The 107623-nt window shown below is 40.3% G+C and overlaps 3 protein-coding genes and 1 pseudogene across 15 annotated transcripts; 2 read left to right on the forward strand and 2 right to left on the reverse strand.

The window, feature by feature from the left end:
• Positions 1-10120: 10120 nt before the first annotated feature.
• Positions 10121-51435, reverse strand: HELQ (helicase, POLQ like). Of its 7 annotated transcripts, XM_043447686.1 has the most exons (18): positions 50999-51434; positions 49338-50055; positions 44947-45125; positions 44170-44370; positions 43675-43747; positions 41060-41157; positions 39817-39915; positions 38176-38321; positions 32332-32571; positions 27242-27383; positions 26788-26892; positions 22136-22358; positions 20861-21018; positions 19671-19769; positions 16442-16615; positions 15882-15995; positions 14609-14743; positions 10121-11353 (listed from the first exon to the last, which is right to left on the reverse strand). In XM_043447686.1, the coding sequence occupies exons 1-18, from the start codon at positions 51179-51181 to the stop codon at positions 11246-11248; spliced, it is 3195 nt and encodes a 1064-aa protein (XP_043303621.1). In that variant the 5' UTR covers positions 51182-51434; the 3' UTR covers positions 10121-11245. The 7 variants fall into 7 exon arrangements, with proteins under 7 accessions (XP_043303621.1, XP_043303622.1, XP_043303623.1 ...); XM_043447687.1 differs by lacking the exon at positions 15882-15995 and having other exon boundaries at positions 50999-51435; XM_043447688.1 differs by lacking the exon at positions 50999-51434 and having other exon boundaries at positions 49384-49490.
• A 122-nt stretch (positions 51436-51557) lies between these two features.
• MRPS18C (mitochondrial ribosomal protein S18C) lies at positions 51558-56332 on the forward strand. 2 transcript variants are annotated; one of them, XM_043447701.1, is made up of 6 exons: positions 51559-51713; positions 52459-52511; positions 54435-54518; positions 55494-55551; positions 56072-56131; positions 56216-56332. In XM_043447701.1, exons 1-6 carry the CDS (start codon positions 51614-51616, stop codon positions 56290-56292), a joined length of 432 nt encoding a protein of 143 aa, XP_043303636.1. In that variant the 5' UTR covers positions 51559-51613; the 3' UTR covers positions 56293-56332. The 2 variants fall into 2 exon arrangements, with proteins under 2 accessions (XP_043303637.1, XP_043303636.1); XM_043447702.1 differs by lacking the exon at positions 54435-54518 and having other exon boundaries at positions 51558-51713.
• Positions 53381-73752, reverse strand: ABRAXAS1 (abraxas 1, BRCA1 A complex subunit). Of its 6 annotated transcripts, none has more exons than XM_043447694.1 (9): positions 73630-73752; positions 70632-70722; positions 68810-68846; positions 66062-66128; positions 63986-64179; positions 62880-62999; positions 61775-61859; positions 59237-59351; positions 53381-58863 (listed from the first exon to the last, which is right to left on the reverse strand). In XM_043447694.1, exons 1-9 carry the CDS (start codon positions 73714-73716, stop codon positions 58427-58429), a joined length of 1233 nt encoding a protein of 410 aa, XP_043303629.1. In that variant the 5' UTR covers positions 73717-73752; the 3' UTR covers positions 53381-58426. The 6 variants fall into 6 exon arrangements, with proteins under 6 accessions (XP_043303629.1, XP_043303631.1, XP_043303630.1 ...); XM_043447696.1 differs by having other exon boundaries at positions 70632-70718; positions 73630-73746; XM_043447695.1 differs by having other exon boundaries at positions 62880-62987; positions 73630-73735.
• On the forward strand, positions 69321-69786 carry LOC122427983 (annotated as a pseudogene).
• Positions 73753-107623: the final 33871 nt, after the last annotated feature.

Here is a 107623-nt window from a genome sequence, read left to right on the forward strand (position 1 = left end):
TTCCTAGTGGAAGACATCTCTCTGCTAGCCCACCATCCAGCTTCCTTTTTTTTTTTTTTTAAATAAACACCTTGATTGTCTTTCTCAATCAATCGAGAGAGGCGGGTTATGACCCAAATCATTGTAGCTTTAGGGGTTGTCTTGTATCTAAGGACTGGTCAGTCGTTCATCCTTCTAACCACCATGAAAAACATGAAAGAGGAATTCTTTTTCCCAGCTGTGAGGATAAGGCTGACTGAGAATGGAGGCAATTCTGGGGGAAGCAGAATTACAGTAAACAGAGACAGTGTCTTGTGGAGAAAATTTGATTCCTGGATCTAGCCATGCCTGAAGCCATCTTCTGAATCCTTTGTTCATGTAAGTCATCACAGCTGTGACTGGGAATTCAGCAAGCAAGTGGCACACAGCACTCAGATTCTTCACTCTTTCCTCTTCTCCCAAATAGATCAGGGAGGTGGAGATGGAAGGGATCGTGGTCTTAACATCCTCCTCAGATCACCAGCTCAGGTTGGATGCATGAGATGGGTGCTCAGGGCTGGTGCACTGGGAAGAGCCAGAGGGATGGGACGGAGAGGGAGGCGGGAGTGGGGATCGGGATGGGGAACACATGTAAATCCATGGCTGATTCATGTCAATGTATGGCAAAAACCACTACAATATTGTAACGTAATTAGCCTCCATCGAATAAAAATAAATGGAAAAAAAAATAAAATCCTCCTCTAATCTACCTCATCATTGTGCTTCTACAGCTGCTCTGAAGTTCCTCTCCTTATTCACTCTTGTTATAGTTATAGTTCATAAAGATGCCTTCTCTCTGCTACTAAGTTCTATGTTTCCTAAGGACCAGGACCTATCAGATTCACCTTTCCATCTTCTGCAGTGCCCAGCTGGCCCTCAATAGAAAGTACAGGTTGCATAAAGCAACTTCAGCAGGTACCAGATGCTGTGATTGACCTGTATCTTAAACCGAGGCCCTTCTGGTTTCCACAGTAAGATTAGAGGAACAATTTCAGCAATGTTCTGGTGTTGAAAGCTGGGCCTGTTTATTCCTTCTTTGTCCATTGGATTCCATCTGTCCTTTCTCTCTGTCTTCTTTACTCATAGTTATGGACAGACACTATGGCCAAACAGCTCACTGTCACTTTGCCAGTCACTTCCTGTTTTGCTGTTTGTTTTTTTTTTTTTTGAGATACCTCTACCACGCCCCCAACAGCCACATGCATGAAAACTATGATTTTATGTTGAAGCTGAAGCTCTAATACTTTGACCACTTGATGCAAACAGCTGACTCATAGGAAAAGACCCTGATGCTGGGATAGATTGAAGGCAGAAGCAGAAGGAGAAGAGGGTGACAGAGGATGAGAAAGTTGGATGGCATCACCGATTCAATGGACATGAACTTGGGCAAACTCTGGGAAATGGTGAGGGACAGAGAAGCCTGGTGTGCTGCAGTCCATTGCATCAAAAAGAGCCAGACACGACTTGGCAACCGAACAACAGCAAGTAAGCAACAGCAAACTTCAGTGCTTAAACAGAACACCAGAAAAGCACTTGAAAGTCTCTTAACTCACAATATGGATGTGACAAGTGGCCCCAGAAAAACAAAGAATGGAGCTCATTCTCTTCCAAGCAATTTGAAGTCCCTATGGAACAGTTTCCTGTACAATTCCAGCAGAGACCAGCCAGGGCACCAGTTTTCAGGAGTTGAAGTCAAGCTTCTCATTCAACAGAGATCACCAAAGTTCCCTGCGGAGGAGTGGAAATGTAGGACGGGATGCTGTTGGGGAAATTAAAATGGAGGAGGTCTTGTTCGGGCTTCAGAAGCAGGAGAGCAGGCCTCCGAGCTGCCTGAACACTGGAGGTTTCCATTCCTGGCTGCAAGCACAGCTAGTAAGGTGGTACTTTATACAAGAAAGGGAGCAAGTCTTGGAATTCTTGCGTCCTGGGGAGTCTGACCAGCTCCTTGGGTTTGACAAAATCCTGTGGCTGCTTACAAGATCAAACAAAGGTGCAAAAAGGTGAAAGGAAAACCAGGGCTGCATTTTTCATGCAAACTGATGATGAAATCGGTTTGCAGCCTGGGATTACAAGAGAGAGCCCCAGAAACTGCAATTTGAAGCCTCCTCTGTAGGGTGGATGTGCTGCCCACGACCCTTTCCCAGTTGGGACTCCAGATTGCTGTTAACCAGGGATTTAGCAGTGCTGTCCCAGTCTGAATGTAGTGTGGCCCAATTTGGTGATCTACAGGTGGCGCTAGTGGCAAAGAATCTGCCTGCCAATGCAGGAGATGCAAGAGACAGTGGGTTCTCTCCCTGGTGGGAAAGATTCCCGTGGAGAAGGACCTGCTCCAGTATTCCTCCCGAAAAATCCCATGGACAGAGGAGCCTGGTGGGCTACAGTCCATGGGGTCGCAAAGAGTCAGGCAGGAGCACGCAGGTACGTACGATGCTCCTCTCTATTGTTTCCATTTCTTTTCTTTTAAAGATTGTATATTGAAATTTAAGTCAAATAATCTTCTAGACAAATACTTTGGCCACATGATGCGAAGAACTGACTCATTGGAAAAGACCCTGATGCTGGGAAGGATTGAGGGCAGAAGGAGAAGGGGATGATAGAGGATGAGATGGTTGGATGGCATCGCCGACTTGATGGACAGGAGTTTGAGCAAGCTCTGGGAGTTAGTGATGGACAGGGAAGCCTGGCGTGCTGCAGTCCATGGGGTCGCAAAGAGTCGGACACGACTGAGCAACTGAACTGAACTGTGAACCTTCTAGAAAAATTGAAATTGTTTATGTGTGTATTGAGTGGTTTCTTTTGGTAACAAATCCTTTGAACCTAAAACAAAAGTAAAGCTTTTGGCAAAACAGACACCTAGACCCTAGCCTGCCTGGCAGCCTCTACAGACATAAGACCCAGTCAGTCGGTCACTGTGTGTGAAAGAAACCACTAGCCACTGTGAATCAGGAACATGCCAATCATGCATTTGGAATAAATAATGGGAAAGACGTTTTCTCTCTGTTGAATTGACAAGAAAGCTGTTTCAGCAGCATCTGCTAGGATCTGCTCTTCTCGAGGGAAACAACAGCAAGAAGGGCACCTCCTAGTCAGTTTCCACCGGAAGTAAACACTGCCCTTGGTAAGAGAAGGGCAGACGCAGCCACAGCCGAGCTTGATCTGCACGTGGGACCATTTGGTGAAGCATCATACCACACTCATCTTTTTCTACATGTGGACTTGTGCCTTCCTTTTGTGCTTCTCTCAAGGACTTTTAGCCTCTCCAGTGAGAACACATGTTCCTCCAGCCAACTTCTTGGCAAAGGCAAGTCTTTTTGGCGTATTAATGATAATAGGTGCTGGCATAAATCTAGGAGGCCAGGGCGCCAGGGAAGGCGTGACCCAATTACTGACAGCTGATAGAGCCTCGTTTCTCTGCATTTTAGTTTCCCCAGCAGAGGAACAGACACCACCATCAGTAACATTTCATTTTGAGTCAGTGTGTCTGCACAGGCTGGAACAACTAACGTGCAGCCTGTTGCCTATAAAAGTCCATGCCCCCTTGAGGTCACTCTGGACTGCACCTGCTCAGGCACAAGTGATGGACAGAGGGAGCTTTTCAAGGTTGTTCCAGTTTCTGAAGGCTTCCTCCTGCTGCAGGAGTCTTGAGAGGTGAACTTACGAGCTTTGTGAAGAACTGGAATAACTCCTGCGAAACCCCCTTCCTACTCCTCTGTGACCATGCTGAGAAAAAGAACTAAAATTAAAGACCAAGGCCTAGGTTTCATAACATAGATGGAAGGAAACCAAATATCAACCTTAGTGATGGCATGCTGTTTTGAATTTTATTTTTTAATTTTTTGGCTGTGCAGCATGTGGGATTTCAATTCCCCAGTTGGGGATCAAACCCACAACCCCTGCAGTGGAAGCAGAGTCTTAACCACTGGACCACCAGGGAAGTCCCAGTGATGGCATGTTTTAAAGTGAGCCAAGTGGTGCGTGTTGAACTAATTCTAGAAAGTGACAGATTCTCTTCTTGACCAAATTTTAGATGGACTCATCTGAGCCCTCTTTTTGACCAGCCCTTAACTCTGGCCTAGAAAAACTGCAGACTCTCAGCATAATTGATTCCACCCCCTCCCTCCCAAGCCTCCTCTAAAAGGTTTGATAGACACTAACATAGAGCCTTGTAGCTCAAGGCTGCCACCTAGGATGACCCCAGTCTCCCTTTTTCTCAGTCAGCCTGAGAAAACCACCAGGAGGACTACTGTTTGTTCCAACTTAGACCTGGTAATAGACAGATAGGCCCCTGAACACTCTCATCCCTGTCTGAGCATTTACTTTAGGAGGCTGTGCGTGGCTTGCTCTATCTTGCACCACTACCTCCTGTCGTAAAGATACTAGGAGCTTGCTTCTCCTCTGGATAAGCATCAGTGAATAAACAGAGGCTCTGCTGGAGTGCCCGCTCATTCCCCACTGCTGCCCTGTGCTCCTATAAAAATGCCCATTGCCTCTGCGCTTGTTGTTGTTCAGCTGCTAAGTCATGTCTGACTCTTTGCGACCCCATGGACTGCAGCACTATCTCCCGGAGTTTGCTCAAACTCATGTCCATTGAGTCGGTGATGCCATTCAACCATCTCATCCTCTGTCATCCCCTTCTCATCTCACCTTCAGCTTTCCCACCATCAGGGTCTTTTCCAATGAGTTGGCTCTTTGCATCAGGTGGCCAAAGTATTGGAGCTTCAGCTTCAACATCAGTCCTTCCAGTGAAGATTCAGGACTGATTTTCTTTAGGATTGACTGGTTTGATCTCCTTCTGTCCAAGGGACTCTTAAGAAGTCTTCAACACCACAGTTCAAAAGCATCAATTCTTTGGCACTCAGCCTTCTTTATGGTCCAACTCTCACATCCATACGTGGCTACTGGAAAAACCATAGCTTTGACTGTACTGATCTTTGTTGGTAAAACGATATCTCTGCTTTTTAATATGCTGTCTAGGCTTGCCATAGCTTTTCTTCCAAGGAAAAATGTCTTTTAATTTCATGGCTGCAGTCACCACCCGTAGTGATTTTGGAGCCTAAGAAAATAAAATCTGTCATTGCTTCCACCTTTTCCCCTAGTTGTCGTGAAGTAATGTGACCAGATGTCATGACCTTAGTTTTTTTAATGTTGAGTTTTAAGCCAGCTTTTTCACTTTCCTCTTTTATCCTCATCAAGAAGCTCTTTATTTCTTCTTCACTTTCTGCCATTAGAGTCATATCATCCACATATCTGAGGTTGTTGATATTTCTCCCGGGAATCTTGATTCCAGTTTGCGATTCGTCCAGCCCAGCATTTTGCAAATGTGCTTTGCATATAAATTATATAAGCAAGGTGACAATATACAGCCTTGATGTACTCCTTTTCCAATTTTGAACCAGTCCGCTGTTCCATGTCCAGTTCTAACTGCTGCTTCTTGACCTGCATATGTTTCTCAGGACGCAGGTAAGGCAAGTCTGGTATTCCCAATAAAGAATTTTCCACAGTTTGTTGTGATCCACACAAAGGCTTCAGCGTAGTCACTCTGCAGTTAGTACTGAATAAATTCTATCCTTACCACTTTACCTAGTGTCTAGCTTATCTTTGACAAAGCTCAGACGTACATTTTATTTCTGCCCTAGGGAGCAAGGACTGGACAGACAGATCACAGTGCCAACAAGGCAAGGCTGTGAACTTGATCTCCATATGGCTCACGGTCACACGTGTCCACCTGTCAGGTAAGGTCTCACCAGGGCTTTTCATTGATCACAAGGTGATCCAGGTGAGCACGTAGCGATGGCTCGGCACAGGTCACCTGCTGCTGTTTTGTGGTTTCTAGTTACTGCTTCAAAAGCGCAAATATTCGGATGGTGTGGCTTGCAGCTTTCCCTTCGAACAGCTCAGCTAGAAGGCAACCCTCCTGTCGCCATTCATGTCTCCTCTCCCCTCTCTGCCCCGTGCCCTCTGTTCTGTTCGCTTTCAGTCTGTGGCTGACCTCTTTCACCAGTTCTCCCTCAAAGACACCGCCTCCCACTTCTCTGTCTCTAGCGCCTTGTAAGCATTTCTCTTTGTTATGTAGTGCTTCATTATGTTACTGTCATACCAGCCGTGGCTCACAGTTCATGTGCTTATTCTAAGTCACTTCACTTGTGTCCAACTCTTTGCTACCCTATGGACGGTAGCCCGCCAGGGTCCTATGTCCATGGGATTCTCCAGGTGAAAATACTGGAATGGGTTGTTGCCATTTCCTACTCTGGGGATCTCCCTGACTCAGAGATTGAAGCCCCGTCTCTTACATCTCCTGCATTGGCGAGTGGGTTCTTTCCTACTAGCACCACCTGGGAAGCCACTGATGCTCTACTGCTCCTAAAAGAAACAGGAATCAGATATTCCCCCTCTCGTTTTCCACCTGTAACTATCATCAGGCTAAGCATATCGACAGTATTCAGTAAAATGCATGTAAATGTTTTCGTTGAGATTTTTTTTTCATTTATTTTTATTAGTTGGAGGCTAATTACTTTACAATATTGTAGTGGGTTTTGTTATACATTGACATGAATCAGCCATGGATTTACACGTATTCCCCTTCCCGATCCTCCCTCCCTTTGTTGAGATTTTGAATGACTCTGATGAATTTCAGCAAAATGCTGAATTCCTTCATCATTTCTAGAATGGGCAGTAGACTCTCAAAGTACTTACAAATTTACACAGAATTAAACTAGTGTTACTGTACTTCATGTAGAGTGAGTAGATTTTTTCCAACTTTGTGTGTGATCATACAGTAATATTACATTATAAAAGACGCTGATTTAGCACACAGCAATATAATGGCTGGTTCTTTATACTTACATTGCTGGCAGCCTACATTTCCCTAGCTTTATGCATATCTCTTTATTATAATAACACACTTTATGCCTCTTTGAAGACAGAAAACAAACTTAGGGGAAATATCATGGAATACATGGCTCATAAAACCCCTCAGAAATTAGGGATGCAAACTTCCAATCTCTGTGATAATCGGATCTTTTTTGCTATTGTTTTGTTTTAGTCGAGTAGGGATAGAACTTCTACATTTTACTTAAGTTGTTGAAGGGATAAATAAAAAATCTTTTCACTGGAGAAGATGCAATTAATAAAAATGGTAGGTATTTACCATAGTTAACCTCTACAAAGAAGGAACCCTGTCTGTGCATAAATCTCCTTTGGGGGAGGTTTAATCATCTAATACATTTGGTTCAGCTAGAGCAAAATCATTCATTTCCTCTCGAGTGGCAGTGTTAATTCTAATAGCAAAATTTTGATACATTACATACATATGCTCTCCTGAAAGAGAATTATCATATCTTCAAGTACTCCAAGTGACCACATATCACTTGGGCAACCACTTATGGAAGAGAGAGATCAAAAGACTGTTTTATAAATGAAGCATGCTAATTTATCACATCGTATTTGTCACCACGTCATAGCATTTTAGGCAGGAGGAAGGCCTATTATATATGCTGTCTGCCATCTTGATCAACTCCTCTCCAAACACACATAGGGTAGCCTGAAATGCGAATTTGTGTGTGTGTGTGTTAGTCATTCAGTCGTGTCCAACTCTTCGCAACCCCATAGACTGTAGCCCACCAGGCTCCGCTGTCCATAGAATTCTCCAGGTAAGAGGGTTGCCATTCCCATGCGAATAAACACAAGGGAAGAATTACCAGTATAATCCAGCTGTGACCTAGGCTCTGTTCCTTATCAATGGAGTGATCCTGGGCAAGCCACACTTTCTTCATTTGTAACATAGGGTAGAAAACGAAAATGTACCTCAGATTCCTCAATTAGGAATCTCTACGCATACAAAATACTTAACATATTGTTGACACAGGGTAAGCCCTCAATAAATGGTGATTTATTGTCATCCTTATTATTTATCATTGACAGTAATAAAAGAAAATGCAAATTTATCAGTATGATTCTAAATTACTAGAAATTGTCGAAGAAAACTAAGTATAACAATGCTTACATGTCCTTGTGCTACTTTTTGTCATATTGGTATGGAATCCAAAAGCTGTAGTGATTCTTAGTCCTTCCTGAAAAAAATAGCAGTTTGGATATTTGTTGAGAGGATAGCTGCATTTGAAATGCTTAAACTGGATCAGAAAATTGATGTACCCAATAGAAAAAAAAATTGTTTTTTCTTTTGGTGGTGCTTGTTTAAGCTCATAATGCAAATCCAAAAAACCTAGGACATAAGAAAGGTCTTAGTAAAGTTAAGCACTCTAGAAATGGGCAATCTTGCTCATAGTTTGAAAAAAAAAATCCAAAAAGGAAAACTGGACAGCAACACTGGAATTGCTAAAATTTTAATGTGTGGAATCTCAATACAAGGGAACTACAGGTACATTTCTTGATGCTTCAGAGAAGTCAGATGACACCACCAAAAAGTCTACATTCAATTCTTTTCATTTTACCTAAAACTTAAGTTGGTTTAAGAATACAGGTTGAAATTCAGCTGAATATTTTCCTAAAACATGATGCAGCCATTGTTTGAATGACATGCTTGGAGTGATGCATCTTCTCCACTGTGACTTAAGTGTTCCCTGTACTTCTTTGCCCACCACTCCTTCCCTCCAACTTCTGAAAAAACTAACACAAAGCAAAAACTCTAGATCTTGGCCTCAGAGGTGGGCAAAGGACCAACTAGACCAATGAGAATCTCTTCAGGGATTTCTCCACCTGGGATGGCAGCAGAGAGCTCTTTCTGCTTTCATCTTGAAGCCATTGAGTCAGTCGGTCCAGGGTTGCCTGACAAAGAAGAGGTGGCAAGCCCTGAGACGCTAGTTTCTGGTTCCAGCTGCTCCGAGACCAGTGTTATTGCTGTCATGGTTTAAGAATGTGGCCACTCTATTTTCTTTTTTGTTTAAGCTAGATGTACCTGGGTTTCTATCAATCAAAACTGAAAAAGCATGTTTATTACACATTAAATTCTTAAATGTCTTTGAATCTATTTTTATTCTCTGCTGTGTTCCCACTAATCTACGTCTCTTCTCTAGAGCGGAACTGTCAATGTCCTTGTATTTTAACATCTTTTAGGGCTGATCACCCGTCACTGCCCCTGGTACACGTTCAGTTGGCTCGCCTTACTGACACACTGGGGGCGGGGCAGATGGTCCCAAACTGCAGGCACAGGTTTTCTAGTTTCTGAAAAGGTATCCCTCCAACCTGCTGCCTCTAATCTTAATAAATTAATAAAATGAATTATATATCAGCCTCATAAATTGATTAGCCAAGAGTCAGGGCTTACTTATAGCCTTATTCACTTGGGCAAACTAATAGAGCTGGGGTGTCTAGGTTTTAAAACACTGAAGACTCGACTGTGGACCAGTGGACTGTGGACACCTCATGGCTGAGCCCAAGCAAGCCAGCAGGCGGCCAGCTGTTCTCTTACGACTTTTTTAGCTGCAACAAATGGAATACATTCAGTGCAGCCCTGGACTCCACCAGGGCATTAGGACGCTGTTCTGTACCTCACATGAGGGCATGAGATGTGGCGATGTGATGTCATGCTGGAGACAAAATCAAGGTCAGGTGAAAGGGACACTCAGGAAGGACAAAACGGGGAATATTCTACCAAGGCCAGACTGTCTAATGGTTAAGTGCACAGACTTTGGCGTCCCAGGTGGCTCAGTGGTAAACAACCTGTCTGCCAATGCAGGAGATGCAGGTTTGATCCCTCGGTCAGGAAGATCCCCTGGAGGAGGAAATGGCCATCCACTCCAGTATTCTTGCCTGGGAAACCCCATGGACGGAGGAGCCTAGTGGGCTACAGTCTGTGGGGTCGCAAAGAGTTGACATGACTGAGCATGCATGTACAGACATCAGATTGAGATCGCCCAGGTCTGAAGTCCCTGCTTTGCAACAAGTATCAACAGTACGTGACCTTGGTCAAACTACTCTAGTTTCATCGGCATCACTTCCCCAGCAGCACCTGCTCACTTGGTATCTCTGTGGCACATTTCGGTAGGTCTAGCAATGTTTCAAACTCTGTCAGTATTCTCACATTTGTTAATGTGACCTTTGATGTTACTGTCGCAAAAAGGTTACAACTCAGCAAAGGCTCAGATGACGGTCAGAATCTTTCAACAATATTTTTTATTAAGATATATGTTGTTTTCTTTTAGGCACAATGCTATTGCACACAATAGATTCTGGTATAGTGTAAACATAACTTTATATGCATTGGGAAGCCAAAAAATTCATATGACTTGCTTTATTGCAACAATCACTTTTTTGTGGTGGTCTGGAACTGAACCCGTACCATCTTTGAGGTGTGCCCATATTACAATGAGCTAAAATGTTGAGGCACAAAGAATTTAGACTGTGGCTCTATCTGCAAAGTTGCCAATGGATGTCTCTCAGACACACGAGGAAAGCTTTAATTAAACCAGTTCAGTACTTATAAACAGTAATAGTTATTACTCTTTTCCCAGTTTAACCAGTCATCTACATTTGAGCTAAGAATCAGAAAAGGGAAGGGAGAGAGGTAATATTTAAATTTTTGTGTTAAAGAGAATCTTTAAATTATCAATTTGAGTAAGAACTCATTTTTCACAGAGGTCCTTACTTTGTGCAGAAAACTGTGTAGGTGCGATGTGGCATACAAAGACCATAACACAGGTCTTGGCCCTCCAGGGGATTTCAGACTAGCAGCATTAATAAAGACCTGGACATGAGTGAGGGGCTCACAAAAATTAGAGGAGGGAAAGAACCCATGGATGGGGTGGCGATAAGGCTGAACTTGGACAGTTTCATAGAGGAGACAGTATTTGAGCATTTTTAGTTAAAGCATATAATACATTTCAAAGATAATTTTCCATGCACTGGGAATAGCATAAGGCAGATAGGAAATAGTGGGTTTGTGAATCCCAAGGAAAATTCTGGGATTGCAAATAGTCCAGTTTGATGAAAGAAATGGGTAAGAGGGATAATGAAAGGTCTGGTTGTAAAGGTAGGCTGGGGATACGCTGGGAAACTTGGATTTCATTTTGTGGTGGACACCAGACTTTGGATCAGAGAAATAATGCATAATTATTTATGTAAGTATGGATGAGAGGAACATTCAAACATCAGCCACAGTTCTTTATATATAGTTAAAATATATTTTTTTTCATTTATAACTTATAGGAGAGCTTTAATAAAATGCATGTACAATAAATAATTCATACTTAAAAATGCTCATCAGATAGCTTCATGCCTTTTCAGTGGAAGAGGCCACAATACCAGGGAAATCAGAAGGCAATCTCAATAATTCTTCTACTTCTTCTTGCAAAGCTTCTGCTTTCTCATGCAACAGCATCTACAACATAAAAATCAAGATGTGAAGCAAAAATGTGCATTGTTAGGGAACTGCTAACATTTTACCACCATCTATTCAATACCTGAATCCTTATGTATCAGCATAATCTAGACATTAAAACTAATAATGAGATTGAAAAATGGTCACTTAAGAACAGCAATTATAGTAAATGAAGCTGAGGCATTTAAAGCCATTTTAGCTGATCACTGCATTTGGTATACCAAAAATAATGGAGCTTTAATACTCTCAAAGGTTTGTTTTATTGAAGACTCAGCCACTTAAAATTAACTTTTAACCTATAAAATTTAAGACAATTTTGAAAAAATTTAATTGGTTCTTAAAAATGTTACCCTTTATATATAGATTTTATTAATCCTCACAGTTTAGTATGCTATCTTTTAAAAACCTATTGAGAGAGTTAAAGCCTGGGGCCCTTTAGGGATCAAACCAGTCAATCCTAAAGGAGATCAGTCCTGAATATTCTTTGGAAGGACTGATGCTGAAGCTGAAGCTCCAATACTTTGGCCACCTGATGCGAAGAACTGACTCATTGGGAAAGACCCTGATGCTGGGAAAGATTGAAGGCAGGAGGAGAAGGGGATGACAGAGGATGAGATGGTTGGATGGTGTCACCGACTTGATGGACATGGGTTTGAGCAAGCTCCAGGAGTTGGTGATGGACAGGGAGGCCTGGCATGCTACAGTTCAAGGGGTCAAAGGGTGGGACATGACTGAGTGAGAGAACCAAGCTGAACTGAAGGAGGAAGTGCACATGCTGGCTCAGTTTCCTTAAGCCTCCTGCGACGATGTGTCTTGCCCGATACATTGGGCTCTCTTTAGGTCCTGAACTAATGATGGTACAGCACAATGTCTTACTCATGGAAATGCTTTTCTTAGGCTCTTTGTTAAATGATTATAATTGTAACAAATCTTGCCTGGGAACCTGTTTCTCAAGACTTGTACCCCTGATTACAGAGCAACAGTGTATCTGGCCCAGAGACCTTGCCCTGAACACATTCTCCCTGGCTAATCTTGCACCAAAGTTATCTCAGGATGTATGCCTTGGGAAAGGGTCCGGTGGAACTCTTACAACCTTGAGGTATTCTTTTTATCTATTCTCAGCAGCCAGCTGAGAAGTATATAAGGCCCAGCTTAAACTAGTGAGGCGGGGACTCTTTCTACCCACTTCTGATGTCTATGTCAGAAGCTTTCTCTGTTCTGTCAACTTAAAATTTTGCACACAAAGCTCTGAGTGACTGAGAATCTTCTTTGGTCCTGGAGTTAAATCTCCTTCAGAGACCACAAATCTGGCGGCACCCTTTACCATAAGCTGTCACTATCAGTGTTTCAAAGAAAACTTTTCTTCAAGCTCCTAAAACTAATATGGTTAATTTCAAAAGGAGCATAACAAACAAAGAAAGTTATTTCTAAACCTGGTACATAATAGATGTCAATGAATACTTGAATAATGATTTTTCCCCTTTCTTTAAAAAACAACAGAAACCAAATGTTGGTATTTACTGCAGCTGGGTTTGTGTATATTGGGTGTGAAATACTTGCACTATTTCTCTTACAACATTTAATAATAAAAAGCTCAATAAAAATCATAGAAGATAAAACTACTCTCTCTACCAATTTGATATAAAGCACAACATTACGAGCATTATTGTGCCTGAACTTGTCTAATACTTTTAACATTCAAACTCACTTATTAAATATTTTGGCCACTGTTACTGCAGCTCCCTTGGCATCTTTTTTAAAGTTTTTTTTTTTTTTTTTTTTTTTTGATGTGGGTCACTTTAAAAGTCTTTATTAAATTTGTTACAATATTGCTTATGTTTTATGTTTCGGTATTTTGGCTGTGAAGCATGTGGGATCTTACCTCCTGGACCAGGCCTGATCAAACCCATACCCCTTGCATCAGAACACCAAGTTTTAACTACTGGATCACCATGGAAGTTCCCCTTTGTATCTTTAATAATATATAATCTAATACTATAGTCTTGCTCTACTACTTACTGATTATCTGTGTTTCCTTGGGTAAATCACTTCATTTCTTTAAATCTCATTTATTTATTTATTCAAATATTTGTTAAACATCTACTATAGGCTGAATACCATGCTAGGTGCTCCAGCAATTTCAACCCTATCAACCCAAAGAACTCCTTATCTACTAGGACAAGCTGTAGTGTCCTGAGAGGGCTGTCACGAAGATCAATCACAGTCAGACAAACAACGGGAGAGCCTTTCAAAAAAGTAAGCTGGAAACTTACTTTTCAGTCAGTTTGATTTATATATGACAATAGTGTAACAATGAACTTAAAGAACACACACACACAACTGTACAATTTCAGACCACAAGGATGTAAATATAGTTGAGATCAAGAAGGAAATAATCCCTTGCTGTTTAGTTGTTGTGTCCAACTTTTGGACACGATGCCATGGACTGTAGCCCGCCAGGCTCCTCTGTCCATGGGATTTTCCAGGCAAGAATACTGGAGTGGGTTGCCTTTTCCTTCTCCAGGGGATGGTCCCGACCCAGGGATTGAACCCATGTCCCCTGCATTGGCAGGTGAATTCTTTACCACTGAGCCACCTGGGCAGTTCAGACAATCCCTAACTGCTGCTTACTGGATTTACCCACCTGGAGCAGGAGGTGGTAACAAACTGGGCGGCACCTAGGAAAGTGTAACCAGGACAGTGAATGACCTAAAAGCAGACTGCTGACTCCAGGTGAAAGAGACAGAAGAGAGAAACCTTCGGAGGCCACAAGAGCTGTTTTCAAGTATGTGAAAAACCACCAAACGAACAAAGGAAGAGCCGGGTGGCAGAGGGCAGTACTAGGATGCCATGGGAGGCATTTTAAGGCAGCCTCATCATACTGGGATGCTCTGTGTAACACTGAGTCCAAAAATAGAACTTAGTTCTTGAGGTTGTAAATTTCTTGTCAGTGAGGGTGTTTAAAGGTGAGAAGACCAGATGATGGGGATGCTGAGGAAAGGACTTCTGTGACAAGAGTAGTAGGAGGCAGAGTTCAATGAGTTCAGAGTTCCTTATATTTCAGTGAACTCTTAAAAGTGCCTTTATTTTTTAGATCCTTTTTCTCTTTTTAACAAGCCTTGTATCATAACACGTGCACTATTTTTATCCACATATTGTGATATATATCTTTGTGCCTGTAGTTAATATGTCTAAAGTACAAGGAGACTACTCTGTAAAATATCATAAAGATTAAAAAATGCCTTGTTTGCTTACCTTGGCTGATGAAACAATTTGCTTGGCCTGGCGTCTTGATAAATGATCAATTGTCCTTATCAGCACTTCAGGATTTGCATTAGCCAAGTGCGTTAGACTTTTATAACCTGCATTGTATAACTGTCTTGCTCGACCCTGCAAAGTATTTATAAAAATCATTAGGATCAGAATTGGGGATTAGGAAAAAAATAATTAAAGTGTTTTACTGAAGGGAAAAATTCACTTGCAAGAGACAGGAATAAACTAAGATAATAAAGTAAATATGAAAAGATAACACATCAGAATCTGAAGGAATTTTAAGTGTTTTAAAAGAATTTTAAAATAATTTGGGTGGCTCCAATCTGACTGCAAGAGAGCTAGCTTTCTGTGCAGCTGAGGTCAATTGATGTTTGCTGCAATCAGAAATGAGAAACCTGGGGACTTCCCTGGTGGGACAGTGGTTAAGAATCCACCTTCCAGTGTAGAAGACGTGGATTCGATCCCTGGTTAAGGAATTAGGATCCCACATGCTGTGGGGCAACTAGGCCCATGTGCCACAGTGACAGGTCCCACATGCCACAATGAAGATACCCCGTGCTCCAACTAAGACCCAACACAGTCAAAAATAAATAAATTAATTAATTAAATATTAAAAAAAACAGAAATAAAAAACTCCTTAGGGCACTTAGGCGAGGGGCATTAGTTCAGATCCCCAATCAAATGTTTTGGTTCAGTATCCCTAGAATGCTCTCACTATCTACACAGGCACCTCTGGAGTGTGTGTGTGAGTGTGTGTATGTGTGTGCACGCTTTCCCAAGCAGAATTCCTCTGGTTTAAGAACTGAATAACAGAATAAACAGAAAACAAGGGTTGATCAAAAACAGAAAGCTGAGAAACCAGCTGAGGAAACCTTCATCTCATTCTCTTAGAAAATGTAAATGACCCTCACTGCCACCGAGTGACCAGCACCTTCAACAAGCACGGTCTCAGCTGACAGAGGCGAGTCTTCGCTGGAGCGGAGGAGGGTGTGGCACACAGGTGTACTTGGGGAGAATCACCCTGTCTCTACTGTTACATTTATCCACAGATGTGATTTTTCATCAGGACTGCCTCTGGATTGACAGGGATTTCGGGGAGGCCATGGCAGCAGTTTATTAAAAACAAATAAAAAAAGATTCCCATGATAAATGAGCAATATGGCTATTGTTGCCACTTACCCTGTGAGACAACAGTAAAACCTGACTTTTCTGTGAGCTGAAATCATCTCAGTTGGGGAGCTAAGAAGTTACTAACCTCTAAAACCCCAGTCACTTCCATGAGCGGGACTAGCTCTGCCTTGACACAGTAGGTCAGCTTCTTGGTGAGTTCTCCCAAAAGGGCCCTGTAAGCCCAGAACTCCTCAAGCTCCTGCAGAATGCAGAGAGATACACAGAACTGAAATCTCGTAAGTTATTTCAGAATCCAGTACGTGTGACAGGGGGCTCAGAAAGGACTCGCCCTTTGGTAACCTCTGGAAGTTGCGTAAAAGCAGAGGTGAACAATGACTCTGAGCAAAGTTACTATGAGCAAACACGGCAGAGGCGGAGGGATTTGAACAGAACGGTTTTAGGACGAGGACAGAGAGTGTAAACTGAGAGATAAGTCAACAGGAAGAATGCTAGGGAGGGGAGCTCAGGAGAGAGGGAGCACATGTATACCTACGGCCGATTCATACTGACGGCGAAAAACATCACGATACTGTAATTATCCTCCAATTAAAATAAGAAAATAAATATTTTAAAAAAGGGTTCTGTTCACCTTGATCAAAACATAACAAGATGTGCAAAGCGTGTACCATCTAGTAATGGAATTACCTCACAGAAATGTAACACACAGGAGGAGAAGGCCGCAGCTCCAGAGAGAAGGCTTTGTATATATCCTCGAGGCATGTTAAACTTTTCAGACACGCTCCAAATGTTGGTCTCTTTGAGCAAAGTATAAAGAATGAAAGACAGGTACAGTCTGTTGACAATGTTCTTGTCCACCTTCTAGAAAGACACAAATAAATTCATGTATTGGACCTGCTTAAAATGTACATCCCATTCAAACTGGACAAAAGGTAATGAGAACGAAGCTGCACACAGGACAGAGTGGTTCTACAGAAGTAAATCTCAGTCCTAACAAATGTACTTCAGATTAGTTCTAAGTATTATTTTTTCCAAGTCTATAAAAAAAGAGAGATGTCAAACTGTTTCCAATTTAAATTTCCTTCTGTAGCAAGTATAGTGAGTTGAACGGTCCCTCCCCAAAAGATATACTCAATTCCTAACCCTTGGTGCCTCTGAACGTGACCTAATTTGGAAATAGAATCTCTGCAGATGTAATTAGCGAAGGATCTTGAGATGAAACCATCCTGGATATACAGGGGGCCCTTGAGCCCAATAGTCAATGACTGATATCCTTATAAGAGAGAGGACATGAGTGACAGAGAAGGTGGTGTGAAGATGAAGAAGGAGGCAGACTTTGACGAGATGGTGACTACAAGGATCGCTAACCACCATCAAAGGCCGCAAGAGAGGCAAGATGGTTCTTCCTCAAGCCTCTAGAAGGAACAACTCTGCCAGCATCTTGATTTCAGACTTCTGGCCTCCTGACCTGTGACAGAATAAAGTTCCGTTGTTTTAAGACACCTGGTTTGTGCTAACTTGTGATGGCAGCTTTAGGAAAAGAATACGGGAAGAGAAGGAGTTGGGGAAACCTTTACATGTACTGTAGTATTTACAGTGTTGAGTGTTAGTCACTTGGTCATGTCCAGCTCTTTGCGACCCCATGGACTGTAGCCCGCCAGGCTCCTCTGCCCATGGACTTCTCCAGGCAAGAATGCTGGAGTGGGTTGCCATGCCCTTCTCTAGAGGATCTTCCTGCTGGGTCTCCTGCATTGCAGGCAGATTCTTTTACTGTCTGAGCCACTGAGCCACCAGGGAAGCCCCTGGAAGTACTTACAGATTGGGTGTATATATATACACACACACATATACATATACATATATGACTGTGATTATAAATTAGACAAATGTGTTTATTTAGATAAATATGTTAATAAGCTTGTTTATATTGTAAACTAAGAGTAAATACTAGCTTCTATGACTTAGACCTGGTCATGGTAAATAATTAATGTTTCCAGAAGTTAAAACACTGAAAGAGAAATGCTTCCTGTAGTTGACAATTTCTATTCTGTATATCTGCTTTGGCCTGTGGTGCCTAGTGATTATTTTTTGTGTAAAACATTTCATAGCTAACACCAAGCTAACACAGAAACTGCATAACACAAGCTTGAAATCAGAGAAAAAAAGAATGAACTTTAAAGAGAAAAGGGAGGTTTAAAATATAAAATTATATCCTCTACTATGGTAAAAGAATGTTTAAGGTGAGAACTTAGAATGTTTGAGAGCTTAGATGAGCACATTGAAGAACGTAAGAATTTCAGATTCTGTATGTTTGATACTAGATCACCCTTTTAAAAGATTTAACCTGAAAAAGCATGATAGTTGAATAACAACTAGGAAAAGATCACTTTTTAATTTCCCAATTTTAGTGCACCTTCATTATTAACTATAAATTGAGTCAATGCAGATTTTTGCTTAGAATGTATTTTCTAAGCCAAGAAAAATGACATGATTATATTACATGGCGAGATAAGTCACTTTATGCCAATTTAAAGATCTTTTACAAGAAATGTTTAAAGAAAAGGTCCGTTTCAATGTGGAGAAATCAAGTAGATTTTAAGCAAATATGTTCTCTAGAAATCTTTTTAAAAAGATACTTCTAAAGTATTAAACTAGTAACTCGTTCATTTGTAATTAAGATAAAGTCATGCTCATACTATTTTAAATAATTATAAATTGAACAAACATTTATTGACTTTTATAAAATGTAACAAAAATAAATTCTGATTCAAGTTTCAACAGATGTATTATTGTAACATGATTTTATAAACATTTATTACTTGGTAATGAGCTCCAAATTAATATTTTTTAAAAATATATTTTAGAGTTTGAAACAAAAGGTTTAAGAAATATTTTTATTCAACATTCTGAAGGTCTAAACAATAGTCACTTCTGAGGTAAAAGACCCAATCTAAATACTGACAACAGGAATACTGACGTACCATGCATTTATACTTTTATGATAGCTCAATACAGGGGACAGCTACACCATTCAATTCAAATGTAAGTAAAACATATTCCATTTTTCAAAATGAAACTAATATCTAGTATAAATTTAAGAGATATACAGGGAAATGGTAGGTAACATCATTAGGCTTCAATGAAGATTAGATTACCAAAGAAAATGAAAATTGAAAAAAAAAACCATAATTATTATGAGGTAGAAAATTATGTTAATTAAGGAAATGAATGTATGTTTGCCAGAGAATTATTTTCACTTCTCGTACAGTTAGTGGCGCATTCAGCACTTGATTCTTGTTTGTTGACTTAACTTTAAAAGGCAAAAATATAAGATATCACACAAGAGTACTTGTCTTCTCTGCTTCAACCTTCTAAAATGCTTTATGTACTTCAAGTACATTGGTAGTTCTTTGGGACAACGAAAAGCACCAACAAAAACAAAAATCCAAAAACTCATCTTATGTTAGAACTCCTAATGCCAAGTGGATTCTTAAGAAAAAGTTTCTAGAAAACTTTTCTCCTGTGAACTGAACTTATTTCAGGATTCTTTTCTATAACATTGTGAAAATATCTTACAATTGTTATAATTTAAACCATAATAAATAGCCTAAGAAAAATAGGTTAATAAGGTTTACCTTTTCCTATGCTAAGAGCCTTACATGTGCATGACTATTTTAGAAATACAAAGGTACACAAAAAAGGGCCATCACAACCACCCAGAAATAACATTATTTTTTTAAAAAATACCTAAATTTCTGGTCTGCAGATGTTTTGAATAGTAAAGTGGGAATTATATTAAAGATGAAAAAAGTGAACCAAAACAACCAAATCAACAAAGGAGATGAGATGACAGCATTAATTTTGTTACATGAACTTAGCTATTTAGGAAAGAAAAAAAAAAGACTATGGTACGTACCTTCCTAATAGCCTGACCTGATGCTTTCTTCCCAATAAAGTTCTCAGAGACTCCAACCAGAGCAGCGACATTTTGTTCTGCTGGACTGAGTTGGTTAAACTACACAGAAAAAGAATATAGAGAGAAATTAAATTGTAACTTTAAAAAGTCTGCCATTAACCAAATCTAGTAGTCATATCACATTTTCATTATTATAAAAGCAATGAAAAAATAACACAAATTTTACTTATAAGTATTGCAAATACTGTATTACAAGTAATACAAATAACACAAGTATTTACTTACAAGCTTGCAATATTTACTTATAAGCTTTACAATATTTTTAATGTATTATTAAAATATAACAGACTTTAGAATGAACTTAAAGACATGGCCGCAAATACTGTAACCATGGTCTGATTTTCATGGACTGTGTTTATGTTTCATACGGGAGATGCCTGTTGGGGAGAGAGAGGAGAGAAAGCTTTTGGAAGTAATTGCATTGTTTATATACATGTGTTTGTGTGCATGTGCTCAGTCATGACCAACTCATGGACTGTAACCTGCCAGGCTCCTCTGTCCATGGGATTCTCCAAGCAAGGATACTGGAGTGGGTTGCCATTTCCTGCTCCAGGGGATCTTTCCAACCCAGGGATCAAACCTGGGTCTCCTGCATTGGCAGGTAGATTCTTTACCACTGTGCCACCTGGGAAGACCCGCATACTGCCACTGCCCGTTCACAGTAAAATCATAGTAGACTGTGCTATACCACTTGGTTTTGTAACAGGTACAGCCAGTTCCACCTTGCCAATGGCGATAAAGAGGATTATTCCTTCTCAGGTATCAACATCACTGGGTTTGGTGTGACAGGACGTGACACTGTGTATGACTCTGATAGAGCTTTCATGTAATTAAACTCTCAACCATCAGCAATGGTTTTCTTTACATTACAGGCATTAGAAAATGGAGTGGGCACCACATCCCAAGAGTAACCACCTTGAGGGCATGGGGACCAGGCATGGTCCTTTTTTCTCTTCTGCACCTTTCTTCAGTCTTTTCTCTGGCTATGAAAATATACTTGAAATTGGGCCTTTCATCTGTCGAAAGGCCCAATTTCAAATATACTTTAATAGCAAAAAAAATGAATAATCACACGATAAAAATCATATTGTGATTATTTTAGCCTGTATTGCAAAATCTTATCTTCTCACCTGCCTGAAGTATATCATCCAATCAGGGTCACACTGAGAAGCCATATCATAGGGAGTTGTTAAGTAGATTAGATGAAGAAGGCTTTCGAGCATAAGTCCCTCAAGACCTTTCTTCAAGTCTCTGTAAAGAATGTCACAATAAGCCAAATCTATTGTTCCTAAAAGAAAGACACAAAGAGTTCATTTTTCATAATCACCAAAGGAGGAAAGAGGTGATTTTAAAGAAAGTCTGGTTTACCTAAACAAAGTAAAAGTCTTGAGGGACTTCCCTGGTGGTTCAGTGGCTAAGTCGCCACACTCCCAGTACAGGGGGCCCAGGTTCTATCCCTGGTCAGGGAACTAGATCTCAACCTGCCACAAATAGGAGTTCAAGTGCCACAACTAAAGATCCCTTGCCCCCAAATAAATTAAAAAAAAAAAATTCTTTACAATTTTTTACTATGTAACAGCACAAAACTTAGGTCATTTTGATATTATAGTATCCATCAACATTTAATAAGTACATACCTTCTGACCTAATTAATTTATTCTTGGGAATCTAACCTAGAGAAACATTTCCACACATATCCAAAAATACATGAACACAGATACCCTTGTTTATAACATAGAAAAACCAGAAACAGTGTAAATGTCCATCAAAAGGGGAATGGTTAAATACATTACAGTATCCATAGTATGGATGACTATCATACTAAAACAAAAATGAGGTAGATTTAAAGGGATTGATGTGGGAAGATGCTCATGATTTTTTTTTTTTCATTTTTTCATGATACTTTTTAAGTGAGAAAAGCAAGCTGCCTCCAAACACTTAGACTATGCAATATGTATGTGTGTGCATGTGTGTGTGCTATGTATACATATATGTGAACATATATATATATGCATACATACATGTAATACAAACATAAATATACATACACAAAATATTTGGAAGAGTATATATACCAATTTGTTATGAAATTTTCAGAAAATGTCTGGAAAGATACATACCAAATTGCTACTCTTGGTAGGATACTAAGATTTGTATGATTACTGGGGGAGGTGAGCATAAAGGAGGGGGGACCATCTTTTTCTTCATGTATTTTTACAGTATTCTAAATTACTTGCAATTCAAAACATTTTTCAACTTTTAAAAATTGAAGTAGTTTAACAGTTTGTAAGATAAGATTATTATTATTAATATGAAATTACAAATCTAATTTAGAGTTACAGAAAATTTCTATTTTTTCCAATGCATTTCCTCAGATTCACAGTCAGATTCAGGTAAGCTCTTACCCTTAAAAGAAGCTCGTCCCAACTTTGTGATATGAAAATTATTTTGGAACTCTTCTTCAGAGCCATAAATAGTATCTTTTTGTAGAAGTCCTTTTTCTGTCAAGTATCTAAGTGATTCCATAGTTATTTCCCAGAGACTTTTTTCTTTCAACAAAACCTTTTGCTGAACACCAAAAAACGTACCACTCATAAAACGATATATGTCATCCAGATTTGTTGCAATCTGAAATAATTCAGGATACCATTAGAGCAGCTTTTCTAATTCAAGGCATCATTTTGAATGAATAATTCATCAACATGAGGACTCATTTCCATACCTCAAAGCTATTCAAATAAAATATCATTATAAAATCTACATAGTTGCATAAATGTACTTTTATAATAATATTTTTAAATGACAAGAAAAAACAATTGAAGGGAGAATATATTTACCATATTTATACTCTTAATGAAGACATCTACACATTTCTAATTCAAAAACTCCTTAGGTTTTTGAGTAATTTTTCACAGTATCTCCAAAGCTGTGTCCTCTGCTCACTCCCCACCAGTTATCACTAACTCCCACTCAGCCTCCTTCAGAAATCCTCCCTCCACCCCCCTCCAGCCACATGTGAAAATATTCTTTAGCTCTAAAAATTGTACTTAAAAAAACACATATGGAAAACACAACTGAAAGTCTCCACTAAAGCAGGATCTGGCAATACTCTCCCTGACATTTTACCTGAAAATAAACAGCAGTTTTCTACCTCTTTTTGTCTCTCGCATCCCCATCTCCTTTCCTTGTTCTTTTGCTGCCTTTTTTTTCTCCCCCCAACTCACTGTTTAAAACTTATAATACAATGGTGGTATTCAGACGTAGAGCTGACTCTGACTATGCGTAACTTACATTAGCCAATTTCAATGAAATCAGCACGTTATACTAAAATACAGTTGATCAATAAGCATATTTCTCTCTGTTTCAATTCCAATGATATTTTACTGGGAAAACTTAAGTAGTAAATTCACAGTAAACCAATATAAAGGATAACAAAAAATATTATGGAGCAGGGACATTTCCTAATGCTTTTTCTCCTTTTAATAAAAGTCCATCCTTAATATAATATTCATTCAGGCCAAAACTGCACTTTTAAGATATTCAAGAACTGATACTCAGTTTATAGATTATCAACATACTTAGCTTCTATATTGTTTTTTAACTGAGTACCGTTAACACTAGGGGTAAACCAACCAACCAACCAACCAACCCCTCTACTTGATCCTTCTAGCTACCATCACATTACCCTTGTATCCCTCTATAATTGATTTTAACCCACTGGGATAGCTTCTATCTCTGGCTTCTCAAAGCTGGGTTCTCCACTGTTGCCCCAACCTGCAAGTTTAGCCATGACCAACTCCAAAGCCAGACCATAATTCAAGTATTTACTGAGCAGCAACCACACGCCAGGCACTATGCTAGTCACTGGGATTTGGTGATACAGGAGAATAAACATGGACCTGTCCCAGGGCTTCATTCCTGGGGGGTAAAGTTATCAGCTAAAGAAAGTCACTAACAAGAATACAACTACAAACTGACGGGTGCTACTAAGGAAAGAAGTGTGTTTCTGTAAAGAGCATCCAAGACACTGACTGCACTCGGTGGGAAAGGAAGGCTTCCCCAGGAAGTGTGGTGAAGTGCAAGTCCGATGGTGGAGTAGGGGTGGGTGAGGGTGAAACGAGGCGGAGAGCTGAGACGAATGAGTCCCAGGCTTGCAGACCACTGCGGCAGGAAGGGCATAGGACATGAAATGAAAAGAGAAGGACAGTGTGTCTGGAGCGCAGAGTGTGAGAGCGTGCTGAGAGACGGTAGGACGCAGAGAGAGGCAGACGCCAAACCTACACAGCGCTGCTGTTCAGTCGCTCAGTCATGTCTGACTCTCTGCGACCTCATGGACGCAGCACGCCAGGCTTCATAAGGGCTTCCCAGGTGGCCTGGCAGTAAAGAATCTGCCTGCCGATGCAGGAGACGCAGATCCGATCCCTGCGTCGGGAAGATCCCCTGGAAAAGGAAATGGCAACCCACTCCATTATTTTTGCCTGGAGAATTCCATGGATAGAGGAGCCTGGTGGGCTACAGTTCATGGGGTTGCAAACGAGTCAGACATGATTCAGAGACTAAACAAGACAGTGATTAGGGATCTGGACTCAATCCTAACAGCAGTGGGAAACAACCATTAACAAATTTTAGGCAGAAAGGGATTTATACGTGGGGAAGACTGATCTATTGAAGAATAATATGGAGGGGGTGTGGGAAGGCAGGGCAGAGCTGATGCCGGGAGACCAGCTGGGCGACCATCATAGGGATCTAGGCAGGACCTCAGCACCTGGAAAAGAGAGTGCAAGCAGCCTATGTGATCTCTTTTTGCCTCGGATTCTTTTTCTTGTGAAAGCAGAACTATATTATTTCATTCAAAGGTATACAAAGATCAGAGATAAAACATATCAAGTGTCTAGCAGGGTGTCTGAAACATAGTCGTGAGAAATGATCACTGGAGGCTCCCTGCGTCCCAGGGCGCAGCAAGTGTTATGTTCTAATTCCTGGAGTTTCCATCTCTTCCACCCAAAACCTGGTGTCCCCAAGGATGCCTGCCTCCGCCTCCTGCTCTTGACCTCACACTGCCCTTCTCGAAGCCTCTCACCCCTATCCCACTGGTTGTTTCTGTCCGGAGGACTTGACTTCTCCTTCAATTCTAACTCCAAAGAGTTTTCTGCGTCTCCACCGCGTCTGTAATTCCAGCCTCCTTCCACAACTAGGGCCCGGTGATGAAGCCTACCCCAACGTGCAGGAAGAACTCTGATGGGGTTCTCAGCATGGAGCCCCGGAGCCTCTAAGGGCAGGTTTGGAACAGCAGTTGCCCACCAGCTAATCTCCTGAGCTGACTCAGCCTGGTCTTCTTGCTGCTGTACTTCAGTTGTTAACACAGAATTTAACTGACACTGTTGAGCCCTATGGATCTGGCATTACAGGCCCATAAAAGCACACCCCTGTGACCAAGTCAGTTCCCCCAGGATTCCTGTACCTGAGTGCACTGGTTTCAAGTGAAGCCTCAATTCCATTGTCTTGCATGGAGTCCTAACTCATGACATACTCCTACTTGTCAGATGTATATTTTCTTCCCACCTTTTCACTGCTTAAGTAGCATCTTTAGAAGAGAATTATAAAAATATAAGGTCTATTGATTTTTTTCTTTCATGATTTATGTTTTTAGTTTTCCTTATAAGAAATCTTTGCCTACCCTAAGGCATTTCCAAATAAATTTCAGTATTGATCTTTAATTTCTAAAAAAAAAAAAAGAAAAAAAAGAACAAAACCTGTTGAGATTTTGATTGGGGTTGCACAGAATTTATAGACCAATGTGGGAAGAAGTAACATCTGAACAAAAGTGAGCATTCCAATTGATGAACATGGTATCTCTCTCCGTTTATTTAGGTCTTCTTTAACTCCTCTCAGCAGCGTCTCATAGTTTTCGGTGAGAGCAATTTACACAGGGTAACAAGAGACGGAGCCGTGACTGGGACACAGGTGTGTGTGACCAAGAGCCCTTGCTCTAAACCAGCACAGAACACCTGGACGCGTGCTCCACGGACACGTGACTATGTTACAACTCTTCAGTCTAGTATTTAAGCACTCTCTCCCATCCTCTCCAACCAAGGCACACAGTCTGGCCCAACTTCCCACCCAACCTTCTACTCTTAGGTTATCTTCAGCCCTTCTCTATAGCTACAATATCTAGTCTTTTGACTGTTATTCCACATCATCTTAAGGTTTCTCATCTTTCAATTTAAGTACCCGGAATGGCTTATTCCTTCCCTCTGTTTATCTAAAACCTCTACCTCCTTCAATACTGAGGACTAACTCCTCTTCTTTTCTGTAGCCTTTCGCTGTTAACAATGCCAGGGGATAAAATATTACACCATTCATCTACAAGGCAACCAAAATGGTCTCATGATATCTTTTACTTATCAATTACCTTTCGAACTTTCACTTACACCAATTTTGGATAATAAAGGTAAGCTATATGATAGATTAAGAGTCCTGGATTTTAGTTAGATAAAGCTGAATTCAAACCCTGGCTTTACCAGTCTGGGACTGAGGGGCCTTGGGCACAAGAGAATAAGCCTGAAAAAGAGGTTTTACTCAAGAATAACCTGAAAAAAGAGAGTCAATTTCTAATCCTAGGGAAAAGAGTGTTTTCCCATTGTGCCCCACCCAACTTCTTTTTTTTTTTTTAATTTTCTGCCTGATAAAGGCTATACTGACTTCACAAATGGTTATTATGCTCAGAGGACTTACAAGGGATCTTTTCTTACCAAGGCAGAGATGCTGGATTATCTGACATCAGGACCCATGCTTCTAAGGCTCCTTTATCCCCCACAGTATCCACCAAAGTCTCTTACTTGTAATGGATGCCCAGTTATTATTTGTTCCATACAATTCAAAGGATTAAAAATGCACATATAAATCCAGATTCAGATTTATCATGTCACAGACTGCTTTTTTTCACATTATATAGATGTGAACATTTTTTTCAACTTTCTTTACAGTTTTCAAAACTTTTCAACTGCCACTGTCTCAAATAATAGCAATAAGATATAAAAATAATAATAAAAAATACCTTCAAACCAATCAAAGAAAGAAACAAAGCTTGGATTCCCTTGGTGAATTCCTGAACAAGATGGCTATAGCAGTTTTCCAGTGGTCTGCTTATTAACTCCAATACCTACAAGAGTTAAAGCAATACTATGTTTCAAATTATAAAAAATAAATTGTGCTTCATATAAAATTTTATAATTTGCATAGATCTTGTGGAGGCTAGGAGAGAGAAAAAACAGAGACAAAAAAACAAGAATTTAGCAGGTATCCACATGAAAATGGAAGAAGACAGGGAAAATGCTTTTCATTGAAATAGAGAACTATTCAAGCTACTCTTTCTAATGCTTAATCACGGAGGAAAAGGAAACATTATTCAAAGGAATATTAATAATTAATTTTTAAAAGATGGTATCAATGGGCAAAATTAAAGATTGAGAAAAGTCAACAAAACAACCAACCAACAACCAGATTATTACCTGTTGCTTATCTTTTTCTTGCAATATAAGGATGCTCTCCCCGACAGAATCTATTCCAGCACGGCCAGCTCTGCCAATCATCTGTTTATACTGATTCTTCTTTAAAAATTCCTTAGCAACATAGGGGGCTCTTAATATAACTCTATGGAATTGATAAAATTAATTAAAAGTGATATTAGATCTATACCATTAGCATCTATTTTTAAACTCTTTGTTTCATTATTTTTATATGATATTCAATTTAGTGACATATTAACTCAAAATAATACATAACTACTATTTACCAGTAATCTATGTTATGATATTCTAGGTTCTTTATGTATATTATCTGTAATCTTACAAAACTTGTGGTGATAATATTCTTATGTACTTTAATTTTCCTTTACAAAGTGGTTGACTGAGGCACAGATAAGTAGCTTATCAAAACCAACAAGATTAGTAATTAACAGAACCATAATTTGAGCTTAAGTCTGCTTAGCTGCAAAGCTTATGATCAATCCACTATAGCAATAATCTCAAAGGTTTTTGATTTGATGCTCCATAAATGAAAAATCTGACCACAGGCCACTAACATATGTATATTTATTTATGAATTTGTATTGTCAACTACATAAAATTGCAGATTTCAACTGTTTTTGACTTACAACATGGTGATTTCAATTCTATTTATGTATACAGAAGTCTATAGCCAGCCTTCCTGGTCAAAGATGAGAGAAAACCTGTGCTATTTACCTAAACTATTCAACCAAGTACTTTATTTATAAATCTCAATGGACAGACAAGATTATCGAATACATGAAGAAAACACAACATAGAAGAAAACAATGAGAACATACAGAATATACATCTGACAGAGACAGATAATACAGGGAACAAAAAAGAACTTTAAAAAATTGAATTAGTATACACAGAAAATTCTGGAGGGTACTGTATTTATAGTAGAAGAACAGAGTGCTATAAAGAAAGAATAATAAAAGAAGAGAGTTCTTAGAAATAAAAAATGAATTCATTTAAACAATTCAACTGAAGAACTGAAAAATGAATGAATATAGTTCAGTTCAGTTCAGTCACTCAGTCATGTCCGACTCTTTGCAACCCCATGAATCGCAGCACGCCAGGCCTCCCTGTCCATCACCAACTCCTGGAGTTGACTCAAACTCATGCCCATCAAGTCGATGATGACATCCAGCCATCTCATCCTCTGTCGTCCCCTTCTCCTCCTGCCCCCAATCCCTCCCAGCATCAGGGTCTTTTCCAATGACTCAACTCTTCGCATCAGGTGGCCAAAGTATTGGAGTTTCAGCTTCAACATCAGTCCTTCCAATGAACACCCAGGACTGATCTCCTTTAGGGTGGACTGGTTGGATCTCCTTGCAGTCCAAGGGACTCTCAAGAGTCTTCTCCAACACCACAGTTCAAAAGCATCAATTTTTCGGTGCTCAGCTTTCTTCACAGTCCAACTCTCACATCCATACATGACCACTGGAAAAACCATAGCCTTGACCAGACAGACCTTTGTTGGCAAAGTAATGTCTCTGCTTTTTAATATGCTGTCTAGGTTGGTCATAACTTTCCTTCTAAGGAGTAAGTGTCTTTTGATTTCATGGCTGCAGTCACCATCCGTGGTGATTTTGGAGCCCAAAAAAATAAAGTCTGACACTGTTTCCACTGTCTCCCCATCTATTTCCCATGAGGTGATGGGACCAGATGCCATGATCTCAGTTTTCTGAATGTTGAGCTTTAAATCAACTTTTTCACTCTCCTCTTTCACTTTCATCAAGAGGCTTTTCAGTTCCTCTTCACTCTCTGCCATAAGGGTGGTGTCATCTGCATATCTGAGGTTATTGATATTTCTCCTGGCAATCTTGATTCCAGCTTGTGCTTCTTCCAGCCCAGCGTTTCTCATGATGTACTCTGCATATAAGTTAATAAGCAGGGTGACAATATACAGCCTTGACGTACTCCTTTTCCTATTTGGAACCAGTTTGTTGTTCCATATCCAGTTCTAACTGTTGCTTCCTGACCTGCATACAGGTTTCTCAAGAGGCAGGTCAGGGGGTCTGGTATTCCCATCTCCTTCAGAATTCTCCACAGTTTATTGTGATTCACACAGTCGAAGGCTTTGGCGTAGTCAATAAAGCAGAAATAGATGTTTTTCTGGAACTCTCTTGCTTTTTCGATGATCCAGCGGATATTGGCAATTTGATCTCTGGTTCCTCTGCCTTTTCTAAAACCAGCTGGAACATCTGGAAGTTCTCGGTTCATGTATTGCTGAAGCCTGGCTTGGAGAATTTTAAGCATTACTTTACTAGCATGTGAGATGAGTGCAATTGTGCGGTAGTTTGAGCAATCTTTGGGATTGCCTTTCTTAGGGACTGGAATGAAAACTGACCTTTTCCAGTCCTGTGGCCGCTGCTGAGTTTTCCAAATATGCTGGCATATTAAGTGCAGCACTTTCACAGCATCATCTTTGAGGATTTGAAATAGCTCAACTGGAATTCCATCACATCCACTAGCTTTGTTGTTAGTTGGGGTATAATTAAAAGCTGATATTGTAATGTAGAAAGTAAAGGAGTTACATAACTCATATAGACTGAAAAACGTGTAAGAAAAGTTATGAGAAATGAAAGACCAATTTAATTGTCTAACTGAAGTTATAAAAGCAGAGAAAGAGAGAAAATGGAAGGAAAGATAATACAAGAAATAACTGAAAATAATTAAGATGAAGAAAAGCATAAAACTTTAGACTGAAAGAATGTACCCAAGGGCTATGCAGTATAAATCAGAAGTAGCTAGAGACTTCTTTGGTGGTCCAGTGGTAAAGAATCTGCCTGCCAAGGCAGGAGACACAAGAAATGTGGGTTAATCCCTGAGTCAGGAAGATCCCCTGGAATAGGAAATGACAATCCACTGTGGTATCCTTGCCTGGGAAATCCCAAGGACAGAAGAGTCTGGTGGGCTACAGTCCATGTGGTTCTGAAGAACCGGATGCAACTGAGCACACACCTTATAAAATGTTGAGGTTAAAGAGAAAAGCCTACAGGGCTGGTGCACTGGGAAGACCCAGAGGGATCGAGTGGAGAGGAAGGTGGGAGGGGGGATTGGGATGGGGAACACATGTAAATCCATGGCTGATTCATAATGTATGGCAAAAACCACTACAGTATTGTAAAGTAATTAGCCTCCAACTAATAAAAATAAATGGGGAAAAAAAAAAAGAGAGAGAAAAGCCTACAAGCTTCTGGAGAGGGAAAAACAGCAAGCTTATGTAAGAACAAAAATGTCCACCACTAGAAGAATGCTACAAAGGCTCCTAAGGGAAAACACTGAACCTAGAATTCTGTTCGCTGCGAGGTGTTCAAGTGTGAGGCTAAACTAAATAGCTTCAACTATGCAAAGGTTCAAAAATTTTTATTTCCAATGCATCATTTAAAAATAATTACCCAAGGATGGCAAAATAAAAAATGGATCACAGAAGGAAGATGTTCGATACAATGGGCAGTGGTAGGCAAAACAGAACAAAAAACAAAAAAACCCACAAGTATGATATATTGGTAAGTTTAAATAATTATTGATTATAAGATGAGAGAAGTTGATGTTTGTAGAAACCAACACAACACTGTAAAGCAATTATCCTTCAATTAAAGGTAAATAAAATTTTTTTAAAAATGAGAGAAAATTAAAAATCTAGACGTAACATTTTAGGAAACTGCAACAATACATGAGACAGTGTAGAAAAAATATACAAATGCTAAGACTCTTGTAATGTTGAGCAGAGGATACAGTTATTAATTCTAAAATAATAGAAAAACACATTTGATTACCACTGTTAAAATTTTAAGAGTAACCATTGCTAACAAGAGAAATAAAATACATAACTTCCTTTTTAATTTCAACAATTGTCTGAAAAAATGGAAAACTTACTAAGTGACAGAGTTTGAAAACAAAAGAATCGAAAAAGATATAGTTGGCAAAAAATATATATATATAGTTCTAATGTTCAAAATAAAGTCACTCTGAGGAAAACAAGGACTTATTCTATTGTCAAAAGGTGTAATTCAGCCACAAGATATTTGGAGTAAACTATTATATACCTAAATAGTTGTGAAACACAAAGCAAAAAATTGTAAAAATGTAAAGAGGAGAAGTTGGTAATTCCATAATTACAGTGGGAAACTAACATACGTCTCTGGAACTGACAGATCAAAGAATCACAGGGAAAACAGAGGAGCTGATGACATGACTAATAACTGCGATCTCATTGAGATACATAAAAGTGCATACCCAACATAAAATATATAGTTTAAAGCTCTTGGATGATTTATAAAAATTGACCATTTATTTGGGAAAAATAGTCACAAATTTTAGTGTCATCAATAACTAAGAGTGGAAATCAACTGCACAGGCCCACAGCTTTGGTAATAATTGAAAAGGTAAACAAGTATCTACTCTGAAAAAAAAAAAAAAGATACTATTAATAGACTCAAAAGTCTTCATAGATGAGTTCTCTAAGGTGTCAAGGAAATCTCTATGTTAAATAAACTCTTTCAGATAAAAAAAAAAAAAGAATGGTCGAAAGCTTGCCAACTGTTTCTACATAACTAGAATAACAAATCCTAATATCAAAACCAGATAGGGAGAGGACTAAAGAAAGAAGGAATAATACTAGCAAGAGATCTACTAAGGGACTTCCCTGGTGGTCCAGTGGTTAAGAATCTGTCTTCCAACACAGGGGACACAGGTTTGATCCCTGGCTGGAGAACTAAGATCCCTCCTGCGGTGGGGCAACTGAACCTGCTCACAACTAGACAGAGGCCCATGTGCTGCAACAAAGAGGCCATGAGGGGCAGCTAAGATCAGACACAGCCAAATATAAACTTAAAAAAAGAGAGAGAGATCTACTAATGCCATTTTTCATTAAGCTATTAAAGGAAATTAATCAAACAATCAACTCAGCAAATGCTGAAGAAAACATTTGATAAATTCGCATTCATTACTGAAAAAGAATAAAACAATTAAAAAAAAAACAAACCTGTTGGCAAGCTGGGAACTGAAAAGTTTGGAGCCGGCCAACAATGGCTGTGTCTTACCTTCTCGCCGGCAGGTTAACGCCTGCCGCGAGGGTGGATGTGCAGGTGAAGAGGCAGAGGACCCCTGTGGAGTAGGCCTCCTCCAAGAGCTTCCTTTCATTGCTGGTTAAGCCACTGTGGTGATAAGCAACTCCAAACGGGATGGTGTGCTTTAACACACGACACAGGTTGCCACCGCTGACATTCTTCAAGTTCTTAATCACCTCCTGTTTTTCTTTCTCTTTGTGCTTCAGATATTCCCTAGGGAAAAGATCTGTTAGAACCCTTGATCTTATAGGGACAGAGCATTTGAATTTGAATTTTAGTAGCTACATGTAAACATTTTCCTTTTAAAATCGTGTTACTTTTATTGACCTAAGTACATAAAATGTTCTTAGAATTGTAATTCCGATTTCATTAACAGGTAGTTTCTCTCAACCTATTTGGGGATCACAGAGTCCTATGAAAATCTGCTTAAAGTTAAGGGAAAAAACAGATATTCACATTAATACAACACTCTGCACCTCACTTCAGAGGTTTTGTGTACTTCCTGAAGTTCAACCCTGTACTTCCTATGAATTCACGAATGCTGGGTTTAAACATCTGCTCTAGAAGTTATATGTTTTTTTCACAAGAAAATACATCTTCAGTGAAGATTAATTGCTTTGTCATAAATATTCTTCTCTGAAGAGAAAAATATATATATATATATTATTAAAGCATATGAATTATATGTAAAACACTACCTAAACATTAGCACTTCAGAAGCCCCAGTAATATCCTACAATGCCTCCTTATCTAGAAGCACCTATTTTTTTCAATTCTCTTCTAGAAAAGAAAAAAAGGAAAGACTAAGTACAACTACTAATTGGCTATAAAGCAACAACTTCTGAATACCAGGAGCAAACAAATATAGTCTGTGTGCGTGCTAAGTCACTTCAGTCACGTCCAACTCTTTGCGACCCTATGGACCGTGGCCCGCCTGTCTCCTCTGTCCATGGCATTCTCTGGGCAAGGACACTTGGGGGTGTTGTCATGACCTCCTCCAGGGGATCTTCCCTACCCAGGGACCGAACCCAGCTGTGTTCTTTACCACTAGTGCCACCTGGGAAACCCGAAAAATATAGTCTAACATATAAATATAATACACGCAGCTTTTGTAGCAAACTCGTTGTAGCTTGTTATATTGTTGTAGCAAGCTTCATGGAAAGCACAGACAGCTCTGACTGGTGCCAAACGTACAAGTTCAGTCATTTCACAAGAAATTGAGAAATGGGTGGCAAAGAGACAATGAACAATGGGGCAGGAAGTGATCCAGAGTCAACAGTGAAAGAACCAAAAGCGACAGCTGGGTAGGGAGCTATAGACTTTATGTTACTATTTTCCACTCAGAGCTTGAGGTCCTGAAAGGGACAAATTCTTCTCAAGGAATTAAGTCTTAAGGACAATTACCCTATAATTTAAGAGAAGGGAGACATTATTTGTAAATGACCAGATAAGACATGGATCTATGGAGAAGGGTTTTGTGGGGGGAAGTTGAGATGTGAGCTGGGTCCTGAAGAACAGGTTAGAGGTGGCAGTTGATAGCTTAGTGGTGAACGATACTGCCAGATTTGTCATCTCCGAAGGAGAAGCTTTAACTCCGGGACCAAAGACAGTCTCAGTCACTTGGAGCTTTGTGTAGATTTTATCTAAAGTGAAAGTGACAGAAAAAGCTTCTGACAAAGACATCAGAAGAGGGCAGAGAGTACCCGCCTCACTCATTTAAGTGGGGCCTTATACACTGCTCACCTAGCTGCTGAGAACAGATAAAAAACACTCCAAGGCTGTGAGAATTTAGCCCAGACCCTTTCCCATAACATACACCCTGGGATGACATCAGCACGAGATTAGCCAGAAGGAACAGGTTAACCCAGAGCTCAGGGCTGTGGAAGTTTTTACCCAGACCTTCTCCCACAACATACATCCAAAGCTCAAAAAAAGGCATGTCCTTGAACAAGAGATACTGCTGCCTACAAGGCCTACTTGTCTATGTTAAAAGAATGCAAAAAAGAATGTTGACCTGCTCCTTAAAGGGGCCTTAGGCTTGGACTCCTTATAGACCTGCCTAAGCTAACTTTTTACAGTGAGGTGGTGGGGAAGTACATTATTGACAGAAGGTAAAGCATGATCGCAGGCATGGAAATGGGTGGTTCAAAGCATAAACAAAGGCGGCAAGTAGGGACATCCCTGGTGGTCCTGTGGTTAAGGATGTGCCTGCCAATGCAGGGGACACGGGTTCAATCCCTGGTCAGGGAAGATTCCATATGCTGCAGAGCAACTAGTCTGTGTGCCGCAATACTGAGCTTTAGAGCCCATGATCTGCAACGAGAGAAGCCACTGCAATGAGAAGCCTGAGCACCACAGCCAAGAGCAGCCCCTGCTCGCTGCAGCTAGAGAAAGCCTGTGTGCGGCAACAAAGGCCCAGCACAGCCAGAAATAAATGAATAAAAGAAGACAAGAAGTTCAATCTGGATGATGTGCCGGGTAGATAAAGAGTAGAAGAAATAAGGATGAAAAAGTACTTTGGGTCAGATTTTAGCATGAATCTAGGCTAAGAAGCACTGTGGTATCACTATTAGGGAGATTTTTAGGGAAAGTGATACAATCAGAGCTTTGGCCATTGTCAGGAAATAGTGTTTAAAAGACATTCTTTACTTAGAAGTCTAAAGCACTAACAGCCATAAAAAAGATAATTTTCCTTGAGGTTGAGACAATCACTTGGGGAAAACTCTGCTTCAGTCTTTGCACTTAAACACACATAATAAGCATATTCTAGGAGACTGTACTATACCTGCTTCCTGTGAAAGTTATGATTAGGAGGCAAATAATTAAGATAAGGGCTGATACTCCATGACTTTCAAGAAATTATTTTTTGAAGATACTACTGAGATCAGAAACCCTTTAGCCCTAGATTATATTCATCTATGTATAAATTACAGAAAAACAGAAAAAAGTATGCTCTAAATATGACAACATTTTAGTTAACAGCCACCAAGATGGGAGCTAAACTATTTTATTGTTTGTTGTTCAGTTGCTCAGTTGTGTCTGACTTTGCAACCCCATGGACTGCAGAACACCAGGCTTCCCTGTCCTTCACCAACTCCTGAAGCTTGTTCAAACTCATGTCCATTGAGTCAGCGATGCCATCCAACCATCTCATCTCATCCTCTGTTGTCCCCTTCTCCTCTTGTTTTCAATCTTTCCCAGCATCAGGGTCTTTTCCAGTGAGTTGGCTCTTCGGATCAGGTGGCCAAAGTATTGAAGCTTCAGCTTCAGCATCTGTCCTTCCAATGAATATTCCGAGTTGATTTTCTTTAGGATTAACTGGTTTGACCTCCTTGCAGTCCAAGAGAATCTCAAGAGTCTTCTCCAGCACCACAGTTCAAAGGCATCAATTCTTCAGCACTTAGCCTTCTTAATGGTTCCGCTCACATCCATACATGACTATTGGAAAAACCACAGCACTATATGGATCTTTGTAGGCAAAGTAATTTCTCTGCTTTTTAATATGCTGTCTAGATTTATCATTGTTTTTCTTTCAAGTAGCATCTTTTCATTTCATGGCAGTCACCATCTACAGTGATTCTGGAGCCCAAGAAAATAAAGTCTGTCACTGTTTCTATTGTTTCCCCATTTATTTGCCATGAAGTGATGGGACTGGATGCCATGATCTTAATTTTTTAAATGTTGAGTTTTAAGCCAGCTTTTTCTCCTCTTTTACCTTCATCAAGAGGCTCTTTAATTCCTCTTCACTTTCTGCCATAAGGGTGGTGTCATCTGCATATCTGAGGTTACTGATATTTCTCCGGGCAATCTTGATTCCAGCTTGTGCTTCATCCAGCGTTTCTCATGATGTACTCTGCACAGACGTTAAATAAGCAGGGTGACAATATACAGCCTTAATGTACTTCTTTCCCAATTTTGAACCAGTCCATTGTTCCATGTCCAGTTCTAACTGTTGCTTCTTCACCTGCATACAGAGTTCTCAGGAGGCAGGTAAGGTGGTCTGGTATTCCCATCTCCTTAAGAATTTCCCACAATTTGTTGTGATCGACACAAAGGCTTTAGTGTAGTCAATGAAGCAGAAGTAGGTATTTTTCTGGAATTTTCTAAGGATTTTGAGCATTAATTTGCTAGCATGTGAAATGAGTGCAATTGTGCAGTAGTTTGAACATTGTTTGGCATTGCCCTTCTTTGGGACTGGAATGAAAACTGACCTTTTCCAGTCCTGTGGCCACTGCTGAGTATACTCAAGACCTTTACCTTAAGAAAGCAGCAAGTAATATGGAAAATGTATTTAGAGGAAATTTTCCTTCAGAAAGAGTTAAGTCCTATCTCTTTACGAAAGTATCAAGGGTGCATCACAATTCACTAACTAAAGGTTCCGGGGAACCAAATTTTTAAGTATGTCAATATTAAACATCAACATTTACGACCCAAATAAACTATTACCCCTGAAAAGCAAAATAAGTCAAGGGTATAAGTTGACCAACAACCAATCTCATTTCACACAGTCAAAAGTCTGTCTCTAAATTTCCCCATCACTTATTCGGTACTATATTACCTTATTCTAAGAAAACAAATGACTCACTGAGCATCCCTCAACGATAATTTAATTTCCTTACATTTTTATAATCTACATCAACATTTTAAAGTCAGACTCTGTTACTGAAATGGGAAACACTCCTTGACTTTATCCCAAACATCTGCATCTTTGTGCCAGCCAATGAATTAACTCTGTATTAGGCCAATCCATGACAGTAGGATTGTGGGGGCAGGTGGAGGAAGGCTGGGTTTGAATCCAGGGTACTGATCTGTGCAGAGTCACACAGCACTGGCTCAGGGGCCCATAAGAAGTCTTGAAAAATATGCTAACACAACACATGGGACAAAAAGGTACAGAGAAAACTAAAACTGTTCATACTTAAGGTCATTTTATACTTATCTCTATAACAGAGCCCATGGTGAAATACTATACAATTACAAAGCAGTACATTTCTTTATTATTTAGCAAGTTCAGTTCCAATGTACACACAATCCAAATGTGAAGCTTACTATGAAAACAAAGGCAACAGTATTTAATTACAGAGAAAGTTAAGCCAAAGATACGATTAATCCCTACACTGCTAAGTCCTCTGATCACACAGGCCTTCATCCCTACAGTGATTATTGATTAGTCTTCTGATCACATGGTGCTTCCCTGATAGCTCAGATGGTAAAGAATCTGCCTGCAATGCAGGAGACCCAGATTCGATCCCTGGGTTGGGAAGATCCCCAGGAGAAGGGAATGGCAACCCACTCCAGTATTCTTGCCTGGAGAATTCCATGGACAGACCATGGGGTCGCAAAGTATCAGACACGACTGAGTGACTAATACACTGATCACATAGGCCTTCATCCCTACAGTGATTATTGATTAGTCCTCTGATGACATAGGCCAGTGGTTGACCTTGGCTGTATGTTGGACTTGCTTAGAAGCTTTATAAAATAGTGGCACCTGGGTCCCATTCCCAAATATTCTGATTTGTCTTGGAGGTATCTTGGGCACTGAGATTTTAAAAAGGCCCCAAGGTGACTCACTGTGGAGCCAAGCTGTTGTTTAATCAGCATTCTCTTACATGTAGCCTTAGAATTTTTCTCTGGCCATTTCACATCTGTGAATTTCACAGTTCAGCTTTTTTCCCTCAAGGCCAGGACCTTTAGAATCTAGTATAATAACTTAGCATAATGTCTGCAAAAAGTAATCAGTGCTTGTTAAACAGAATATAGGCATGTAGATCATGATAAAAAATGAAACAGAATATTTTTAAAAGATTAACATACTTGCTTAAACTTTTGCATATCATTTCTGCTACGTTTTCACAGTTCTTCTTAGTGGGACAAAAAACTAAGCAGGAATAATTGGGAATAACTTCTGTCACCAGTGCTACCAATTGATCAGGATCCATCTTTTTCAGAGTATCGGAATACTGCACGACAAGATTTAGGAACAAAGTAGTTAGCAGCCATGAAAGCCTTTCATTTTACCAGTGTGCTCTGAAAGGTAAGTAAATCAACCATAATTTTGAACTCCTCATTTAATAAATATGACCATTTAAAAGAAAAGATGCAACCTATATTACACAGCAAAATGTTAAGTCCCACTTTTGTTATTAGGGTTTTGTTACGTGTATTTAATTTTAAATAAAGGAAGTGAAAATAATCAATTTTATTAATAACTCTATGGCCCGCCCATCTTCACCAAAGCAGAAAAAGTCCACAGAGAGAAACACAAATTGATCCTAATAATAGTCAAAGAACTGCATAAATAAGTTAAACCTCTTGCTATTACTAACAGTTTTCAAAAACATATTCAATCATACTACAGGACATGTTTTCAGAAATACAAAATATATTTATCAAACAGACATAAAGAACTCAAAGAACAAAAAAAAGTAAAGTTACTTAAAATCTCCTCACTTTCTTCAACTTGACTGAAAACTAATTAAGATACAGATTTAGAATAATATACCTTTAGGTTGTTTAATCGCTCAGTTGTGTCTGACTCTTTTGCAACCTCATGGACTGTAGCCTGCCAGGGTCCTGTGTCCATGGGATTTCCCAGGCAAGAATACTAGAATGGGTTGCCATTTCCTTCTCCAGGGGGTCTTTCTGATCCAGGATCGAACCCCCTGTCTCCTGCATTGGCAGGTGGATTCTTTACCACTGAGCCACCAGGGAAGCCCAATATACCTTCATGGAATAATAAAACTGCTGTAAAATTCCTTTCTCCCTTTTCAATGTCCTCCATGAAGACCACAGAACATTAGCACAGTAGACATCCATATTTTCATACACCAATATCTGAGCTATACAGCTCACAAATATTTCTTCTTGCATTACTGTTGCTGCTGAATGAATAAACATTTATGGGAAAGGTCTCCAAGCTTTCTTGGTCCATGGAGCCCCAAGGTCAAAAGAAAGTTTTGATTACTAGGTAGTTAGGTCCAAAGAACAAGGATGCATTTCTTCACAAATAAGTAGCCATCTGAATAACAACAAATGTCAGTTGAAAAAAAAATTTTCATTTCATTCTTAAATAACTATCATAACCCACTAATGAGAAGTATGCACACCTGGGCCCTCCAGTCTTTCAAGCCAGGAAACCCTTATTTCCTGTTCCACATTGATTTTCACATGGTATTTGCTTACAGTAAGTGCAAAAAAAAAAAAAAAAAAGAAAGATAAAATCACCAACTTCACAAAGATATACTATCCTAGGAAGTAATGTAGTGTGATCTAATACTGACATTGGAAACTGTCTGAACCAGTCATTTGTATGGTGTCCAACAGATGTCCAGCATCAGCTTTTTTTCTCTGAAATATATAAACTGTCCCATGGTACCCATGTGACTCCTTTGCGGTGTCCCAGGGCAGCTGGGCACAAAGTCTAGGAACCTCACCATCAGGGATTATCAAGGTTACCTTATAATTAAGGAGGCGTGAAAAAGTCATGCCATTCTCAGCTCTGCTGTCAACTTCATATATTGTGTCATTTATTTTCAGGTATTCTTTTAATTCAACCTTGAATTAAAAGGACATTTGTAATTAATATCATATATAAATTCCTCTTTATAGAGTTTCAAATTTTGTAAAATATGTTCTAAAACAGTACAAAAACTTTATCTTTTCTAAGGTATGCAGAATACTTCAACTTAAATTTCTTTCCCATTTAAGTTTCTTTTTCCTTTAAATCAAAATAGGGATTACTATCCTTGAAGAAATACTTTTGAATTAAATAGCCACATATCTAAAAGGAAAATCAGACACTTACATTTGTCACAAGAGGAAGTAAAAGTGAGCCAAGTGTTCACTATCTATTATTAAGGAGTTATTTGTGTTACTCCTCCAGATTTAAAACTTTATTAGTCACCAGTTTTAATGTGAATACCATCAAATTATTTTCAACTTAAGTATCTGTAGACAAAAGAAGTTTGTAAATAGAGCCTACTGAATTTTTTCAAGAATAGCATTGAGAAGCTCAATGCACTAGCCACTGTACCACACAGCCAGCTGCAGAACACCACCTAACTTGACAATTAAGGTCAGGAACTATCTCTTGAAAATTCTCATATTTGGTGCAAATATAAAAACATCAAATTTCAAGTTAAAATTTGGTGATTCTAAAAAATTATTTTTTGTAAACCTATTTAGACACAGAGACTACAGAGTACATGTACATTAAAAGCTTCTCTCAAATAACTATGAACAACATGTACTTACTTTCTTCAAGCCTTTTGGGAACACTGTTATTGGGGAGTTTAAATTTATATCCATGTGAGGTCTTATTTTAAAAAAGCATTATAACTATCAAAACTTAAATCTTTGAAAACATTTTTTAACTTTTAAGATAAACTTTTATATGTGTCAATAACTCAAAATGTGAATCACTAAATTCTCACCAGATGAAAAAATTTACCTTAGAGAATATAAAGTGGAAAAGCAGAATGGGTCTGAAAATTTTCATTCAGTAAGTATTCACTGAAGGCCCATGAGCCGGCACCCATCCCGGCCAAGCTCCCTGACCCCACAGTGCATGTTCTCTCCACACAGGCTTGTCAGCATTTAGACACAGTGAGTGGCTCCTTCATCACTCTCAGAATTTTTATACAGTACGTTTGCTACAAACAGAAGATGGCACATAGCAAATCAAACCTTGGGTACATACTGGTCTAAACTGACTGGTGTAATATTCTGCTTGCAGGAACTCTTGCAGGTCTTCAACATTGTTTAACGTTGCACTCATACCAATAATTTGAGTCGTCTCTAAAAAAAGAAAAAGTATTGAGAAAAATGTGTTATTTAGTATATCATAACAGTAACTTTAGCAACCTTTTTGTGTTTGTAATTTTTCCAGAATGACGTGGGAATGAGGGGGCAGGTAAGACAAACACAGTTGACCGTGAACGAAATGAGGGTTGAGGACACCACCCCTCTGTGCAGGTGAAAATCCGTGTAAAACCTGGAGGTGGCCCTCCTTATCTCCAGTCCTGCCTCTCTGGACTCAACCAACCACAGATCCTGCGGTACTGTAGCACTTACTACTGAAAAAACTCACTTATAAGTGAACCCATGCAATTCAAACCCGTGTTGTTCAACAGTCAACTCTATAAAACCAGACTATTAACCTGGCAGATGATATTACTCAGAAGAGAGGTATAAGCTGGTCACACAAATTGGAAACCATCAGAACACAAGAAGACTTTGAAGTCATGCGTATGGATGAGAATTAGCAGAAACTGTATGAAGAAGGAAACAAGGGATGAATCTATGGTATACGATCAACGTATACGATGAACACACTTAGAAAGTAGTGTCACAAAGGAGAACAAAAGGAGAAACTGAAGAGAGCCCTTTTGTTCAAATATCCATTAAGTGTAAGGCACTGGTGACAGAAAGACACATAAATATGTACCAGTATACTTATATAAATAAGTATACAGCAGCAGTATACATAATTATACACATACGTATACAGAAGCAGCGTATATAAATATACATGGAAGTACACAGCAGCAGTGTACCTAAGTATACAGCAGTGTACGTAAGTATACACATAAGCGCCCAGTAGCAGCATGCATAAGTATACAGCGCAGTTATATAAGTATTCATGTAAGTATACAGCGGCAGTGTACTTAAGTATACAGCAGTGTACGAAAGTATACACATAAGTATACAGAAGCAGTGTACATAAGTTTACAGCAAACACATGTCCATCATGTGCAGGTACTATGCTAGATGCTTCACAAAGACTCATGCTATCTCCACAGCAATTCAGTGAGGAAGGTTCTATTACTATCCTCCATTTTTGATGCACAAGGAAAAAGAGGCACAGTTACTATCAGTTCAGTTCAGTTCAGTTGCTCAGTCGTGTCCGACTCTTTGCGATCCCATGAATCCCGCAGCACGCCAGGCCTCCCTGTCCATCACCAACTCTCAGAGTTTACTGAAACTCATGTCCATCGAGTCAGAGATGCCATCCAGCCATCTCATCCTCTGTCGTCCCCTTCTCCTCCTGCCCCCAATCCCTCCCAGCATCAGGGTCTTTTCCAATGACTCAACTCTTCGCATCAGGTGGCCAAAGTATCGGAGTTTCAGCTTCAGCATCAGTCCTTCCAGTGAACACCCAGGACTGATCTCCTTTAGGATGGACTGGTTGGATCTATACTATATAGTATACCTGCCCAAGGTCACATACAAAGTTAAAAGTGAGCCAGGATTTGAATCCAGCTGCAGAGTCTGCCCTTAGTCATTACACTGTTCTACCTCTCAGTGCTAACACATGATTGGTCTTACAGAAGGACAATAGAGAAGTGAAAAGAGAATGGTGTTTCAGCACCCAAGGGAAAAAAGAATGAGTACTCAAATACTGAAAAGAAATTAAGACAAGAACTATCAGTGTACACTGGATGTGACAAGTAGATGATCATTCTCCCTTCATCCTCTGCTTTATATTTTTCCATAGAATGTATCACCATCTGATACTATCTGTTTCCTTGTTTATCTGCTTATTATCTGTTCACTTTCACTAAAATATAGGTTTGATAAAGGCAGGGACTTTGTTTTATTCACTGCTACATCCCTAGCACTCAAAATAGGGCCTGACATGCAGTGGGTACTCAATAAACATTTTTTAATCAATGATTATAAAGTGCTACAATCTGCCTAAATAACAGTTATCAAAATTTTAAAAATAATTCTTAAGATTTGATCTTTATGATGGATAATTTTCTATAAACTATTATAGTACCTAATAAGCTATTGCAATAGTATATAAAAATAAACATTTAGAATAAATATATCATATAAATTTAGAAACTATCTGATGGTGCAAAATAGTTCCTTAAAGTGACTATTTACAGACATTTTTAAAATGATATTGATGGTGGCGATAGCAGCAAACCTTTAGTGTGCTGAGCATGGCTGAATGCATTGGTCACATGTGTTACCTCATGTATTTCTTACAACAATCCCATCAGGTTGATACCATTATTGTGCCCATTTCACAGATGAGGAAAGAGTGGTTGAGTCACATGCCTAAGCACACAGAGCCAGTAAGTGGAGGATACTGATGGGGACATCTTCAAATGCTAACTTCATTTATCTTCATGATTCTACTCATGCATCCAACAAAAATGTATAAGCTTACTTTAGAAATAAAAAACTAAGAAAGCTTAAGCATCTTACTCTAGGTTACATAATCTAGCTAGTGATAGAATTAACTCTTTTATAGGTCTCTTGATTATAAATCAACTAGTGACCACATTTGAAAAAAAAACTTACTGCTCGTGTAGAGGATTTTTGCCAGAGTCATTTCCAGTATAGCCCCACGGCTTCCTTCACCAATCATGTGCAACTTTGAGATTTAAAAAAAAAAAAGGATAAAAGTAAATCTACATATAATACCTACATAAAACAAGCATATATTTGATGAAATGAAGAAGCAATGTTTGCTTTATAACTCAAGCATTTTAGTTATGGTAACTAGAGTACATACACATTATTTCACTGATATTTTAAGTTAATGAAGTTATCCCCAGGACAATGTCCTGGCATCACGAATTCATCAGTACTATTATAAAACTGAACATATACACATAAATTTACTCTTCAAGAAACAACTGACACAAAACTGAATTTGATTACCAAGCATTAAATGCCTTCATCTAAATACTGTCTATATCTTAAAATACTCATCCTCATAAGGTATTAAATGGATACACATAATACTGTTAGTACAATAAAAATGTTGATACATCAACAAACATAGTAACCAACCTCATCTACAACAACCAGACCCAGACTGCTAATTCTTCCAGTTTCAATCAAGGAGTTCACCAGACTATGTCCTTTCTCAATAGTGGCAATATATAATGATTTCTTTTCCCTTCTTTTAATTGGAGGAAATTTTCCTTTGCTTCCAGCATACTCCTCAACAAAGAAACCCAGTTCTATACCAAAACTTGACAAACCTGAAATCTAGAATATTAAAATAAACAAAAAAATTCAGATAAATAAGAACTGTATTAAGTGTTCACAGGGATTTAAAAAATCTAAAATAGTGTTTAATATAAATCAATGAGAACAAGGTTACAGATAAAGCATATACATCTAAGAAATGTCATAACTAATGTATTGATCCTTGAAGTGAATGCCACTTTTAAACTATGTAATGAATGTAAAAATAAATTTTAATTCTCTTCTGATATTAAAAAACATCATAATAACTCATTTATTTTGATAAATAATTGGTTAGTTTCTGCTTGAAAAAGCATGCTAAATATCAGTAGAACATTTGAAATGGAGTTTAATTCACAACTTTAGGGGGAAAAAAACTCTTTCTTAAACAGTATTAGAAGAGATTTTTAGTAAGTACACCACACTGCTTCTACACATCCTAAAAATAATAATTCTCCATCAGTAAGGCTACCTCTTCTCAGTCAAGAAAAAGTTGTTACATTTATTCTAGTTTTTATTTTATCTAGTGTTTATCTAGTATTTATTTTATCTGAAAGTGAGAATAACATTAACAAATACCATTTTAAAAAATCACACCTTTTCTTGAACAATTGCTACATATGGTAGGATCATTAAAACATCTTTTCGTCGGCATAGTAGTTCTTGTAGCATTAAAATCTCAGCCACGAGGGTTTTTCCACCACTTGTTGGCAAGGAATATATTAAATTTTTTCTTTCTTGCACAGATTTCAATGTTAAGCAAGTATGTTGCCATTCTGTGGAATTGAAAAAAGAAGGAAAAAAGCCTTATTTTTCCCTTCTACAAAGTTTTCTAAGAAGAAAAAATCAAATCCTATCCTGTGTAGCATCTTCTCATAGTAATAAATGCAACTATATATAAATATCAAAAATCTCCAATGCATGGTGTGCATACTAGTTCAGGCCTGGTTGGTGGGGTGGGCAACTAGTTCACCCAATTGCCAGCTGCAGACTGAGGTCTACGATTCCACTGGGCAGGCAGGCCTGCTGGACAAGAGGTATTGCCTGCGACATCAGAAGGGCTAAGGGGCCTTTCAGGGATCTGTGTGAATTCTAAGGCCTTTCTCTTATGTTCAGTAAGGACACTGTGTAAGCCTCCCTTCCTCATTCACCCAACAGAGAAACAGAGCGAAGAGGAAAAAAAAAATTGAGAATTTACACAAACCTAGAGACTATTCAACCAGCTTTCACAGGGAGCTGGTTTGAATGGTCTGAATACCATTTTAAACTGATGAGAGGGAGTTCCCTGGTGGCCCAGGGGTTAAGACTCCACACTCCCAATGCAGGGGGACTGAGGTTGATCCCTGATGAGAGGATAAGATCCCGCATGCTGCATCTAAGATCTGGTGCAGCCAAAAAAAAAAAAAAAAAAAATCCTTAAACTGATGAGATTGCTTAAACCATAAAAGACTAGTGTTATTAACTATAACATCTAGATTTTCCCTGGTGGCTCAGTAGTAAAGAATCCACCTGCCAACGTAGAAGACACAAGAGACATGGGTTTGATCCCTGAGTTGGGAAGATCCCGTGGAGAAGGAAATGGCAACTCACTCCAGTATTCTTGCCTGGGAAATCCCATGGACAGAGGAGCCTGGTGAGCTACAGTCCATGGAGTTGCAAGAGAGTCAGACATGCCTTAGTGACTAGACAACAAAATCTAGAGTTTCCACAAGTTAGCAAGGTGGAATTCATGAAAAGGATCATATTAGATCCAAAACAAAATGTGAAAACTGGTATAAGTACTTTGTAGGAAAAGTGGACAATGTGGATCATCAAAAGTCTTCAAAATGTGCATTATATTTACCTCTAGAAAAATGGGCAAAAGATATGATAAGACATTTCACAGTATGGAGAAATGCAGATGGTTTATAAATACATGAAAAGATGCTCTACTGTTACCTATTAGCTTGGCAAAAGAAATAAACCAATAAAAAGCATTAAATAACTACCTAAACAAAAAGCCCCCCCCATGTAAAATACAGAGTTGACTAGAGCAGGAACAAACAGGCACTTTTGTGTGTGGCTGATGAAAGTATAAACTGCTAGTCTTTTTGGGAAGCAATCTGTCAGCAACAAACATAAAACTGCATGCTGCCTTTGATCTAGCAGTATTGCTTATAGAACTCAACACTGACAGAAATAAAAAGCATGTGCATATGTAAAGATTATGTGCAAGATGTTCACCATAGCATTGTTTATATAACAAAGAGTCAACAGGGTAAAGACTGAATTATTACACAATCATATGAGCTAATTATTTGCAGCCTGAAATATATGCAAATGATTATGTATTTTTTACTTTAAAAGCATTTCAGGATTTTACAGTACAGGGAAATAATAGCCATTATTTTGTAATAACTTTAAATAGAATATGTAACCTATAACAATATTGAATCACTATTTTGTACACCTGAAACTAATATGTTGGGTAGGCTGCAAAGTTCATTTGGGTTTTTCCACAAACTGCTGCTGCTCACTCACTTCAGTCATGTCCGACTCTGTGCGACCCCATAGACGGCAGCCCACCAGGCTCCTCCATCCCTGGGATTCTCCAGGCAAGAACACTGGAGTGGGTTGCCATTTCCTTCTCCAATGAATGAAAGTGAAAAGTGAAAGTGAAGTCGCTCAGTCGTGTCCGACTCTTAGCCACCTCATGGACTGCAGCCTACCAGGCTCCTCTGTCCATGGGATTTCCCAGGCAAGAGTACTGGAGTGGGGTGCCATTGCCTTCTCCGCCACAAGCTGCTATAATGTTGTAAATCAACTATGCTTTGATAAAAAAAAAATTTTCAAAAATATTTAAATACATTGAATATTTAATACTTAAATATTAGAAAATACTTCAGGCTAGTATCACCCATTAGTTATCCAGCTGCAGATGTTTATGTGAAACTACATGTCCACATTTTATCCAACTCAGAGTTTTAAAGTATAAAATGACCAAAATAATAAATACTTGGAAATAACATTTTTCTTCACATACTAAAAAAAAGTTACATTAACTTAGTTCCCAAAATTTTTATAAAACACACTAAGCATGTAATTCTATGCCTAAAAGGCAAAAACAACAGTATTGTATAAGGTTGAGGTTCTCTAACTCAGGAGCTCTCAAACTTGCTGCACATCAGGATCAGGAGGGCTTATCCAAGCAGAATGCCAGACCTCAGCCCAAAGTGCTGACTCAGGGGGGCTGGTGCGGAACCTGGGAATGCGTATTTCAACAGATTTCCAGGCGATGCTGATGCTGCAGTTAGGAACTGCACTTTGAGAAGCACTGCTTTAGCTCAATGAAAAATAACACACATATTCATGCTTTAAATTGGTCGTATCGTCATCAGATTTACAAATACTGAGATTTTTAAAAATTATTTACTAAAGTTCTTACTTTAAAGCAAACAATATATAATTACTGACAGTCATAACCAAAGTTCAACTTGGCAAGTTCTTGACACAATATAACTGGCAAAAAAATGATTATCCCTTAACAGATCAGGAACTAAGGCTCAGAGTCCAAGACCTGTGGTTAAGTGACAGTGCCAGAACTCATCATCAGATTGACAATCCCCAAGATTCCACATGTCACGCGACAATCAAGCGCATGGGCACAACTCCTGAGCCTGCGCTCTAGAGCCCGGGAGTCGCGACTACTGAGCCTGCGCTCTAGAGCCGGGGAGTCGTGACTACTGAGCCTGCGCTCTAGAGCCCGGGAGTCGCGACTACTGAGCCTGTGCTCTAGAGCCCGGAGTCACGACTACTGAGCCCATGGGCCCTAGAGTCTGTGCTCTGCAACAGGAGAAACCACTGCAACGAGAAGCCTGCACACTGCAACTAGGGAGTAGCCCCAGCTCGCTCCAACTAGAGAAAGCCGCCTTCATCAATGAAGACCCAGCGCGGCCAAAAATAAATCAATAAAAATAAATCTTAAAAAAAACCAAAAAGATGAGTTAGGTAAGTCTTGTCCTGAGAGCAGGAGATGCAGATGAAACATAGAACAAGGTGCTGGTAAAAACAAAAGCAGAGGGCAGAAAAGTAACATCTACTTCAAGGACAATACACACCTTTAGCTCTTGAACTGCAAACCTCACAGTTTAGTTTTGTTAAGACTCTTGTAAAGCCTTGTATTAGACTTTGTTTCCCATAGTCCTACTACTCCAACCTTAATGTCTTCCCCCAGAGATAAGAACCCATGTTTTCAGGTGGTTCACAATACTAACTTAGGAGTTTCAGAAGTAATTATGAAGTGATTAGACAGGATGCTCTTTCAGGATGGCAGCAAGTGTCCCTTCTTTGTCTAAAATGACACATATTTGAGCCAGGATTTGTGAAAAAATGTTACAAGACAACTTAGCTATTACTACTATTTCTCTGCATTTAAACCCTAACTTAAGCTGTCTTTAAAGATGTTTAATTAATAATATTATCAATACTGACTCACTCAAGACATCTGAGTAGTCAAAGGAATTTCAGCAACTAAGTTTTGGTAGCAAAGTAACAGTCAGCCAAGGAAACTAAGAAGACGGAGGAGCAGCCAGCTAATTAGGAAAAAACAAACACAAACAGGAGTGGAATGTCAAGAATTGGGTGTTTCAAGAAGGGTCTGGTCAGTTATGTTAGGTAAGCAACTGAAGTCAGGGAAGAACTAAAGTCTCACTGGGTTTACACCCCAGTCATTATATAACAAGTGACAACACAGACCCCAGAGGTGGAATGGGCTGGGAATTATCTGAGGTGAGGAAAAGGAGACAGCAAGAATAACAGGTTGGAGCAGTGTGGCCACGAAGGGAAGAAAAGAAATTCAATAGCAGCAGGATATGGATGGAAGGCTGAGAGGACTGAGTTTTTGATTTAAGGTGAGAAATAGAACCATGGCAGCATCTTTTTTCTACTGATTTGCACCAATATTATGGTAATAAGGGTAAATGTTTTTTCATTCCAGCAAAAAACATTACCATATAATTTTTCAATTCCCTTGAACTGAACATAAAGATCTCTCACTTTGCTGGGTAATGAATAAAAAGGCCCAAGGTCATCTGATGATGACTCGATTGTTTTCTTAGCAACATTAATTTCTTCAGATAGGAGAGTCTCTTTGAGCTGTTTAGTCCTAGAAAATATTGGTGTTTGGGCTTTGGCATTTCCAGTCATGGTACTTTTTAGATGATCTTTCAGACTTTTTCTCATATTTGCATCTGAACTAGGTCTGATTTTCGAAGAGGATTCAACAGTCTGCTGGGGCTGCTCTCTGCTATTAACGGGCAATTTCTCATTCACAGTCTTAGGAGAGGATGAGTTCCAATCCTTTTCTTCAGTAGATGGATCACCCAAATCACTGGAAGACTTATACAAATTTTCAAAGAATAAAACCTGAGAAGAAGGTACATCATACAAAATATCAGCTTCAGGTTCAATAGAGACATCTTCATGCCTGCTCTGGTTCTTCATGTGCTCATCTATATTTAATTCTGTACAGTCACCTACAGTAGGAACATTGAGTGTGTTATGTTTATTGCTTCCTGAACAAAGATCTTCAGTGGCATGGTCTGTAGCATGGTTCCTATGTTCAGGAAGTTGCAAATACTTTTGTTCCAGATCATCAACTTGAGCTAAAAGAGAGTTCTCAGCAAAGCTATCATAGTCACCAAACATGTCCTCTTCACTGTCAATGATCTGGAAAGAAAACAAAAAGATTTATCGTGGAATCTAGCTTCATTAAGAATAAAAGTTTCAGCTGAAAGCTCTCTTAGGTATATAATTGTATGGTCACATACGGATCACAGACCTAAATGTAAATAATCCTATAAAATAGATACTGCTGTTCCATTTTACAGATGTAGATACGGAGGCCCAGAGACGTTAAGTGACTGACATCAACTGTACTCCTAGTGATCCTGGGATCCTAATTCTTAAGCTACCGTTAAATCCTTTAAGATGGTAGCAAGACCGACGGCCATCTACTGGGAGAGATATTATCTCACTAGGAGTTTCTGATAACCGCAGTACTGTTTCCTGTCCCATTTGCAGACACTGGCCTGCAATAAAATCATGCTTGTGCTACCCGGCACTCCAAGAAAATTGTTCTTAGAATAGAATTGAAAGGGAAAGTCTGACTTGGGACAGTCTATAAACAGAAGAGGTATAATTTGGGGGTAGCAACATAGGGAAGGGATTAAGAACACAAGATTTGTAATAGGAAGTGTAGTTTCTTTACTTCTCGGTCTCGTTTCTGTTGTAAAACCTGGATAAAGCAAATAGCTTAACAAAGCCCATAACAGGTCTGGGTACTTTTAGTACAAGGAGAAGCAAAAACTTGGAAGTACAGGCTTGTGTCATGCCGTTCTTTTTATGTCTCAAGGTCTATGTTTCACAACAATATATATCTACGGGAGCTATCAGGATTAACAGCGATAACAAAGATGAGGTAAGCCCAAGAAGACTAGTAGATGACCTGTCAATTGCTTGCACCTGAGACGGGAACGGCCGAACGCGGCAGTTTCAAGTTCCACGCCTTTCAGTGAGCATGCGCAGTGGGGACCTGGGACTGTATCATCACTCCAAAGGTGGGAAATAGAACGAGGAACTCAGGGGAATCTGAGAGGTGATGGGGCTGTACCTCGACCGGCTGCACGTCCACGGTTTTCCGCCGCCGGCTCCCGGCCTCCATCTCCTTGTCCTCCTCCTCATCGCTGGGCTTAAGCTCGGTCGCGGGGCAGGCGGTAGAAACGCTGTCTAGGCTAGGACGATTTCTTTTGCGGACGGACACCCGCCTGCGGATGCGGGAACCACCTTCGTCCATGGCAGGGCCTAAGGGCCCAGCCCCAACTTCGTTTCCCGAGACCCAGCCGCCAACCCCCTAGTGGAGGGGTAAGTGCAGCAACGAGGGGAGCGTAGCAACAGGTGGAAGCTGCGCTCCCCTCTCCATCCACCTTGGGAGGACTGTTTTGGGACCGGAAACGAAGGCACAAACCTGGGAGCCCGCCCTCTCCTCGTCCAGTCGTTAAGTGTGCTGGGTTGGCGGCTCGGCAAGCGGTGGGGGCAGGGTGGGGGGGAAGGGGCGGAGAAAGGGAAGGTACTGCGCAGGCGTATTGAAAACCCCACCTGCTCTTTTGATTCCCGGCAAACTGCGGAACCTTTGAACCGAGTCCTCGGGCCTCTAGGGGAAGTACACCGGAAGGGACTTGTCAGGACGTTTTTGGAAAGAGGAAAGGAAGGGGAGGAGCAAGGAACCATGGCTTCTCTGGTAGCTCTCTGCAGTGGGCTAGGGAAGAGAAAGTTTACGCGTTTCCCAGCGGCTTTTGTCTGCCTCACAAATCCCGGGACTCGTGCAGGTAAAGTCTCCATATCCTAGGCTCTTTTGTAGCATTGCTGCCATTGGTTTAGCTCTAATTAGGTCTTTGGAGTCGTCGCTGTTAGCTAAAGGACGCCGGTGTTTAGGCGATTGTTTCTCCAAAAGAAGTGGGCATCTGTAATGGCCCGTGTTTTAATTGACTAGTATTTTAAAGCTGAAGAGGGCGTGAGATGTCGTCCAGTACAGTGTTTTAACGTACGAGGAGCGATTCTCGAAAAGAGGCAGGGACTTGCCCAAGATCTTCAGGTAGACTTGGTAAGGAAGGAGCATTTTCAGAGTCATCTAGCAGCAAATCGCAGATATCCGAGGGCCCCAGATCAGGGCGAAATTGTGACATAGGCCACGGAATCTATCACTTCGGCACTTTTATCTGCTTTGGGCTTTTTTTGTAGAGTCTGTTTTCATTTTCCCTTTGGTATGACAATGCCTTTCAGTTTTGCATTAAAATCTGTCTCTACCCACGGGAAATAAATTTCAGGAACAGGTGAGAGGTTGTATGGCTAGGGGTATAGATGCCCTTTTCCATACGCCCCAGAAAGCATATTTATCCTAAGTCTACCACTGCCTCAAACCTAAAAGCCCTTTATTTTACTTTGTTAGTAATAATGAATATAAACCTTTTACATTATGTCCCGTAGTTCATCTTGCCTCAACAGAAACACAGTCTTTCCTTAGCTGCTGAGCTAACAAAAAAATACTTTGTTGCTGTTTCTGTTTAATTGCAGTGCTGTGGAGAAGCTGTTCACAATATGAACAGGTAACCAGCAATGAGGACCTGGTAAGAATTTTTTTTTCTTCCTTTTAATAAGGCATTTGCAACTAAGCCCAGATTATGTCTTTGCTTTTAGAATTCAGCTGAAGGACAGAGACAATTAAAATGATACTCATTAATCTAAGTTTGAAAATTGTAATTTATTGATGAAAGTGAAGTCGCTCAGTTCTGACTCTTTGAGATACCCCATGGACACCAGGCTCCTCCGTCCATGGGATTTTCTAGGCAAGGGTACTGGAGTGGGTTGCCGTTTCCTTCTCCAGGGAAATTTATTGATGAGTAGTCACTTAAGTGAACTTTGAGGTAAGCGAATTCCTAGATTCTTTGCAAGAAGCATGACTTCTGCAACACCACCATATTTTTCTTTCTAGATACGTGCTTTGGGAATTTAAAAAGGTAGTTTTGATGCATGCTGTAATTGCAGGAAGTCCAACAAAGGGGTTGTGCAAAGTTTATCCATACCTTGATTCCCTGTCCTCATTTCAAATTCAATTCTATTTTTATCTTAGTCATTAAATTTTTATACCAGGACGTTAAATACAGTTTCTTCTAAACAGTAGATGTATGTTTTTTATGGATTTCAAGTACTAGCATTGGATTTAGGCAGTATAGCTTTTCTTGCTACATACAAAGACAATTTGATACTAGTTAGACCACATGAAACACATAGAGAAGGAATAGTCATTACACATGAGTTGAATGCAAGTTGCATTAGGAACATTTGAGGAATTGGAAGAAACAAAAGAACTCCTATAGTCCCTTTGAGCATCCATCTTGGTCATCTAATTCATACCATAGTCAAGAGAGTAAATGAAATTACTAGAGCTTCTCTTTAGGTCCTTAAATCCCACTGAGACTCTCATGAGAGCTAAGGGTTCCTCAGAAAAAGGCACAACGTCCCATTTATTTGAAGTTTTTTGTGCAACTACAGGGGCTGAAGACTTCAAAGCCATTTCTAGATTCAGAATCTGTATACTGGAGACACCTAAAAGTGATTTTAGGACGGAGGCCGTGTGATGGAAGCTTTAGAAGCAGTAATGAACAAAGAAAAACCAAAAAGGCTGGCACAAACTTATAAAATAGTCTGGGACTGTTTTAAATTGTTATAAAACAATTTTATACTACTATAAAATTGTAGTAAAAAAGAAAAAATAAATCTGGGAAGTATTACATAACCTGTGGAGACACTGGGGCTTCCCAGGTGGTGACAGAGGTAAAGAATCTGCCTGCCAATGCAGGAGACATAAGAGACGTGGGTTCAACCCCTGGGTCTGGAAGATCCCCTGGAGGAGGAAATGGCAACCCACTCCGGTATTCTTGCTTGGAGAATCCCATGGGCAGAGGAGCCGGACTACAGTCCATGGGTCACAAAGAGTTGGACACGACTGAAGTGACTTAGCACACACATGGGGGCATTGTCTTTTTATAAAACAAAAATATCAGTGAAACATCTAGAGAAGTGTAGGGATGGATCTAGAGATTATACTAGTTTAAGAATTGCATATGTTATCTGTTGTGCTGTCTTTCTTAAGTATAAGAATTTTTAGTCACCTACAATCTGGGCAAAGCATTTTTAATCACTTACTGAGGATTTTATTTTTTTCCTCCGATAAACCCTTTTTTCTCCAAAGATTGTATTTTTCACAGAATCGTCCTCCATCAATTAATCCCTCCTTAGCCAAACTAAAACAAGATATTTGTACAAAATATGTATGAGTACACGCAAACCTTTCAAATGGCCTTTTTCAGAAATAACTCTTATTTTTCTTTTCTAAGCCAAGCTGTTGTTATTTATTCATTTTCACAGTGAGAAAGGTACAACTAATCCCTTGGAGAGATTTAAATGTGGTACCCTAAGATTTAAGTTTTTTTGATTCAAAGTTAACACAAAACGCATTATCAGATTTTTGTTTTCTTCCTTTATGCTAGCCTATTCCAATGGAAAATCCTTATAAGGAGCCTCTGAAAAAATGTATCTTGTGTGAAAAACGTGTAGATTATAAGAATGTACAGGTGAGATCTGGTTTTACTTCACTGTGATACTTGATTTGGGACTTTTGCTCTTTTACTAATACAGTAGAGAAGCAAGTTGGCTTTTATAATAGGCTTTGTGTAGGGGTGACTGTTTCAGCTTCATAATTTCAAATCTGGTTATACTTTTATGTATAAGGCAGCTATTTTATTAAAATAGGAACCTCTTGACTGTCCTTCATTTACTCTTAATCATCTCAGTGTTTCTTGTTTTTTGCTTCACCCCAAACCTCTTAACAGTAGCTCCCTGTGGCAGTGATTCTCAGTCACTGGAGTTGAGTAGTTAGGGAAAAGCTCCTGTGTTGAAGTTGCTATCCGTACCTCACCACCAGTATCACTACTGAATTCATTTTATCTGTTGTCGAGCGCTCAGCAGATTAAAAGTGGCAAATTTGGGGAAGAAGATGGTGTCGGAGTTAAGTATACTGATAGTAGTATAAAGTGATAGCTTCTTTGGTGGGAGAAAATCCAAGAAACTGTAAAATGCAAGTATTAGGATTAATAAAACATAAGTAACAGCAAATGGCCTGATATACCTGTACATCTTGAAGACCTCACTATAGTCTGATATTATGGGACTATCATGACAGATGGGATGTTCTGTACCTTGTTATAAGCAGCAGTGCTTTAGAAAAGTTATCTATGGAAAAGTCAAAAAAACAGCTTTAGCACTGAAAGAACATGCTCATTCATCTGTTGTATAGACTTTTTTTTGACACACTGGGGAAGAGATGTTAACTTTCGCAATTACTTTAGTTACTTAAAAAAGATGACCTGTTAATAGAATGAACATAACTCAGTGTTTTTATTTGTATTTTTGAAGTTTGTCTAAAATTTATTAATAAGCCTTTTATAGCTTGAAGGTGACATAAGGTTTGTGTTTTGAAATGTACACAAGGTTGAATACAAGTGTATTAACATATAATTTTTTTCCTTTCCAAATATAACTCAAACCAGCTTTTATCCCAGTTTATTTCTCCATTTACTGGATGCATTTATGGAAGGCACATAACAGGTATTTTGTTTTCTATTACAGCAATTTAAATGTAGATAAACCTACTTCTGTTATTTAAAAAAACGGGCAGATTTTCAAATATTGCCACAAATTACTATTAGACCAAAAACTATGGATACTTTGAGAAAGTCTCTTCTGAGGCTGAAAGGGTAATTATTTTGCGTATCTTCTTATACTCAGTTAACTATATAAGGTGACAACAGAGAGAACTCGGGCTTTGCTGTTCTGGAATATACTGTGGTCATCCTCAGGCTCTCATTTAAACCAGGGGCCTATTGCCTACAGGCCAGATCGGATCTGCCACTTGCTAAATAGCTTAGTTTCCACAATGTCTGAGCTACAAGAGCAGAGTTAATGATGACAGAGACCTTGTGGCCCACAAAGCCCAAGATACTTATTCTAAGGCTTTATACAGTTTTCCAGCCATTCTGTGACCTAACTGTCATGCATTTTGAATGTTGGCATTTAAGAATGTTGGCATTAAGAATGTTGGCATTTAAGAAAGTATTTTCTTTTATAGGTCTTTGTGGGAAGAAACAAAAAGAAATCACAAAAGCAATTAAGAGAGCTCAAATATTGGGTAAGAGCATCTGAAAAACTGAATTATGCTAAACAAAATTTTGCTCATTGTCTTTTGTGAAGAACTTTCATTCTTTCTTCACAGGGTTTATGCCAGTCACATACAAGGATCCTGCCTATCTCAAAGACCCTAAAGTTTGTAACATCAAATATAGGGAGTGAATTATATAAAGTTATTACCAATAAACATATTTTGCAATAAGTGGTTGTGTGGTGCTAATACTGGCTCAAACTATAAGATTTAATAACCACTGAGTAGAAAAACAGGCTAAATCTTGTCAAACTATGAAGTATTAAGTTTTTAATTCTTACAGTAATTTGGGATGAGTAAAAGGTGTTTCAGGAGTGAGGCTTCCTCTTCATATCAGAATGCTCACTAGGTAAATCAGATTATTTAAAATGTTAATACTTAAAAATAAAATAAAATGTTAATACTTGTCATATTTACATACACATATATTTTAAAATGTTAACACTTGTTACATTTAACATACACATACATTTAAAAAATTGTTACTGTGGAGTCTTCACTTAAATCTGGCCCCCCAAACAGTTCATACAACACACTGCTGACAATGTGATGTCAAACACAGCAGGGCTGACTTGTACTGGAATTTGACTTTATCCCCAGATTTTGTGTTGTAAACAGGACTGTAGAGTATGGGTGCAGGGCAGTGGGATGCTTGTGTAATGTACAAATCCCACAGGACAGGGTGTGAATTTGAAATTGTTAAGGAAGATTTCCTAACAAGCAGGTAAGTAAGCCTGGTTGGGACCAGGCGTCTTCTCTCTGCAGATGTCCCATGGGGATGGCCAGTAGTGCAGTCTGTCACAGGACCCAACACTCAGCTCTGGACTAGTCTATCATAAACTAGTAGTGTCCTCTAAATAAGCTGATCCATACGCAATCTGTTCTACATCTCTTACTCCAGTAATACAAACAAATCCCCAAAAGACAGAGAATGAGAAAAAAATGTCTTACAAGCATTCTTTTTCTCCTCATTCCCTGAAGGTTGGGACATCAAGCTTATTTTAAAATTAGGGCTCAGACAAAACCCTATTTCCTCTCCTGTCCTGTGCTGCTTAAGTAACCAGTGAAGCAATCCCAACAGCAACTCATGATTTGTACACATTATCCCAGGTACTATGTGGGCTCCATAAGCGCCCCATAGTAACTAATGTCTGTTAACACATAAATAAAAGATGACAGCAAATTCACAGCTAATATTAAAAAAACCATCACTTAGGAAGTCACTGATGGAAGAGCAATGTGTGGGTTCAGCATTTCACCCAGAGAATAAAACATGAAGGCTTCATGTGATGTGTCTTCATGGGAAATTCTGTTATGGAAAAGACATACAAAAACCAAACCATAAAAGTGCTCTTAACCTACCTCCACTTAACCAACTCACTGAACAGGGGCTTTACATCCTCCTCAAAAACCACATGGAAGCCCACAACTCTCTTTATCTGTTGAGTTCTGTATTACCAAGAATCAATTCTTTTGTTCCCAGATCTGTGTCAGTTCTGTTTTTGTACTGATGAATATAAGCATTAAAAAGACATTACTATTGCAATGAAAACCAAGTAAAATGCTTTGAGAAGACCTGATTAAAGGCAACTAAGTTTAAAAAAAGTCAAATTAGGTGTGGTTAAGACAAATAAGATTGGGAGTGGGAAATGAAAAAACCCTAGTAGCCTTTTGTGCTTAGGCTGCTTTGCAAACGTCTTTAAAGAAACTAAAACTGGGGCTTACCTAAGTAATGGATGTGATTCACACAGAAGTCCAGTAGTGTTAGCTGTTCAGGTGTGTTCCCCTCTCTGTGACCCCATGGACTGTAGAATGCCAGGCTTCTCTGTCTGTGGCATTCTCCAGGCAAGAATACTGGAATGGGTGTTCTTCCCTTCTTCCGGGGGTCATCCCAACCCAGGGACTGAGCCCAGGTCTCTTGTACCGCAGGCAGATTCTTTACCACCTGAGCCACCAGGGAAGCCCAGGAACCCCAGTACAGTCATAAAAATGTTCCTGGCCCGACAAAAGTTTGACAAATGAATATATGCTTCTGCTTTATGTTAAAACAGAATCTCTGTGATAGACACCATTCATATTTATATGGGTCCCACTTAATGGGCTTTTTCACCTAACTGAACAAGTGCTGATCCAAACACACTGCATTACCAGGCTTGTTCTGTACTCAAATTCTTAGAGCTGAACACAGTAAAAAAAAAAAAAAAAAAAAAAAACATCCGGCTTTCCCCTTCCGCTGATCAAAAATCTCCTTTTGGCCCAAAAGAATCAGAAGGTAGGAGACTCTGGATATTCACCAGAACCCTTCATTCTCTCAACCTCTTCATCTGTTTCTGGGCTGCTCACTGTGGATGCTCTTTCTTGGTTACTACTACTGGTATCTGTTTTAGAGGGTCTAGTCTGTATCTCTCCCAGTCGTGACTTCTTGAACTGCCACCCATCATCCGTGTCTGAGGCTTTCCGCTTGGTCACCGGCAGGGCACTACGAGCTGGACTAGCTTCAGGAAAGTCTGTGTATTCCACCATTAGGGTTAGGTTGTCTACCCCACCGAGAGGGTGGGTGGTAGTACAGCTACTTCCAGAAATGCGCCTATTTTTCAAGGAGATAACACATGAATGAAGAAGTTCACAATCTGGAAAAAAGGTCCGTAAAGCTTGACAAAGCAAAACGTTCTCCTGAGGGTCTTTTTGGACATTCTTCTCTCCTAAACAAGCAAGCAAACAGTTCAACATACGGGATCTGTACTACAAAGCTCTTGTATTTATTTGTAAGTAAAGTCAAAAGGACTTTAAAGAATTCTACCAGATTACCTACATTAAGAAAAATGATAATCCCAAATTTGTATGTCACACTATGCTAAAAGGAAATTAAAGTTATATTTCTTAATATCAAGATAGTATAGCTGCAGTTGTACCATGTTCTTTGTTGGGTGGGGTTTAAGAATATTAATAGAAGTTATTTTTAATCCTCAGGTGGCAAGTTCATCAGCTAGTGCAATCACCTCATCCATAATTCCAATCAGTGAGAATTTTTCTTTAAAGCAAAGAAAGTAGTGATAACGTGAACTTTTTACTTACGTGTTGCTTGCATCTGTGCTTGTTTTCTTTTTTTAATTTCTCCTTTTAATCTATTTACATCATTTAATAGTTTTTCTACGGCTCTCTCACTGTGTTCCACTTTTTCACATATACTCTGCAAAGTAAAATAATTTAAGGGCATAGCTAAAGTTCCAAATTGTTACTACAGTCTAGGTTCACAAATAATACAAAATCCTGTATCATCGATTATTTCCCTTTAACATTTTATTTTGCAGTTTTCTGAAGGAATAAGTTCCCACTTACACAGTTTTATCATTCAAGTTATTTCCTAGATAATACACAGAAAAAAGATATTTAACTTGCTTTGAAACAAATTATTTTGAGATGCATAGTTACTGCAAACATGTAACATTAAGAAACAAACAATAAATATGAAAAAAGTAAATTGTCTATTACAAAATAAAACAACTGATGATTTCAATTCCTGTAAAGCTATTTTTGAAATGCAGAATGGTCTTAAATGTGTCATCAGTTTTTAAGTACTAACACCCTTTGATTCAGTGATTTCATTTTGGGAATGTATCTTAAATAAGAAACAAAAATTTATATATGATGATGGTTCTCAAAATACTATCAGATGAAAAATAACCAATTTCCAACTGTAGTGTAGTAAGCCTGTTTTCGTGCATACTTTATGGCACTTCTCCACCCAGCCTATTTCTCATGAACTTACGCATCCTGCCCTAAGAGTTCACCAGCAACCTTTCACCAGCCCGACCCAAGCAGAAATATTACGGCAGCCAACTGGCCAAGTCCTAATCTCTCGAACAGAGGAGATCTAAATGCAGAGGCTGTAGGTTAGCTGCTTTCTCGTCAGCCAGTGGGTGAGGAAACAAGATCCGTAGAGACTGAAGGAAACCAGTGTGCAGACACAGGAGTCCAGATGGCGTTCAAGCTCCTGGTTCTAGTTCCTTCCTAGGCTCAGTGACCTGCCGTCTCTTCCTCTCACAGACCTCTCCATTCCCTAAATTAGCCCAAGTTGGTACTTTTAACGTAAGAGTTCTAATATGCCGCTCTAAGAAATATACTATTAAAAGGAACTAAAATATGAGAAATTACTTGATACATCAAATAAAAATCATGATACAAATTTCTATGTCCCCATCACTGTCCACAGGATAAAAGCATGTATATGTTAGGGGAAAACTGAAGAATGTGACAAAGTGCAAACAGTTCAGTTACAATGGTAAGACTTTTGATGTTTCTCTATTTTCTAAAGTTTCTGTCATGTCATTCATATTAAAAAAAAGAAGTACAATATTACTAGTGTGTAAAATGTATTAACCTAACCCCATTTCTCTTGGTGCGCTATCCTGAGTGTGGTGGGCACAGAGCATGCTACTCAGATCCCCATCTGCAGGAAGCAGAGCTGACCGATGGCTCCTGCTGCCATCCTTTTAGTTCCACTACTGTGTTCGCGCTTAGGTCATGCTCCCCCCGGGCCTCCCTTAGCCAATGACTGAGCACAGTGAGGATATGACAGTCTATTCCTATAGGACACCTTTGCTCAGACTCTGCATCATCTGGCTGAAGTTTTTCTGGCCATGTAGTCCACAGCTCTTCCTATCCCCCTCACCCTTCTTCCCTGTCTCCTCTCTCAGGTGTCCGACTTAACATGGCAAGTCTCCCTGCCACTCTTGGGCCCTCCGCTTTATTCTTCAGAGGCCTAACAAACCACTTGCATGTCTGAATTCCCGTATTGACGTCTACTTCTCAAGGGACCTGAGTGGACACAGTGAGACAACTCAGTACTGTGGCAGACTGTTTTGTTCTCAAATATTTGCTCCCCTTTTGATCCTGTAAAAGGGTCATATATCCTGCCTACTACCATGGCATCCTCTGGTCAGTAAAATGTGAGCGGAGGTGACATGCCAGCTCTGAGCAGAAGTTCTAAGAGCTGCTGTGAATTTCCACCAGTTTTGCTGCTCTTTTCCCTGTCATAAGATGAACTTGCCCCACATTAAGGGCTGGACCCCAGAATGAAGATGACATTTAGAAGAGAATGCAGCCAAGACACCGTGTGAATGAACTTTTATTTCTGTAGGTTACTGTGATGGAGGTCTTCGTTAATGAAGCTAAACTAATACAAAAACTTATGTCTAGTCAACTATGAAGCTGTCCCAGAGTATATATTCAGTGATCAATGTGATATGAACTCTGTAAAAGATTTTTAAAATTTTTTAATTGGAGGATAATTGTTTTACAATGTTGTGTTGGTTTCTGCCATACAACAATGTGAATCAGCCATGAATACATGTATGTCCCTTCCCTCTTGAATCTCCCACCCCCACCCCCCAACCCTCATCCTACCCCTCTAGGTTGTCCCAGAGCACAAGATTGAGCTTGCTGTTACATAGCAACTTCCCACTAGCTATCTGTTTCACATATGGGAATGTGTATGTTTCAGGGCTACTTTGTCAATTCACCCCACCCTCTCCTCCCCGCAGCCCCCCACCCCCCTGCCCCGGCCGTGTCCACAAGTCTATTCTATAAGAGATCTTTAAATGTTTAACTTACCTTTAATTCATCTTGTAAAGAAGTATACATTTCATTTATCTTCTGTACCTCCTTTAAAGATCCATCTTCTTTAAAAAATTGAGAGCTGTAAAAAAAATTACCATTTCTTCCAGGCAAATGTACAGAACTCATTTTAATAATACAATGAAAAAACTTCTTTGTAGTTGAGGAACAATGGAAGATTGTTTTTATTGGCTTTGCAGGGACCATCATTTTGTTAACCTGTTTGTATACAGCAAAACCAACCAGGAAACCTAGTTCATCTATCTTCACCTCAGCAAACTTTTCAGCCTCCTAAATACTACTTCCAGGACTCAAAAAGAGAGGTTAAGTGAAAGTAGACAAAGACTCAAGGAGAGGGGTAGAGGAGGGATCTGTCTTGGCAATGCCATCAGTCAGTTATTTCACTAAGTTCAAACCATCATTGATTGAAAAAGGAAACATTATATATATATACACACACACACGCACACACTATATATATAAAAGAAAAACAATTCTAAAGCATATTTTATAAACCCCCTGATTGAGATAAATATAAAACTTTGTGTCTTAAAATCAATGAAACATGGTATTCAATTTCAATAAGACACTGTTAACCACTGTGGGAACACAAAAATAAATAAAATCGAGTTCATTAGTCTCATAAAATTTACATTTAGTAAGTACCCCACAGTACCAGTGCTGTGATTCCTGACATTCATTATTCCCTTACTGCTCACAAAACTTGCAGTTCCACAGTTGACACTGTGAGTCTTGACTAAAGCCTTATTTTTCTTTATTTAATATCCAATATAATTTTTTTGCCTTTATAATCTGAACTGCTAACTTAGAAAATTATTATTTTGAGGCTAGCTCCTTAATCTAAGAGTAAATATGTCACAATATGTAGGCTGTACACTACCACCCCCCTTTCATATTTGATAAACGGACACATGCTGGAAGGAAATAGAGAAGTTAAAGGTCTCGTTTACGTGAATAAACTTGAGGAATGTGGCCATTAGTTAGTTTTCCTTCCATTTTTATTCTCTTTGTAATAAAAAAAATTAACTTCAAAAAATGAATAGGAGTTAAGTTTACTGGGAAAGCAGTTGAGGAATCTCACCTGTGTGTTTTTACTGCTCGATTGAAACCAGCGGATGTACAGGAACCAGATGAAGTTTTATAACCCAGTTGTTCGGACATGCCTAGATTGGCCACCACTAAAGGTATCCTATGAAAAAGTCTGAAGATATAATTTTTAAAATAAATTTAAAATAAAGTGAAAGGCTAGCATCTAGTTATTAGTATAGACTGCCTTTTCCCTACAAGATTTAAAAACAAACAAAAACCCCATTTCTTACTACTTACCCAAGAAAAATTTATTGAGGCAAGTAGCTTTTAAAAATTGTGAGATGTGCACAGTGTACAATTATTGTGTGAAAAAATATTTAATGGCTATCTTAACTGATCACCACACGTGAAAATAAGGTATTACCATTGCAATTCTTCCTATCTTTCATGAATGATATAGTTACTCTTTATTGGTACTGTGAACTTCATTTTCATACTCCATGAAAATGCTGTCTATATTTCCTGTGAAGAGTCCTATTAACTCATTTTGCTGGATCAACAAGAAACACTTTGTCTACAGAGTCCAAGATTCTGTTCTGTACATCATGTCAATGTATAACAAAAACCACTACAATACTGTAAACTAATTAGCCTCCAACTAATAAAAATAAATGAAAAAAAGAAAAAGAAACACTTTGTTTCCTGGCAGAGGTTAAGAGAAAAGCTGCTCAGGTACACAGGCTTCAGGACTACATTATATTCCTTAGCAACTGATACCTAAAGCATGCATATGCTTTCCACCTTATGGCAAATAACAGCAAATTCTCAGTGTCAGAAACACAAGTCATCATTCCACTGTTTAGTTGCTAAGTCATGTCCAACTCTTGTGACCCCAGGGACTGTAGCCCACCAGGCTCCTCTGTCCATGGGATTCTCCAGAGAAGAATACTGGTGTGGGTTGCCATACTGGACTTCTAATCTCCTTATCTGACCTTCATTTTCCCATCTATAAAGAACCAATGTTAAAACAGACCAAAAAGAATTACTGTGACAATCTAATGCCAATACACAAAAACAGTAAGCCATAAATAGTACAATGAAAATACTGAGCACATTTTTCTGTTATCTGAAAAGAGCCAGTAACTGGCCAACATTTACCCTTTCTGAGGTTTATATAAGGCATGCTCCAGTCGATGAGTAGAGCAGCTTTCCGTTATTATACTTGGTGTTAGTAACAGAAAAACAAGTTCCCGGCTTGAAAGATGCTGCTGTAAGTTTTTGTGAAGCAGTCTCTCTCTAAATGTCATGATCTGGTCTGAATGACGTCGGAATTTGTACCAACCAACCACATCCTGAAAGAAAATAATATATCAGGTGTATACCTTCATGGTTACAATTATTATGTGTCTTACTGTCATAATTAAGTAGTAAAACTGACAATCTTAAAAATGGCTTTCTTAATATTCAGCAAGACTTGGGGCCTAAATAAACAGAACATACACTTAAGAATATGCTTTAACCTTATATATAGTGTGCAAACTGACTTGCAGTTAAATTACTTCCCATTCAGTTACAGGGCTACAATTTTATTCAATATGGATTAAAGGAAAAATTCTTAACTTCCTCTAGTTCTCTGATGGCATTTTCTATCTTAAATCTTAATCTTTAGTCAAAACTTAAATGAAGAAAATGTCAATGAAAACTAATTAACTTCTGTCTGGATCCTTGGTTTGCTAAGGAAGTTAACTGAAGCCAATAGCTTTTAATTGAAATTTATACAATAGGCATGTTATCACAGATTTCGTTGCAAGATTAAGACCATATGAAAGGGTTTTGTAAATTATAACATGCTAAACAAATGTGTTGTTAGTATCACTAAACCTTTTTCTTCAAACTGGGAAAAATCTCATTCACTGGAAACTTAGTACTAAGAGAAAAACTACCACTTTGGAGATCTCTGACAGTTTCAGCAACTAATTTTTTAATGTTTGCATGTTTAAATTGAGGAAATTAAAATTATTTTAAAACGAAAACATTTTTACAAGTACATTTTTAAAAATTTATTTTTAATTGAAGGATAACTGCTTTATAATTGTGGTGTTTTCTGCCTTACATCAACATGAATCAGCCATAGGTATACATATACCCCCTCTCTCTTGAACCTCCCTCCTACCTCCCACCCCATCCCACCCCTCTAGGTTATTACAGAGCCTGGGTATGAGTTTGCTGAGTCATATAGCAAATTCCCATTGGCTATCTATTTTCAATATGGTAGTGTCTGTGTCCATGTTATTGTTTCCATTCATCCTACACTCTCTTTCCTCCCCTCACCTCCGTGTCCATAAGTCTGTTCTCTATGTCTGAGTCTCCACTGCTGCCCTGCAAATAGGTTCATGCGTACCATCTTTCTAGATTCCATGTATATACATTAATATATGATATTTATTTTTCTCTTTATGACTTACTTCATTCTGTATCACAGGCTCTAGGTTCATCCACCTCATTAAAACTGACTCAAATGCATTCCTTTTTATGGCTGAATAATGTTGCATTGTATATATGTACCATAGCTGCTTTATCCATTCATCTGTCGATGGCCATCTAGGTTCCTCCATGTCCGAGCTATTTACAGGTACATTTTTAAATACCCAAATATAATTGGAGGAAAAGCTCAAGCATTTTCAACAAGGGATGCTTTTTGAAAGAAACTTCCTTTAATAAATCTACTTTTATTCTTGACTAAGAGATCAAGAAGTTTTAAGGGGAAATAAGTACCAAGAAAAAAATATTGTCTTTGAACAAAAATGTTTTTTGATCATTCAGCAAGTTTTAACTGAACACCAAGCAGGCTGGGGAGGATCCGGGTGAGGCGCTGTGTGGGAAACCATCCCTGCAATAGGAGAAACTAACTGCAGCCACGGAAAAGGACGGCAGTGACTTGAGTCCATAAGAAGTGGTGTGGGAAGGGGCATGGTGGGGGTGGAGAAAAGGGAGACACTAGGTAAGCCAGCACAGCCAGGAGAAGGAGAGAACAAGATGAAGATTCTTCATGACTAGCTTTGCTTTCAGAGAAACCCCTCTGAATTTCTGGAAAGAACAAGCCGTTCCTCACCTGCTTTATAGAAAACACTGTGAAGACATGCTGCTTGAAAGTTCTGTCAAAGTATTATACATTTTCAGGAGCTTAAAATAATACATATAATACAAAAAGAGAAAAGGCAAATCAGGGAATACCTTCTTGACATTTGATAATATTTTCTTCAGTGCCTGCTCATTTACTTCACCAGAAGAATTATAAAAGCTGTAAAAGATAAAATTAAAGGCATTTGAAATAAACTAAAAATAGGCATGATTTTATTGGCACTTTTAATTTTAGTTACTCCTAGCCCAACAACCCAACATTCATAGACTTACTTACCTGTGAGTTGAAGTTCTAAAATAAATAGGAGAGAAAGTTCTCAAATGAACAGACTTAAAAATGGTAGTAATATGTGGTCCATAAGCAATTAAAAAGGAAAAGGAATGGAGAAACTTCAAGGGATAAGTATGGGCACCACATTTTTTTTAACCTAAAACAAAACAAACTATCCATTAAATACAGGTATTTGTAAGTTCACATAGCTAGTTCACAATTTACATACTAAAAGTTTTTTTTACAATAATGACACATACAAAAGAATGTGTAATGAAGCAAAACAAAAAGAAAACAATTTATTCACTGCTAATTCCAAAAGCTACACTTAAATTAAGAGAAGTGCTTTGGGAGTTGGTTGTCTTCTGGGGGGATCGAGGAAGGGACAGGTATTAGTTTAGTGATCTCTGTTCTGTAGCTGGAATGTTAAATATAGATAGGAAATGTAGGGAGAACTGAAAAGTATTTCTACAAGATTCTAAAGCATTGACTTCCAACTTTCTTTCCCCTCCAGGGCTGGCAAATATCTTCCTCCTTTTTAAATTCCATCAAGATCAACAATGATGAGATATCTGTTATGCCAAATTCCTGACAAATACTATTCACTGTAATAGGCTTTTACTGGTAACTCTAGTCTGTACCCTGAAAAAATTTAGCTACATAAAAGTGAAATAATATATCCTAATAGGCAATATACTTTTTCAACTTACAAAATAGACAAAATAAAGTGTTCTACCTCTAAAGGGGAATAGTTCAACTCATTGAACAGACTGTTCCATCTCACCTATTCATTCCAACATGAAAAATCTAAATACAAGAGTTTATTCCTGTGTTTTCTCTGGGATGATTCACTTCTGAGCTTCTCAAACTGGGGAACAAGGCAACATACCAGAGTGTAAAAGAAGTAGCAGGACAACAGCGTACATCTTCTGTGCAAGCACTAATTTATGCGACGCTTTTGGGAAGGGGGGCATTTTTTTTGTAGAAATACATTGTGCAGTAGAACTCATGTTAAACTGCTTAATTTTTTTAAAAGTGATTTTCAGTTTCAGGCTTCAATGGGCTGTTTTCCAGATTTCCCCCAGATTTCTGAGTTAAGAGAATCAGTGTATTTCAGTAGCAAGCTTTAAGAAACAATGTATCAGAGCAGTGTTGATAAACTTTTGCTGTAAAAGGGCCAGAAAAGTAAGTATCTTAGGCTTTGAGGAACAGTCTCTGTTAGATATTCGTCCATCATTTTAACTCTTAAAAAATATAATATTTATGGATGGCCATATTATTTATGGGGCCACAGTTTGCCACCCTGTGTATCAGAATACAAAACTGAGTACGAAGGCTTATCCAGCTTGGATTCCATGAAGTATGGTATTGAAAGGCTGTTTTTAATATGTGCACCTATATCATTTAAAACCAGAGAGAAACAGGACAGCATGCTGTGGGATTAGAACTTAAGAAATCCGAATTCCTCTAGTTTTGTCCTACTGCTACCTGTTAGTTATCCCGTCCCCTGCCCCACAATTCTGTAAACCTAGAAGGCTGAGGCATGGGTTCCTTATCACTGGATCAGACGGCGTCCTCAGCTCTAAGACTCTATTAAAAGCTGGTCTAATTACGCAAAGTGGTTGCCAGGAGATACTGAATCACTTTTTTTTTTTCATTCTCCCTCCATAATCCATTCCTGCCCCAGAGTTCCTCAAGAAGGTACTCTTTATGAATCTCCACCAAGAATCCCTCGTTCCAAAGGTATTTTCTCATCCCCACTGTATATTCGGCAACAGAGAGGAGCTGCGCCCCTTTCCAGTACAGCGGTTTAAGCCACACTAGGCCTCCAGGGGCGGTTCTCACCTTAACTCTGCTCCACCGCAACTCTCACACAACCCTGGAAACGGTGCATGCAGTGTGACTCTAAGACATTCACGTACCATTCACATAAACCATAAAGCTATTTCACCAAAACCACACCTTATTGTTTTATGGTTATAGTTGCTTACTTTATGGAAGTTCACTGATTTGTGTACTTTTCTATGTATTATAAACCTCAATGAAAAGTTTTTAACAACATCACAGCTTATCAGGGCTAAGAATACTACCACTATCTGCAGGGTTAAGAGTGTAGGTTTCCACCCTTGAAAAACAACAGGAAGCAGCCTAGATAAAGAACCTAACCAGCTAATAGACAAAAGGTAACACTAAAAAAACAGAAGTGAGGAAACAGATGATAAACTGGAATAAAAAGGTAGGAAAAAAGGGCTGCTGCTGATGCATGAGAATGTGTCACTGAGTTTACAGTATGCGATGAGGTGATGGGTGGGAGAAGGAAAAGCAATCCTCAAGGTAAACTGGTACCTGGGAGAGGCAGTGAGGACCAGCTGAAGGAAGCAGATAAACACAGAGAAAGAACTATTAGACAGGGCTGAAATGAAGAGGTGAATTTTCAGATATTTAAAAAGTCTTTATTTTAATCTGTACCACCATGTATAACTTGTAACAAAGATACTTTGTTAGTTTTGAAGATTCACTTGCAGATAATAATTTTCACAATGGATTTCTGACTTGCTCTTACTACTCACCTAAAAAGCTGATAGCATGAAATGTATTTCTGAATGTCTGGGGGGAAAAAAAAGAATGTTTAGTTATGATTACATTAATGATCACTTGAATAACATATATCAAGCATTTCATGCCAGGATTTACATTACTGTTATCTCATTTAATCCTGACAACAAACCCACGTGATAGATGTTATTATTCCTTCCATTTTAAAGATGAAGCAACAGGCAGAGAGATTTCAACCCAGAGCCTCACTTGTGACTAGAATGCTATATTCTTTCTAACTAGGTTTAACACTGGCTACACAAAAGACAAGGTCACAGTTGCTATTTTCACTGAGTTCTGAAACAGTTATGCTCCAATTTTACCCAATTGATAAAAGTAGCTGTTCAAGGAATTATCTGTTATTCCAACTGGTTGTTTCATAAAGGATTTGTCAGTGTTAATTGTAGACTAGAGAAAAAATGTTCAACATCTCTAAAGAGGTGAGTTTTATTCTCCTGTCTATAGAAATACTACATCTAAATACATCTAAATTCTGGTAGTTGCAGATGCTATGCAAACATTAGATTCTATCATATGAGACATCATTACAGATCGCATATGAAGCAATTCATAAAGAGGTATGAAGATGAATATGGTGTTTCCTCTATCATTCCAAACCTTCAGGTCCCTCAAGATTCAGGAGGAAACAGTGAAAAGAGCGAAAGACTCACATATAATCACACAGAAAGTCATCAAGACAATGCAAGCTCTTCCAGGCACCCCATCTTTCTGTGATTGTCAGAGAGCATTTACAGGATCCCTGTCACAGTCATCACCGACCTCACACAGTTCCTATGGCATTGCTTCTCCTCAGGGAGATACTAGCCAGACTACCTGAAATTTCCTTAGTCACTTAAATCAAAGACATCAGTCTGATTATGGAGAATTTGTGAGTCTTCATCTATATGAGAAAACCCAACACCAAACTGCTGTAGAAGAATTTTTCAAGTAAACATCTGTAGGTTGTACTTTTTTCACTTATCAAACTGGGCTTCCCTGATGGCTCAGACGTTAAAGCATCTGCCTGCAGTGCACGAGACCCGGTTCGATCCCTGGGTCGGGAAGATCCCCTGGAGAAGGAAATGGCAACCCACTCCAGTATTCCTGCCTGGAGAATCCCATGGACGGAGGAGCCTGGTGGGCTACATTAGTCCATGGGGTCGCAAAGAGTCGGACGTGACTTCACTGTATTTTCTTTCAACGGTGATAAGGCCTGACCTCTGAGCTTCCCTGGACGCTCAGACAGTACAGAATCGGCCTGCAGCGCAGGAGACCTCGGTTCGATCGCCGGGTCAGGAAGATCCCCTGGAGAACAGAATGGTAACCCCCTCTAGTATTCTTGCCTGGGAAATCCCATGGACAGAGGGGTCCAGGAGGTCACAAGAGTTGGGACAGGGCTGAATGACTAACACTCCAGTTATTTAACCAATAAGTTTTTTTAGTTCTTATCTTCCAAATTTTCTGCACCAGTTTACATTTTACTCCAACCTGTTTTACCTTTTTTGGTCTTGCTTATTCGTTCCTTCTTTTGCTGGACCATCTTCCTGCCACTTATGTGTACGCAGGAACTGTTTCATCCTTGTCTCCTGACCAGGAGAATCTTGTAATCTTAATCTGCTTCCTATGTCTCACACTGTTTCTTGCTTTAGGGTATAGCCATAACTTTAAGAAACGAGTGCAATATATTGTTCTAAAATTTGCCTTTAAAAATTTTATCTATTCCTTAACAAGGTAACTTATGCTGATCCCTTTCAGCATAAACTATCAAAATAGGAGACACAGAAATAAGTGACTCACCAATTGTGTAAATAACTTCAACATCATCCATCTGGGAATCAGTTATGCTGTTCTTGGCTTCACCTTTCACTTCCCCAAGGAGAAAACCTTCCTAGGAAGATAATAAGCAGTATATGGAATACACCAATAGGATTACCACTCAGTCACTTAATTAGCCGTTATTTCCCGAGACTTTTACAACATGTGCAAGTGTGTGCTACCAACTGGGGTATACTCAAAAGACCAGGTGCACTCCAGTTTACATGGGACACATGACCAGTTTTAAAAACATGGGTGAAAGTGAAAGTGAAGCCGCTCAGTTGTGTCTGACTCTTTGCGACCCCGTGGACTGTAGCCCACCAGGCTCCTCAGTCCATGGAATTTTCCAGGCAAGAGTACTGGAGTGGGTTACCATTCCCTTCTCCAGGGGATTTTCCCAACCCAGGGATTGAACCCAGGTCTCCTGCACTGCAGGCAGACGCTTTGCCATCTGAGCCACCAGGGAAGCCCAAAACATGGTTAGAAGAGACTAAATACCACTGTGACTTTAGCACTCTTGGAAGCATAAAAGGCTTAAAGCCAGAAATGAGAGCACAATGTTTGAGGAAGGAAGAGCAGCACAGTTAGCCTTAGAAAAGAAGACTCCCATTTGTAAGTGAAAGTCGCTCAGTTGTGTCCTGACCAGTTGCGTCTGACACTTTCCGACCCCATGGACTGTAGCCCACCAGGCTCCTCTGTCTGAATTCTTCCGTCCAGGATACTGAAGTGGGTAGCTGTTCCCTTCTCCAGGAGATCTTCCCACCCTAAGGATCAAACCAGATCCGCCACATTGCAGGTGGATTCTTTACCGGCTGAGCCACCAGGGAAGCCACATTTGTAAGGAAAGTTTACAAAGAGTCTGCCTGCCAATACCAGAGACACGGGTTCAATCCCTGGGTTGGGAAGATTCCCTGGAGAAGGAAAATGGCAACTGGCTCCAGTATTCTTGCCTGGGAAATCCCATGGACAGAGGAGCCTGGCGGGCTACAGTCCATGGGGTCACAAGAGTTGGACACAACTTATTGACTGACCCACCACCTATCTGTAAGAAAATCATAGGTAGAAGGAACAGTGCCAATAACTGACCATCCCAAATGACTAGCCCGACCATCAATGGCATGGGCTTCTGAGTCAGTGATGGCTTCTGTGCTATGAAATGACACAAGATGGGCTTTTTAGATTAAGAACTGTGCTCATTATTAATGATCTGGAAATCAATATCAGAGTGTGCTTTATAAAAGAGGAGCTTGGTTCTTTTTAAGATGTAGGCATCTTGCCACAACAGCAGTGACTTCTGTGAATTTCAAAGAATTCAATTATTTCTCTTGGTACACTTAGAGACCCAATGTGCTTGACAATGAATTTTTAATCTTTATAATTAGTTAAGACTACTTTTAAAAATTCATTAAAAGAAAAACACAAAGCAATGTTTCCACAATGTGAGTCTTCATTAGAATCAAAGGGGAACAGTCCAGAACTCTACACTCTATAGTGTTCTAGACAAACCCCTGGAAAAGAGACAACAGAAGACAATACAACTACCCAGAAAACCAGCTTTTAAAGGCTTTAGGAGAAAGATCTGAGAAGCAAAGCCCTAACAGGATGGTACTTCGGGCAAGTGCTAATCCTTTAAGCTACATAGGATTAAGCCCATTCTGTTTATATTTACACTAAGATAGTCAAGATAATTTCCACAACCACAGGCATTTTAAATCATCATATATTTGCTCTATGCTAGGTGTTAAGCTACAGTGTAATTTAAATTTGCATACACAAAAACTATCAATTCCAACCTTATTAGGACTGCGCCAAAATACTGTTTTGGAAAAGACAAGCCTTTATTACAAAATGAAAGGCACAACATTTAGCAGAAATCATGAGGTTTGGTACAGATATTCCCTAAACCCTCTTAGCAAATTACTAAGCACTTCCTTTCTTTGGCTCAGACGGCCAAGAACCTGCCTGCAATACAGGAGGCCTAGGTTTGATTCCTGGGTTTAGGAAGATCCCCTGGAGAAGGGAATGGCAATCCAGTATTCTTGCCTGGAGAATACCAAGGACAGAGGAGCCTGGCAAGCTATACAGCCCATAGGGTCGCAAAAAGTCGGACACGACTGAACGACTAACACAAAGCACTTCCTCTCTCTGACACTACTCCTCGGGCTCCAAGTTTTACACTGGTTTTTAGTTCCATAAATATAAAAGTTTTAAAAATAGGCTCAATTAAAAAAACAAAAACTACTTCATCACTTAACTTTATCTAGAGGTTCTTGAACCTAGGCAAAAGTGTGAAATCAGCATTTAAATATTTCATATTGGAGGCTGTACTTAAATGTACGCTTATAAAAGCGAAAGCTGAAGCTATAGCTTAAATGTACGCTTAAATGTACTTAAATGTACGCTTATAAAAGCGAAAGCTGAGGCCATAGCTTAATAAATTTGACAACAATGCAAACAAAAGTCAGATACCCGATACAGATCTTTTCCGCGTACTAAGACTGACGCCCAAACAGCCACCGGTGGCATCATCCATCTTTCCTTTACGAGCCATCCATTTGAGCAAACGTGCCCAACTGCGGCTCCTCAAGGGAAACACCGAGTTGTCTGCGAAAACCGCGGTCGGGAGCGAGGAGCAAGTTAACCCGTAACGTTCCCAGCCGCGGCGGGAACGCTGTGTGAACTTTCTATTCCTTCACGACCGAGTTCGACCAGAAAAGGGGGACTGCCGAGAAACACGGGGGCGTGCGAGGCACGGGAACGCAAACACTGGTTCCAAGAGGGGAGCTGAACCTGGAGAAGGCACCTCTAGGGCCGCCCGGGAGCGAGAGAACGCAGCGCCGACGGCAGAGAGCCTGGGCGGCGGCAGCGGGGAGCCCACGGGCCGGCCCCGAGCAGCGGCGGCCCGGAGGTCGCCCAAGCGCGGGGGCTGGGGGGGGCCCTTCCGAGGCGACGCCGCATCCCGCCCCCGCCCTCGGCTCACCGTGTCCGAGTCGGTGTTGAGGTGCTGGAAGGCGAGCGCGCCGAGCACAAATCCAGAGAGCACAGCCGACGTGCTCTCGCCCTCCATGCTTCCGTCGCCGCCGCGCGACTCCGGGGGGGGGGGCGGGGGGGGCGGGGGGTGGGCGGGGCCGAGTGAGGAGGCGGAGTCGCCCGAGGAGGCGGGTCTGCGCCTGCGCATTGGCCACGGCGCCCCCCTCGGTGCCGCGGGCCGGCGGGCGAGGCTTGGGCGCCCTCTGGTGGGGATGCCGCGGCGAAGAGGTTGTAACTAGTGCTCAAGTCCGTCTTTCTGGGTGTTCGGCAACTGCTCTGCCCAGGACCAGGAATAGCGCCTTAGCAGCTAACTGCTTCTGAGGGGCCCTGGCATAGATGCGAAAGTATAGGAAATGAAAACAGCTGACAGAATAGAAGCATTGCCTAGTGGCATAATATCACAATGGAAATGCCACGTTTGGAGCTTTCACAGTTTGAAACTTCTAGAATACTAATGACAATGTCAGAGAATGTCTCTTCTAGAACTCTCTAGTGATGTTTCATCTCGTGGAGTGAGGGAGGGGGATGGATTTCTTTGAGTGTTCGCTTTTAGAAAATTGAGAACTCAATTCAAAGAATATACAGACTGTTTAACCTTGTTCTGACAAGTTAATGATAGTTACAGACATGCTGATGATCATTTGATAAAGGTGCTGCAGAAACCAGTAATCGAGAAACCAAGCCCCAGAGTCAGAGGGTTGGAGAACTCAGGTTTATTATGCCAGCAGGCCCAGAGGAGTTAACACTCCAAGCTCTGAGCCCGGAACGAAGGGGTTACAGAGTTTTTATACACAAACTATAGTGAGCAACACTAGCAGCTAATAGGCTGGTTTAAACTAAGGGGTTTTGCACACACAGGAACAGTGGTCAAGATGGGGAGGGGGATGCCTGACCTTTACATGGACAGGCATGATTAAGCAGGTTTGCAGGGGCTAGACAATTGCAAAGAGCAGGACAAGGATGACCGAGATAAGCTCCAGTTCCTAGTATTGTAAGTCCCCACTTTCTGAGACTATGTGATCCAGATTTTGCAAGGAGCAAGCTGAGTTACAGAGGAAGATTGAGCAGGAGATTATGTAAAATTTTAACTTGTCGTCTTCAAGGGTAATAGGAAGATTATGAATTAACAATTTTCCACACATGATATATAAAGCTATGGTTTTTAAATGAAAACTAGCTATATATCAGACTACTGAATTAAATTAATATTGCTTGTTTCTGGGTTTTGTTGTGTAGCAGCCATATTTGACTAACATACTGAAGACATGTATAGCATTAGAAGTTATGTTTTTTTCTCTAAAATTAAGTTTCTTGCTGTCGTTTCAGCAAAGTCACTGTTAATACAAAAAGATTTTCACTTAAGTTGTGTTTTATAGGTAGTAATGATCTAAAGGATTAAAAACTTTTTTTTAAAGTTTGTCCAAGACAATGAAAGTAAACCCTCACATACAAGAGTGAATGATTTTTGACATGGTTGCCAAGACAATTCATTGGGGAAGGACAGATTTTTCAATAAATGCAAAAGAATGTATTTAAACCCTTACTTTATGCCATATACAATAATTAGCTCAAAAGGGATGAAATACCTAAATGAAAGACCTAAAACTAGCATTCTTAGAAGAAAACATGGGGGGAATCTTCATGACAGTGGATTTGGCCATGATTTTTTTGTGTGTAACACCAAAGGGAAAAAAAGATGAATTTTATTTACTTCATCAAATTAAAAACTTTTGTCCATCAAATGACACTATCAGGAGAATGAAAAGGCAACCTACAGAAAAGAGAAGTATTTGTGAATCATGTATCTGATAAGGGATTAATATCCAGAATATATATAAAGAATATATGTAATATACATTGAATATATATTCAATGACAGCAGAAAAAAAATTAGCAAAGGACTTGAGTAGACTTTTCTGTAAAGAAGATACACAGGTTTCTCAGGTGGTGCTAGTGGTGAAGAATCCACCTGCCAATGCAGGAGACGCAAGAGACCTGGTCTGATCCCTGTGTCAGGAATCCTTGGAGTAGGTAAAGGCAACCTACTCCAGTATTCTTGCCTGGAAAAATTCCACGGACAGAGGAGCCTGGTGGGCTACAGTCCATGGGGTTGCAAAGAGTCAGACACGACTGAGTGACTGAGCATGCACTCAATAAGTACATGAAAAAATACGTAACATCATTAGTCATTCAGTTCAGTTCAGTTCAGTCGCTCAGTCGTGTCCGACTCTTTGCGACCCCATGAATCGCAGCATGCCAGGCCTCCCTGTCCATCACCAACTCCTGGAGTTAGTCATTAGGGTAATGCAAATCAAAACCATAATGGCCCACTGTATAGCATTCTGTATTAACTTAAAAGGGAAAGGAAGCTGAAAAAGAATTGATACTTGTATGTGTATAACTGATTCATTTTGCTGTATACTTAAAACTAATACAACATTTGTTAATCAACTATACTCCAATATAAAATAAAAATTAAAAAACAAAAATGGTGGCACAATGGACATGAATCTGCTTGCCAGTGCAGGGAACACGGCTTCAATCCCTGGTTCAGGAAGATTCACACGCAAGGAGCACCTAAGCCCATGTGCCTTAACTACTGACCTGAGCGCTGCAACTACTGAAGCTGGTGAGACAAACCACCGCAATAAGAAGCCCGATCACCACAATAAAGAGTAGCCTTCGCTTATCACAACTAGAGAAAGCCAGAGCAAAAAGCAACGAAGACCCAGCCCAGCCAAGAATAAATAAATAAAATCATATCTTTAAAAAAATGCCAAAAACTTTAATGACACACCACATCATACTCATTAGGATAGCAATGGTATAGTAAAAAATACATTTGATCTTTGTTCCTGCATCCAAGAACAGAGTTCCTAAAATCCTTGTCGTCGCTAGCATGATAATAGTGTCTTCTGTATGCTAACATGATTGTTGGGGAATGAGAGTGGTGGGCTAGATAGCTTTAAGGATGGGAGCTAGTTTCCAGAAAGAGGAAGCCTTGATTAGAGGATTGGAACTTTTAGCCGCACTCCTGACTTCTTCTTTGGAGAAGGGAATGGCAACCCACTCCAGTAGTCTTGCCTGGAGAATTCCAAAAACAGAGGAGCCTGGTGGGCTACAGTCCATGGGGTCAAAGAGAGTTGGACATGACTGAGTGACTAACACTGACTTCTTAAGTGAGAGGGGCTGGAGATTGAGTTTACATCACTAATAGGGGATGATTTAATCAACTGTGCCTAACTAACGAAACTACCGTTAAAACTAAAGAATGGGGTTCCAGGTGACTGGAACCATCAGTGCTATGGATATTTGCAAATGTTTGTCCTTGTGTAGCTAAGAAATACATATTTTTCCATTTAAGTCAGGATGCATAATGTGATGGAGACACAGCTAAAGACTCATGTTAGGTTTTTCAAACATCAGGATTTGAAAAATGTCACCTTTTAGGAATAAAGAGAAGTTTCCTATGAAAAAATAAAATAAAATAAAGACTTGAATGTCAGGCCTAAAACAATTAAACTCATAGGAGAAAACATAAGCGGTGCATTCTTTGACATCAGTCTCAGCAATACCTTTCTAGATACTTTTCCTCAGGCAAGAGAAACAAAAGCCAAATTAAACAAATGGGCTCCCTCATCCCCAGACTGTTTTACCCACTCCTGTGCATTAGATTTTGGAGCTCGAGCCTAAGGAAGGATCCTGTTTTGTCAAATTTTCATGTTGATTTGTCTGCCTGACTATTGATTGCCCCAGGCCATGCTAGGTCAGGGTTCTCATTCAATTCTTTGCTTTCCAGCTTTTAAAAAGTTCTTCCAAACTGGGCTAAATAGAGCAGACTTGTTGGGGGCATTTTAATGTTTCGGGATCATCGGGGTCCACGTGGTCCACCCAAGCTCCGATAGTGTTCCTTTTCTCAGCTCTAAATAAAATGTACATTTTATTCATCCCATTTCTTAACAACCACCTGAAGATTTCCACCTTATGGAGTCCCTTGGCTCCTCCCTCTGCCTCCCCCCATTTTCCTCTTCATTAATTAAGAGGTCTCGGAGATGCCTTGACATAGGAGCCTCGTGCACCGCAGCACCAGCATCCTGGTGAAGCCCTAACATGGGCTGCAATTTGATTGAGAAGATACTGTAAAGAAGTGGAAGAGTTGATGTCTTCTCATTTATACCTTATGGCTTTAAAAATGCTTGTATTTTAAAGGTATCGACCTTGTCTGTCAAACATCGCAAGTATTTTTTTCCCAGATTGCTTTTAACTTTTACTTGCATTTAAGGTAAACTGTTTTTAATACAGAAGCTTTAACACTTCGTATTTAAAACTTTTACTCATATCCTAATCTTTATGTCTAAGGTATCATGTTTAGGAAGACCTCCCTGTGTCGTGATTAATAACCATTACTCTTGAATAAGAGGCAATTACTAATTAACATTCAGAAAACTAAGATCATGGCATCTGGTCCCATCACTTCATGGGAAAAATAGTGGAAACAGTGTCGGACTTTATGTTTGGGGGCTCCAAAATCACTGCAGGTGGTGATTGCAGCCATGAAATTAAAAGACGCTTACTCCTTGGAAGGAAAGTTATGACCAACCTAGATAGCATATTAAAAAGCAGAGACATTACTTTGCCAACAAAGGTCTGTCTGATTAAGGCTATGGTTTTTCCAGTGGTCATGTATGGATGTGAGAGTTGGACTGTGAAGAAAGCTGAGCGCTGAAGAATTGATGCTTTTGAACTGTGGTGTTGGAGAAGACTCTTGAGAGTCCCTTGGACTGCAAGGAGATCCAACCAGTCCATCCTAAAGGAGGTCAGTCCTGAATGTTCATTGGAGGGACTGATGTTGAAGTTGAAACTCCAATACTTTGGCCACCTGATGTGAAGAGCTGACTCATTGGAAAAGACCCTGATGCTGGGAGAGATTGGGGACGGGAGGAGAAGGGGACGACAGAGGATGAGATGGCTGGATGGCATCACCGACTCGATGGGCATGAGTTTGAGTAAACTCCGGGAGTTGGTGATGGACAGGGAGGCCTGGCGTGCTGAGATTCATGTGGTCGCAAAGAGTCGGACACAACTGAGCGACTGAACTGAACTGAACTGAACTAATTAAGACTAATGCCATGTGCTGAATGGAGCCCAGCAGAGATCCTTTACCAAAAGTCTAAGCACGGAATCCATACAAACAGTAGAACTGCTTTAAAAAGATTTTTAATGGTCATTTGTTTCTTCACTAACTTTGAAAGCTGGAGCAATAGAAAATACAAGATGAGCCTGAAACATTTCTTTAGTGCCAGAAAATAAAGATGGATACAAAGAATGAGGTAAACACGTTGATCTGACATAGAAGGCAGGTGGAAAGGGCTGATACTGACCACATCTGAGGTGAAATATCAAAATGAATAACAAGAGTAATAAATTATGTCCCATTGAACAAAATAAGAATCTTTCAGTCCTTACTGATACAAATGAGTTGATGAATAAATAAATGGGCTAAGAGAAAGCTCTTCCTTACAGTTGCAAACCAACTGGAAAAGGAATCAGAAAATTAGAAAATCCCTTTTAGCAACTATTATCGTCATCATCATAATTGATACAAGGCAACAGATACTAAAACTAGTGGGTGAAGTTTGACTAACCAGCTATTTATGTAGTGTCTGAGTAGGAAATGGCTACCCACTCCAATATTCTTGTCTGGGAAATCCCACGGAGAGAGGAGCCTGGTGGGCTACGGATCATGCGGTTGCAAAAGAGTTGGACACGACTTAGTGACTAAACAACAACAGCAACGAGTATTTCCACAAAAGATATTTATGAATGATAGGAGGAAAAATAACTTTACAAACACCATCTTAATCAAATAGTTGAAGTTAACATCACCAGTAAAGAGTCAAAGCAACATCAGATGCCTCCTGGTACAAAGCTCTGATAAAGACATCTGTTCGGCCATATTCTTGCTAAAAGTGAATTTTTTCTTGAGGCATCAAACTTAAATAGAAGAGCCTTTTACAAAAAACCGACCTGTATTCTTTATAAATGTCAATGGCATGAAACACAAAGACTGAGAAAATGTTCTAGATTAAAGAAAAACAAGGAAAGAGACAACCAAAAGCTGCAAGGAATAACCTGAAATGACAGGGACAACTTGGCTCAAACAATGTTGAAGTATTGACGAAAAGAATTTTACCTGATTTTATTCTGCCTTTATAATTATCATGGGCTTCCCTGGTGGCTCAGTCTGTAAAGAATCCGCCTGCAATGCGGGAGACCTGGGTTCGATCCCTGGGTTGGGAAGATCTCCTAGAGGAGAGCATGGCAACCCACTCCAGTGTTCTGGCCTGGTCAGAGGAGCCTGGTGGGCTCCAGTCCATGGAGTTGCAAAGAGGCGAATACAACTGAAGAGACTAAGCAGAGCGCATGAATAGCACATGGTAAGTCAGGAAACCCTAAGTAACAAAGCAATTCTGAAACCTCCACTTCAAGAGCTATTTTTAGAATTTGCAAATAGATTTCCTCCTTACCTGAATTGCTTAGCACTGAATACACTTGAATAATAGTTTGTAAATGTTCTGGTCAGATTGAAAACTTTCCCTGCCTTGAAATTTTGCTTAAAAAAAAAGCATGGATTTTATTTTTCTCAGTCTGAGGATTCCTTAGTATACGCCATAAATTTTTAAAAAACTCATTTTACAGTTGAAATACTTAAGGAACTATAAAAGATATATTTCATGGATCATAAATATCATCCACATCATTCTGAATCCCCAAACTCAGAAGGTAAGATAATCTATTATAATACCAGAATAGGCTAAAATTTCTATAAAGAGTAGTCTCCCTTCAGCTCAAGTTTTAGCTCCCTATAACTCAGATGGTAAAGAATCCACCTGCAATGTGGGAGACCTGGGTTCAATCCCTGGGTCTAGAAGATACCTGGAGAAGGGAATGGTTACCCACTCCAGTATTCTCGCCTGGAGAATTCCATGGACAGAGGAGCCTAGTGGGCTACAGTCCTTGAGGTTGCAAAGAGTTGGAGAAGACGGAGTGAATAACACATACACATACACTGATATTATAATGTTTATGTCAGAAACCCCCATCAAGTCTTTGAAATTCTTATAGGAAGTCTCATAAAGCTTGGCATGATTCCTACTCTGATGGATCCCTCCTAGATACTTTCCAATCTTGTCAAGTATTTTCAAAGTATCATTTTGTTAGGTAGTTAGAATAGGAAAAAGGAGTCCAGAATGGTGGTGGCTAAAAGACAAAGGAGGGAAAAGCCCCTGAATATAGGACAAAGGAAGGTCTGAGGACTGGAGTGAGGACCTCCAATAAAACAAACAGCCCTCCTGGCTAGCCCAGTTTACACAGGGCAGTCTCAGGGGGAGGAGAAAAAACACATAAAAAGAGGAGCCAAAATTGAGCTGGGGCTTCTCTTCTCTTCACGTCTTTTGGGTCGGCCTGCCCTCACGCCTCATGCCTCGAGGATGTATTTTCCTTTGCTTGCCAAATAAAACTGAGCTGTAACATGGAGCTGTAACACTGGTCTGTCCATTGCTTCAAATTCATCGCTTGCTGCAGCAAGACAGAACCGAGGAAATGATACACTGCCCTGACAATTTCAACAGTGTATGTCCAATAGATATGCAAACAGTATATGTCCAGCAGGTACACAATATGTTTCCGAAAAGAACATTACCATTACCATACCCTTCCTTGATGTACCACCCGGAGATACAAGAAAAGACACCAGCAGAAGTCAGCCTTAGAACATACTAGGAAAGAACATAGATCCTAATTACGTTTCCTAGCACCAACACACACTCTTGCTTCCTAGTTGTATTTGTTGGCTAGGGCTATCATAACAAAATGACTTAAATGATAGAAATGATTTCCAGTTCTGGAGGTTAGAAGTGCAAAGTCAAGGTGTCAGCAGAATTTTTCTTTTCTGAGGTCTCTCTCCTTAGCTTGTAAATGGGTACCTTCTTGCTGTGTTTTCTCATGGTCTTTTCTGTGCATGAACATCCCTGGTGTCTGTGTATCCAAACTTTCTCTTCTGGTAAGGACATCAGTCATTTAGATAAGGGCCCACCCACCCTAATGAACACATTTTAACTTAATACAGTCACAGTCTTGAGTGTTTTTAGGGTGTCAACATAAGCATTGTGGGGACATAATTCACTCCACACCACCAGCCTGATGCATTTAAGACCCCAGATATCTAGTTTACTGGAGATCTGATTCTGAGCCTCCCTAAGTAGTCTCCATAAGCAGATAACTTCCAGAAGTAGAAAGCTTTCTCCCATAAAAAAATTAGTAAGCAGAAAGTGTGTAGTTACTCAGTCGTGTCTGACTCTTTGTGACCCTGTGGACTGTAACCCACCAGGCTCCTCTGGCCATGGGATTCTCCAAGCAAGAATACTGGAGTGGGTTGCCATTTCCTTCTCCAGTGAGCAGAAGCCTCAGTTAAATACAATCTGGAGACCAGGAGGGGGAGCTCTCACACCCTGTGACAAGAGGCAAGCCCAACAAGAGGAAGAAAGACCTTGCTTTCCTAGGCAGGATTCAGCATATGAAAAGCCCTGGGTGCTTTGTTTACGATTGCCCTCCAGACTGCCTTTTCCTCTTGATAAAAGTGTTCTTCTCTTGCTGTGTTGGGGCTTCCATGTGGCTTGCCAAGGCTGCAGATCCTAAATTGCAGTTCTCTACTGATCTCAAATAAATACATCTTCGCTGGAGAAATATCTGGCAGTCTGTTTGTTCCAGGTCAACATGCCAAATATTTTATGTATCAAGAAGATGGCGTTGGCTATTGTCAAAGATAAACAAAGCTGGACATTCATTAAAGGAGTAAAAACAGATTTTACACAGTAACTACTATCATAGCAGATGATCCCCTAGAGAAGGAAGTGGCAACCCACTCCGGTTTTCTTGCCTGTGAAATCCCATGGACAGAGGAAACTGGTGGGCTACAGTCCATGGGATCAGAAGACTCAGACACAGCTTATCGACTAAACCATTACCACCACCACCGTAGAAGAAAGACCTGGGGTCCACTGCAAGTGCAGAGGAAGAATGAGGAAGTAGAAAGGGCTGAGAGGGGGCTGGAGCAGAGGCAGAAAAGCGAAAAATTACTGGAAAAGGGTAAGAGGATTGGTCAATGTAAATATGATTAGACCTGAACAGCTAACTGGCATTTTCTTGAAATGAGGCCTCTGTCTTTCCAAAGGAGGCTTCCCTGGTAGTTCAGCTGGTAAAGAATCCACTTGCAATGCTGGAGACCCCAGTTTGATTCCTGGGTTGGGAAGATCCCCTGGAAAAGGGATAGGCTACTGACTCCAGTATTCATGGGTTTCCCTGGTGGCTCAGATAGTAAAGAATCCACCTGCAATGCGGGAGACCTGAGTTTGATCCCTGGGTTGGGAAGATCCCCTGGAGGAGGGCATGGCAACCCACTCTAGTATTCTTGCCTGGAGAATCCCCACGGACAGAGAAGCCTGGTGGACGACAGTCCATGGAGTCACAAATAGTCAGGCACGACAGAGCGACTTAGCACATAGCACCCTTCCAAAGACACTGGGAGACAGAGACCCTATCTTTCCTGATGATTACATTTTAAAGGAATAGTTTTCAGGTCCTTGAGAAAGATACTCAGATTGTAAGAAACACAAATACGTCTAAAAGGGATAGAGGAAGGATTTATAATTGTAAGCTCTTTTAATTAAATGCTCTAAGAAAGGGAGATCACTCCTCAGCTTTTCAAGATAGAAATTCAAGGGCAGCTGGGTCATCCCAGGGACATGGCCTTAATCTGCTAGAAGCTATGAAGTTTGTTCAAGTGTCCTAGTGCATGAGTTTGCATGGAGCCTTTTGTGCCAAGAGTTTTTGCAGTTCTCAGTATAATTATCTTTCTCTCATGACCTTTGGATCAAGACCCATGATCTGACAATGGACTTTAACATCCGTAAATATCATTCTTAAACAATCAAAGTGACTGCAAATCTTTCCAACAAATGGACTTTCCAACCACTGGACTTTGCAACTATTGAATTAACTCTCCCTGGAACTCTCTAGAATATTATCAGCTCCCCACATCTGCATGCATCAAGTCTACTCCAGGCCTCCATTAATTAACTCCTATTACTATTATCTTCCAGAGTCTTAAAGGAACCCAAGAGACATCAAGAATAGAAAGAGACAAGGGACTAATAACGGAAGCTATTATCTAATTATTTTCTCACAAAGTAGTTTAGAGACCATTATGCGATTTATTTAACACCATTCAGGGCATTTATCCTCCACAATCAGACCAAAAAATGAGACATCAACTTATACCTTAAATTGGAAATTTTTTTCTCCTCATTGAGAATTCCTGGGACATGTCTTCCTGTGATGACCTCATCAAAATGCAACTTATAATTTAGACATAATTCTGGAGAACAAGACTTCCTATTTCAGCTGCCAAGGTTTCTTTTAGCTCCAGGAAGCTACCTTGTTGGAGGACCTGCCCTTTCTAGGGTGGCTGACATTTAACTTATTGTGCAGGGGTATAAGGGCCATTTTGGCTCAATGACGGACAACTCTTGTGGGTCATGTATGCCCCAGAACTCCCTGTGGCTTTGGTTGGGCTGAGGCTTTGCCAAGTCTGCATGACTGTTGGATTTCACCTTCTGCCTAATCCTCTTCCCCTCCACCACTCTCCAGCCTCCAAGGTGTTGGTGTTACTGAACCAAACTTGAGTTTACTCCCCCATGGCTTTTAGGGAAGGATTTTTAAAGGCAACAATAGGGGTGAGGGTCAAAAGTATCTGATCAGCTTGTGGACATTCTTCTGATTAACTGATGGTGAAGTAACACGGTGATGTTTTGGGAAACTTAATCATTAGTCTTCTGCTTTCAACCAGTCTGGGATCTGCGTGGGTCAGCTTGTAGTCACCATCTGCCACCAGGTTGGGGGAATCTCAGTTTCTGCAGAACAACTCCAAGATATGCCTCAGATTATTATCTATATCCCTTCCAGAGGAACTAGGGGACCTGTGACTCTGTTGTGACTGAACTGTTGTTTCCTGACTGCTTTTCCTTTGTTTCTCTATTCCCTTGATTCTCTAATTATTAACTGCTCGAGTCTGCTCTTTGGAACTTGGGGAAGGCCTAGGAAGCTAAGAGTTTTCTACAAACAAGAAGTGGGGGACATGGAGGAGCTTTTGTACCCAAGAAGGCCCTGCAGGGTCCTGCTTGGTTTCACTGATCCTTAATAAATGCCCTACAGACCAAAGTTCATCTCAGTGGTGGCTGTCAAAGAACCCACCATATATCAGTGGTCAGTTGGACTTTCCAAAAATACTCAAGCAAACCCATTTATTAAGGATGATAAACTACCAGGAGAGGTCTGAAACACTGGTTTGTGCAAAGATTTTTGACCTGACGGCAAATTCTTGAACAAAAATCTGCAATACACAGTTTAACCCTGACTGTGACTCAAACTGGCTAGTCCTAGGCTGACTAGAGGATTGGTTATAAAAATAGGTTCAAAATAATTCTTATGATATTCATGATTGCCATTACACTTTTTGCCTTTCTCTGTTGTCTGATGTACAGATACTTAATGTTCCTATAAAGTCATTATCCCAAGGCAATTCCAACTAAAAGTACTGTGTCAAAAAGTAGCCATTATGGACAATTTGGTTCCTTTAAAAGCTGACATTGACCAAAAGGGTGAAATGGAGAATTTCTGATGAGGAAAAGGTACAGTCCTGGTTTACCTAGAATAGGGGTGCCAACAGAAAAACAGCAGGCATTTCACACTACAGAGAAAGCTCTCATGGTTTTTCAGAGCAATGATTCTCCAAATGCTGGAGCAGCAGCATCTTGGAAGCTGTTAGATATGCAAATTCTCCAGCCCCACCTCAGACCCAAGGCATCAGAATTTCAGATGGTGGACCACAGCACTCAGGGCCTTAACAACATCTCCAAGGGCTTGCAGTAACATTTACAAACTGCTCTTCAAAAAAAACTGCAAGTAACTGAAATTGTTTCCCCCCTCAGGACTCAGTCAGCATGTCCCAGGGTAGATTCTTGGATAGGCCCTCAGTGACGCTTTCCACTCAGATGACTTAAACATAAGAAAATTTGTTGTTGTTTTGCTGTTTAGTTGCTAAGTCATGTCTGACTGTTTGTGATCCCATGGACTGTAGTCCACCAGGCTTCTCTGTCCATGGGATTTCCCAGGCAAGAATACTAGAGTGGGTTGCCATTTCCTTCTCCAGAGGGTCCTCCCAACCTATGGATTGAACCTGCATCTCCTGCATTGGCAGGTGGATTCTTTACCACAGAGCCACCAGGAAACTCTAATAAAAGAAAATAGAGCCCATTATTTCTAGACTATCTTTTTTCTTCCCATCTTGTCTCCCCTTTATATATTCGTTTTTTACCTTTGTTTAATTGTAACCAAGAGTGAACTCCTAATATGCCAATTAAGTGAAAGTCTCTGAATTAGTCCCAAGAATTATTTATTAATTTTTCTGAAGTTATCATTTTGAGTCTGAGAGAGCTAAACTGGGATTGACAGACTGATAATATAACCTGGACCAGCTTGCAACCTTCCAATGGTGAGTTTAATGTATTTGATACTAGGAGCAACCACGTCATTTTTTTTATTTTTTAAATATATTCATTTATTTATTTTGCTGTTCCAGGTCTTGGTTGCAGCGTGCAGGATTTAGTTCACTGACCAGGGATCTGGAACGTGAGCTCCCTGCATTGGGAACACAGAGTCTTAGTCACTGGACCACCAGGGAAGTCCCTTCCTTGACTCTAGCCATAGTTTATGGTTAAACTTTTATCATTTTGTATTGCTTGACTGCTTTCCTTTCTGCATTTTTTCATTTTTCTGATTAAATTTGCTCTTAGGAATTCAGGGAAGGCGTAGGAGGCTGAAGCTTTCCTGCAAACAAGAGGCAGGGGATGAGGAAGGAGGAGGAGTCTGTCCCCTGGAAGACCCCTGCAGGACCCTGCTCGGTTTAAACTGGGCGTTTAGGAGGGAGAATAAGAGAGAACCAAGGGGTAGTCACCAGGGGGCTCAAGTAGAGTCAGCAAAGTGAAAAATTACAAAGGGTTGATCAGCATAAATATGATTAGGCAAGTCAGGCCTGCTAGCTTGCCAGTGTCCTAAGTTGGGTTCTACCTTTCCACAGAGATTAGGGTACAGTCCCTTTCTTCCTGATAATTACATTCAAAGGAGTGGCTTTCAAGTCCTAGAAGATACCCCTGAGTTGTGGGAAATACAAATATGTCTCAAAGGGACAGAGGAAGGCTTTACAACTGTAAACCATTTTTAGTAAACGCTCTAAGAAAGGTAGGTCAGGAGTCTATCATCAAGTATTGTTGGGACAAACAGTAGATCTCTTGGCAGCCTTGAACTTTTTTAGACAGTAACTCAGTAGGGGACTGAGTTGCCTCAGGGGGTGATCTTAGGTGGCTTTGTTGTTGCCGTTCAGTCACTCAGTCACTCAGTCGCGTCCGACTCTTTGCGACACCATGACCTGCAGCACGCCAGGCTTCCCTGTCTGTCACCATCTCCTGAAGCTTGCTCAAATTCATGTCCATTGAGTTGGGGATGCCATCCCACCATCTCATCCTCTGTCATCCCCTTCTCCTCCTGCCTTCAATTAGGTTGCTAAGAGCTGTGTAAAAGTTTGGTGGCGTTTCCTCCTGCAGGAGTTTGAATGGAGTGTTCCAGGCCAAGAGTTTTTGCAGTTCTCAAAGGTTTTAGTCAACCAAGTCCTTTTTTCCTATAAATGCAGTGTTATCAGTTGGAATTTCATTCCTGGGAACCTGTTTCATACTGCAGATATATCAGAACTGATGAAGACATGAAGTAGAAGTAAACAAATGGAAAGGTTCGATTTTATAAACATAAATTAACAAAAGACACTATTTAATTCATAACCACAGAAAATGTTTTGAAGCACTTACCTGTGAGGCATACTGTTGAGAAGCTCCCACATCAGTGGTTCTCAAATCACTTAAGAATCACCTAAAATTTAGATTTATTTCATTTAGATTTTGCTTATTATTTTAAGTAATGAATACATCATTTGATAGAAATTTAACCATGTACATATGTAGTGCTGAGTCTTTTTACTATTCCTGTCCCCCAAGACACCCTGCATCCCTTGAACATCTTTTAGAAATTGGTTCCTTGGCCTCAGAACGGAACTAATGAATTGAAATCATCAGAGATGAGGCCCAGGCAGGGGCAGTTTTGAAGAGGTTGTTCTGATTGTCCTCAAGTTTGTAAACCACTGCTTTACAGAAGATTATATGTGATTTATTTTTATTTTTTAAAAGGTACTCTTTAAAAATATATATTTATTTATCTGGCTGTGCTGGGTCTTAGTTGTGGCATGTGGGATCTAGTTCCCCGACCAGGAATTGATCTCAGGGCCCCTGGCATTTGGAGTGTGGTGTCTTAGCCACTGACCCACCAGAGACGTCTCAGATAAGTGCCTTTATTGTCCACGTTTTAGAGTTGAGGAAACTGAAGTTACCTCAGAGGGTGGAACCCTACTTCAGTATGACTGGTGTTCTTGACAAAAGAATGCCACATGAACAGACAGATACGCACACGGATAGAATGCCATGTAACCGTGAAGGAGGAATGGGATGATACAAACACAAGCCAGAGAAGCAGACTGCAGGCAAAGCGCCAGAAGCTGGGAAAGAGGCACAGACAGGCCTTCCCTCCTGACTCTCAGAAGGAACCAGCCCTGCCCTGCTGAGTCTGGATTTCGAGCCTCCAGAACTGTGAGACAGAGAGTTTCTGTTACTTAAGCCAACTGGTTTGAGGTCATTTGTTAAGGCAGTCCTAGCACATTAATACACTTCCTAAAGCAGAAGCTTACTTTGCTGTTAAAAAGCCTCCCTGTGTAAGCCACCTCATCTCCTACTGCCCTAAAGCACAATCTCTTCTCCAATCTCTGCCAAGATCATGGTCTTTCTCTATAAAATTTTATTTTCTTATATCCCTGCTTTAGTCTGTTTGGGCTGTTATAGCAAAAATACAATCAACTAGGTAGTTTATGGACAATAAACATTTATTTCTCACAGTTCTAGAGGCTGGGAAGTCCAAGAGCATAGTGCCAACAGATCTGGTGTCTGATGAGTTCTTCTCACTGTAACCTCACATGGTGCAAGAGATGAGTTGGCTTTGTGGGGTCTCTCTTGTAAGGGTTCTAATCTCAGTCTTGAGGGCTCTGCTCTCCTGACTCAATTAACTCCCAAAGACCCCACTTCTTAATGCCATCACCTGGGGGTTAGGACTAAAAATATGAACTGGCTGGGGCACACAAGCATTGAGTCCACAGCAATCCCTTTCATGTTTTCTCTCTCGTCTACAATTTTTATCTCAGCTATTGGAGTTCTGTGTTCTCCTTGACTCTTTCCATTGTAGAAAGTTATTTTTGTTTTCCTTTTTTGGGGGCATGCAGAATCTTAGTTCTCTGACCAGGGATCGAACCTGTGCCTCCCGGCATGGGAGTGTGGAGTCTTAACCACTGGACCAGCAGGGAAGTCAGAAAGCTATTTTTGCTCTTCTAGAATTTTTTAATCAATATCAATCACTTTGCTAAAATGTGAGCATCCTACAAATAGAGATTATTTATTTCTCCCCCTACCCCTACTTTATTTTCAATCTCTAGAATAGGTCTAGATCAAAGTTGACACTAAATAAATATATGTGGGAATAAATACATTTTGGTACTTAATTATTGACTGTTGGGCTAGTTAGGTGTTTCTTTTTCTTTTTCTTTTTTTTTTAGTTAGGTGTTTCTTATTGTTGTTTTTTTCTTTCCTCAGTAAGAGTCTAAGTTCTCGGAGGGCAGGAATCTTGCCTTATATTTATACTTTCCTTGTATTCATGAATTCACTCTTATTGAGAGAGAGAGAGAGAGTGTGTGTGTATGTATGTGTGCACATGTGCTCACTCAGTTGTGTCTGACTCTCTGCAGCCCCATGGACTGTAGCTCACCAGGCTCCTCTGTCCATGAGATTTCCCAGGCAAGAATACTGGAGTGGGTTGCCATTGCCTCCTCCAGGGGATCTTCCCAACCCAGAGACTGAACCCCCATCTCCTGCATCTCCTGCATTGGCAGGCAGATTCTTTACCACTGGCACCCCCTGGGAAGCCCTCAGTCTCATTGATACCTGCTTTAAGTCAGGTACCATGCTAACTTCCAGTATTCTTGCCTGAAAAATCCCATGGACAGAAGAGCCTGGAAGGCTACAGTCCAAAGGACTGCAAAGAGTCAGACACAACTCAGCATACACACCATGCTAACTACTGAAGGTACATTGAATAATAAAACACAGTGTCTGCTCTAATGGAATTCATAATCTAGTTGGAGACAGAAACATCAAAGACATAATCTCCTATGTGATGACATAATTACAACACTTTGTAGGAAAAATATAGAAAGCTAGAAGCAAGGATAACTAAGGTATCTTCTCCCCCTAGTATTGGGATCAGGAAAAATCTTCTCAAGGATCTGAAAGGGAGGAAAGGGGTCAGGGAAAGAACCAGTGCCCAGGCCAATATCAGAGGTAGAAGCCCTAACCAAAACTTAGGGAAAGCATTACATGAGCTGAGAGAGAAAACAAATATATATTTCAGAAACTTACTTTGACTCATCTGAGATGAGTCTCTTTACTTTATTCTGGAAAATCACCTGAATGAACCCTTTGATTACACAAATTTTAAACAAGTAGTTACCCTTTGTTGATAGAAGAAAACTGAAAGAAAAACAAGCATGTAGATTTTTATTTTGTATTGGATTAGAGCCGATTAACAAACAATATTGTGATGGTTTCAAGGTGAACAGTGAAGGGACTCACCCATACGTATACATGTATCCCTTCTCCCCCAAACTCCCCCCCAAGGGATACAGATGTTTTAGACATAAGTCTTAATCAGTACTTGGACTCTAAGTAAATGTAGATAACTGAATCTGCATACTGAGGCTGTTTTGCTTTGGCGGTGAGAAATGTTTCTTGATTTTATTTATACCTAGAGTTCATGGTTACAGCAAAGGGGGCTTACCTTGGGGAGATGGGTGTGGGCTTATTCAAGAATTGCTTGCAGGAGATCCAGAGCTTTTGCCCCAGGGTAGAGGAGTCAGAGTTTTCATCTTATACTGGAAGAGACAGTAATGAGGAACAGGACTGAACTTGGCACAACCCAATCTCTACTGGAATGTTGATATTGTACACATACATATTGTATGACTCTAAGACTACATAACTCCAAATATGCTGAGGCTTGCTTTCAAAATGACTGTTCCAATAGCAAAGTGGAAAATGGATTGGGAGGGGCCAAAGGGGATTCTTTCTGTGTTATTCTGTATTTATGGACCTCCTTAGTTAATTTCTTCACACGCACTGGGTCATTTTATTCTTCTTTAAATTTCCAAAATTAATCATAATATCTGGCATATACATAGTAATACCTCCATGTTTGTTATTGAATGAATGGACTTTTTCATTAGGAGATTATTTTAAAAATCACTATGTAGAATATGGAGTAAGACATCATCTGATTATCAGAACTCAGAAATAAGAACATCCTTTGAGAATGAAAATAACGTACATGTATGTATTTCTTTGCTAGCCTTTTTTTTTTTTTCCTCGAGTACTTATTCCCATCTTTTCCCCCAAAAAATGCTTTGAGGGGATGAATGAAACTATGCAGAGTCATTGGCAGTGGGGAAAAAAATTAAATACCTCAGGAAGGAAAAAAACAAAACAAAATTGGTCAATGTGTTGCCAAAGAGATGTGAGGAATGTCCATGAAGGTGACTAGAATAAATTTCCTAGAAGAATGACTAGAAAATGACTAACATGAAAGGAACCTGTGACCTCACTGACTACTGAGAAACCTGTTTAAATAAAGAAGGCAGGGAGTCCACGTGGAACAGGAAAAGGAAAGAAACCAGAGAGGCTGACTTGGGTGTCATCGTGTAGCTTGACCAGAGGAGGGAATGGATGGTGGTCACTCATCTTTCAGGCCCGCAGCAATGATTCTGCTCCAGGTTTCTCTTGGCCCTGGAAGAAAATACTTTCTACGCTCTATGGCTCTCATTTCTTTTGCTTGTGAGTTTGGCCTTCCACCTCTTTGACACAGTGAAGGAAGAGGCACTATATTTTGAAGATGTTCTGTCTACTAGAAAAATACGTACAAGACCATACATGGCCCTTGGCATTTTGAGTCATAGCTCAGTCTCCTGTGAATTTGATTGTTATGAACTGGCCACAAAAGCCTGACCAAATCAAGCTTTTGATTTTAAAGCCAAGGGTCACTGTAGCTATCTCAAAAAGAGATGATCAACGCTAAGGTGGTGGTGGGTCCCACATTTTGATATTTTGTCTCATCTTCTCTAACCCCATTGGAGTCCTAAGGAGGAACCTTACTCCTCAGGGTAGCTCATTCTTAGAAACTCCTGCAAAATCTCTGCTGTGGAATCATTGGTCTGGCTTTGACTTTAGGAAGACTGGGGAGACTGGTATTTTCCCCAGTCATGGTCTTTTCATGGAAAATCATGGTATTTTCCAAATAGGGGTCATGGAGAAAATGCCCTCTGGATACACTTTTGTAAAGGCAGGTCAATAGGAAAATCTAGGAAGTTGAAGCTTCAGTCAACAGGAAGCAAGCTGATTGTTAGTAAAAGAGTTTGTGGGGTCCAATTGCTTGCCATGCAAAAGCCAATAAACAGGCCAGGTTGGTGGAAAGTTTTCTTTATTTCAGATGCTGGTAACTGGAGGAGGGTGGTGGCAGACATCTGTCTGAAGGAAGGCTGACTCCCATACACTGCTGACAAGCAGGGGTGAGAGCTTTTATAGACAGAGCGGCAGCAGGGGTATTGGGGGGCGGGTGTTTGCTACACGCAGAAATAGTACAGTCATCTCTAACAGTCATCTTCAAACTGAACTGCCCAGCGCTATCTTGATCACGTTAGGTACAGTTAATCTTCAGTTCCAGGGGCCATTTGTTCCTAATTGAGGCCAGTTCTCAGAATTGTGGGGACTTATGTCCTGAGTACAGTCCGGTCACCATGCAGTTAACTTCTCCACCTGGTGTTTTAGTACCTGTAAGACAGCTCATAGGATATGGCTCAGAATATTCTCTATAACCCTTGAGAAAGAACTAAAGGTCCTTGACTCTGCTTAATGACAACATTATTATTGTTTAGTCCCTTTGACTGTTTTCCTTTGTTTCAGCATTTCTCATTTCTCTGATTAAACTCATTCTTTGACTAAAGCTTTCCACTGACAAAAGACAGACAGAAGACATGGGGGCGGGTAAGGACCACAGGGTCCTGCTCCATTTCATGATGTTCTCTTTAATTCACTCAACACACAGATGTAGGTGAACCATCTGCTTTTTAAGGTCTTTAGAGACAGATTCATAGGCTGGGTTTTCCCTGGTTCCAAAGAATACTTCCTCTGGCTTTAAGTTCATCAGATTCAGAATCATATCCACCTTCTTGGGTTGCTCAAACCAGAGAATTCTCAGATCACTAGTATGTTTGTTTATGCTAACTTAAGAAATATTGAATCAAACAGTGGATGACCACTACTTAGTCACAGAAGATTTATGGATCCCCAAGAATATGGCTATGTCCCCTGTGGGTTTCAGGGACTCCAATTTGAGAAACACTGGGGAGATGATGGTCTCCACCTGACTGTTGACTGACTCACGGACAAGGTTGGGTTACCAGTTTTCTTTGTGTTTATGTTGAGATTCTGCCCAATGTGTTGTTAGACTTCTAACTAGAGAAAGAAAAAATATGGTGGACTTAAATGTAAGTAAAACAAAAGCGTTTTTGTTAAAATAACAATAAGAATTGCAGAAATAATTGAAGCTAAAAATCAACCAGAAGGTGCTTGGCACCACTATCTCTTTCAAGGCTTGCTCAACTAAACTTTGGCTTGATCTGGGGGATGAGTGTTTTTCTGCAGGACTATAGCGAGGAGATACCAGTAGGGGACAAATGAAGAGTAATGGGTGAAGCATTATATAATGACCAGACTGTGTGATAACAGTCATCATGGTACTTGAAGAGATTTTATTTTTAACAGAGGTCAGAGTGCATTGAAATTATTAATTAGTCAGCAGGTTGTTTTCTTTTAAATTATTGTTGGCAGGCAGTTGCTGTCTGCTCAAAATACAGAAGTGAACTTTAGCACTATATATTGCAGGGTGGTGGCAGCAATTCATTAATTAAAGGAAACTTTCCTGATTTGAGAAGCCTTTAACTTATGAACTTGCGGAATGAAGACTTCAGGACTAATTCTGGATAAAATTATTATCTCTAACTACTAATCTACTTATTTTTATTCTGTCTTAGTGAAGGGAAAGTATGCTCCTGAATAATATTCAAAATACTAGTTTCCATTTATTACCACTTCCTCAAATATATAATTCAGAGCTGCATTTGGTCTTTCAAATTTTTTATTTAAATTTGTTAACAAATTTTCCCTGAAATGTGAATCCTTTAATGACAGAGACAAAAAACCAATCTCTCTGACAGGTTTTCCAATCAAGTATAAATTTTAGAGTGGGACTGATTATTATACTATTACAGAATTATAAACCATGTCTGAAATCACCAAGCCACCAAGACCTAGGTACATGCATACATGTGTAAGCATGTAGATACGGTGCAATACTTGCAGACATGAGGTCTTGACCCACTCTCTCTAGAGTGCAAAATGGTGCTATTGCCTGGAAATTTTAAATATAAAGCCAATTTAAAAAACCAATTAAAAGTTTAGTGGTTATTAAAATAATGTAATGATTCTTACAAATTTGGGGAGATATTTTGGGAAGATTGATGGACTATGGATGCTACTGGGGATAAAAGTGATTACAACTGCCTGAGGAATAAGACATTCCCCTTAATAAGTGAGCTGTTTCTTAATGGAAACCTTTGCCAACATTCTTGTAATTTCCACTTGTATTTTTCTTTGTTCTCACCTCTCTCTCCTTCCCTAGAGTTGCCAGACTCTATGATGAGGTCTTCTGTCTTAATACTTTTCTGGAGACAGAGGGCACTTGGCCATTAAACTTTTCCTCTAATCTTTCTAACAAAAAATGAAATGAGAAAGAACAGAAGAAAGAAGGGAAAAGAAAAAAATAATGAATAATGAAATCTAAAACTTTGGTAGTGAGGGGTAGCATCCCTAGTGGAAGAAATTCTGACTAACCAAGATGAGCTGAAATATACCTATATTCAAATTTAAATATCTACTGAAAGAAGCTGGGCAGGTAATGAAAATGAGGAAGCAGACTGGGGTTAAGAAAAGTTTTGATAAGTACTTAAGTACAAAGTACACGCCATTTCTTCCTTATGTCTATTCTACTATAAAAAATACACCAATGCCGTGGTAATGAAGAAAGACCATGAGGGGCTGAACATAGAGTACACAGGAGAGGGTGTGTCCTATAGGAATGGGCGCTCAGTGCTGCCTGATTCTAAGAGAACCCAGAATTCTAATCTTAGTGTGAATATTTTAATATGTGGGCAATCAATTCAAATTTTCTAAAAAATATGTATGAATCATCGTGAAGGCCCTCTAGTCTGACTGCGGGTTTACAGATAACCAGTGAATAAATAGATTGAGAAGAGAGCCTGGACTTCCTGAGCAGAGATTTTTCCCTCTCAATGTACATAATCCTTGAAGCTGTATTCTTGCCCTTTGAGGGCATTCTGTTCAATTTCACAAGTGTGTACTGAGTGTATCACTATATCATAACCTTATGCCTTGGGATGAAAAATTTTCACTAGTTTATACTACAACTTTGGAGATTTGATATAGTAAGTCTATGACAGTGATTCCCAATCAGACTCTAGATTAGAATCCAGGAAGTCACATCCTGATCCAAGAATTAGATTCTAAACCTAGCCATAAAGAAAAGGTTTTGTGTTTCAAAATTATTCTTGAAAAATTCCCTGGGAATGCTTCGTCATGAAGACAGGCTCCATCACCATGTCAGTTTTCCCTTTGATATTGGAATAGATTCATTGCTTCCTGGACTGAGCACAGAGGAAGTAAATGATGTGACTTTCAGGGCTAAGCTTTTGAAAATATGCCTCAACCATTAAACACCAGAATCACATTCAGTGGGAGGAAATCTCACACTTTGAGGGTCCTCCCAGGAACTGATACCTCCAGAAGGAAAAGCAGATTTATATTCTCCATCTCAACATGCTACCAACCATTCAGTTCTGGCTCTTTTTATTATTTAATTTGATTTGTTTATTAAAAAGAATTTTTTTTGTTTATTAAAAAGAATTTTGGCAAGCTGTGCAGCTTGCGAGATCTTAGTTTCCTAACCAGGGATTGAACCCTGGGCCGCAGCAATGAAAGCACTGAATCCTAATCACTGGATCACCAGGGAATTCCCTCTTTTCATTATTTTCATCATCTAATTTACTTCTGGGCTTCCCTGGTGGCTTAGATGGTAAAAGAAACTGCCTACAGGAAGGTCCCCTGGAGAATGGAATGGATACTCATTCCAGTATTCTTCTTGAAGAATTCCATGGACAGAGAATCCTGGCCAGCTACAGTCCATGGGGTCGCAAAGAATCAGATGTGACTGAGTGATTAACACTTTCACTTTCATAATTTATTTCAAATAAATAAAACGAAGCTGAGGTATTAGGCAGCTTCACTGTAACTGATGTGCCTCCATGTGCTATCATGGTATTGTTGGTGAAGCACTTTTATGTTGGTAAGTAGTTCATAAATGTTAGCCCAGGGACTCCTGGAGGTCCCTGAAGCCCTTTCAGGGGTATGAGGTCACAGTTGTTTTTATAGTGATACTTGGAGGTTATTTTCCTTTGGTTGGAGGGCGGGGGCTTGCCTCCCTGCTGGCTCAGTGGTAAAGAATCCGCCTGCAATGCAGGAACGTGAGTTCCCTGGGTTGGGAAGAGCTCCTGGAGAATGAAATGGCAACTCACTCCAGTATTTTTATCTGGGAAATCCCATGGACAGAGCAGCCTGGTGGGCTATAGCCCATGGGTCTCAAAAGAGTTGGACAAAACTGAATGACTAAACAACAATATTTTCCTTTTTCACCCTGATTTTCTCACCCATGTGATTGACAGTCTTTTGATGTCTACACCTGGCCAGGCTCCTCAGTGACTCAGTCAAACACAAATCTAGGTGCTGCTGTGACACTACTTTGTGTAAGGGATTAAAGTCCACAGTTGACATGGGGAGATTATCCCAGGTAACCTGGGTGGGCCTGAGTCAATCAGTCCAAAGTCTTAAAAGCAGAACTGATGCTTCGCGAAAGGAGAAATTCCACCTGTGACTGCAGCTTCTTGCGCCTGAGATTTTCAGCCTGCCCTTCCTGAGCGTTCGTGTTCACACTTGCCTAGCCAACCCCCAGAACTGTGCAAGAAATTCTTTGCAGGAAATCTCTTCATATCTAATCTCCTTCTATTCTGTTTCTCTGATTCAATTTTGGTAGCAAAAGTGGTTAAGAAGAACAGAATATTAAGGATGAGTTTTCTGGAGTTGGTTTTCTAATCTGTCTGTGCGTGCTACATCACTTGAGTCATATATGACTCTTTGCAATCCTATGGACCGTAGCTTGCCAGGCTTCTCTGTCCATGGGATTCTCCAGGCAGGAATACTGGAGTGGGTTGCCATGCCCTCCTCCAGGGGATCTTCCCGACCCAGGGATCAAACCTGCATTTTCTGTAGCTCCTGCAATGCAGGCGGATTCTTTACTACTGAGCCACCAGGGAAGCCCTTTTCTAATCTAACTAGACTTACAGGCACTAATGCTTCTCTTTTCCATGCTAGAGAGGGTGCTGTTAGTCCACTTGGTGATATGTAAAGAGATATCCAAAATATGGCCACTGGATACTTCTAGTCAGTAGAAGGCCAGGGTTCTAGGTGACCACGTTTAGTCAAACTGAGGAATACAATAAGTCCCCTACATATGAACAAGTTCCATTCTGAAAGCACATTTGTAAGTCCAACAAAGTTAGCTTAGGTACCCAGCTAACACAATTAGCTATATAGTACTGTATGCTCATAGGTTTATAATACTTTTCACACAGATAATACATAAAAAACAGACAAACAAAAAATAAAGAGAACATTTTAAATCCTATAGTAAAGTATCTTGAAAAGTACAATGGTACAATAACTGACATACAGAGGCAGCTTCTCATCTTTGAAATCTCTAAACTTTGTATTAGGGGACTTACTGTATAATGAGATTGGCTAGTTGCTCCTAATTGCCCTTTTTCGGTAGGGAAAAGAAAAAGGTTAGTTGAGGGCTTCAGATTCATTATGAAGTTTGAGCTCTACATAATGGTCTGAAAGCTTCTATATCTGCCCAGAAGGACAATCTTCTCTCCTAAAGCTGCTGCTGCTGCTGCTAAGTCGCTTCAGTCGTGTCCGACTCTGTGCAACCCCATAGACAGCAGCCCACCAGGCTCCCCCGCATCCCTGGGATTCTCCAGGCAAGAACACTGGAGTGGGCTGCCATTTTCTTCTCCAGTGCATGAAAGTGGAAAGTAAAAGTGAAGTCGCTCAGTCATGTCCGACTCTTAGCGACCCCATGGACTGCAGCCCACCAGGCTTCTCCATCCATGGGATTTTCCAGGCGAGAGCACTGGAGTGGGGTGCCATTGCCTTCTCCATCTCCTAAAGCTATGAGTCACATTTCTGAAAACCAAACCTAGAGTCTCATGCTTCAGAGGCTGAACTAATAACACAAAAGTGAGGGTGTTGCTTGGGAAGAGAGATGACCCTGAAAACTCACATGGCGATGTCTATGGGCAGATCTCAAAGCTAGGGACATTGAAGCCCAAAATTCTGCTGAGTCATTTTTGCCAGTGGAAGCGGCTTTCTACCTCTGCCTGGAAAACCTGTAATGAATGCCCTCCCCTGAAGTACCTGTCCTGCAAGACACTGCTGATCCTTCTCAGGACCTGCCTCTTATCACTCTCTGCTTCTAGACCTGTAACTAAACTCAAGTCCTGGCAGGCCAGAGGTGAGGTCCAAACTGTGAGGTATCTCCATGAGAAGGTGCGCTATACTCCAAAAGAACTGTGTGATTTTTCTAATTTTTACAGGCAGAAATCTAGGGGATATGTGTGGGAATGGATATTAAGGGTGTGAGAGCATGGTGGAAGGAATAGAAAGTTGGGTCAGATGGAACTTATTGAGATGACCCATTAAGCAGAAATTCTAGGATTGGTTTTGGCTCAAGAGGTTAGAAAGGACGCTGACAGTTTGATTCGTTATCTGAAACATGCATCCAACATGCATCCATCAGTGGTCTCCACTGAATAAGTTCAGTTCTAGAACTTCGTTGGTATGCTATAGAAGAAAGTATCTAGAGGCTTAGGGAGATGGAATGCTTGCATGCGTTTATCATGTAAGTCCTGCTCATTCACCCTGGGAGGGTCCAAAGGTGTGCCTTTTACCTTAATTCTGAGAAATAAATTTGTGGGAGGAGCCCCAGCATCTTTGATGAGTTCTGTGGTTGCTCTTCTCTATAGGTCAGAATTTATAGAGGGAACAGCTACCATTCAACTTCAATCCCTATAGGCACTGGGGATAATGGGACTCCAGGAAGGCGGGTGCCAAGTGGCTGCATTTAATCACCAAAGACAAAGGGAGTATAATGATTGTAATAGACAGAAGAGTCAGAGTAGTAATCAGTATGGTCTGACTCAAAGAAACCTGTGGTGTTGAATAATTGATCAAATGAAATGGACAGTCAACTAAACTCTCAGTTGTGTAAGTGGGAAAGTTCTAGGTTAGTAGACCGAAGTCTAACTCGAATCACAGAACAGTCACAATCTCTCAGTTGATTCCCAAACTTTAGCTAATTTACAGAATTTGAACCACTTGAAAGAAGGGAAGGCTGGGTCCCCTTGAAGACTGCCAAAGTTTTATACTGTTGATCTGTCTTCCAATCTTCTGCAAAGGGACCGATAGCCATTTATCAGGGTGACTGTGCATTGAAGAAAGGGAAATAATCAGACTTTTCAGGGACTACTGGACACTATTTCTAAAAAGACACTAACTCCTAGACACTATTTCTAAAAAGACACTAACTCCTAGACACTTTCTAAAAAGACACTAACTCCTAGAGACTAGGAGTCACTCTGGAGTATCAGTGAAAATAGGAGCTTCTGGATGTCAGGTGAACAACGTGGTTTTAGCTCAGGGCCATCTAACACTGGGCCTGGTGAGTCCCCAGGTCTGGGATGCATCGTTGTAACTGACATACTCAGTCGCCATATTAAAACCCTAACTTGTGAAACGAGAGATTTGGACCAGAGGTCAGGAGAGGAGCGTGCAAAGGGGAGTGAAGTGGAGGGGCATGGTGACATGATCAAGTATCCAGAGAAGAAAAGGCTCTGCAGCAACCAGGGGAAGGCGAGAAAGGTTTGTTTGGAACATAAGGGAGAAAAAGGTGGCGTCCTTTAAGATCTAGCCTAAGATATTTGAGATGTTTGCACTTTAACATGTGGCCATTAGGGGATAGCTGCTGGCTTTGAGCAATAGTATGGCATGCGGTAAAATTATGTGCCAGCAGAAGGGGTGGAATAATGGGAGGCAGTCACAGAGAAACGATATGGTTTCTGGAATTAAGCAGTTGACAGTGTGATGATGAAGCAAACATACACATCAAGGTGGGTTATGATGAAGGCCCAAGAAAAGTGTGAAATTAGACAAAAGAGAGATCTCACACAGACTGAGGCAAGAAATGCAAGACTTACCTGTTAAATAAAATGCTTCAGCAATCTCCTTCACCCCCAGATTTCTCCTTTGCCAGTGTGGATTCCTTCCTCTTAAATCAATATTTGCCATTTGGCTCCAACAATGATATCTTATTTGCAATAGGCATCTATTCATGAGTGTATTGACATTTGTTCAAAGCTTTTTAGCCTAAATTACTCTGTTCACAATTGCCCACAATTGCTGTCAAAGCAGGGGTATGAGGAAGGTGTAGATAATACAACAAAGCCTCAAATAAGAAGGTGTTTTTCAGAATCAGTTCTTCCTGCATTGGCTCCTGGATACTTACCTGGACTCACTCAGCTTATTCCTGTTCTGTTTATTTATTTAGTATTATCTAAGAAGTAATTCGGAGAAGGCAATGGCACCCCACTCCAGTACTCTTGCCTGGGAAATCCCATGGATGGAGGAGCCTGGTAGGCTGCAGTCCATGGGGTCGCGAAGAGTTGGACATGACTGAACGACTTCACTTTCACTTTTCACTTTCATGCACTGGAGAAGGAAATGGCAACCCATTCCAGTGTTCTTGCCTGGAGAATCCCAGGGACGGGGGAGCCTGGTGGGCTGCTGTCTCTGGGGTCACACAGAGTCGGACACGACTGAAGTGACTTAGCAGCAGCAGCAGCAAGAAGTAATTAACTATGTCGTGTTAGTTTCAGGTACAGAGCAAAGTGGTTCAGTTATACATATATTTGTGTATATATATTCTTTTTCAGATTCTTTTCCATTATAGGTTATTACAAGATATTGAATCTAGTTTGCTGTGGTATACAGTAGGTCCTTGTTGTTTATCAATTTTATGCATAGTAGTGTGTGTGTGTGTGTGTGAATCCCAAACTCCTAATTCATCCCTCCTCCCACCTTTCCCCTTTGGTAACTGTATGTTTTTTTTCCCCCATGACCTTTTGCCATCAGTTAAATATAAAAATCTCTCCTTTTTGTCCACACTCTAAGGGCTTGCTGATCGAAGTGTGTCTGTACACCAACAATATCAGGATCACCTGGGAGCTCCTAGAAATGCAGAATCTCAGGCCCCATCCCAGCCCTAGGAAGAATCTTCACTCTCAGGGGCCCCAGGGATTCCTACCCACTTTAAAGTTTGAGAAGCTCTGGACTAGATGCTAACCCTTTTCTTCATTCTCCTATGCAACTTCATTTGGCCTCAGGTGTTGACAAGGGATCATGCATGGACTTGACATTTTCATCAAAAAGTGTAATATTTTAGGACAGGAAGGGATCTCAGAAATTACATAAGAATAAGGGAACCATGGGATTTATCACTCAAACCAGGACATTTTTTTGAGAGTGAAAGGAAGTGTCATTAAAAATGTATGGCAGAACAACAGGTGAAAACAGGGTTGTCCTAAACAACCTCACTATTGAGTATTTACTATCAGCTGAAGTTTAAATTCTGAAAGAGGTGGGAATACCATACCACCTGACCTGCCTCTTGAGATATCTATATGCAGGTCAGGAAGCAACAGTTAGAATTGGACATGGAACAACAGACTGGTTCCAACTAGGAAAAAGAGTACGTCAAGCCTGTATATTGTCACCCTGCTTATTTAACTTATATGCAGAGTACATCATGAGAAATGCTGGGCTGGAAGAAGCACAAGCTGGAATCAAGATTGCTGGGAGAAATATCAATAACCTCAGATATGCAGATGACACCCACCCTTATGGCAGAAAGTGAAGAGGGACTAAAAAGCCTCTTGATGAAAGTGAAAGAGGAGAGTGAAAAAGTTGGCTTAAAGCTCAACATTCAGAAAGCTAAGATCATGTCATCTGGTCCCATCATTCATGGGGAATAGATGGGGAGACAGTGGAAACAGTGTCAGACTTTATTTTGAGGGGCTCCAAAATCACTGCAGATGGTGATTGCAGCCATGAAATTAAAAGACACTCACTCCTTGGAAGGAAAGTTATGACCAACCTAGACAGCATATTAAAAAGCAGAGACATTACTTTGCCAACAAAGGTCCATCTAGTCAAGGCTATGGTTTTCTCAGTAGTCATGTATGGATGTGAGAGTTGGACAGTGAAGAAAGCTGAGTGCTGAAAAATGGATGCTTTTGAACTGTGGTGTTGGAGAAGACTCTTGAGAGTCCCTTGGACTGCAAGGAGATCCAACCAGTCCATCTAAAGGAGATCAGTCCTGGGTGTTCACTGGAAGGACTGATGCTGAAGCTGAAACTCTAATACTTTGGCCACCTGATGCGAAGAGTTGACTCATTGGAAAAGACCCTGATGCTGGGAGGGATTGGGGGCAGGAGGAGAAGGGGATGACAGAGGATGAGATGGCTGGATGGCATTACCGACTTGATGGACATGGGTTTGGGTGGACTCCGGGAGTTGGTGATGGACAGGGAGGCCTGGCGTGCTGCGATTCATGTGGTCGCAAAGAGTCTGACACGACTGAGCGACTGAACTGAACTAAACTGAAAGTTTAAATGGATTATCTCAAATCCCAATAACAACCTTCCCAGGTAGGTGTTATTAACCCTGGTTTACAGATATGGTCCAAGGAGCAGTGGCTGTGCAGGCGCAGGAGGGCCGAGAGGAGCTACTCCACGTTCAAGGTCAGGAGGGGCGCCGTGAGGGGATACCCCTCCTCCAAGGTAAGGAGCAGCGGCTGCACTTTGCTGGAGCAGCCGTGAAGAGATACCCCACGTCCAAGGGAAGAGAAACCCAAGTAAGACGGTAGGTGTTGCGAGAGGGCATCAGAGGGCAGACACACTAAAACCATAATCACAGAAAACTAGCCCATCTGATCACAGGACCACAGCCTTGTCTAACTCAGTGAAACTAAGCCATGCCGTGTGGGGCCACCCAAGACAGTCGGGTCATGGTGGAGAGGTCTGACAGAATGTGGTCCACTGGAGAAGGGAATGGCAAACCACTTCAGTATTCTTGCCTTGAGAACCCCATGAACAGTATGAAAAGGGAACAAGATAGGACACTGAAAGATGAACTCCCCAGGTTGGTAGGTGCCCAATATGCTACTGGAGATCAGTGGAGAAATAACTCCAGAAAGAATGAAGGGATGGAGCCAAAGCAAAAACAATACCCAGTTGTGAATGTGACTGGTGATAGAAGCAAGGTCCAATGCTGTAAAGATCAATATTGCATAGGAACATGGAATGTTAGGTCCATGAATCAAGGCAAATTGGAAGTGGTCAAACAGGAGATCGCAAGAGTGAATGTCGACATTCTAGGAATCAGCGAACTAAGATGGACTGGAATGGGTGAATTTAACTCAGGGGACCATTATATCTATTACTGTGGGCAGGAATCACTTAGAAGAAATGGAGTAGCCATCATGGTCAACAAAAGAGTCCGAAATGTAGTACTTGGATGTAATCTCAAAAATGACGAATGATCTCTGTTTGTTTCCAAGGCAAACCATTCAATATCACGGTAATCCAAGCCTATGTCCCAACCAGTAATGCTGAAGAAGCTGAAGTTGAATGGTTCTATGAAGACCTATAAGACCTTTTAGAACTAACATCCAAAAAAGATGTCCTTTTCATTTTAGGGGACTGGAATGCAAAAGTAGGAAGTCAGGAAACACCTGGAGTAACAGGCAAATTTGGCCTTGGAGTACAGAATGAAGCAGGGCAAAGGTGAATAGAGATTTGCCAAGAGAATGCACTGGTCATAGCAAACACCCTCTTCTAACAACACAAGAGAACACTCTATGCATGGACATTGCTAGATGGGCAACACTGAAATCAGATTGATTATATTCTTTGCAGTCAAAGATGGAGAAGCTCTATACAGTCAGCAAAAACAAGACTGGGAGCTGATTGTGGCTCAGATCATGAACTCCTTACCCAAATTCAGACTTAAATTGAAGAAAGTAGGGAAAACCACTAGACCTTCAGGTATGACCTAAATCAAATCCCTTATGATTATCCAGTGGAAGTGAGAAATAGATTTAAGGGACTTGATCTGATAGAGTGCCTGATGAACTATGGATGGAGGTTTGTGACATTTACAGGAGACAAGGATTAAGACCATCCCCCTGGAAAAGAAATGCAAAAAAGCAAAATGGCTGTCTAAGGAGGCCTCACAAATAGCTGTGAAAAGAAGAGAAGCAAAAAGCAAAGGAGAAAAGGAAAGATATTCTCATCTGAATGCAGAGTTCCAAAGAATAGCAAGGAGAGATAAAAAAGCCTTCTTCAATGATCAATGAAAAGAAAGAGGAAAAAAACAGAATGGGAAAGACTAGAGATCTCTTCAAGAAAATTAGAGACACCAAGGGAACATTTCATGTAAAGATGGGCTCGATAAAGGACAGAAATGGTATGGACCTAACAGAAGCAGAAGATATTAAGAAGAAGTGGCAAGAATATACAGAAGAACTGTACAAAAAAGATCATCATGACCCAGATAATCACGATGGTGTGATCACTCACCTAGAGCCAGACATCCTGGAATGTGAAGTCAAGTGGGCCTTAGAAAGCATCACTACGAATAAAGCTAGTGGAGGTGATGGAATTTCAGTTGAGATATTTCAAATCCTGAAAGATGATGCTATGAAAGGGCTCCACTCAATATGCCAGCAAATTTGGAAAACTCAGCAGTGGCCACAGGACTGGAAAAGGTCAGTTTTCATTCCAATCCCAAAGAGAGGCAATGCCAAAGAATGCTCAAACTACCGCACAATTTTACTCATCTCACATGATAGTAAAGTGATGTTCAAAATTCTCCAAGCCCAGTTTCAACAGTATGTGAACCGTGAACTTCCAGATGTTCAAGCTGGTTTTAGAAAAGGCAGAGGAACCAGAGATCAAATTGCCAACATCCTCTGCATCATCAAAAAAGCAAGAGTGTTCCAGAAAAACATCTATTTCTGCTTTATTGACTATGCCAAAGCCTTCGACTGTGTGGATCACAATAAACTGTGGAGAATTCTGAAGGAGATGGGAATACCAGACCCCCTGACCTGCCTCTTGAGAAACCTGTATGCAGGTCAGGAAGCAACAGTTAGAACTGGATATGGAACAACAGACTGGTTCCAACTAGGAAAAAGAGTACGTCAAGGCTGTATATTGTCACCCTGCTTATTTAACTTATATGCAGAGTACATCATGAGAAACCTTGGGCTGGAAGAAGCACAAGCTGGAATCAAGATTGCTGGGAGAAATCAATAACCTCAGATATGGAGATGACACCCACCCTTATGGCAGAAAGTGAAGCGGGACTAAAAAGCCTCTTGATGAAAATGAAGGAGGAGAGTGAAAAAATTGGCTTAAAGCTCAACATTCAGAAAGCTAAGATCATGTCATCTGGTCCCATCATTCACGGGGAATAGATGGGGAGACAGTGGAAACAGTGTCAGACTTTATTTTGAGGGGCTCCAAAATCACTGCAGATGGTGATTGCAGCCATGAAATTAAAAGACGCTTACTTCTTGGAAGGAAAGTTATGACCAACCTAGACAGCATATTAAAAAGCAGAGACATTACTTTGCCAACAAAGGTCCGTCCAGTCAAGGCTATGGTTTTTCCAGTAGTCATGTATGGATGTGAGAGTTGGACGGTGAAGAAAATTGAGTGCTGAAGAACTGATGTTTTTAAACTGTGGTGTTGGAGAAGACTCTTGAGAGTCCCTTGGACTGCAAGGAGATCCAACCAGTCCATCCTAAAGGCGATCAGTCCTGGGTGTTTATTGGAAGGACTGATGTTGAAGCTGAAACTCCAATACTTTGGCCACCTCATGCAAAGAGTTGACTCATTGGAAAAGATCCTGATGCTGGGAAGGATTGGGGGCAGGAGGAGAAGGGGATGACAGAGGATGAGATGGCTGGATGGCATCACCAACTTGATGGACATGAGTTTGAGTAAACTCCGGGAGTTGGTGATGGACAGGGAGGCCTGGCATGCTGCAATTCATGGGGTCGCAAAGAGTCAGACACGACTGAGTGGCTGAACTGAACTGAAGAGATATGTTAGGAGTAGTGGGTTGAACTGTACCCTCCCAGAAGATATGCTCAAATATAACCTGTGAAAATGAACTCATTTGGAAAAAAAGTTCTTTCCCGTTTAAATATAATTAAGTAAAGAATCTCAAGATGAAAATGTTCTGGGGATTTTCCTGTTGGTCCAGTGGCTGACTCTGAGCTCTCAATGCAGGAGCCCTAGGTTCGATAACTGATCGGTGAACTAGATCTCACATGCTGCAACTTAAAGATCCCACGTGCGACAAGTGAAGATCGAAAATCCTGGGTCCTGCAACTATGACCCAGATCAGTCAAATAAATAAATAACATATTTTTTTTAAAAAAGAAATCATCCTGCATTAGAGTGAGCCTTAAATCTGGGGTGATGGGTGTCTTTATAAGAGAAGAAAAGGCCATTTGAAGACTGAGGCTGCAGGTATGCTGCCACAAGCCAAGGAACACCGAGAAGTACCCACGAAGCTGGAAGATGCAAGAACGATTTGCCCCTGGAGCCTCTGGAGCGAGCTTGGCTTTGCAGACGCATTGATTTCAGACTTCTGGTCTTTAGACCTGAGAGAGTAAATTTATGTTTAGTCACTAGGGGGCTTCCTTGGAGGCTCTGTCAGTAAAGAATCTGCCTGCAATGCAGGAGACCCAGGTTCAATCCCTAGGTTGGTAAGATCCCCTGACAACGGAAATGGCAACCCACTCCAGTATTCTTGCCTGGAGAATCCCATGGACAGAGGAACTTGGTGGGCTACAGTCCATGCGGTGGCAAGAGTTGGACGTGACTTAGTGACTAAACCACCGCCAAAGTCACTAAGTTTGTGGTAATTTGTTATGGCAGCCCTAAGACAGTGAAAGGAAAAAGGAAAGGAAAATGAAGTCACTCAGTCGTGTGAGACTCTTTGCGACCCCATGGACTGTAGCATACTGTGAAGGGAATCCTAAGTGTAGCAATGGGAGGGAGTAGCCTTCCTAGGTTTAAATGATAGAGCCTTAGGGTGTGCGAGGAAAGGAGAGAAGTGAGAAATCTGCAAGAAAGCATGGAGACCGCTTGCTATGTCTTGTCTCCCCTCTCCCTCCCCCATCACTGCAGAAGTGAGCCTATCTTGGCTCTCCTGTTTTAGGCAAGAAAATGATGATCTTTTATTTCTTTCACTGAA

This window comes from Cervus canadensis, chromosome 26 (assembly GCF_019320065.1).
Source record: "Cervus canadensis isolate Bull #8, Minnesota chromosome 26, ASM1932006v1, whole genome shotgun sequence".
Taxonomy (NCBI): domain Eukaryota; kingdom Metazoa; phylum Chordata; class Mammalia; order Artiodactyla; family Cervidae; genus Cervus; species Cervus canadensis.

Excerpts from the sequence above, each read along its gene's own strand:
- HELQ (XM_043447686.1), bottom strand. The coding sequence starts at position 51,181 with ATGGACGAAGGTGGTTCCCGCATCCGCAGGCGGGTGTCCGTCCGCAAA. Across the intron at positions 43,748-44,169 it reads GTCTGGTTGTTGTAGATGAG|TTGCACATGATTGGTGAAGG; the intron begins GTTGGTTACTAT and ends TAAATCTCAAAG. Across the intron at positions 32,572-38,175 it reads ATATGCAAAAGTTTAAGCAA|GGAATATCTGAAGCACAAAG; the intron begins GTATGTTAATCT and ends TCTTTTCCCTAG.
- MRPS18C (XM_043447701.1), top strand. The coding sequence starts at position 51,614 with ATGGCTTCTCTGGTAGCTCTCTGCAGTGGGCTAGGGAAGAGAAAGTTT. Across the intron at positions 51,714-52,458 it reads AAATCCCGGGACTCGTGCAG|TGCTGTGGAGAAGCTGTTCA; the intron begins GTAAAGTCTCCA and ends GTTTAATTGCAG. Across the intron at positions 55,552-56,071 it reads TTATGGAAGGCACATAACAG|GTCTTTGTGGGAAGAAACAA; the intron begins GTATTTTGTTTT and ends TTTCTTTTATAG.
- ABRAXAS1 (XM_043447694.1), bottom strand. The coding sequence starts at position 73,716 with ATGGAGGGCGAGAGCACGTCGGCTGTGCTCTCTGGATTTGTGCTCGGC. Across the intron at positions 70,723-73,629 it reads TCAACACCGACTCGGACACG|GAAGGTTTTCTCCTTGGGGA; the intron begins GTGAGCCGAGGG and ends TTATCTTCCTAG. Across the intron at positions 59,352-61,774 it reads CTTTACAAGATGAATTAAAG|AGTATATGTGAAAAAGTGGA; the intron begins GTAAGTTAAACA and ends TTTACTTTGCAG.